Source organism: Sabethes cyaneus, chromosome 3 (assembly GCF_943734655.1).
Source record: "Sabethes cyaneus chromosome 3, idSabCyanKW18_F2, whole genome shotgun sequence".
NCBI lineage: Eukaryota > Metazoa > Arthropoda > Insecta > Diptera > Culicidae > Sabethes > Sabethes cyaneus.
This window is the reverse complement of record NC_071355.1, coordinates 253,704,670-253,848,848: the sequence shown is the minus strand read 5'-3', so window position 1 is coordinate 253,848,848 and position 144,179 is coordinate 253,704,670. Positions and strand designations below refer to the sequence as shown.

Sequence of the window (144,179 nt, the reverse complement as noted above, 5' to 3'; positions counted from 1 at the left end):
CGGTTTTTGTCGATCGATTAAACATACCGACGAATCGGTAGATCGCCCTGTTAAACTCCCATAAGCGGCGTTGCAACAATCGGCCGATTCGTCGGGTCCAAAATCGGGCGATTCAGCCGACGCGAACCTACTAAATCGGGGGAAAAGTAGGGGGGATTTTCTATCGGGTTGGAAAACAAAACAATTTAATGTCAGTTGTGTCCAGAGATGCCAGAAGTGAAGACATGTCTTCATTTTGAAGACATTTTTGTTACAAAAAAGTGAAATGTCTTCACTTGAAGACATGTGAAGACATGTCTTCACCATGCAGTTTAAATGGGCGGAAAGCCGAAGGAAGACAAATGAAGATATTTTTTCTTGATTCGTGAAGACTTTTCAAAAAATCACCTGGCATCCCTGGTTGTGTCTTGTGTTTTCTCGGACGAAACAATGAAGTTATGAGTGGTTGGAGCGGTTCTAGTTCCGGACAACATCGCGGGCACAGTTACAGTTCGTATCAAGTAGAAGTCGATACCGATCCACTGTGCTGTTGTGAATACTACGACCGGAGCGATGAACGGAATCACATTCTAGCTTGCTGCTGCAATTGTGTGGACGTCGACGAATCCTTCGACAGGTAATTGACGAGTGCAAGACAGATCGAGTTCAAACGGCAGGAATAATCGGGTTCGAATTTGTGTACATCGGTGTATGGGAAATGTGAAGCTCTTAAGCAACCGGTATTTAGAACATTTCCGGCAAAGTTTTGGAAATGTTTATATTAAAGAAGCATTGTTATAGAGGATATAAGTAGGGCTAGAAAATCTTATAAGAACGGTGCATGTTTTTGTTTTTTTTTTGCGCTACCAGCAGTATTCTGTGACGGTATGCGTTTCATTTGTGTCATGTCAATTTTGATGTTGTATAGGGTTGTACAATTATGCCATAGTTTGTAATTACTATTATAAATGGTAAAATACATTTATGCCTTTGTAAGTATAAACTGAGGAAACAAACTTAGGAAAAATATGAAAATTCCTACTAACTTTTTACCGCATTGCCATTATGAGTTATTTTTGACATATGGTTGAGCATCCCTCGCTTTGTCGCATAGGCCCTGTAAACTGACCGCATTTGTTATTGATTTTTATTTTCTGTGCCCCGTCGACTGTCGTGACGGCTGGTCGTTCGTGTGTTTCTCTTGATAGGTTTATTTCTGGACGTTCGATCCCGGTGGACAAGCAGCGTGGCATGCTGCTGACCTTTCAGGACCGCCTTCGCATTCCTTGGCGAGGTGGGGCCAAGCAGATTACGGTGGACAATGTCTTGCCGGTATTTCTGCTGGTCAGCTTGCAGCTGCTAGCTGCCCTGGATTTCTACTGCAGTCTGGCAGTCTTTATATTTATCCCGTTGCTGTTGGCTTATCTGAAGCGTTTTCTGGGACGTGTGCTGCCAAAGTAAGTATAAAGAAACTTTACGGCACCATTCACACTTTTTAGCTTATTTTGCATTTCAGAACAAAATTTTTCTGTCTCTGGCTTTTCTGGAGTGCTGTTTATTTGGTGATTTTGTTTGAGTCGACTGTTCCATTGTTGGAATTACTTCCAGAGGAAAACATTGTTTTTGTGGTGTTGGTGTCTTTGTCGTTTCTTTGCTTCTACAAGTGCAATCAGCGAGCGTCGATGAATCATGAAAGTCATGCACAATATGATTCCTTGCCTAATGGAGATTCCGGAACAGCCATTTTAATATCCGATCGGGAAGATTCTGACGAAAGCGACGGCCGGTTGGCTTGTCAAACATGCCGCAAGTATGTTCCGCCAAGGACCTATCATTGTAAAGTCTGCGGCACATGTGTGGTCAAGCAGGATCATCACAGCGTCTGGCTAAACTGCTGTGTCGGCCGTGCTAACCATCGGTATTTCGTGCTCGGTTGTTTTTGCTCGTTGCTAGCATTATGGTTGTTTGCCAACCTCTCACTCACGTCGGTGTGCCATCCGACACCGATTTTTACACTTCTGGGAGTGACCGTTATGCTACCGGATGATTGCACTGATATCTACTTTCAGTATGAGTAAGTATATAGCATAAATTTGCATTAGTTTCATTGTGGACGAATTTTGCATATTTTGTGGTTTTCAGTATCGCACTCTGCTTCACCGGTGCCATCTATGCCCTTCTGATGTCGTTGGTTATTCTGATCTCCTTACTAAAACAGGTACTGTTTTCATTTACCTTTATAATTATAAGCAGTAAGAATTGACTCAATACCTCGATTCGCAGCTTTGCTTGATTTCGCGTGGTCTCACCGGAAGTGAGTGGCAACGAGGAGAACATATTAACCGACGAAATTGTCTCGTGAACTGGAAAGCGTTCTGTATGGAACAGTAAACGTACTACTTGTTAGGTAAGCTCACTATGCACTACTATCACCCATCATTATTCTGATCATACTATAAAGGTACGTATTTTAACCCGTTTAAAACATAGCCCGCAAGAAGGCATAGGTATTGTTATGTAGCAATTTCGCGAGCAAAAAGCATTTTCGCTATCGAATTGATCACCCCCGTGGAGGGTAACTAGTCTGTACACTGTTTCATGTTTTCCTGCTCTACGATTGCTACTTATTATTGAACGTTTTCTATAATTAGGAAGTAAAAGTAAATTATGACTTTAGGTAAAACAAGAGATAAGTAGAATTTTGTCTTAGCTCTATACCAAACAATGAAATATATAAACGGTGACTCGTAAGTCTCTCCATCAAATATCATTACTCATACCAAATATTCTTATAATATAATGTTCTCCTAATTTTACTGAGGAGCGAAAGTAGGTAGAAGAAATGAGCTGTTTTTAGGGAAACGCAGCAAAACGTAGACTGATCCAGTTTATATTATAAACTCATCTGCATCGTTTTATTTGTTCAACACTCGTTTAACACTCGTATCCTATAAATCGTCGAGTAAGAACTATTCAATACTTATTATCATATATCTACAACACATCATCGTTGCATATTACTAACTATTATTTAGGCGGTGCTTATTTGCGTGCCATTCACTCATTCACCTAGGTTTTTCTTCCAAGAAGGCCTTCCACTTTCTTCACTTTGCACAACAATTTATTCAGTCGCAACAGATGGAATGAGTACAGAAAGTTTAATCTAATTTTTTTACTCTCATAATCGTAAAGCATACACACCAGAAACTAAAAACGCTAAACATTGATTGTACTGAACAGCATGTTGGTAAACAAAAGGAAAAAAAAACGGTCGAGCGCGATAGAATTTATGAAAATCAAAATCGCACACCAAGTCGTCGCTCTTTCAAAGTAGCGAAATGTTCTCGGTGTTTTCCATAGATAATAGATTCAAAATCACTACAATAAAATAACATAGATTAGGTACTCGAAGTTTGTGCTTAGGACAATGGTTTTCCTTCATTGAAGTATCACATTTCCGAGAAACCGGCTGCCTCGAGCGATCTTTTATGGAGCACAGGCTGTAAGCGGAATCACGAGCTGCAGTGAGCAATCCACCGTATCACCTGACGACGGTCAGGAGATTACAGTGGGCCGATCACGCAAAGATACTAGACGATCGTTCGTCGCAAACCGTTCTTTTCAACAACCCCACTGGCACCAGCAACAAACAAGCCCGCGAGATCTGAGAAGTCTGGGAACTCCTTCAAACAGCAGAATCCGCCCTGGCTCTATGCCTAACAGTATTGACGATAGGGACCCAAAGTTCATACTCAATCTACGGTTGGAAAGATTCGTTAGTAACTAACCATTAAGGAAAGCGTTGAAAACGCTCTTCAGCATTGCACGTCATACCAAAATGCAAGTGGTCAACCCGGCTAAATGCAGCTTCGAGATTTGCATTACCTGCATCTAAGTATGCTTCTTATCTCATTTTCCTCAAGCAATACGAAGTAAAGTAAGCCAATTAGGTGATTCGAGACCAAGCCAACCAGACCAACCAAGGAGAGGAAAAAAAAAGCTTGGAAGAAATAATTAAGCATTGGCACGAGGGAGAATTTGACCAAGTATCTACAAGCACGCAATGAGTTGACCACGTTCCTGAGGAGGAAAAAGTGCCAGCAGGAGGAGAGAGATCGTTAAGAGAACTAGAACAACTATTCCGTCTAACAACACGCGCAAGTTCTGTGAGAAGGCGAACCATCCTCGTAAAAGATATACGTCAAGGTCAAAGCCTAATATGTGTAGGGCCGAAGAGGGACAGCTGATCACAAACGATCGGTGATTGAGAGGTGGAACCAGTTTTGCGAAGGGCATTTCAATGGCGAAATAACAGAAAGAGACGCAATCGAGGTTAATTTAGGAGTGTCTATCAAACGACAACAGCGTGCCGACTTCCCACAGAACCGTGCAAAAATGGCATAGAACCATTAGCAATGGCACTTCACATGATAATTTCAAGCATTTGCGAGGAGGAGAAACTACCGGAGTATTGAATGGATTCTGCCCAGATTTCGTAACGTCTTTTATCCCCAATAACGAGAGATTTTGTAGGGTAGTATCAGGCTTGCATTATGGGGGCCCGTTCTACTACGGATCATATTTTTTACTCCGACACATCCTCCAGAAATGTCGGGAGCACAACGTGTCAGCGCATCATATATTCGTAGATTGTAGATTTCAGGGCAGCATACGATATAGTCGACCGCAAACATCTATGGCAGATAATGCACGTGAACGGAAGCGTCTCCAGAGAAAATACCGTTCACCTCCTAGGGTCAGTGACTATTGACGGCGATGAACTGGAAGTGGTTGATGAGTTCATATAATAGGTAATATTCGGGAAGCTACCGCCGACAACAATACGAGTAAGTAGATTCAACCAGGAAGTCAAACCTACTTATCCCTCCACAAGACGCTTTGACCAAGGAGCATACGCCGCCGCACTAATTAGACCGTATTTGTACGTGCCGTATTGGAAGTAAAGTGTTGCGGACTATTTATGGTAAGCAGAGAATGGTGGAGAGATTCTCACCGTGGGCTGGCCACATCGCAAGGATGCCGTTTTCCTTGGACAACTTTATTGGCACCGAAAAAACAGGGGCTCAACATCTTCTTTTGAACAAGTAACAACTTTCTTCAAAACGAGGTCAATAAGAATATTTACAGTTTTAACAACGTCTGCGTACGGTTCCCTGTATGTTGACCGACACAAACGATCACCAAATCATCAAGCATATCAAAAACTTACTTTATTTTTAAAACATTACGCTACAAAAAAGCTATTCAAACATTTAAAAACATCCTAAAATCAGACTTTGTTCTATTTATGTTACGGGCTTATTGCGTAAATAAGTTACAGCTCCTCCTCGATCGGTTTGTAGTCCGGCAGTAATTCCCAGATCTTCATCCGCCAGCGTTGGCGCCGTTGTTCAGTCTCTTTTTCAATCTTCAAAATAATGTGCAGTCTTTGCCAGCGTTCGAATACCTTCCACTTGAGTTGCCTGCGCAGTTCAAATAAAAATTAGTTAACAGAAAACTAGTGACAGCCAAGAAACAAGCACAAACCATTCATAGTGAGAAGCTGCGTGGGACATTTTTCCTTGCAGTATCAAGAGGGCTTGTTTGGTACGACCGATCCATGTCGAGACAACCATTTCCGAGAGACGTACCTCGTACCAGTCGGTGGCTACCTGCATCTTTTTCCGTTGCTCGTAGCAGTACTGCAAAAGTAAAATACAGCATTTGCTCAGCTTCGTTCTATTATTCTTCAAATTTATTTACCTCTTTCCAGGAATTCAGTCCCAGTAGCATGAGTTTCGAGTGTGCCAGCTCATCTGCCTTTTGCTTTTTACTTTCCCACAGTGAGTTGGTTAAACCCCACCATTTACGGAAGTACTTTTTCTTGTAGTATCTCCTGCGAGCGGCCATTGCACGGCGTTCGTTGTCTCTCCTAATTCCAAGGAGTAGCTTGAACGACAGCATTCCGAGACGCTTGAGCTTCAGCAAACGAAACTCCTTGGCAATCTGATTGTTAGCTATCCAAGCTTGCCTTTCCTGTTCGCGTATTATCTTCTGCAGTTTTTCCAGTTTGCGCTTCTCACGCATTTCTCGGTAACGTTTCTTACGAGCTTCCTCATCCTCTAGCCGTTTTGCTTCTTCAGCTGCCATTTTACTTTCCTCTCGTTCTCTCTCCAAACGTGTGCGACGTTCCTTAGCTTCTTGGTGACGTTGGCTACGGTCGAGAGCTCGTTGCTGCATCTTGGCCAGGAATTTCGGTATCATCAGCCCTTGGGCTTGCAGCTTGCGAAGTTCGTCCGCCTCGGCAGTGTCATTTTTCATATTTCCCACAATTTGAATGCACTTGGCTTTGGCACGTAGGCGCACGTTTCCCGTTCGCATTGCTTTGTGCAGTTCGGTTTGTATTTCCATCTTGGAGAGTTTCGCTGCTTCGGAAAATTTCGACAGTTTTAATTCAGTGATGATACGCTCCTGTCGTTCTAGTTTTAGCTTCTGCAGTTCTATGATATCCTGTTGAACCTTCAGGCGGTGTTCGTAGTCTTTCTTAACGTGAATTGTTTGCGTATTGGGTACCGCGGCTTTGGAAGTTTTTTTCTTGTTTGCGCGAACGTTGTTGATGAATTCATTGATGCGTTTCAACTTTTGCTCGCGTGTCGTTGTAATGCCGGTACCTTTGGAAATCTTTTCCAAAATTGTGAATTGCAGCCATTTGAAGAAATACTGCTTAAGCAGTGCACGATCGTAGTTCTGTAGAAATCCTTCTTTCAACGCAGCACTAATCACTTTACGTGATTCTTCCGAAATTTCAATCCTGTCGTCATTGATCATTATCTCTGGTTTGTAATTTGTAATACGTAATTTGCTGTAGTCTTTTTCCTCCATTTCACATCGTCTACCCATAAGCAGATCATTTTTCTCCAGTGGGATAATCGGGTCTTCGGTTACTTCCGGTGAATCGTAGTTATATGTAAGTTTTTCTTTACCAAAATCGTTGCTGTTTTCTTTGGATGATCCACTTGAGTCTTCCACACGCGTTATTGTAAAGTAAAAATCGCCTGAATCGGAGTGAAATACTGTTTGTGCTTCATCATCGTTGGCAAGTTCTGATATACTTTCCGTGGATAAGAATTCCGTTTCGTCGAACTCATCCAGGTCGGAATCGAGTGATTCCAAGAATAATTCGTTATCGTCGAAATCATATTCTGAACCATCTAGAGAGAAAGACGACTCTTCAGCGGGATAGGTAATTAATTGTGTGTCTCCAAAACGTACGGTTTTATTCTCTTCATCTTCAGGTTTTTCATTTTCAGTTTCGCAATCTTGCTTGAATTCGATCTGATCGAAGTTAGAATTTTCTGTCCCATCTCGAATTTCCTCTATTGTAGCTGGCTCCTTAAACATCCTAATATCCTCCTGCCGACATTGTCTAAGCAAGTTTTCAGTTCCATGAATTGCACTCTGGTAGAAATCGTTCGTAAATTTTTCGCATTCTTGTAAGCTTTCGTAGATGATGCTGTTATCGATTTTCGGTAGATCAATCAATAAGAAGCTCTTCTTTTGTTCACTGATCTGAGCCTTTTTGCCATTTGTTCCACCGTTCGTGATTTCTTTGCGAAATTTATTGAGCTCGTTTTCGAACAATGTAGTTTCAATGATCTTCCTGTGATTCTCAAGCTGCTCTTGTTGGTACGCTCGGACAGGATTCAGTGGCATCTTATCCTGACTTCCTTTGGGTTTGCGTTTGATCATCTCATGTCTGTAAAACACAAAAACGTTTTATGCATAGAACATATTGGAACTGCAATCGATTCGTGGAAATATTTACAAACTTAAATGTATTTTTTGATAACTTAAAAAGCATTTATGTATTTGATAACAACATTTGAAACATTTATTTGGTGACAAAGAATGGGGCTTGGTCGCTAGAGAGGGTTAATTGTTTATGTTTCACAAGCTAATTTTGAAAATGTTTTTAATTTTAAGAAAATTTAACGTAACATTCAACTAACCTGATATCCATCACAAGAACCGGATTAAGGCCAGCTTTGGGTGGTCTCCCGTCTCCGTTTAAAATTTTCAATTGACTTTCGTCAATAAAATCCATATTGAAGAAACGTTTCACCGTTTTCGAAGTGACAGTGATGTTATTCAAGTGCTTCCTCCTGATACGATCCCATCGGTTTTCTTTCAACTTTGGTTTCGCACTCAGCAGCCGTTCTAGCAGATCGGCGGACGGTACTTGCCCGGAAGCTGCTGTTTCGTCGGAATTCGCGTTTTGTGACATTATTTCGGTAAGACCATGAAATTGAAAATCTGCACTTCCGCCGTCGTTTATTTTCAATGTCGGTCCAAATAACACGCGTGGTAGTCAAGGTGACGACTCACCCATCACGCTCCTCCAGTGCAGAGTGGCTGCGTACTTTCACTGATGAGCGTTAAAGAAGTTAAAAAAAATACCGAAAATTGTGGTTTGAATTACTTATTTATTCAATATCTTGCTAGGCACCAAAATCAAAGTGATTGAAAGCTGTTTCTTACAGTGACAGGTGAAATAAATGCATCTGTTGAACCAAACATAAACCGTTCTAAACGTTACGGACATATTCGCTATTCGAATAAATCCATCCCGCTGCTATTGCAGGCATTTATTTTCATAAATTCCTCTCGAATTTCCTGCAGCAGCTCACGTTCTGCCTGATTTAGGCAGTGCTGCTGCTGTTGCTGCCCGGATGGTTCGGCTGGGGAGTGATGCATCACATGGGGGCTCGTGCTTATGGTAGGTTGGTAGTTTCCCTCCGGTGCGTACTTTAATCGTTGGCTCATGAGGCAGTCCATTCTGGAGCGATTTCTTCCATAGATACTAACATCGATTCCGTGGTGATTTTGACTGCGCTGATGTCGATCTGCGTTTCCCTTAAAAGCGGTCTTGTATCCACACACATTACAGGTGTAAACTTTCATTTCGCTTGCATTACTGTTAGCCAGTATTTCATCCAGTGTGAGTCTTCTTCTTTGTCGTATTTTCAGGACATCTTGTTGCTGTGAAGGTGATTGCAATATGCTGTGCTGTCGAAGTCTGATATGGCGGTACAGGTTTGCTTTATACTGTGAATGATATCCGCATTCCGCGCAAGAATAGCGCTCTTGCGGTTGAGGTTTTTCATGTGGCATGCTCATTTCTGTACGACCCCAAGCACCGCTATTTGAAGCAACAGCTGGATTTGGGCTCTGATGTGTTTCGCATGGATTATCGAATGTCGACTGATAATGTACGGGCTCCTCGCTTATTTCAGTAGGTTCAATTTTAATTTCTGTATTGTCAATATCCTGATGCAGATAGCTGCTTTCGAACGACTGCTGTGAATGGCCTTCATGCATGAAATCAGTGGGTTCACTTTTAACTTCCGGTAAATTGATCGGTTGTGACGGATTCACAGCGATTGGGAAATCATCTACTTCTGGATTCAGTGGTATCCCTTGAGGGAGGCTAACCATCGGTGAAGAATGTTGCTTATTCTGATGAACCAATTGTTGGAAGTACCGTTCCGAATTGAAGCTTATTTTGCGCAACAAATGGAACATTTCCAGCTGCGCCTGACAGAGATTGCAAATTTGCTGCGGTAAACCATCATCGGGCACTATCTGGAAGTGGCATGTTTAGAAAGTGATTGCCACGCAGAAACATGGATCGCTTACCTGCAGCTGAAGACAATTTTGCATAATTACAGCAATTATCTCTCCACTGCGAGATGAATCAAGAATGGACACAGACTCGAATTCTCCGTTCCGGCGACAGAGGCGGCAGAAGTGTTCCATCTTATTGTATTCTGGATTGCTATCGATATTTTTGTGTTTTTACGGGTTTTTCGTCCAAAATAACAGAAACTCGCAGGACTATTTTGTTTTTATACTAAACAATGCGAATGGGACTGTGAGGTGAGACACAGACAGATCAAAGTTTACCTCTCTCTCGCTTGTTGGCTGACATTTGGCATTGGTATTCGAATGTCGAAACAATTGGGAATCGAATAACCGAGCGAAAAATGAAAAAAATCGAGCAGTTAGTAGTGATGCTCGAATTCGTCGAATTTATAATACCATTTTACCAGGCGGCTGAAACTGAGGGGAAAAAGTGACTAACATTTTTTGCGTTTCTTATACAGGTCCGACACAAAAAGAAGAGTAGCAAAACACTCGAGAGTGCCTCCGTAATCAACAAAGTGATATAAAAACTTACCAGAGAGTGCACGCTCCCATTTACTCCGTTTACTGCACCTTAAATCAACGTTTGCCCTTGAGACTCGTTATGTTCTGGCTGTGGAGAGAGCGCTAATGATTAAGCACTCCATCACTTGGCATCTAGTTTCTTTTTGATTAGGCTATGGTCAAATTAGCAGTCATCGATTCTGCCAATTTCAAAAGCAGTTTTTTTTGTTTGAAACAAAAATTCTGTTCATAAAAATATATTCGCTGTGTTCAGATTGGCAAGAAGAATGCAGTATTTACATTTTTACTAACAGAACCCCGCTTTTGGGCCCAAAAACTGCTTCCGAAATTTTGCTCTCCGACGAAAAATCAATGATTGTTAATTTCCCGTTATGTCATTTTCGTTTTTGTGGTGAAGCTACACCGTTTGGTGTTACACTTTTCGCTGGATAAACGAACGCTTACGGTGCAGCAGCAGTGATGTGGTATGGGTGTGTTGGTGTTTTCCTATCTGCACCAGCTACACTCTCTTTTTTTCTGGTTTTCTGTTTCGATCTGGTTTTCTGTTCGGCAGTCGCGGGAAACCCACGAGACTTTATGTACTGGTCTGTGGGGGAAGAGCGATCCACCAATGACCATGTGTTATTACCACACAACTCAGTAAACAGCTCCCCGTTTTCGCTCATCTCTCCTAGGTAATGGAGCGTCCCAAGACGCGTTCAAGGTTCACGTTGCTTGAGCCAATCTTCGCGTTGAAGTCACCCAAGTGGATTTGGATGTCCCCTTCGGGATTTTCTCAACCACGCTGTTTAGCTGGCTGTAAAAACTCTCTTTCTCCTGCAGGTCGGCAGCATCTTTTGGCGTATAGCACTGGATTGCTGTAGGGTTCGTAACCCGTGTTCTGAATCTGGCAACGATTATTCGCTCACTTATCGGTTCCCACTTCATCAGGGCCGCATGTACCCCTGGGCTCAGTAGGAATCTAACTCCTCTTTCTCGAGTAGCGTTTTTACCTCGTATGCCAGAGTAAAGCAAGACTTGCCCGGATGATGTCTTGTGTTCGCCAGTACCCGGCCAGCGGAACTCGCTCAGCCCAAGGACTTCAAGCTTCAGGCGGCCAGCTTCCCTTGCAAGTTGAGCCAGCTTGCCCTGTTGGGCAAGGGTCAGTATATTCCATGTTCCAATTCGTGCCCGTGTTTTCATGCTAAAGGTCGTGGCCAATAATCCAGAGAGATTTCATTAACTTTTTGTGTTCCGGTACAGTAGGCTGTTAACTTAAGGTCCTCATCATCTATGAATGATAAAAAGTATCTCGAACCATCCCATGCCGCAGGATTAATGGGACCACAGAAATCCGAGTGAAACCTTTCCAACCGTCGCCTTGCATCCGTTGAAGGGTTCATTCCCGACATTGCTTGCCTATAGCATATATAGATCACAGAAACCAATATTGGCTTCGGTTTTCCGTTTTTAGATTTAAGTTCCTAATATTTTATTATTAACTTTCATACAGCTGATAGAATGCCTCCATTTATAAAGCTACACTATTACCAAAAACATTGCCTGTGACATTGCTCTTGGTAAAAGTGCTTGAATTTAAACATTTACTCGAAAGCAGTATATTCGAGCAGCAACACTCGCCCTGTTCACAAACCAAAGACGCAAACCCAAACACAATTCGTGCACATTGCTCGAAATTATCAGTAATGCTAATGCCGTAATCAGCAGCATTAGCACTTTCAGTCATCAACAGAAATTAAAATAAACAAATTTGGTTTCCCTGCGCCAAAAGTGGTACAATTACGAATCGCGGGCCATTTGAGGCCGTAAAACCTTTTGTTTTGGTGGTGCTTGATACGAATATTTGATCCATCGATACTCACAATGAACGTGCTGGTTAAAAATAAGCCCGTAACAAAGTTTAGTGCAAATCGACAATAGCCAAAACCGGCTACACCCAGTGCCCAGAGAACCATCCAAGGCTACGAATCTCGACATGATCTTATGAAATATCTCACGTGAATCACATGAATCTCGCAATATATTGTATGTAACGTTCACATTAAGTTATATTAGAACTTAAAATACGTAATATAAGATACTCAAACATAAATGCTACCATCAAGTATATTCTATGCCAAGGGCAAATACAAACGAAAGCTGCTGATCGTCACGACGATTATGTTGGTCGCATTTTACGTCGTTTACCTTTCGGATTTCCATTCGGCCGAACGGAATTGTTTTAACCAACAGTACCGCAGTCCTTGGTTGGTTTTGGAGGACGTTCAGCGTGCACAGCAGCAACCGCTCGAAGGAAAGAATATATTTTTCCACGAAACATCCTGTTCCGGCGATGGAGTGGTTCATCTTAATGCCCGTCAGGCTTGTGCCGTTGAATCGGCCGCACGCAAGAATCCAGATTGGAATGCGTTCGTGCTGTTTGCCGCTCCTGTTGGGTTTCGTAACAAGAGTCAGCTTCCACTGATGGATGCTTTGCTATCATATAAAAACGTTCATTTGCGGTTTGTAAATTTAACAACCTACGCACAGGACACACCGCTGGAGGACTGGATGAAGAGCGGCGAAATCTTCCGTTCAAAGTATATGAACTCACATCTGTCCGATATTATGCGATATTTAACGCTCTATAAGTACGGTGGAACCTATTTGGACCTGGATGTGGTGGTGCTGAAATCTTTCGATACGCTCGAGCCGAACTATGCTGGTGCGGAGTCTCCGCGCTGGGTGGCAGCTGGGGTTATTAATTTTGAACACACTGGTCATGGACGAGAACTGGCGGAAATGTGTGTAAGGTGAGACGCCGGAAGGAGTAAGTTTACGGTTGCTGAAATACTCAGGCTGGTTTTTTCAATTTTTTTAGAGACTTGTTAATCAATTTTAATGGTCAGGACTGGGGTAATAATGGTCCTGGAGTCATTACTCGGGTGCTAAAGCAAGTCTGCGGTACAAATGCCCCTTTAATGATGACCCGCGAGCGGTGTCGGCACTTTACCGTTTATCCACCGGAGGCCTTTTATGCTATCAACTTTGAGGATTATTTGCAGTTTTTCGAGGAACGCTGGCTGGATAAGGCCCTTGCTACGGTCAACGGCTCGGTCGTTGTGCATGTGTGGAACAAATTTAGCAAAGACCATCCGGTACGGGTCGGTTCTCAGGTAGCTTATGGAGTATTAGCGGAACAGTACTGTCCCCGTGTATACAAAGCTAGCGGTGAGTTTTTCTAGCGCCATTATTTTAGTGTCTATATAGTTTGGAAAGTGATTTGCACAATTATTTATTACACATAAGTTTCACTTTTGCATCTTGGTTTCCATCAATGTTTTAGAACCAATCACAGCAAGATCAAATTTTTGCATCGAACAAATCTCTATAGATCTGCATTTCGGAATAGCAAATTTAAATTCCGAAAAACGTGAAACTTCGAACATATACACTTGTTTAACGTTCAGTATTGATAGCAAAATACTTAGAAAGCACAATTGAATCTCACAGAGCAACGAAGTGCGTTTTGTTTTTATATAATTTGGGGGAATGCAGTTCCTACTTTGGAAACAGCATGGTTGCATCACAGTTTTCTTTGCTTTAGTTCAGTAATCCATAAAGAATAAATAGGATGAATTTATAATCTGCACTTCTGCTTTTACTGGAAGAACGAAAAAAGTATTCGAGCTTGAAATTGGTTTCAGAATACTGTTCTGTTCTGGTGATTATCATTTACCTTCATTCGTTTTGGTAGCTAAAGCAGAGAATCATCGATGAAACAGCAAATTCATCGTAACATTCCAATTCTAGTACCTACAAGGGAACAAACGTAATAGAAAATATTATTCAGTTATCTAAGCTGAAAATTGTTATAATATACTGAAGCAGCACACACACAAATACTCGAATGAAAGTTTAAATTAGGAAAATTAATCGAAAGAAATAGATTTTTTATTTTATACAACACAAGCTTTACCATAGCATAAATTACATTCACATTACATTACAATTTCATTTTTTTAATAATTTGGTACAGTTTTATGGCTTAGAAAGAATTAAAAACAGCGGTAGGTAGTAACGTCTGTTCTCTTTCCCAGTAAAATTAGAGTTGTTATAATTCAAAGTAGTGTTTTTGTTGTGTAATATGCACAACAGAGCAAGTTCACTCATCGGAACATGTTTTTAAACTTGAAATTGAGAGGATGGATATGGTCAAGGAATTCATCATGATGCTATATAGAGTTAGTTACAGCTAGAAATACGTCGCAGGTGTTATTTTTTGTTTAAATTATTATTTATTAGTTTATGTTACACTTAATTACGTTGCAAAACATATAGCTTCCGGGTACTCTAAGGTATCGGTATTATGTTTGTAGACAAGGGTGGTTGGTAACGCAGAATGAGATTATAAAGAATCTGAAGAACACAAATATCGCTAATTAATTTTCCGAAATTACCTATTGAACGTCGATTTGTAATGTGTGACGAAGTATGAAACTACCGTCCTTTACTTACTTACTTACTTTACTTATTTTTTCGACGACAATCCTCTTATGAGAACTACCGAACGATCACTATGTCGCCTACAAAGTCACGTTTCATCGACTATCGCCAATAGCCAATAGATTCGTGGGAAGTTATCAGGCCGGCTTCATGGAGGATCGGTCTACTACAACCCAAATCTACAATCTGCGGTAGATCCTCCAACAGTTTCGCGAATCGCGAGTCCGCACGCATCGTCCGATCATGGATTTCAAAGCCGCATATGATAGTGTAAACCGACAAGAGCTATGGAAAATCCTGAACGAAAACGGCTTTCCGTGCAAACTTACTGGACCATACTGGACCTACAATGGATGGGATCCAGTGCTGTGTACGAATGTCGGGTCAGGGGACTGCTACAAGGAGATGGTCTTTCCTGACTGTTGTAAAACATGCGGGCATCATCTATCCACAGGCTAACAGACGTAGCAGTAATATTCTAGATTGGAGCGGACTAAGGCACAATAAACAGCTTTTAAGCAGTAAACATCATTGAAGTTCTTGCCAATGCGCATAACGAACCCAAGATTTCTGCAAGCTCTGTCAACGCTAAACGCGATGACGCTCAGATCTTTGACGTAGTTTTCGCGCCGTAATAGCATATTTGACAGTCTGTAGTCAAAAGCGAATAGGTTCAATTTTCCAGAAAATGTGATGACTTTACACTAATTGGGGTCGAAAATTTCTCCTAAAGGATAGCGGCGTCGGATAGATTTTCAACTTTTAAGTACAACTTGAGGTCGTCTGCACACAAGAGTCGCAGACCTGTAAGTAGGTAGTTGACGCCATTGAAGTAGATAAGGAATATTCAAGAGCTGAGATGGTTGCCTTGTGGGATTCCTGAATGAGCAGAGTGAACGATCTTGAAAGACTGCCGTCAATATTCATCAATGCAGCAATGGGCCACCTATGCCAAGCTCATCCAGTTTGGCAATGGCAAATTTATGGTTCAATTTATCGTAAGCTGCGGAAACATCACTGTAAATCAAATCAGTTTGCGGTCGATCATCGAAGTATATTTACCACGTAGGAAGTGAGAGTCAAAAGATTGGTAGTCGTGGAGCGCTTAGGCATAAACTCATGTTGGTTAGGCAAATACTGATTCCAATACGACAAGCTCAAACAGTTTTGAAATCGCATTAAGAGCAGAGATTCCTCGACAGTAATCTACCTTTTTCCTGTTTCCCTTTTATGCACACGAAATATGTATGCCAAGGAAAGGAACACACTCGATCGCTGTGGATAAATATCCTGCATTCGTCCTGCATATTCTGGAATCGTCAAACTTTCATCAGTAAATACACTGGAGAATTTCATCAGTTCACAAATCTGCTTAAAGTTGCTCGCCGTTTTATCACCCAGGAACATAACCGAGGGTAGACCGTCATCTTTCTGTTACTCGTTGACATATTTGCAAAAGATTTAGGGTTTCGTTTCAATCTTCGCTCGACATTTCTCAGGTAGCTTCGCAAGCAAGAACGACTCAGCCGTTTATATCTCGTGTTGATCGACAGGTAGTGGTTGTGGAGGGGTAGACTGACAAGCGTACTATCAGAGAAATTCGTGCCTACTATGGACAAACACCGAGGAATTGGAGAGCGGTAGCCCTCAACCGAGTTACATGGAGAAACTTTGTTCGACAGGCTTTGTCTTAGGACGGCAAGCCACCTAAGTAAGTAAGTATGGACAAACACTTCCGGTCGAACAATCTGAGCCTTCGTACAAAGTGCGCATTGTACAAAACGCTAGCTAGACCGGTAGTCCTCTAAAAACACGGTAGTCCCTACTAGCACGGTTGTTACAAAGTAGTTGTGGTAACCGAATTATGACTAATTTCAGTCGTAATTCGGTTGCTTAAACTAAATGGACCTAATGTGTGCTACTTGGGGTCCTCGGTAGTGCATAAAACGTGGACACTGCTAGTAGTGGACATGCGAGCACTCGGAGTTTTCGCACGACGGGTCTCTGCGATGAACCCAGTATTCAGTATAAGTGGATAAAGCTGGACGGGCTGGACAAGTTGCTAGAAAGCAGGACAACTATCCAGCAAAAATGGTTTTTGCACCGAATCCGGAAGTAACAAGAGAAATAGGGGCACAGAGAGGTGGATCGAGATCTGGTAAGCATCAAGTGCCCGCGAAACCGGAGACCAGCTGCCATATACCGAGTTAGATAACAGAATAGGGATTACGCTATGCAGGCCTTGTCACATGATGTAAGGCCAACTAATTAACTGATTATTAGGGGCAGTAAACCCAGCTTTTGCTGAAGCATCAACAGAAGGAGGAGGGCGAAGTATTCGAGCAGTTCTGGCGTTCTCATAAAACACGAGCAGGCCTAGCGTTCTCATTGAGATGTGCTAATCTCAACGTTTGCTGCGATCATGATTGAAGACCTGCCTTAAATAAGGAAAATCGTAAGAAAAATGTATGAAAAATTTGCGCACAGATACTTATTATAAATGCTGACTTTTTTTCATGAATTAACTCGTTGAAGAATTTCGGAACGATTGATGCAAAAGGTACGATGCTGGTCTAACAAGCCAGTCGTCGTATGCTCAGATTTCGGCTAACGCGGTGCTGCTAGATAGCGTCAGTAGGATTGTTGCACTAGCCCAGTGACTGTCCTGTACTCTAATAGCCGGCTATTAAGTTTGTCGATAAAGAAGGGTCAAGTCTTGTTAAGGACGTTTGAGACCAAGGCTCTTTTGATGCAAGAATTTTGTTCATCCGCCAAAAAAATAAAACAGTCATAAACGACCACTTAACCACTTTTTACTTTCAAATTTTGATTTTACACCTTTATCTTCTCGTAAGATGTAGTTCTAGAAGTCGTCAAAAGTGCGGGTACGAAAAGCGCGTGCAGAACAGCGTCAGAAATTTTCGTATGCCGGATCACCGGCATCAGTGCAATGCCAAGGACACCCACCTGCTAATACTGACTACACAGCGGTTGAAGACATGGGGAGGGAGCACGTTCAGATTTAGCGATCAACCTGTCCCTGTTGCTACAAATGCAACAAAGCCGGCGTTACAGCGCGCGAGGTCCTGTGCAGATTAGACAGCGCGACGTTTCAAAGTGACTCTCAAGTCTCATGTCTGACCAGTTTTTCAAAGAATTTTTTAAATATTTCTTCAAAATATTCCATTTTTGAGTTGAGGTGTGAGGATATGGTAAATATTGCTCAAATAATTATAGATGCTGCTAGCGACAGGTTTCGTAAAAGCCATATGTGACAACATTAAGACTGTGGCATGTAAAAAGCACTTAAATTTTTTTCTCCTTTGAACTCCTAATAACATTGCTTAAATCGATGTATGAACTTCTGTCGTTCATCCTGTTCTATAGTTTAAGAGTGTAGCTTGCCCTGCGACACCTCACAGCTAACAGAGAGCGACTCATCAGTTGTTTGTGAATTTCAAGGCGTCGTACGATTTGGTCAAGCAACATGAGCTGGGAACCAAAGTAAGGTTGCAAAGCCCTTCGTCGAAAATTGAATTTTTATGCATAGAAAATCAAGCTTTTCCGCGAATGTTATCCCATTGGTGATTAATAAAATGATTTTGCGAACAGGCACTTTTTGTTCGGCACAAGATGTTTATAAGACAGCGAAAATTCAGAACAAGAGTTACCGGTTATCGCTTCTATTGAGTTTATGTAAACAAACATGATCAGCTTAAATTAGGAGTTTGCCTCTGTGAGAACATTGCAGAGTCAGTATCAATAAGAGAAATTTGGTGCATAAACTAACTTTTCCGCGAAATTTATCCCATTGGCGTTTAGAAGTTAATAATGTATGCATATTACGAACAAAACATAACATGGGTAAGCAATTTTATTTTTTTTCTTATGGGTAGTCGTCATATTTTGTCCAAGCCACTGTATATAATTATCTATACGGCGCAAAAGTTTGCTTGCCCTCTCCCCAATGAAAATTCTATCAACTGCGTTGTTTGTTAGACCAGAATCCCACCTTGGGGCAAACATTATAATCTTTGGTAAATTTTATTGATTATAACTCCGTAAGCCTGTGTAACCGATTTTATCGGTCCAACGAATCGCTGAGAATGCCATCAGTTGCGTGAAAAATATGTGCGATAACAAATTGAGTAGAACGGAAAATCGACACTAATTAGTTGGTCAAAAGCGTCACTCTGGCTGGGCAGGGTGTTCCTTTTCACACGCAAATCAACCGCCTATCTAATTATCTCCATTCCCAGCAAAACCACATAAATAATATAATAAAATTCAGTCCAAATCCAATTTGAACATAATAGTAATCCAATATCTTTTGATGATGATAATTGTTGTACTATAGCAGCAGTCGTTTGCTCTTCGGAGTATAAATCCTTGCTTGGCTGTCAGAATTATCACTGCTAAATTTTAAAGCTCCGAATAATAAATCGTTTGAAGTTAAGGCGCTCTCGCTGCTGGCCATTCAATCGCCTCCGCGAACAGCCCCAATCCTCTGTTGTACGGCACATAACTAGAGCAGTGCTCTTGTTTCAGCTCATTTTCAACTACCTAGTTTAACATGCAATTTTCAAATTAGCCGCCAGTGCTTTACTTCCCACATCATACGTATAAATTCTTGTTTTGCTGTACGATTTCAAAAGGATGATAGAGTTACTACTGTGGAAATGGCGCTGTTTGCGTCCATAACTATTTACACGTTCGTATGTGCCGCATCGTTTGAATTATGCACATACCCTAAAGGATATCTCTGCCGGAAAATGTACTATCCATAGCTTGCGGGGTAATTCATTCAAAATAAATCGTTGCGATGCATATTTACCGGCCGACTAATTAGCAATTTCTGGATAGTCAGCAAGCATCCCACGAGGCTTCCGACATGTCCAGCCTCAATGCTGCAAAATTGCGCTGGTCAAAAAGATGGTACACGATTTTTTTAATATATCTGTTAGCTAAATATTATATTTTCTGGCCTGTGGGAATTAATTTCAATTTTGTCCTGAAAATTAAACCGAGGAAAAAAACGCAGAAAAATAAACAAATATTTATCTTATCGATAGCCAGTTTGAGGCGATTACAGAAAGTTGCAGTTACGAAGCTGCTTTTACCGATTTCGAGCTTAAAAATCATTGTACCTAGAGTGAGGGGAAATCGTTTTTTCTTCTTTTCTTTTTTAAACCACTCCAGCTCGAGTACTTTAGGCCGCACTCTGAATTATCCGAAAGGCAAACATTTTCCCCCATCTCATGAAGGACCACCGTTAGTCAGTCAGTCAGGGTCGGCATTGGCCAGTGTGCCAGGCTCTATTCGGTCATTAGTTTGATGGCTTTGATTTTGTTTTTATTTTACGGGAAAAGGAAAATTTTAAACATTATTTTTCCGGTACTTAATTAGTACTAAAGAGTGAGCCGGCCCTGACCGTCATTCTGTTAGTTTGATCATTGTTTTAACTGACTGACAAATATCCGTTGCTGGTTGTTGGGAAAATGCTTGAAGATAAAGTCGAGCGGAATGAGTAGATCACGCGTCAGTTGCTCCCGAGAAAACATGAAATTCATTTCAATTTTCACCTTTAGCATAGAGTTCTCCGAAAAATGACCCTTTTTTAAGTGGAAAGAGGAAGGTATTCTCGTCTTCGGTTGTTGAAAGAGTTCGAGAAGAAAAAAATCGAGAAGCTGGGTTCGTTATCAAACAGGTTTTAATTGACATAGGTAGTTTAGGTTTGAAAGTAATCATTGTGGAAAGAGTTAACTGAGCAATAATTATGATTAGTGCTTGTGTTATTTCCATTAAAAAATGCCATTTTTATTTTAATCCACTTTCAACAAAAAATCAATGAGATCAGGAAAAATAATTTTGATAATTTTTTTTAAGCTGTTCAAGAAATTCTATTCCCGTTTTGGTAGAAACGACCAGCATTGTGCCTGAAGCCCACCATTGTTTTTTATTATGAAATGATTATTCTTCTTTTCGCTTGACGCTCAGTTTTGGGATCAATTACAAACTTTTAACAAAATTCAAAAAGGTCGGCGCCACTCATCAAATTTAGCATGCAATAGCTCATAATTGTGCCATTAGCGATTTCATGAACTGATTGAAATGGCTGATTTTGCCATGTCAATTGCCGTATCTAAGTAGGTACCAACATTTTCTTCGTAATTCACCGCTCGCGGATCTTCTCAATCCATTAATGCCTAATGAATGTTCTATCAAAGCCTTTCGCCTGGAGGCCCATTATAGCTATGATTTGCCGGTATCGGTATCGTGGAATCACTTCGGTTGTATTCCGATAGTTGAAATGCAGCATACCGCGGACTTCAAGCCAGAGAAGGATTAACGTAATCTGCTGTGGAGTGTCATGTATCTTTTCTATGATTAATAGCAAGGTACTTTCAGTCCATCTGTAGTTTTTTTTATCAGTGATAATCATTGGGCATGTTCGCTTCTTGGTTAAAATATTGTAACTGTATGCGAAAAACCTTTGGAGTTTCAATACTCTCACTAAAACGACAGCTGGTTGGATGATTTTCTAACTGACGTTACAGCTTTTCACCTGCAATGCAGATACGAATGTCACTCTTGTTGAAAGATACATTGGAAGGAAACACACTTCAATTCGATTGATGATATTGTATCACCTGCAGGCAGGCGAGTCAATTCTCTTACTTGAACGGCACAAGCACTAGTTCCGTTGATGGGTCATCGTGGGCCGAAGTTTTGATTGATTCTAGGTGGATGTGGATTGGCGCGACTTCACAGCACACAGGCGATACGTGTCTGAATATTGCTTTTGTCAACATTATCGTTCAGGTTCGTGCCGAAGGGTTTCAAAATTTCGTAAAATTTTGTAAGCGGACATGGTTGATGCACTCGTGAACGAAAAAAATACTTAAAATATTTGAATTTCGCGCATCGTAAATAGAAGTCTATCAAAAAATTGTCCACAGTGGCGGAGAACTTTAAAGACTTTTTTTTGGACTAAATTCATGTGTATTTCTTGTTTGTTTTTGTTTCTTACAATATATACATTTTTAAGTGCTTAGCATTAAAATGTTGCTTCTCATCTTAGTTTGCTTTTTCGGTTGACTTAGTTTGTTTAATTAACCTAATATTTTTCAATGTTGAAACATTTTTGTTTGTTAGAATTAGTAATATGATATCCTACCTACTTATCTAACTTAAAACTAATTAACGCCTTAACCTAATGAATTCAAAACTTGATTTATTTCATGTACTGAGCGGGCACACATTTCTTCGTATTTTAGCTTGTATGCATCAAACTTAGTTTCCCGGCCCGGGTGTCCAGGGCAGCGAGCTCATGCACTTCGCTTGTTCTCGTCCCGGGGGATAGGTTCAGGATCATCTTTAGGCATTTATTTTGTACGCGCTGAAGCCGCAGCCTGTGTGTCCCAGCACAGCCGGACCAGACCGGGACCGCATACTCTATCGCCGGGTAGATAATTTGTTTGTAGACAGCCAGCCGATTCGCCAGGCTCAATTTGGATATTCTGCATATCATCGGGTACAAGGAACGGACGAGTATGCTATAGTTGTTGATAATGTTGTTAATAAGAGACCTAAAGATCAGCTGCTTGTCTAGCGTGAGTCCAAGCTAATCGACCTCATCGGACCACTGTATGATGGAGTCGCCGAACCGGACCCTTATTTTCCAGCTCGTAAAATATTCTGTTAGAGCATCCAGACCTCTCTGAAGCTTGCATGTGAGGGCACATATGTCACGAGCTTCGTTCATGATTGTACATACTTTTTCGATATCCAACAGCGCTTTGCTGTCGTCTTGGATACCGACTTGTTTCGCTGGATTGTGTTGGTAACTAGATGGAGTTGATGGATGGTGGACCTTCCTTTGCGGAATCCAAACTGTTCCTCCAGGAAGACACCATTTTCATCAGCGAACGTAAGAATCCGGCTTTGGATTGACTTTTCAAACAGCTTGGAGAGGGCAGAGAGCGAGCTGATGGGTCAATAGCTCTTGGAAACAGCAGAATCTTTCCCCACTTTCAGTACTGGAATAGCTTTAGCTAATTTCCACCTTGAAGGGAAGAACCACCGGTTGAACAGGTTTGCTAGAAAAGTAAATGAGCCGAGCACAAGTGCCTGAGCTCGATATTAAACGTGCTATTGAATCCGGGGGCTTTCATGTTTTTAGATTCACGTGGCCTATCAGCTCGTCAACGGTGATTTTTTCCTCCTAAGGTACCAAGCTGTCTGATCGATCGACCTCGGTGACTCCCTCGGCAACAGAGTTCTCGTGTGGGCTGCTGATCCAGCGCGTCCGCCTTTTCACTTGGAGTGATCAGTAAAATTCCATCGCTTGAGCTACCAGACGCGACAAGAGAAGGGACTGGCTTAGGCTTCTTTTTGAGGACTTTAGTCAAAGACCAGAATGGTTTTGAATGAGGTGGAATTCGTTCCAGCTTCTGTTAGAATCCCTTGTTTCTTAACTCTCGAATTCGCTCCTGGATAACCCGAGAAAGACTGTTTGCCATCGAATTTTTCTGCCGGTCCTCAGTACGCTGGTATTGGCGCCGGCATACATTACGCAGCCTCATCAGATGTTTGGTGGTGGAATCTATTTGGAGAGAGGTGTTCACCTGCAGTTGTTGTTCGGATACCGCACTTGCCCGGGCAACGGCAATCGCTCGCTGGAGGGATTCCAGCGCTTGATCGATCAGTTCCGGTGTACACTTCTAATTTCGTTAAAGACACTTCTAATTGACTCAACTGCTCGACTCGGAATGATCATGTATTACTTCAATCATCTAGAATTTCAAAGAAAAGTCGGTGTTTTTTCAACTTGCTGCGTGCTCTAATAAATTTGTTTACCTATAGTTAGTTGAAATAACCTAAATTTGACTAAAAACCGGTGCAAGAATATTAAAAATTATAATATGATATCCTGAAACGTTACCAAATAGTGGCACAGTGATTTGTAGTCCTACAAATAAGAAAAAAAATGTAACAGAATCTTTCGTTTAAAACATCGTTTTTTTTGCAAATTTGAGATAATGCAACAATTACTGCAAGTCTTATCAATCAATCAATCAACATAACTGATTGTGATGAAGGATTATTTCGAATCACTACGATTGCATGCTTCCAGATGGTTAAGCTAATTTCAATTCAAAGTCCCGCGATGGCATCCCACATCGTGTATGATGCAATTCGGTTGTTGATAGGCTGCAACAATTTAGGGGTAATTAAAACTAATTTGCGGCAGTTCGGTGTGGTAATCTCATGATGCTTCACAGCCGTAGGCGAGAAATACAGCCAAACTACATATCAAGGTTGGATCGCAGCCCGGTACCCAACTCTATGACTAATGTGCTACCTCGGACGGGGAAAAGGGAACACCAGCAATCAATTGCAGAACTGAACGATGCACGGGATGCAATGGGCTTACCAGGCAGCAGTCAGTCAGTCAGCCTTATGTCACTTTATAACGGGATTAATTTACAACTCCCACAAATGCTTGCTTCCGTGGCGGTGAGCGGAGAATTGCGCTGACATTATCCACGTTGACTAGACTCGATGCAGAACCTATGCCGTGCCTAAACATGACGTGGATGCCACGAGTAGCGAGTGTAGAGTGTAATGATAAGGGTTACCTGATGGCACCGATTAAAGCTCGCTCGCTAGAGTCTGCCTTCGGGAAAGGTTCACAAAAAAGGGACAGCGACGAAGATTGATGACGGAGGGGAAACAATCTGAGCACCAACTGAAACTAATTTGCATTCGTATGAATAACCATGATTTGATTAGTAACTAATCATGATGCTAGTCTGCGCTTTACTACGGGAGCACTGCAAGCTTCCCGAAAGTTGAGCAAGCTGTTTTGAATTATACGCTCACTCAGCTTAGGATGGCTCGCGAGGTCCTATCATGGGATGTGTGGCGCCCACGCCAGTAATACCGACTGTAACGGATGTCCTCATTACGAATAACATATTGTGCTTTGGGCACTTCGGCATCGATTATTTCAATGGAACGATTGAGAGGTATAATTGTTTAATTGGAACATTGCACAGCAGCGTATCAGATCAATGGTTAGCATAAATTATGATTAATCTGTGAAGGCTGCAGATAAACTGATTTGAGATGTTCTAAATTAAATCATTGGCGTTTACTTCCCTTTGCTTTCCCTTCATAATGATTCTCGCTGCTCGTATTGTTGAATCTCAGCACGTAAGGTTATTCTTTGATTTTAAAGGAATTTGCTTAACGTTTGACAATATTTTTCCTGCTCTGCTTTTGGTTTTCGACAAGCTGACGTGCCAACACTGCGCTATCTTTTTCTGGATTTGAGATCACTTTTAACTGACGTCCGCTCGAGCCGGACAAAAACCTTAGAAAGTCATTAAGTCAAACTTTGTCAAACTTACAACAATGAGTTTCGTTTGTTTCACGCTAATATTATTACAGATTAGATCGAATTTGGCGGAACTCAGCTGGTAAAAAAATTGGACGAATCGTTCAACTAAATTTGTCCTTTTTCTATCCAGCTAACTGAACGCTAAGAGCCATGTCAATTGGTGTTAAACTTAAGCTGCGATTTGAAATGCAGTTTAACATCAATGACTTACATACTGAACCAGCAAGGAAACTTTTCCCTCCCATTCGAAAGCAAAAAACTATTTTTTTTTTCTTTCCGTTCAGCTCTGTCGTGTTACGTCGGATGGTCGCCAAAAGCGAAAAAAATTGTCGCACCAACAAGCTTAATTATAGTTCGAACGTTAAAGTTAAACTTCCCCCGCCAGCAGTGCAGCGGAAAGTTAATGGAAGTTTGCTCGTAGTAAAGCCAAAACGATTATGTGGATATTCATAAACATTTATCATTGCGCTGGTGTTCCGTTTGCCTGGCCGGAGCAAGAGAGTGGGTGCTGTGCGAAGCTAAGGAAGTTAACTGACAGATTCTCGAAGTTTTATAACGAAGATTAGTTTTTCCCGATCGGATCGATCCTCTATCGCTGTCCAGAGTCTACCTCCGGAGAAAGTTTACAACTTCGAATCATACTTTCTCGTATCGTAACTGTTTCGTAGTGGGGTTCTGGAAATGTTTTATGATTATTACTCTTGATATTTTACGTAAACTAGATTATTCATTCCAGTAGAAAATGCAGCTCATGAAAGAAGTCATTCATAGAAACATGCAGTGTCGTGAAATCCAATCTTTAGCTGGGTAGGTTTAATATTACCGTTGGAGCAACTTCATACTTGAAGATATGCTGATGCGTAATAATTTATATGGACAAAAATTAGTTTCTAAAATGATTCCCTCCCATGTTCTAACGAAACATGTTTCACAAAGAAAGAATAGAAGAGATGGGTTACTCCTTAATCGGAATCATTTATGCGAACAGTTAGCTCAATTAGACCTGCAATGCTCTCAAAGGATAAGTCTTTTGTATCTTTTATTTTTTCCATACAATTCAGATCGCTGCCAGCTTTTATATATCAGCATACAATTGGCGGATCTTGTGCTTGTCCAACGTTGGAAGCACGGCGTGAACCTAACCGACAGGTGCTGTGCTACAGATTTAATTTCGTCATTTGCACAAATCATCTTTTCCACCTGCATAGAAATGGAAAAATTATCACTCTACAAAACCACAGGATGTCCACGCCGCCATTCCTTCTTACAGCTTAACCTCAAAATCATAAAGTTTCTTCCCATTCATCTGTGATACGTCTTTTAATGAGATTTTCACTAAATATACTTTGCTCCATTATCTGATAGCCATGAACAGATAAAGGAGAACTTCTGCTGCTAGTACCTTACCTACCATTGCATCCAGTTTTCTTTAGAGAGTGAATGAGGATGAACGGAACAAAATTCCAATGGTGGCGATAATGGTGACGTGATGTGGGTGAAAGTCTAAATGAAATATTTTCACCAGCAAATGGCGTTCAGAACGGGAAAGCGTTCCATTCTATGTCAGGAGATACAATCTAGTTGAAGTTATTCGATGCGTTTCAATCGTCATAAAATACCTATATGGCATTCTTGGCTTCTCGGAGCTGCATTCGGATTTCACGAAGAATAACATGCAAGTTGTTCCTATACCCATCACTGCTCTTTTGCCATTTGTAATTAAATCCGTCGAACTTTATGGTTTGCTTTTCTCTGTTCGGTTGACATGATTGGCTCTAGAATTTAATCTTTGGCAATTTAAATGCTCTGACGGGATTTATACAAACTATCATTTGTGAACTACAAGCACTGCAGATTCTTGGTATGCTTTATGACCAATCTTGTTCCATTGAAAAATCCCACAGATTGGTCCCTTCATCAACCAGTATGAAAGAAAGTAATTCCAGGAATAGCATTTTTGATAACGAAGTTTACACTTACGATAGCGATGTCACAGAGGATATTTATTAACACACTGCTCACTACTTCGTTGTTGTTTTTGACATTAAATTGCTTTGGCATAGGCTACTTGATGTTCGCATTCGCGTACATATGTGATTGCTTGGGCATCTGACAATATAGGAAACAATGCGTTAAAATTGCAAGCAATACTCGAAATCTCACGATGTGAGAAGAGGAAAAATCACTTCTCTACATAATTGATTGGTGATCAGCAGTAATTAAAACTCCTCGCTACCTTATTTTTTCTCTTTATCCAATCACTAACATTTGAAGAAAACAAATAAACTTCGATTAAAAGTTGTCACTGACGGAAATTTCCACAAGCATCTTGGTGATCCCGTTGCTTCGCTGGATAAACTTTGCTACCACCCGAGATGGACGGGAAAACTTTCCATCGTCTAAGGAAAACACGCCACAGTGCGGTGTTTGGGAATTGCTGTAAAAACAATTGCAACCAAAGTGCTTCGCGCTTGCCAGTGTTCTGGCTTGCACCTACCTGACTGCAACCGAGTGGCAGCATCTTTGAAATCCTTGACTTCACTGCAAGACTGCAATATTTCTCTAGTCTAGCTTAAGGGATGGTATATTTGAGTACGCTAAGTGAAATGTGGTGAAAAATCCAAAGTTACTCTTTTACCGATTACTTTGCTGGTTAAGGAGTGTTTATTTTTCTACAAATGTAAGTGAAAAGTTCTTTTCGCTCGGTCGAATTTGCTAGCAGAAATTTTACTGAACATATTTACACTTTTGGAAAATTTTACTGATGGAATGTTTCGTTGAGTTTAAAACGGTCACATAAATTTGCACGTGAAACATCCTTTAAGTTTAACAAATTGTTATTAAAGATGCCTTCTAGCCTTCTAGCGGCGTAGTCTAACAAAAAATCAAAATATCATATTCCGAAAACGGAATGTAGCGCTAGGGCTTTCCTTTTCACTTTGCTTTCAAGCAAAGAAGTTAAGTCATCAGTCGGTGACAGTAGATTTATAGGTTAAAAGAACACAAAAGAGCAAAAGTCGAGATAACTGCACTGTTAGCGCTGCAGTTACAGATGTTTCATAATTCCTTTCCGTATTTGTATTCCATGCAGAATCATCGGTAATGTTCGTCTTATTGCAGTGATGGAAAAAGAAATTCAGCAGCAGAAATCGAACGTAATTGTGGCAATACAAGAGGAACTGAAATCTAATTTGCACTTCAATCTAAAAGTTGATTCAATGCCAGAGAAATTGCGAAGGTGATAATAAAAACGTAGCTCTACAATACCAATTGGACTGAAATGCAAACGCTTGGTTGTAGGTAAGAACTTAGATGTTTTGAATTCTGCCGCATAGTTCCATTTTCATTGCAGAATGTTTTTTCCCTGTATGGACTCATCACTGCGACCAGTATCGTTGATCTATTGTGATATCGCCCGGATGTTTGCTGTATAACCCGCACTGCATTTATTTTTGCTGTAATCGCAACTAATTGAGCAACACGCTTATTGAATTTTATCCGTGCTTGTGTGTAATTGGGTCCCCTTCCTTCAATACTTTTCTCTACTTTACCAACCTCGTTCCACAAGACAGCGCGCAGTCCTCAATTCTAGCCATCCCTGGTGTGGCAAAACCAGTCCATTTTACTATAAGGGTCTCAATTTTGCACTGTCAATAGGCCATATCGGGATAATATAGAATTCAGCATCAAGGAAGAGGGTGATGAGGGGCCTGGGAATAAACCCATACTAAAAGTCACTTTGACATCGAATGGCCTGATTCTACTAAGATTCGAACCCATGACCATTCGCTTGTCAAAGCAGACTCGGTAACCTTGCGGCTACAGAGTCCCACGAAATGGTTTAATTTAAATACATAAAAATATAAGATTGATATTTTATTGGTAAATGCTCGAATTTACTTAAAGCTTAAAATCAGATATCGCGAAACTGTGTTCATCATAGAATATAAATAGTAGAATAGATGTTGTCAAACATTGCTTTCGTCTATAATAATATCAATATTATTATAAAAGCAAAATAAATATTTTTTGTTGGTGGCAATATATTTGCCACTGACTTATAAAGGGTTAACAACTATATTCCAATAATTTACCAACGCCGACAAATAAACTTCTTAGAAGCAAAATCCGTTTATCCGTTCAATTTGTTGTATGCATAATCACAATACAATGTTGCATTGGAAAAAGGGGGAAGAATAGTTAAACTAGTTGACCAACGTTATGCGAGAGTTAAATAAGCCTCAAGTCTACAATCTAGTTGTAAAATGAAAATAAAACCAATAAACTAACTTATCGGTGTAGTTTATTTACCCGGTTTAAATTTTACGAACCTTACTTTCGCTGTGGATTCATAAAAATACAAACAATCGGAGTACCATGAAAACACCAACAAACCGACCTTGTATTATTTTACCGGGCAGTAAAACGAAAAAAAAAGAACAGAAAACCCAGCGAATCTTCAATATTTATGCAAGTGCTGCGACGGTTCGAGGGGCAAACCAGGACATTTCGTTTTTCACTGCCCATTGACGATGACGACGGTGTAAGTTGGTGCCCGCTGGCTGTTAAATACTGCGGACCGTTTGGTCGGAGAGTCACCACATCCCACTTCGGCAGTAGACAAGACAAAACGCCGCGCCTTGCGTTTTATTTTCTTCTGACCGTTCTACCTGGGCCGCGGCCGGGGATCTGCAGGCATAACGGAGAATAAGTACCGATTTGATATTATTCTCTTATCTGCTTTACGCAATGAAGGCAGCAGTCGTTAGTAGCGTAAGGAGTCGGTTAAACAGTCACAGCCAGCCGTCCCGTCGGGATAACCCTCTTTACTGCTAGCTGCCGGAAGGTCTATTTAGCAGGGAGCAAGGTTAACAATGTTAAGCTGTCAGCTTTAATCGTGCATCTCGGGAGCCTGGCGCTGCTGCTGGCCTGATGGTGTAGTGCGTCCTATCCTATCGGAAAAGTGAGAACGAAAAGATCTGGTCACTGGGGGGAGCAGCATGGGAAGATTATCACGTACAGTCGTTAGATTACAGCGGGTTGGATTTAATCTACTGAAGGATTGTTGGCTGCCGTAAATTAGCTCAAGACAATTGAAACGGGTAAGCGTTTAAAGGTCGGTGGGAGATTGTTCGATTGCACTGGTGTACGTTTCGCTACGGTTCACTGCTGGGTTTTACGTCTAAAAGGCTATAATGAAGACTGATTATGACCTAGTAATTGTTTTCCATGTTTTGCGTACAAAACACAACAACAGGCTTTTCTTGGATCACTAATTATGAAGCGTTCCAATAATCTTATAGGACGGAAGACAATATACTATCGAAAAACGTACCTGAGTAAGTTTCATTGAACACATTGATTGCAGCCAGTCCCACTTCTTCAAACACATGTTGCACGTAACATTTATGTTAAAATGATGTGTAATCAAAACACTTTTTGTATTACTTTACGATGACGACGTTTTCTCAGCGATTGGGAAACTTCAATAAAATAGTCCTTCGGCTTTTCGTTTGTTCGGAGTTTTCCACCACAGTGCAAAATTTTGTGGAAACATTTCCAGAATTTAAATATTGTTTCCGTTCATAGGTCCTTTAGCTATGCCAGCACATACGCTTTTATCATATTCGCCATGAACCTATACGATCGTTTTGAAAAATTTTCACGTAAAATAAAACGTAGTGGTCCTAAGCGGAAGCGCTGGGGCACACTAGAGGTGACTTGGATAGGGTCAATAAGTACATTCCAAAAGTTAGCATTTTTTACGGTCCGTTAAATATATATATTAGCATATTCAGATAATTTCGTTCTATTCCATTTTTTGCAATTTAAAGAATAATAACGGTAACAGACCAACAGTTTTTGTCTTGAATTTTATAAAGAGGTCATTTAATTAATTTTTTTACAACGGTAGTTCGACGGTCTTCTCCGAAGAAAGTAATGAAACAAAAATATTTATAGTATCCAAACACAGTGGAACAAGATGTGAAGGAGAAACAGTGGAAAATTAGGTAAGGGAAATTGATGACCCATGCTTTTTGAGATACACACTTGGATCTACCGTTCCTCTATACCCAAGCTAGGGTATCCGCGGATCGAACCAAGCTATAATGGGAGCCAAGTTATAGAAAACTGTGTCCGAATCCGATTTTATTTGGCTATAGAAATTGAAACAGGAAAATCGCTTCAAGCTCGCTTTACAATTTATTGGAAACGCCAAATTACATGTTTACGATCCGATTTTTATTAGTTTTATTTCATGACCTACTGCCTAAGTTTTCACATTAACGCCATACTAACGGTTCTGGACCAGGGTTAATCACGAGAGGGTTTTAGTTTTCAAATTTGTTATTCAGCCAAGGGTGTTACCTTTGACGATTGTATTGTAGACAATTTACTCTTGTGATGTGTTTGTTAGTTAAGGCGCATTTGCAAAACAGCGTATCAAAATGCATATTTCTGAACCTGATCGTGAATTGAACTACCGCGAGAGCTAGTCAACAAAGATAAATGAATGAGTCTATGAATGGCAACCGAGTTCAAAAAGAGAACTGATGAAGTGGATAAGATTCTCTTCGGGATTCCCGTAAGCTTTGTGATAGGGGAAGCAAGTACATTGGTACGGATATGATGGTTGCAATTGCAAATTGCCATTTAATTATTACTCGTAGTTGCTCGAGTGTGTTTTAGCTTGTTTCTATAACTTGTTTCAATATCATCAATAATTGATTGCTACGGCTATCAAAACTGAAAGACCTCTGTTCCGAAGTCACGTAGTCAACTAGAACAACCGTATGGTGCTAGTAGTGGTCACTCGACTGTAATGAATGGATTAGGGACTTCCCGGTGGCGCTCAGTGAATGCGTCCCGGGTTTGTGTGTTAATATGCTATTCATATTAACGAGAAGCAGTACGAGAAGCAGCGATTGTTTGAGTAAAGCAACATGTTTTAAGACGTCAACTATTCAAAGGTACACGCCAATTCGTTAGGATTTTGTTTCAGTTGAATTCTGTTTTTGAAGAGACTTTCTGAGTAACCAAGTGGCTTTCAAGTTTCAGTGTTCTGTAAATATTGCTAGAAAACTCCCAAAAATTGTGTTAATTCTCACAGTATCTCCTAAAACATTTGAGAACTTTTTAAACATTTGTACAAAAAGTTTACAATTTTGGTTAAGTGCTGCTACTATTGGCAGGAAAGACCCTTAAAGGTTGCACTGACTTCTTTCAATTCCTATATAGAATACTATGAACCTTCATCTAACCTAATATAGTGACGCAACATATCCTACGCTGTATTGCCCAGCAGTATTTGCAAACTCTCAAACTGGAGCAAAAAATTCCCTGCTGCAATCAGGGTTTTCTAATTGTTTGTACGTTCCAATTGCAAATGAATCACGAACGGAAAACTAAACCGGTTGTTTAGCGTGCAAATAATAAATATATGTACCCAAGCAAAGCCCAACGAATCCATAACTGTTATACACAAAGCACAGCATTCTTTGATCAGTGGAATCACCATGAGATCTGGGAACTCCCGGTGCTCTCTGGCTCATAAGCCGCCAGCTGATTGTTCGGTTCATTCGTGAGTGATTCCCCGGCTTCGGTTCGTTGTTATGAATCAGTACAGCAAAACGGAAATCATAAAATTCGGCCGACTCGTGCCGGCTGTGAGCACCCAAAACAAATGGTTACCTAAAGCACGCCGTCGTGTGTCCTCCTCTTCGCTCCCGTCGTCGGCTTGTGCATTCGAAGCGGCCCGCTTGATTGACCTGAAAAGCAACAGGCCGTTCGTCCTGTGCGATACGGATGGTGGAACGGTCGCTGCCATGTGGGTGGATGGGGATTCTATGCTTTCGTCTGCCACTTCCTTCCGACTCCTGCTGGAGTTGATCCATGCAACGTATGCTCGTGTTCGGATGACACAGCATAGAACCGTTGCTGGTGGGTCGCTTGCGCCCGCCGCCGCTGCTGCTGCGGTGGGTGGAATCTGGCTTGGGTGGTGTGCTGAGACCTTCGCAGCACAAGAATCGAGTAAAATACAGAAATCTTTGGACAATTTGGCCAGTAGCCTTGTGCAAGCGGTAGCGTTCACATCGCGGTTTGGAAATCGGGAAAGTTCTTGTTCTCCTTTTATCTCTCAACCTATCTGCTTTGAAGTGTTAGGAAAGTGTTAACAAGTGAAATAGTTTTAATGGTCTATCATATTAGTGTGAAGTTAAGAAACTTAATCTTTGAAAGTTACTGTATTCGTGCTTCGAAATATCGATCTTGTGCATTTAAAACCGTTTCAGTATCGTGAGATAACAAATATATTGAAAATTAAAGGATGTTTTAAATATAGTACGTTAGTCAGTGAAATATTTTTAATTAAATATTGCAACTCTTCACCATTGAAGCAAGCGAAATTGTGGTCAAGAATAATGATATAATCAAGGTGTCTTTTTCCCACTTCGGCAAAGTACAATTAATGTGTTAACTTTTTCGGTGTTTTGCGTCTGGCGGTGATATTGTCGAAAGAAAGATTCAAGTTCGGGAAAGTGTTTTGTGAGCGAAAAACGGTGTAATTACTTGTCGTGACTGGCTGCCGGCCCGGTTAGCGAAAGAAACTGGTGGCATTCAAGGAACTTGAGCACAGAAACGGGATTGCTGCAGACGAAACGGACCCGTCTCAACAGGTTAGCTTTGTTGCTTTAGAGTGTGCTTAATTGTAGTTTACGGCAGCCACTTGAGCACTGTTGCATCTATCCGGAAGTTAATTGTTACTTAGTTTTGGAAAGGGGAAGTGCAAGTACGAATCCGGAGCACGTAAGCTGCATTAAAACTGTATTATACTGTAAATTACACTGATTTAAACTGTTTTAAACTGTTACAATAATTCACTTTAAGCGCCTTTATTTGATAATACTATCGTTTAATATATATTTTTATGCCTATTAATGGGCAATGTGTAACAATAGACATAACACATATTCGTGGGGATTTAAAAATCAGTGATAAAATTATGGAAAATTTATGAGAATAATAGAATAAATATGTCAGTTTTTTTAATTTAGTGCTTGAAAGAAAATTACTGTGAACAATCGCTTAAAATTGTGGACAGTAAACAATTAAAAATCACTTACAACAAAGTTACAAGATATAAATGATTGTCATAATCACAATATTGGCACTCTATCGGTTTTGTCGCTTCTAATGACTACTCAATAGGTATAGGCCGAATAGTTCCAGAAGTTATGGAATTTTATTCACGGGTATAGTTAATGGACTTACAAACGCAAACAGTATTTGAAAAAATTAAGGTCTCCTGTTTTTCTGAGTAGTCCATAGAAAGCTTTCCGACATTGCTTATTTCATTGCATTTCAAAAATTCATAGCTCTTAAACCAAGCATTATAGAACAAAAAAATTTGAATCCAAATGTAATCAGATTTTCTCAGCAAAATATTGTTCGAAATATGATCTGGAACAAGTATTTCATCAATTGTTTCTACGCTGGGAAACTTCAATATTTTTTTCTTGAACCCATCTACTTCTAAATTTCATATCTCGTTTATTTATTAATCGTTTATAAATAAAGAAGCTTTCGCCTCATTTTTACTTCCAACCGGAGCTTTCAATGAATCTAATAAGTTTATCAAACTGGCTAAATCCAAACACCAAGATGTGCTCAGTTTCTGGAACTGATTTGATTGGATGTGGCTTTGTTAAAAAACATTATTTTTAGAGCAAAATGAAAATTGTTGGGTTGGAATGAAAAAAGCTAGGATAGGAAATGACAAGTCGTATTGCAATAAACCAATTTACGGTCAAGAAAAACCCTGAAAAGTTGGCAACACTGTTAAGAAAAACCTTTTTATATACTATATAAATGCTTTTTCGATGTGCCAGTTTTTTTTACATTGCGTAGATAATTACTGCTTCAAAAAAAGTTATTTTGCTCTTAGTTTTACATTAAAAATGGGGAATTTCTTACTTTAAAACGCTGTATCTCGGGATCGGCAAAGAATACCTCGGGGCAATGAGTGATTCTTATGTAAAAAAATCTGCGGAACACGATGAAGTTGAAATTTTTGAGATAAAATTGTCTACATTGAGAGAAAAATGTAAATTTAGCTTTCAAATTGAGTATAAAAATGTTTGGCAGCACTGGTGCTCAAAAATAATATCTTTTTCGAATTCCTTGGATGATTTTCCTTTGAAAATGTGAAAATAGTATCTTTCTAAACTTGATATTTCCTGAGATATAAGCAAAAGAAAAAAAAGAGGTTTTGACAAAATCGGGTATTTTCCTTAAAAATGGAGGCGCTCCCATTAATCGAGGGAACACACTTAAAAAATTTTACCGAGCACCGCAATTTTTTGACGAAATTAGAACTGCTGAACGTTCGGTAAAAATTTCGATGAAGGATATTAACGTTTTCGGACCTAGTAAAGTTTGGCATCACCGAAATTTTTACCGAACAGTCAGCAGTTCTAATTTCGTCAAAAAATTACGGTGTTTAGTGTAAATGTTCGATCCGTACCAAATTTTGGATTTTTACTTTCTGACCGAAAACGAACAATCTGGCAAAATCCTGGTTCAAATCCGTGAAAGTCGATTACACGTTTGAACTTTTTCTCGGTCACTTGGCTTGGAATGACCCACATATATTTATTCTATACTGCTGAACAAATCAGTTGCAGTAACGTCAGAATGCCAAAAAATATGTTTTGAATGTTTTTCGATTTACTGTTTAACCCGGCAGTCAAACTATTGCTAAAATTGTAAACATCTTTCAGTGCAGCTTGTGAATTCTAAAGCCTCGTAAGTGCGAATCATATCAAAACCAAGGTAAAATTTGTGTTCTCCAAGAGAAAAAATGAAAAAATGACCAATATTTTGGGTATAAATTGTATACAATTGTGGATCATTTTTGTACACATTACCAATGAAATTGCAATAGAAAATTTTAATTATGCGGATACTAGCTGTTGTAATGTGAGGAGGTGGTGTGACAAATGTATAAAAACATACAATTCACTACATTACGAACTATAAAATGCTTTATTAATACGACACACTTCAACATGTTGCTTGCTCATTGTCGGAAATGGAAAGAACAAACTGTTTGTCTGACGCGACCACTTCATGAGTACTGACTTGACAACTCGAGCAATGATACAAGTAACATTGATCCGGATGACAGTCACCTGTCAACGGTGAACCCATTAGGGTTGCCAGTGTTCCCAACACTAGCTAATGGTGCTTTCTTAGAAATCAATAAGTTCAATAAGTTTAGTCTGTGCTATTGAAGTATCCTGGAAAAATCGCAAAACAGCAGAGAAATTTCGGATATAATTTTCAACCGTCCTGCGATACCTGCGAACTCCTCCAAAAACTTAAAAACCCGGTCTAAGCCCAACAGCAAAAGAAGAATTTTTTAAAAATTTACTTGCACGAGATCTGGAAAAATTCTTTAAAATGTTTAGTTTATTTTTGAATGATATAACGGCAAAACTTGGTCTTCTGGAGATTTATTTGGATTGTAGGTTCATGCTTTTCATACGTAATACGGTGGAATACTGGTCGAAAGAAGTCTCGGGTTCTCAGAGGCTTAGATGCGATGTTAATGTTCAGAATTGATCAAATTTCTTTCACCTTTAAATTTCACTATTAACAATTTAGCAACGAAGATAGCTCTCGAACCATCTCTTCTTTAAATCATGGTGCCAATATTTATTAGTTTACACTCTGTCTCTGTACGATGGAAAATTCAACGGATCAGACTATAATAGGAACCGTAATGCATGCCTAACAAATCTTCATTGCACCACTTCGATTCTTGAAATGCAGAATGGTTCGTAGGAAAAGTAGAAGACGAACAGACAGTACGGATCACGGAAGTCCTTAAGGCCCAGACACAATGCATACGAATTTTACTACGTTGCGGCAATTTGACAGTTTTTCCATGGGTTTTCTGTCAAATATCCGCAACGTAGTAAAATCCGTATGCATTGTGTTTGGGCCTTTACTTAAGTGTCACGATTTTGGTACTTCTAAACAAGCTGACTAAAGAAATGACATTGGAACTCCGTCACTTGCCGCCACTTGTCATTTTTCGAGCTCAACGTTTAGGCGATTTTATGAACTGTACGCTACAAATTTGATTGCCTAATGCTTTCGTTAGGCAGCACGGATCGATTTCGCGATGATACGATGATATTTGTTGCCGTTTGCTTGCAGTTAATATTTCCTCCCGCGTTCATCGATTGATACTCCGCAAGTTTTCGAGCAGAAGATTCAGAAGTTTACATCGATTTTCATGTCCATTTGGTTTTGACGAACCGAAAATGATTTACTTGTCTCTTCTTTTACAAGCTTCTTTAGGTACTTCTAATTGCGGCGACTTATTTATAATCACAATTAGTCACATCAGTTGCAGCCAGTTACTATAACAACTGTGTTATTAGAGTAGCTAAGCGCATAATAAACCTTAAGTTTCGTTTTGCTTTGGATATGATAGTGGAATAGCGGTTTTGGAAGATGAACTTGGAATTCATTTCTACGCCCAGCCCTTTAATATTAGTGACATGTTGAAGAGATTCTTCGATCCTATAATCATACATGATTGGGGTTGTAGAAGTACAAGTTTAGCTTAGCTTAGGTAGACTGCCCGTAGTTGCACTCCGTGATTGTCCGGACCAGTAAAATTGTGCAAAGAATCAATTGTGAATGGTGCTTCGGAGTAGGATGATAATCTCGCTGTGCAACTTCTACTGATTCAATACCTTGAAAATTGACCAATCACGTCGCCGGTCACGAACAAAAGGCTATACTACATGGGAAAAGGAAGGCGTATTAGTGTCCCAGTAAACCATTTGGTTTGTATATCTCGATTGCAACTGAGAAATACGACATCATATCTGAACGAAAAAGTTATATTTCACGTCAGATAAGAGCATATATGTACCAATGTGGAGGCAATATAGGTGCGAAAATTTTGACGATTATTTTTAATTGTATCTTGCATTTTATACAGCGGTTTTTATAACACGCAACTTAATACTCCTGAATATATGATTAAGATATAACTAAATATTGCAAACATCTATAATGCTTTATAATTCACAGTCATGAGTTGTATATGAAGACACGCACGACTGAAAAACAATTTATTGTTCACTTTGTTTTGACATACTCTAATCATTATACAAGTCCAATGTAAAATTGTCATGAAAACGATTTAATGTGAACTTTCTATTACGATCTTGTGTTATCTGGGGTGACACTTATTGTTAAGGGGTTGTACTCCTGGCGAAGCTGATCATTAAATATTTGGTGACGCTAAATCGATTAACAAGGTCTTGTAGTTGTTTGCAGTCCTCTACAGATCGTACAGCTAGAAATATTTTCAGATCATTCGAAAATAGTAGTTTGCCTTCCGCTGGGATAACGAAACAAACGCCATTGGAAAGTAGTGGTCCTAAATTACTTCCCTGTGGGACGCCGGGCGGGTTGCAGAAATTAAACGATTCGGTTCGGAAGCCGGTTAGGTTTCCGTAGCAGTATTCGGTGGTTTATGCGATCGAAAGCACGATTATATTGTATCAATTTGACCAACAATCTTCACGTGATGAAGGCAGAACGCGTTAGACAGCAACAGGTTTGTGTTAATAGAGCATTTTGGTAAAAAACCATGATGTTCCATCAAAATGTAGGACTGCTAAACTTTGATAAACAGAAGCTCGTACACATAGAAATGTAATTCAACTGTAATTCAACAGAGTGCTTCATGTTCTTTTGTGCACAAAAGGGACCTGTAAAAAGATGTAAAAATATAATAAAATAATTTATTTTATTAAAATAATTTCGCTAATCAAAAACGATTCGAACGTCATGTACCATAATGCCCCAAAAAAGAACATTTTCCTACGTTGTTTGCAAAATAAACTCATTCGTTATTAAAGGCAACATCCAGCATAGCTGAATGTACGTAATTTACGCGTCAGAATATCTATCTATAATCACCTTGGGTAATACTACTCAGGTGCATGTTAAATCTGTGAATGAGCTGTTAAATTTTTAATCAAATTTGTTTCAGAATTGTGAATTTCTTTCCAAAGATAAATTCTCTAATATATAAAGATAACTTTCAATAACTTGGAAACAAACTGTAATTTATATTATTCCAGCTTATCTTTATTGGTAATTACCTGTAATTACTGTTTAAAAATCATTTGATATAACATTGATTGATTGAAACATCTGTGCCTACTTCGACTTCTGATTGCTTTTTAATCTGACACCGAAAACTAGATTATAACGATTATGGTTCACTCACTCGAACTGGATCAAATTTCGCATCGGAAACTTCAAGTAAAAACCGTGTCCCAGTTTAATCCTTCTATCGTACCGCAAGCAATGTAATAATTACACACCTGATCTTTTCCGTAGCTTAACTGTCGGACGGAGAAAAGCGGCTTAAAGCGTGCTCTGGAAATCAATCACCAATCATTCTGGAAAAATCACCACATGATGCATTGCACATATTTCCAATATACCACGCGGGAAAAGGCTACTCACTCTGACCACGAATCAATGGGAACCGGTGCAGCAGTTGTGGCGCTAGCCAAACCAACAACGGGAACACAATTTAGACCATGAGCACCATTACTCGCCGCAAAATAATGTTTGCTTTACCTAACAGCAACACCCACAAAAACATTAGCTACTGTCGATGCAATGATTAATCGTCAGTTTGAGTTGCAGACTCACACCTCAATCCTGACCGCTCGTTAATTCGGGTGCTTTATGTAACTAATTTGCGGATAATTTTACGGGTTGCAATTTTGAAGAATCCTTCAAAATTGTGAGAGATGACCGAGCCTTTTTTACAACGAATCGGTTGTGGTTGATTGAAAATAAATCGAAAAAATGGGAGTAAATCTTGTAACATAGGTAAATATTTGAAAAGTGCTCAATTTTTCATTTACAAGCAGTAGAAAAAATCAACATATTCCAGTGGACTAGCTTGTGCTGATGACTTTTTTTCTTATTCCCAGAAGACACATATTAATATGCTTGAGGTATTGAGAAAACAAACCCGAAAACACTTACTACCTCTGCCCCTGCACCTGATTGATGTAAAAGCAAAATCTCTTCGCAAACAAACTGTAATCGATCCTTTTCAACCATAATTTATTCATACCGATAAGCAATTTTTCCTACCGGCGGCGGCAGGGCCGTCAACGCCAATGACGAACCGCAACCAACCCTCATCCTGGGAGGGGGTGGGAAGCAAAAAGAAAATATAAGAAATCCTACCAACGAAGCTTGAAATATTTTCGATAAATCTTTGCGGCGATTTTCAGTGCTGCCTTTCGCTGATGTGTGAAACGTGAGCGGCAAAAAAACGGACACAACAAATCACGCTCCGAAAAAAGGTTGGTTGTCCCGGTACGGTCGACTTGGTCACGTCAAATGATCAGTCGTCGTCCTCTTTAGCGCTTTGTACAGTGATTATTTGAACAGACCAAACGTGGTTTTATTTTAAAGCGGTCGGAGGATATGTTTTGCATTTTGTTATTCAGAATTAAGGTCGTAAGTCAAGAATTCTCCTCACGTAACTTCAAGTAACAAACAATGAGAAACTCTTTTCCGATTATCATGGCGACATAAATGCATTTTATTGCTATTTTTTCAAAACGACTAACAGGTAAATTTATTTTCATTTCATTACAAAAGCAAAAGAAAAAAAAAAACAATATTTTACTCAACAATTTTTCGACACCAACCTGGCATGCCACCATGCATTAATCGGCTGTGGAAGGCCAAAATTGGCATTCGTATTCAAATGTCTGTCCGGGCTGATAACAAGCAGAACATGAACACAATCACCGTCGTCGTTCTTTCCAGCAGCAGCAGCAGCCGTCGCCCACCTGTTTGCTACTGATGCTGCTGCTGCTGAATCAGATGCTTTGGTTCGAAAACTTTCCCTGCAACTATTCCGTTACCTTTCCCGGTCGGTCGGCGTGGCAAAGAGGAGATACAGAAACGTGTGAGCTACAGAAAATAAAAAAAAAAACTTTTGCCTCCTAACGAGCGAAATGGTTTAAGCGAGTGCAGCATCGCGCATTGCTGGCATCATTGGACCGTTTCAGCAGGAAAAACTTTTGCCGTGATGTCAAACCCGACCAGGTGAAACAACTCAGCCAACGAAATGTGATTGTTGACTTTTTGATTCCTCTCAAGGATAATTCGATAGTATTTGCGAGTTCGCAAATTTTCTCACAGTCCCAGCAACGCGTTCAGCTTTGATGCACTCCGGCTGCGACTGAAGTAGCATCCTGTTATCCTGTTTTCGAGTTTGTTTATTTGAAGAACAAACTGATTTGTTAGGAAGCAGTTCGGGGAAAGTTAAGCTTCTGCTCTGTACAGAGCTTTTTGAACACTCAATTTAGTTTTATTTCACAATTTTTAATGTCATTCTTATTGCTTATTTGGCTTATCAGCGGCAGCAGCAACGACACTGATAAAGCTGAATAAAACCTTCAACGCTGATTGCAGCAGCCTAAGTTTTGAGAAGATTTTCCTTCCTGGAAAGCCAAGCTTTTGGGAGGAAACATTCGGCTTGCTTCTGGGTAGTAAATTTAGTGTGCATTGTCGGAAAGGCTGCTTATCATGAAATTGCTTCCACTTTGCCCTGTTAGTAAAAGTTTAATGATAATTTAGCTTTCCTGCTCTAGGTTGAGCATTTTATCTTCTCGTCGCAATGAAAAGTACAGGACGAACTAATTACGGTTAAGAATTTTCCACACAAACTACTACGAGAGAGATAAGCGTAATTATTAAGAAGCGAACTTTCCTAAGCGTGTTATTCCACTGACCTTTAAATGCTCTTTGAACGTGGGGCGTTTAAGCTCCAATACAAGAGCAGTGAATTGTTTAATTCAATCTGCCATTGAAGGTGTAATAATCTGCTTTTGAAATATTGTATTACAAACTTATCTAGCGATGATGGTGCGAGATCAGACTACCAAAGGCTATTAATTTGTCGGCACATCAGAAGTGCTTGTCCACGCGTCGGTCTCTATGCTAACATTCCGTGTAACGTACTTATCATAAAACCATCATCACCATCGTAATTCGGACAGCTAACACAGCGATGTTTCTACACCGTATCTGTGCTAAATTTCATTATCTTTGCTTCGCTGGTGGGTGGGTTGCCGGTGCCCTGCTTGTCCCTGCCTGCTCAGCATTCAGAGGATATACATATAAACGAAAACTGCTGTCGAGTCTCCTCGAAATGATCTTACAGTAGGCGTTTTGAGGGATGGGAAAACTTTTCCCGTTTTAGCTAGAGCCTAATTCATTATCACTTCATCACATCATCAGTTGGTTTTAGCTTGGATAGCGGGCGCCAGCCTGGCACGGGACTTTAGTTGAAAGTGTCGTCAAATAAAGAGAGATAAATTCGATTTTTGGTACATTGTGCGAGTTTCGACGAAATGAGAAATCTCTCTTCCAAGCACTCTTTGGCACTTACTTATTCTTTTTGTTTCCCTTCTTTTAACTTTTTCTCGTTGTCTAGTTTTTTTAACATTCTCTAATTTTCTCTTATTCTATAGCTTTATTCTCTCGTTGTTTAGCTTTCTCTCGTTTCTAGTTTACTCTCATTTGTAACTTTTGCTTGTACTCTAGCTTTCTCGCAAGCTTTCTCTTATTCCCCAGGTCTCTGCCAACTTGTTTCTTATTCTCTAGCTTTCTCGCAAGCTTTTTCTTATTCTCTAGCTTTCTTCCATTCTTCATCTTTTTCGCATTTTTTAGCTTTTTCTCATTCCTTAGCTTTCTCTCAGTCTAGCCTATTCTTATTCTTTAACATTCTTTCTCAATCCATACTTTAGCTTTTTATTCTCTCTCTCTTTCTCTCTGCTATTAAAAACTATGCTAGCTAGCTCAATTCTGTTACTCATTCGAAAGCTTAAAATTTCGTACTAAAAATTGTTTTTAAACCTCCTACTTCATGAATTTTAGTAACTTTTTAGAAGCTAAAAGCTTTGAAATAAGTGTTTCTCAAGACGTTTTTATCGATTTTTTCCTAAAAATGTGTGATAATACTGATTGCTGTTCAACAAGTTAAAGCTCTGGTACCGTTTTCCAGTTCGTTCTTTGACGTAACACGCCAAACTCTTTGGGTTTCGTTGCAATTTCATTTTAAATGTATCGTATTAGGTGTTGAATTAGTATCTGAAAACTGGAAGAATTCATACATCACGCATAGCACACGAGATTACCGCGTGCGATGAACATAGTCTAACACCTATTAAAAACAACAACAAAGTTTTTCATAAAATGAGGGTTCGCCTCCACTTTTGCTTGCATATACTTGCAAAACTCAAGCCGCTTAGGTTTATTCGCTGGCAGCAGCTTTTGAACATGTAGTGTAAAAAAAAGCATTTTTACCCGGTTCAGCACGTTCCACACCCCCATGGTGACAAGGGACTGTTCTGCGATTTGCCTTGTGCTTGTCTTTAAATCATTTTCCACAATCCGCAAAATTTTATGGTCAATCGCTGACGGCACTTGTTGATGAGACTGAGGCTTCCCTCGAAGCCTCGTTGAAAACAACGTTCCTTCTGGCAAGCGACGCACGCTACGTTGTCATAGACGTCCCTGAATTAAAATTATTGTGCAACAGAACGAACATTTCTGGATTCTACAACCATATTCCTGCTAGGCTGTCGTTGCTTCACAGTTAGCGAAGCCATAACAAAGGTGAATGTCAGCGAGTCCTTCCGGAGAATACATTTTAATACATACAGGAACGTCCCAGAGAGACCCGAGAAGTTAGTTTCGACACTGTTTTCCATATGCATCTAACCGTGTCCGTCGCACGCATTGATCTAATGTGCTATGCGTGAACTTTCTGAAATCACTTTTGAATTGGGTCAATGTGACAATATAGCAGACCCTCAAATAAGGCGGCGGGTGGTGGTGTACGCCCACGGCGATTTCTTAGTTGTCCATCAATCAGTTAATTTGATTTTTGGTATATTGTTAGTATCTGGTATAACCTAGTCAACATAAAATTAACTTTATTGGATAAGGACAGCTGAGGTATCGCGTTGGGCGCACACCTGTATTTCAGCAAAGAATAGCTACAAAACTGCGCTTCTACTAAATTCCTTTTCGGCTGGTCTGCGAAAATAAACAATGTTTACATTTGCCCATTCAACCAGCAAACAATCGTAGGTTTCCATAGTAACAGCAGTAACCGCGCCTGCCGTGAATGCTAAAACCGGACTGTACTGTACTGTACTGGCGCCGTTACCGGTCGAGGAAAGCTGGATACGTATATGCTGCACAACGCCGAAAACTGCAGAAAATTTATTATTTACTCTCTCGAATATTTGATTATGAAAAGCTTCATTAGGTTATCATTAGGGCGATGGCTGTCAAGCAGCGAAAAGCACAATCTGTTTAATTGCTGTTTCTAACAGAGCGTGCTAAAACTACTCGAGCTTACACCCTTATTCTTAAAGAGGTTATCAAAACCTTCTAAAGAGTCAGCTGGCAGTTAAAAATGTCAACTGGTAGTCTGACAGTTAAACTACGGAAACTACTTAAAACTTGAATAATGCTAGCTGACTGATTTAGCTTTTTAACAGACCAAGCTTTATGCTTTATAGAACAAAGCGAAAGGCTTAATTAAGTTATGACGGTGGCTGTCAAGCAGCGAAAAGCAAAATTTATTTTTATTGCTGCTTTTAACAGCGTGATAAAACTACTTGAGCCACTTGGTCGGGAGGCAGTTTTATAGCGGTCATCAGATTGTTCTAGTGGAATTTCATGAAAATCAATAAAGTATCGTAAAAAAACTTGAATTGCCACTTGGAATGGCAATTTTAAGAAAATTTTCCGTTTTTGTCGGACACCGTACAACAAATAGTTTTTTTTATGAAAATGTAAGCAAATTTTCTAAGGGATCAAAGTAAGTCGTGACCGTGAATGGACGCCGAAAATTTTCACGTCCGATTTTTTAAATTAATTTTTCGAGAAAAACAACATTTCGCGTTCCAAACTAGTGTCTAGTTTTAGATAAAATAAAGTAATTGTGAACAAAGAATCATTACTCAGTTACTCAGTATTTTGGTGGAGATTCAAACTGTCCTGCTGGTCGATTTTGATAATGGAGTTGGCGACACATGCATATATTGCTACCAGATAACCGAGTGCTGATCCGCGTAGTGTGGGAAGAATTAAAAAAAAATGGTTAAATAACTCATTGAAGTTTTTGGAGCGGCTTAGTAGAATACGAAACCTGAAATTAAATAAAAAGAAAGCTTATCCAATTTAATTCTACTACGTATATTTCTTCGCGACAGATACGTATTTCGCTTACGACTTGCAGGCTTCATCAGTGTCTGTTGGCTGAGTATTTTACCTGAAATTAAATAAACAGATAACTTAGGTAATTCAATTCTACTATGTATATTTCTTCGTAACAGATACGTATTTCTCCTATGACTTGAATTACCTAAGTTTTCTGTTTATTTAATTTCAGGTAAAATACTCAGCCAAATTGAAGTATCAAAAGGATTAACATTGTATAAACCGAGCTTCTGGCAGGATCAGGAAACATGAAATGAGTGGGGAATAGATTTGACGGCGAATCAAGAGTTTATACTAAATAAGTAAATTTGGCTCTAAGGCTGGCTGCATTTGGTATCGCATGGATAATTTAAGCATCTGCTTTTTCTTTTTATTCATTCATTTGATTATTTCTCAAGTTGAGTCGATTTATTTTCAATTCAGGCTTCTAGTCTAAATGTCATTAGTTTATCCCCTAGGGTCTGGAGTATCAAGATACTCCCAACGACTGTAAATAATGGGAATTTATATTATGCAATCTATATGGGAAGAGCGTTTTGGTCGAGTCCACGCTTTCTTCCTTCCCCTTGATTTCAAGGAGTTGAGTGGAATTTGGTATTACTTCTGGTTACACTCAATTCTTTGAAACTCTCTCCTCGGTACATGCTGTGCAGTTGGCCTGGCCGTTGACAGAAAAAAATGATAGATTCAAGTAAGATAGATAGATTCAAGATAGATTCGTTAGTGTGAGATTAGATTAGATTAGATTAGAAAATGTTAGCAAATTTTCTCACCAAGACTCTCGTTACGAAAAAGGGTTCACAAAATTTTACATGGCGGTGGAAGCCTCCAAAGAAAAATCGAAAAACTATGTTCCATCGTATGAAAATCGTGTAGGAGTTCCGCAAGGCCGTGTCTTAGGCCCGTTACTCTTCTCGATTTTTCTTAAATGTTGTTTTACTTTTGCTTCTACCCGCCTATCGATGGATTTGTGCTAACGATAAGCAAAATTTAAAGTTCTTATGTTCCTGCTGGTAATACAATAACTGGCAAGGTCGTGACCTATGGGATGAAACAATAGCAATCAGTCCGTTACTACGTGCGACCACAATTTGGATCTTTTTTCCGAGAGTATACTTTCCAAACAAAGCGCCATTCCATCGAAGCGCCCTCGCCTGTCAGTGGGAGAATATACACCACGAGACACCATTCGGTCACGCAGAAGCCACTTTCGGTGCTTCGTCCCTTCCGGCTGCTGCTGCTGCTGTTACGCACACCGTCTGACATCACCAATCTGTGGCATTTTGATGTTTTGATTACATTTTGCCTCTCGTCTATTCTGTTCCTTCCGTCATCACATTTCTAGTAGATTGTATTTCTGGCGTATACAAAATAGCACTCCCCCGGAGGCTAGGAAAGATGTTACCGCAAAGTACTTGCATCAAAATTCATGTTCGTTCTGCTTGCAGTGGACTGTCCGGACAGATGTTTATTCACGTTCCGATGTTGGGTCGGGGAGAGCAAGTCGGACAATATTTGACTGTAGCGTGGACCAAAATTCTGAATACTAGTTTCGCGGAGGAGTAACTTTCGCGTCTGGGGACGCCTGTTATCGATTAGGGATCATCAATTCAACCGATGATTGCTGTTATCCGTTCGGAATGGCACGGGTTCCAGTTGGTTTGCTCACTTGCTTGAGTATTGCGTTCTGCTTGAATGGGTTGCATTGGATCGGTAGAGGTAGTTTAGGGTAGCTTGCAAGTAGCTAGTACGTGAGTTGGTTACTGAATGAAGGCAACCCAGCTGTGGTGTAAGACAAAGATGCTATCCTTTCTCTCCTGTTTGATGGATGTCTCAGGGCAGTCAGATATAATTAACCCTTTTCCACTCTAGTCAGCCAGCAGAATGATCTGAATGCTTAAGAATGGGATAAGCAAACATATCATTAGTACTCCCCCAGATCGTGTTGCAATGCAATCCAATTTTCTGCTTCGAGTTTTGTAATTTGTCTTTCATCGAAGAAATAAGATTGAATCCATGCAAGCACGTAATCATGCGAAATTGAATGTAACCATATTTCCGAAGCAACACCGAAGAAGTTGCTTCATAAAATTACGCATAAAGTTAAGCTTTCCATCCGGTTGGTTGTGTAGCTACGTGGATCGTGCTCGAAACAATGGCGAAAATTTTCACAAAGTGCAGTTACGACAACAGTTTGTACAGAAGAATTTTCATGCAAGTCAAAAAGTGTCAAACTTTTCCCTCCCGGGCTAAATTGGTCTGATCATCCTCATCATCCGTTTTCAGCGAGAGCGACAGGCGAACACAAAAAAACAGGCAGCATAACTTAACGAACGATTCATCGCAGTAAAAAGTTTGCGATTTTTCCTTTCTTCGGTCGGCCAATTTCATGCGCCATAAAAAAAAGTACAGAGAGAAAATGATTTCCAAAATAGCCCAAACAGATTTCGAATGACAATCGATTCGTTAGCTGAGGTTTTATCGGTTTGCGACAGCTATAAAATCGTTCGAAACTTCGAAACATAAGGACGGGAGGAAACAATGGGTCCGGAAAGGGATAAATGCCCTCTGTTGTCTCTTCTCGGATACATGTTTCAGCATATGTTATTCATCGGAAGGACAATTTTGCGATTTTGCGGAGTGTAGGATGTCGTGTAGCCGCACTTACCGACAGGATGGCTCAACAAGTGGCCACAAGCTGTGTGTAAGGATAATCCACAAGGGCCGACTGGGCGGTTGGATCGGGTGCCAATTTTGGGGTTGATCTGGAGCGGACGGGCCTGCTGCTGCGGCAGAGACATAGAAATGTGTCACGAATGTCAAGTACAATCTGTCGGAAGTGGAACATTATTCTGCCGCTAACCTTAAGGTAAGTGGGCAAAGTGATAGTTATATGCTGTGAGCAGATTCTGGTTCAGTGGGGAATGTGTCAATAACGGTGCTCGGTGTCGGTGATATCCGACAACCGAAAAGCAGTAGGAAGCTTTCCGCCTGAGTTGTAAAAGTTTCACTTCTCCTGAGAAGACCATCGGCAATGATATGTGGAAATTGATGACACAATCGCTTGGGCAGATGTTGGCTTATCTTGGTTCTGTTTGTTTTCCGGTTTTGTATCTGACAAATAGTGGTAATCTTTTCCGCAATGATGGGGGAATCTGGAAACTTCGCCGCAGGCATTTATTTTAACTTCACAATGTTGGAGCATTTTTCACGTGAAGTTGTAGAAGGTAGTTGGCGTTTACACAGCTATTAAAACTTGTTCGGTGCTTTTGTTTAATTTTTGGCATACAGTAACTAACCAGTTTCACTTCGTAATGGTCAGTATCATATACCTAATGCAATTAACAGCTGGCTAGCTGTTTGTTTTCCATTAGACCAGGTTTGTAGCAGTTCGATTAGGTACCATTAGTTACAGTAAATTGTTTGTGTGCCAAATTATACGCATCGTAGCAGAATTACTAGTTTTTGTTTATGTCCAATTTCACGGAAAATGTTTTGCTTTTTTAGCATAATCAGTTGCTTTTTGTAACTTGCATTGGCAGTTGTTTTTAGCAGCGTACATTCTGCTGTGTTGTGTTACGACCGGTTTTATGAAATGCAATATTTACATTGTATAATGCAGTAATATTTTAAACTCACTCGCTATCTTTTCTTTTTTGATATTAAAGATTCGCAATTAGCAATTATCTTTAATTAAATCAACCGACGAATTACTAGTACCTAGGTGGAATGCATTAGAATCACAGTTTCCAAAAAGTTTACGCCAATTAACTGGAAGTGAATTCCTTTTAGTTCTACTATAATTTGACTATTGTCACGAATACCTATTTCAGCTAAGACTTGCAGCCTTTTGCAACGTGCGACAAATGGTACCACTACCAACCAATTCCATGAACGACGGTTCCAGGTTCCTGCCTTGCGGTACACCAGATTTATTTGTGAAAGTTTCGCGTCAACGCCACACAATCAATAGTTCTTCTGGATCACAAGCGAAAACAGTAGAGAAAACACCGGAAATAACTCGCCTGAATTCGATTTAATAAATGACTCGGTTCCGTCAGAGTAACCTTCAGAGGGAACAGAAGAGCAGCAAACGTGGGATGATTACCAGTGGACAATGAAATCTTTTCCTCAACGAATTACATCAGAAACAAAAGGATTGTGTACATTTGTACGTAATCCTCAGTCAATAAGAGAAATAAGATTACTGTATTACGAATGTTATTAGATTTCGCCTGGTCGCCTATTGCATTCAATATTCATAACAATAAATGAGTCGGATATCAATCAAAATCAATATGTGTGTCGCATTTCGAAGAAAATCATCACTTCCTTATCGGCAAATCGGTGAATGAAAACGACAAGTCAATCCCCGGGCAGCGCGCCCGCTGCCTGGCAGACTGTTTGGGAATCCCCGATGAAGCGCCCCCCATCGAATCTGGATCAAGAAAATAAATCTCACTTATTGTGAAACGAAGCACCGGCAAACGTCTCTATTTGGAACTCGATGAGTAGGAATATGCACCGGGATTTGTCACTGGTTTCTTCGCACTATTCCATGCCGTTTCTGCCATCGTTGGGTTTATGCCGGATGGGAAACGACGATTCAGTTCAATGCACATTTTACAGCTATCAATTTAGCATCATGCTGGAGCAGCTCATCGCCCTTACAGCAGCGTCGCTTGGCTCTGCCGGTGGCAGTGGGTGGCAATAGAAACACTCACCAGTGGCATAGAAATTGCAACAGTATGAAATTGGAAAATGATGTTTGTCAACATGTGGGTTAGCTACAGTTGCACCTCTTTTGCTCTAGTTTTTCTCCGCCGCCGCCCGTTATCCGATGCTTGCGGGCGGGAGGCTGACTTTATGTATGGAATTGGTTTTTGCTATTTTGTGGTTTTGTCACTCTTGATCACCATAAAACTAGCAAAAGTTTTGGCAACTTTACGGTTGATTTGATTCCAATTTTTTTGGAGGAAACAATTAATTTCACGCGCTGTAAAATATCACTTCATGGTTGATCAGTTTTCAGTCGAATGCAAGTGATTATGTTAGTGAATTTATATGGCCTTGAATCGTAGGTAATGCAGCTTAAACTGTTCATTCTCCCGAATTCAATTAAAGCTTAATATCCCAAAACAACCCCCGCCGATAAGAGATTGTTCTTCACCGCAGGACAGATGAGTGAAACTTCGCCTATAAAACATTCTGTCAAAGCCGCTGCGCTTCTGGCGGACGAGCGGAATGGTGGCACTTTCCGCTTGTCGTTTAATAATTGTTATACTTCCCAGGAAAAAGTTGCTGACGTAGCGGAACGGCCGTTCCCCTCGCGGCTTACTGAAAGGAATTGCGGTTGCCCGTATCCACAAAACGGGAAGTAATCCCCATTGACAAACGAATGAAATGGGCTCAATGGAGTCCTCGCTCCAGGTTAGTCAAAACCAGATTGACCAAGCACGTCACGTCCGACACTCTCGAAATGGCTTTTAACCCTTGAATGGGATGCTTTACACCGTTTGTTACTTTGTAATGGAAACAAACGGCAATTTTATATCGAAATTTACGTGATTCTAAAGATATCAACTATCGTTTGTTAAAAGCTTTGGTTATTTGAAAATATTGCTTTTCAGCCAGCGGTAGCATGGCTATAGTAGGGTTAATTCTGATTTAAAAGCTTTCGATTTCTCCACTTATTCCGCCCAGTTTTAAATGCGCTCAACTCATCATTCAGTCGGTCAGTCGAAGGCACACTTCTTCCGTACGACGTCCGTCGGTACGGACCTCATGAGTAAGACCAATCCTGTCGACCGATTCATGGTCTGCATGTGTGTGTATGTATGTGCAAGTGCGAATGTGCGTGTGTATGTATGAATGTAGCAGGAGCAGGATTCCACCAGGATGTTTGCTTCGCACATACTGTGCTGGCCACCAGCTGTGTTCTGACCCGTAAGCCACTCATGTTGTCATGTTTGCTTACACTCGACGATTGCAGTTCATTTATTCAGAAGACAAATTTTTAATTCAATATTTACCCAGTTGGTGTGCTTGGAAGTGGTTTGCTTGATGATCCTGAATTTATGTTTGCTTGAAGGGGTGGAAGCGGGCGTTCAGCCAATAGGGAGTTTATGAATAATGCAATGCTACGAGAGATATTTATTGAAAAAAAAAACATATTTTTTATTCAGGTTCGATTTATGGGAGGTTTTTAATCCGATAATCATTCAACAACGCTGTGATTTGACTATGGGAAATTTTTAGAAAGATCATTTTGTTATAATACCAACGTGTACAAGCGTACCAAAAAGTATAATTCGATGTTAAACGCGCCGTTAACTGTAAACATTTGCCTTTAAGTAGTATTGAAAGTGGTTTAGATAATGATTTATTAAAAACCAGCATAATTTGTGAAATTTCGTGAATATTAAAGCGTAAGGGGACTAGGGTATAATGCCCACGTTAAGAAGAATATCGTATTATTCGTCAACGCATAATGCATTTCAAAAAACTAGACAATGAGCCCTAAAGTAGAAAAGTTTTTTACCTAACATGCTCGCCCTGAAGCACAAAAATCAATAGAACGCGTTTAAAACGTGAAATTTTATAAGACATTTAAACATTTGTTTTCAGATTCGTTAGGGGTAAAATGCGCATAGGTGTGTACAAAACGAACCACAGCAAAGGGTCAAAATACGCCACAACAAATGGGCAAAATGCGCTGTCTGTTTTATTTTAATGCGAACCCGGTAAGAGGTAGAACAGCGTGTGGACCTACCTACTTACCTACTTGTTAAATCTGTTATTCTGGATCCCAGTTTTGCGATTGTTAGGTCCATCTTCGCTGGAGCGCTCGATACTAAGCTATCATACAAGGGTTTTTCTTGATAGGTACCTAGTAGATATCTGCAGCGCGTCTTTCACTGTTAACTGGATTTCACTACCAAGACCAAGACCGACGGTTGGCTTTTTATGTAGCTTCGCGGCATCTTGACCAGTTCTTTCGGAGCGAATCAGAATTAAAACAGCATTTTCCCCTTTACCAACGTTTTGACGTTTGCCTAAGTATGTATGGGCTACATTACATTACATTACATTAAATTATGCAAATAATATTTCAATTAAGAAATTTTACGTTAGCTGCTGAATACTGAAACCATTGTTCATTAGAAGAGCAGTTTACAAGTACGTAATATTGTTTATTGATGGAGCAATGTCCTACGAAAAAAGTTGTTAAAATTGTAAAAAATAGACCTGCAAATGTATTTTCCGTTTTTCATAGGGGTTATCTAATATAGAAAGCTTCGCAATGTAAAATGTTCGTAATGTAAAATAGAAGCGATTTGCATCTTAATTACTGTTTAAAAGTGAGTATTTCGTAAAATATAACGGTGGCGCATTTTGCCCGGACTGGGCAATTTACCACCAGTTACATCCTACGGGTGCTACAGAATCGTTATCTGGAGCCAAATTGTTCATCTGGGAAAGCGCAGCAAAAGCAACGGAATTTAGGCTGATATTAGAAGCAGGCTAAATATACCTTCCCGTACCCTAAGTATCTTGCTAGTAAAATTAAACAATAGACCGAATTCCAGATTGCGTTTTCCTCAGCCCTATAATTGGATGACGTCACTTTACACCATTTAACGCCACTTCTAGTACTAACCGAAACGAAAACTTTATATCAAAACCACGCGAGCGAAAAATTTTGACGTGCGGTTTTGGCTACCGCTTGCTTTGATCTGTTCGGTGTGCTGCATTCAGGCGCTAAAACGAAAACTGTGTTTGAATCATCTACTTAATCTTCGAGGGGGTTTTTATGTTTATTATAAAACCGTTGTTTTTAGCCCTTCTTACATCAACTTTTTCTGAAGACAATTTTGATCAAGTTCCTGGTTTATTGTTCCGATAGTTGCAAAGCGCCACTTTTCAGTGCGTAGCGTTCAGTTTGTTTTGGGAATATCGGGTCTCTTTTTTATTTTGAAGTCTTTCGAGATTGTCGATCGAAAGAAAAAATAAAATTTCAGGAATTTATCCGAAAATAGTCTTGCAGTACGTTTTATTATTCTTATGGAATTTAACTAATTAACTCTGTTTGCAATCGCAATCATATTTCGTCAGTTAAAGCGTTTCAGATTTCGCTTAATATTATGGCTTGTTACAACTTGTAAAAATCGAGTCATTTAATATCTGGACGCACTGTTTATTTTACTGCAGGACTTCTAGTGGTCGGACCGGAAATGTTTAAGGTTTGACAGCAGTTTGTTTTGAAATGTTAACTCTTCAAGTATCAATTTGTTTCAAAAAAGTTCTACTTGATGAATGCCCGGAAATGAAAGTTAATTTTGGATACCCACTTCCAAAATCCGACGTGGGTCCAGGTTCAAAAATCGCAAAATCGTTGAAATTGGCTAAATCAACCGTGTGCAGTGTTCTCAAACGTGTCCGTGAGCGGACACCAGAATTATAGCAAGCGTCATAGTGGAATGAATAATCGGAAGCTGCATTTGAAGGTATTGAGAACGATTGGGGCAAACCCAGGGCTGTCGGATTATGATATTGTCAAGAAATTAAACAGCTAGCCAAAGCACCATCAGAAGTATTCGTTTATGAGAGAGGACACTGAAGCAGAATCTAGTGGCCAAAAGACGTGCCCGCAAGTTGTACAATGAGGTTCCCGCAAAGTACGAAGGATGAATTTTTATGTGACGAAATGTACGTGAAGACGGATTATGAGCAGGTTCCCAGATAAAAATTCTATAAAGCCCTATTTCCTTACTTATTCTTAGCCTGCCGGTTCGGCAGAACTAAGAAATTGGGTCCTAAACCCCTATCTCGTTGTCGGTCTATATCGGTAAAGTTAGGGCTAGAAACACATATGTCGATATTAAATTTTAAATTTTTGGTTTATTTTCGTTAAACATCGTTTTTTTGTTTTATGATATTTTGAACAAAAATAAATTTTCTGGGCAACCCTATATAGGCCAACTAGGGTCAACTATAATAGTGCGTGGTTGTCCCAAGCCAACACGCATTATAAAAAGAAACTATAGTTTGCCTTCAAATGTCAAGGAAATTTGTTTGTCGTTTGTCGAATTCTAAAAAGTATGTATAGGGAAGTGGCCCGTGTTGTAAAAAAATACAACCGCAACCAAAAACTTTCTCCGAGTGTACTTTTTTTCGGTGCCCAAGGATTTAGATGTTCGAAGAGCAGATTACATCAGTGCGGCATTTATACAGAAAACCCACCTTAAAACCAAAACTCTTCGTTTGTAACAATCATGTCGAGGTAAATGTTTGCGATAGCTTAGAAACTGTGATAAATACAGAAAATTACCGCTGTTTTTAATTACAGCCGAATGATTACCGAATAATCAATGTACAATATATGAATCTTCGCCAACGCTCTTTGTTATATCCAGACATTGTGTTGCACAAAAACTTACCAATGGAATCTCCCAGCGGCCAGTACTTATTTATTTGTAGCAAGGAGGATCCATTTCTACAAGTTCCACCTCTCGCTGTGTTAAAGACTCTGTTACATCAGATGAACACATACTGAATCCAACAGATTTCCAAGCAGACTCCAATAGATCGTAGTGTTACAACCGATACATTGCTTCAATCGTCCGCATCGGTGCAATGTAGTGTTTCAATGGAAAATAGAGGAACTCAGACCCTGCACGAAATGACATCGTACAGAACTGTTTCGTCGTTCAGCCGGATCTACGCTGCAATCAAAAGATGGTTCTGTGGCGAGCAACCAAATTTTAAATAACGAATTCTGTCATCTTGTGTTTATCTCATTAAATTTACAAACTATGCCAGTCATAAGTTCAGTTCAATTTTTTCACGAGTTGAACTAAACGAGACAAAGTAAACTGTCAAGGTGATCAGCTGTTTTATTGCTGTCAAAGTTAATGTCAAATCGGGGTTACCAGAAGAAAAATATTTATCATTGTTCCCAGAAACATATTTTTTCCCTTATGTCAAGAAAGACCTGTAATGTCAAGGTAGTAATTGTTGTTTGTTTTTGTTTTTTTATTTTTTTTATGTACCGCGTTTTTTAAAAAAGAAAAAGTTGTGCTCTCGTGATCACAACGTCTAGCTTTATCGTTCTTTCTAAAAAAATAAATTTTTTATTACAAATTTTAGGACCCAATTGAGAAATATTGGACAATGGTCCAAATCGGAATAATTTTGTTGCTATTTTTCCTAGTGCAATAAATAACCTTCATTTTGAATACTTCGATTCTGTGCAGTAATTACAGGATGAAGAGTTATGTAAGTTAACAAATGTTTGCTGTCATAGAATATCTCATAAGAAATGTGCCAGTCGTCAGTATTTGCATCCGATGAAATCTGGTTTAAATCGTCGAGAAGCGACTATGCGAATGTATGTGTTCTGCAAAGTAAGCATTAGAAAAATTGCCCTGATTTGGTTTGTTTTTATTTACATTCCAATTTAAAATTTTAATCGTAAATTGAAAATATAGTAAATGACGAAACAGCAAAGTTTCGAATGAAAATTTTTCGATTAAACTGAAAATTTTAAGTGCTTATAGACTGAGTTCTACTTTTGCCGATACGCATTCCAATCGGACAATGAAACCTTCTCTGAAGGACAGATGCCTGATAAAGAAAGAAATTCGCTTGCAATTATATAGCTCTATCCATACACCATACTCTATATTGCTCTTTTGTGCAAGTGCATTCATTATTTTATAAAGGTTGCAATCCAACGAAATCGATTTATCAACGGCTTCGCGAATGCAATTTTCCAGTTTCTTCTCCTTGGTAGTTTTCCACAAGTGCATTCCCAACCGATTTTGACATATCACGAACGTTCAATTATGCCGATAGTGGTGGATATGAATAGGATATGGTGCGAAAACCGAAGTTTTCTTTCATTCCGTATAACAAGGCGAGTTGCTCAAATTGCAAAAAATTGTCACGAACCAGCAAAGCGATAATTTGTGCACGAAAATATTGCATTAATTAATTAGAACGCATTTTCTATATAGTACTGTCCCCTTTGTGTTCCTAAATTGTATTATCTTTTGTTAAACTATAAGAAAGACATACTTTTTATGACAAATTCTGACTATCTTGATTTATTTTGACAATTTATAATCACAGCGAACGGACGTACAAGTTGGGGCTTTTCTAACCGGTGGTGCTTCGTTTCCTGGAACAAGGAGCACAATAATGTATGCCTAATATTTCAATTGTATTTCTCTAAGAGTTGGTTTGTTGAATGATGCAATTGCCATTCGAGAGACAACCATGTGACATAATATTTAGATTCAAAACACACATTGAGAAGCGAATTTGTCATCCCACAATGCCTTCATCTCAGCCACAGTTAAGTAATACGAAGGTATTTATTCAGAGTGTACTGTTCCCACAGGGCGGTACGGAAATTTAATTCGTATACTTTCCGCAAATTGTATTTACAGAGCAATAATACATGGGAAAGAATTCATTGAATTAATCATGTCATCGCAGTGTATTATGGCAGTGTTTGCACTCTGTTCGACGACATCTTTGGCAGACTACGTGTCAATATGATTTATTCTTACCATCCGGAATTGCGATTGCTCCGATTGCGAGGCAAAATAGGAGTCTAACGAAAATAATTTACAGCATAATGATGTATTTAGCATAGCATTATTATCGCCAGGAAGAGTGTCGTTAAGTGTTTTCCGTACACGGAACACGTTGCTGCGTGGGTGCCCCGCTGGCGCTGATAGCAGCGGCATCACAGGACTTTTTGGAAACATTAATTAACTATTTTTAGCAATTATTATTGTAATATTCACTGAAAGGAAAGAACTTATTATCTATGAGGAAGTTTGAGAAGCATCGGTAGCGGAAAGTGCTATAGGCAATGCTTTTGCTATTCTTCCGGTTCAAAATACAGTCGGGTAATAAAAAATATCCTATTTATCGTAATTCAAAGTAGAAAAAAATGAGCTACTTTGACCGCTCTGGGTGAGCTTGAAATGATTTAATTTTCCCAGCTTGCTATAATTACCATTCTACTGTGATTGGAATGGAAACGACCGGCAGGGGCAGCACAGTCACTTTTCTATTTAACATTTGCTCTTTGGTGCTGGCTCTATTGACCGGACGGATAGGTACGCAAATAAACGGCATATTAACCTGAATCAAATTAGCAGGTGGCGGGGCTACGACCTGCCATAAGCAGACCGTATCCAATAATCAAATATTTCGCGTACATGAAATACTCATTTACTGCTATCGCGATTGGTGGCGTCCTGGCGTGGCACCCCGACGATGGCGTGAGGAAAATTGGGGAACAAAAAAAGAGATAATTACTGTTTGTCGATAGGTTCCGGTCAAGCCACAATTCCGCTCTGCGGAATGCTTTGTTCGGGAGCAATTAACAGAAGAGAGAGGAAAGTTAAATATTTGATTGTGTCTAATTAAATTAAACTGTGAACTGAAATTGTACACGCTGTTGTGAATCCACTTAATAATGAGTAATACGTAAGTTAGCTGTGATTGTCATTTTAATTTTGACGGAGCAAATCGGATATAATGTTATAATAAACTCGAAATTTAGTACAGCCATTTTGCGGAGAGTCTTAGTTTATGAGATTTTGGAAGACTTTGAGTGCTTTCAGCCTAGCGTAGTTTGTATCAACCTGTTTGAAAAATTGCTAGATTAACGTGTACGTGTTAATTTGCTCGCAAATAAATGTTATGTTGATGAACTGTTTTGGAAAATATTTGTTTGTTGAGGTACAGTTTTTTGCAATTATTATGCTGTAATGCATATAGAACTGGTTTCGAAAGTGATACTAGTTATGGTCATAATTAACACTCTTATGACTTAATGATTATGATCAATCAACACTCTTAGTGACTTAGCGGTGAAAAATTTCTTGGAATATTTACAAAAACGAAAAGGAACCGTTAATGAAAATGTCAAGGTATTTACGAGAACGAGAGTTTTTAGCATTACCGAAAATAATCTGATGTTGGATTAGATTTTTACTATTGTCAAACTCAAGGGCTTTGCATTTTTATCAAAAAGTGTCGGGATGTGACACGAAGCATACGGACGCAAGGCATAATACGTCAAACGTCAGACATAATGTATTAAAAATAAAAGGCATAACCCAAGGAACATTTTTGTTGTATTGTAGCCTAACAAGCGCTTGTTCCATTGGTTTTAGCTATACAATAGTTGAATAAGCTACTATTAAACAAAAATGTTTATTGGAAATGGACAAAGGGCCGAATTGTGTTGATATAAAATACTCACACACCACGTTTCATTATTCCTATGATTCGAAAACAAAGCTCTAGGTCGCAAGAAAGAAAGACATTAATTTCAATATTTACAATCATCGTTTCATTTCACAAACGAAAACCACTCACTTCAAGATGTCACACCATCGTCGCAAGAAATCTACAATATGCAGCTTCTTAGTGGAGGGTATTTTTATCGGGTTTTTCTTCCCAGTTCCGTATGTTGTGGTTGAGGTTGGAAAATTTACCACAAGCTGTGTTCTGGCTCATCATGTCGGTAAGAATAATAGCCAAGTCTGTTTGCTTATAATTAGCAAAGCACCGTATCGTACCGCACTTAAAGTTAACCGCGTGACAAATCGTCTGCAAATGGTTTCTTTTCCCAACGACAAAGTCTAGCCGCAAATCGGCTTCGACAGATCGGCCACTAATGAACCCCTAATCGTTGGCGTTGCCTTTGGGATGCGGGCGGTTGATCCGCTCCGACCGAAGTTAAGTACCTACGGGCACGAACACGCATTTAGTAGTGATAATATTGGTTTCACAAGTGCGGCGGGCGAGCACTTTTCGTTCACCAAAGTGTTAAATTAAATTTATTTTATGGGGTAGCGAGATTTTCCGCTCCGTCAACCGTGCCGTGGTGCTTCCACAGGCAAGATAAACGCATTAAATCTCTGTTGGTAAAATCCTTTTTTCATCGAAACTGCGCTACAGGGTGAATAATTGTTTAGATTTAAGGTTCCCCGATATCAGCTGAATTTGAATGAGAGATAATTCGGGAAAGTTTCGAACAACAGCCAAAAATAATGTCGACGATTTTTCTTCGCAGCCACCCTGTCGCTGGTCGAGGGACGATTGTTTGTCACCGTTAAAGCGTCTGTTAACGATCTGAAAATATTTGATGGCGGCGACCAGCGACGTGAGAATTATACGACTCTTATGTAGGATTTTCCCGGAATCACGGTGTGAATAGCCTTTCATCGTTATACATCAATGTGTGACGGGATGATGACGGCGAAATTTATTGGCGTTTATTCGAGCCACTTCAATTAATTTATATCCATCATTTAGGTTGCGTTAATTTGGCTTTGCGACAGTCATTTAAAGTACACCACTGCAGATCGTTTTGATTGGTTTCATCAAAATTAAGCGAAAACGAAAAATAATCAAAATTATCAAAGAAAAAATTTCCTCATGTTCTATGGTAAAAATAGAGAGAAACTTCATTATCCAGATCGGTAGGTAAAGAAAACACAAGTTTTCTACGAGTATCGGATTCCAGAGAAAACAAAACTGTCTTTTTATACAGGCAAAAGATGTAGGTATTATCTCGCTTTACCTACAAAATGTTTCTGGAGGTAAACAGTTTTTGCTGTATAAAAGCAAATGCGAATAAGTTATTATGGTTCAGTTCAAGTTTGTAAAATTGTTAAGCCATTTCAGTCAGCATGGAAACCGTACTCAACATGGACAGAGAATTATCGCTGCGTTTGTCTAGGGTCCAAGACGAGTGGGTGTGCCGGTTCTGCTTAGCGGAGTCCGACCTTTTGGACGTGGAAAATCACCAGTATTTCGAAATGTTACTGACTCAATGCTATGGCGGAGCATTAGCACAAAACAATACCATTCCGAATTCCTCGAAATTCGTTTGCTTGCCATGCTTTCGCCGGCTGGAGGCTAGCTACGAATTCCTTATTATGGCCAACCAAGTGCAAGCTCTGGTCGACGCGTACACATTCGAAGGTGGGTGCTTTCCGTGTGCTGTTCCCTTGAAAAGCGCCACTCCAAGAAAAAAGAGAACCGGCACGAAACCGTCCTGTGTGAGGAGACTTAATTTCAAGGATGCCTCATCGCCATGCGTACTTTCAGAAGACGAAGAAGATGGTGTGCTAGCTGTACCGCTTCCTGCATCTCCTGAAACATCGGAAGCAACTACATGGACGCTGTCCTCATATGAATTTGAATGTGGAAGGTTCAGTAATACCGGTATCGACTTGGAGTTTCAACCTCCGCCTGACAAACCGTCGAGCGTAATTACACTGATTCTCTCACCATACGAATTGATATCCGAAGCAGACTCCGAATCTCCTTCGGACGAAACGTCGAGTTCAACTACACGGACAATGCCATCGTTTGAAGCGGAATGTGGACACTTTAGCGATAGTAGCATGAATCTAGAATTTGAGAGGTTCGATGAAGACGTTCAGCAAACCATCGAAGTGTGCGACGCGGATATGCAGTACGAAGGAAAGATGGAACCGTCACGTTTCTATAGTTACGATAATAATAATCTACAATATTTCGATATAAATTATTCACCAGATGGCGTTCCTTAGTGTAGGCAGATCCAGGGAATTACGGAATGCAGTGATTAAGAGTGCAGGACCATTTTTTAGGGGAATGGAATACTATGCTTCCCAAAATTAACGTTGCAGTATTTGAGTTGAAAATCATTTACAATTATTGATTTCAAGTAGAGTTATAGAATAAGACCGCGGAGAGTTATTTAATAACAGCGTCTAAATTCTGGGTTTTTCGTTTGCGAGGGGTAATTTATCCTACCAGCAGTATAACGTGTTCCACGCGGTATTTTGAGAATTTCTAAAATTGTTATACATGCTCTATTTTGTAGGAAGCATTTTGCTTCGCGTAGTTGAATAACCTGGAGTTTGGACGTTTTAAATACATTATTCCTACCACGTAAATTGAAGTAAATAAAGGCAATAGACTGGAACTTAGATCTGTTTTTCTATTTTTAAACCAACATCTGCAGTGGGGCGTATTGCTGGGAAAAATATTAAATAATAAAGCTAATCAAGGGGGTTTCATCGTGTTTTCGCCAAGTATAAGTTTTAAGAGCCGGGGCACATTATACAACTTTCCCCTGTAAAACAGTTTTACTTGTAACAAAATTTGTTATATTGACTGAAATTAAATCAAACAGAAATCGTAGACATTCAAATTATAAAATAGAAACAAACGGCACTCAATCAATTCTTCACCAGTTGGTTAATTAAAATCAATTTGTTGTTTTGTTTCATTGCAGGTTTAACCGAAAATCGCACCACCGCATTCAATCAACCCCACGACAAGTGCCACTTGACATTTAATGCTACAGCAAAGTACCTCGGCCCACAAGTCAAAAGTACCGCTCGCGCCGTTCGAGTGACGAGTGACCTGCGTTGAGGGTTTGTTTCAAAGTGATCGTGCGGGGGGAGTGCAAACTGTGAGCACAACACGTGGACAGTTCGGGCATAATGATGTCCCAGCATTTGAACTCGATGCTAGAGCATCTGAAAATGGGCTCGCTGATGAATAAGGGCCGCAATAACAGCAGCAGCACTGGCACTGGCGTCGGCAACGGCAGCGTGACGAACCACATCGGCAACGGGTTCAATAACAATAGTATCGGATCGATTGGGTAAGAATTTTGATCCATTTTGTGCCATTTCTACCAACTCAAAATGTGTTAAATCAAATTCCTGCTTTCAATTTAAAAAAAAAGGGTTTAAAATATTTTAATGTGACAAACTACCTAAATGCCACCTCTACTTCTTATTAACTTTTTTCCGAAACTATGAAAAGCTTACCTGATAGAAGGACGAGGCTGCTTTCTAAATTTCTGGCAGGGGTTCTGTATCACTTTTTTCATGCGGAAATATCAGTTTTAACTTTGCTGGATAATTTGTTTCTTCAATATGACGTTTGAAATGTACTAGGGTAGTTGATCCAGTAGTTGTGGTAGTACCAATAGTTGCGCTACTATTCATTATTAATGCATATTTTCGTCACCGTAGCATTTTAGATAAAACAATTACATTCATTATATAAAACAGGTTTTTAGAAGTATTGGTAGTTAGAAAAAATTAGAGCATTATTTGCTAAAATGCCAATTTTCCAAAATCTAACGCACAGTTGGAGCGCACAACTATAGGCGCTCATCTATAGTTTTGCTACGATGTTTTTTCACTTAGCAACCTAGCAATGTATATGGAATAACACAATTAAAGGAACATCAAACTTAATTAAGAAAACATTAGCGCAACTGTTGGTACAATATAATTGAATCGGAAAATTCATTTTTTCTTTATAAAGCTTCTCGTACAACGAAAGCAATTGTCTTGCCTTGTGACAAATACCTTGTATTTGATAAATTTATATCCCACAAGCATTAATTGAAGCATATACCTCAATAAACAAGCAAAATGAAGGTATATTGTGCTTAGTGGCGCAACTAATGGATCATCTACCCTACTAGCAACTACTAGCTTCGATCATTTTCATCTTTATTTTTATTTTCAAAATGCACAAATGTCTAATGTGACAAATAACGGCTTTGATTTACAAGAAAGAAGTTATCAAAACATTCCTTAATTCAGAAAAAATAAACAGGTGGACAAGATACCGCCATTAAACCTAAGAAAATTTAAAACACACGACCCGTTTCAGAACCACTCGTTCTGAAATTACTAGTTTTATAAATCCAATAATGCTCGTCCGAGAACCATGATTTAGAAAATCTCTTGCTCTAGTTTCCTTATTATTGGTTTTTATCTTCCAGGCATCGTTTTTGGGAAATAAAGTCGACTTCTTGATAAACTCATTAGGAATTACAATTACAGTAATTAAGTGAAAGAAACTCTCTTTCTCGAATCAGTTTCACAATTACCTAATTCAATATTAATACCTGGTAGGATGTAGTTGTGAAAACGTTTTTCTCTCATTTAATTTTCATATTCCACTAAGACGTTCATAAAAACTTAAGTCAATTACAATAATGGCAGTAGCAATAAATTATATAAATTTACAACACGGCCCATAGTAAAACTGTTATACACTAAGCGGTTAGATATGTAGAACACTTATCAAATACTGGTACTGTCAGTAAAGTGGTGAGTTATATTACGAGAGTAGTATTTAACCGGTAGTCTACCAATGAAGATTAAACTATGCATACTCGTTGTCATCGGAAATATAGAAGTTACTACACAGTTTTTAATTACAGTGCAAAGTGTTGCAAAGTAATTAAATAGTGTCACTTAAGTGGAACGTAGGATGGAAGACACACAACAGAGGTAGGACGCCGAATCATGAAATCGTTTCATCATTTATTACTCTATCTGGAAGGAGGGCATCATTTTGAACATTGAAAATAAAAATCCAATGAAAAGCCGCAATGAAATAATAAAAAAACGCCCGAAAAATATAAAAACGCAATAAAACTTGGATTATTGCTTGGGATGTGACCTTAGGAATCATTCAGCAATTCTGTACCAACTTTTATGATTTGTTATAAAATGTCAACGACGTATTCAATCATTGTTACCGAACCGAATTGCATTGTACTATAGAGGATGCAAGCAATATATTAAAACAAGTATTTAACTTTTGTAGTTTGCAATTCAATTGACATTTCGATCACTGTGGAATACTTAATGTGGAACAGCATATTATGTTTTTTTATGAGCTACTTTTGCATTTTATCGCAGCTAGCTTTTATAATCCTTGATGATTTCATAATTTCTTTGTTACATTGTTGGAAATTCTCGATTGTAAATAGTGAAAGAATGACAATATGCGTTCATATAAAATGTTTAATGCATTTCATTTGCTTAATCGACGGGGATGAATTGTTTCGTCGCAGTAAGCGGTGAAAAAATATCCCGCTGCAACTTATGGCTAATGAAAACAAACCTTCGGACTACGGAAGGAAACATTGATTCAGTATGACTTGAGTGTAGGGGAAGTGCGGCAAAGACGGACACTTGTCACATTACATAACTAGCCGATGTAATTTTGTGTGTGTAGAAAATAAACTGGTAAATCGTAAACAAACAATATTTTCGTGTTATATCAACGACATTGCGTTAGTTTGATTAACTTTACTGAATATCTCTTGGAAGTCTAATGAATTTTTAATTATTCAGTAAAAAGTTATTTAATTTTGAAAAATTAGTATCCAAGTAAGGAAAGACGGACACGCAAAGGTAGGGAAAAATGGACACAAAGATTTTGTGCAGACTTGTTGGCAACCAATTTAGCTGCGTTTGTCCAAGATTTTCGAAATTTATCTATAGTTGTTGCTCGTTGTTTGTGCTGGGACAGCTGTCTCTTCACCAAAGCCCAATGCCGCTCGATGGGGCGTAACTCTGGACAGTTAGGTGGATTCGCCTCCTTCGGTACAGTATGGACTCCATTAGCATCATACCATTCCAAAACATCTTTGGCGTAGTGATAGGATGCCAAATCAGGCCAAAACAGCGAGGGTACATCATGGCTGTGTATGAACGGTAACAATCGTTTCTTCAGGCATTCTTCACGGTATATTTCCTTGTTAACCGTTCCCGTAGTGATGTAACTTTTGCTTGCTCGACCACAGCTGCATATGGCCTGCCGTACTAAATATTTTTTGGGGAACTTGGCTTTCTTCTTTGTCCTAAAATGTTCTGTACCGCCATTCCGTTTCACGGCAGTGTAAAAAGACATAGGGGGACCCGGGGCATAAAGGACACCTCAACTGTTTTCAATTAATTACGCGCAAAAAGAACCAATTGAATTCAACCTGAAAAGGCCTAAAACTTAGATGAGGGTATAATTTAAACAGTTTCAGTGAGTTCAATATCAAAATAATATAAATATTGAAAAAATAACGTTTTCGTTTCAGATGTTTTTTCGCTCGATATTAATAGGTACGGGGCAAAAGTGCCACTATGGCGGGGAAAATGACCACAAGTAGAGAAATGTTGAATTTTACCTTCTATCTATTGGAATTACGTCTAGTTAATGTGTTAGACCAAAAATAATACACATAAAGATAAATAAGATCTCAGTATGCTTGTTTTCGGCATAGTCATTATCATTTTGTGCAATTTTCAAACAGTAAAATTTCAAAATCATTTTAATGTCTGAGTTTATATTTTTTATCGATGAATTTTCCTATGGTATATTGTAAGACACTTTAGAAACCATAAAAAATAACCATATTAAAATTCTTCGTCGTTTTAATGGAAAACTAAAGAGTGGCACTTTTGCCCCGGGTGGTCGTCTTGCCCCTTGTTCCCCTACCAGGAAAGTATTTAAAGTCTTCTAGGACATACGTTTCATCGTCCATTATAACGCATGGAAACTTCGTTAAATATTCGCGATAAAGTTTACGAGCGCGTGTTTTGGCCGTCGTATTTTGCTTATCATTACGGTTTGGCACAGTCCTCGCCTTGAAAGACTTCATGCCTCGTCGTTGCTTAGAAGTGTGCACGAATGTTGGCGACATTTTTATTTTACGAGCAATGGTACGTACAGAAAGATCTGGTCGTCTCCGTAATATTTGTTTTACCTTCGCATCCTCGTGGTGGTTCTTCAGATCCGTTTTTGTTCCACTTCCCTTCTTCCCAGCCGTTGTCAAGCGATTATCGAACGATTTTAAAACACTCTAAACAGTGCTTGGAGAAAATCCAAGTTTTTTGGCAAGTTTTCTTAACGAGAGATCCAGATTTTCATTGCGACCGCACACAATTGCTTTTCGCACCCGCTCTTCTTTCGACGCCATTTTACGCTGAGCGCTTGTAATATTATTAATAGCGTTTTGTACATTATTTATTATTATTATTATTATTTAGTTGATTAAGGGGGGAGTAAGGGAGGAGTGAAGCTTACTAGATCTAAGGATCTTGTGGAATCCGTAGTAGGCACAACCTCTGGCAAGAATGTGTCTGCGTATTTCTCTGCTTCGTTATCCGACGTCATCAGCGATCCGAGGTAAACAAATTCGTCCAGCATCTCGAATTGGTCTCCATCGATTATCACACTGTTGCCAATGCGAGCTCGATCGCGCTCGGTTCCCTCTGCTAACATGTAGGTAATTAGTTTTAGACGTATTCACTATTCACTACCTATGTAGCCTTCTCTGTTTCACGTTTCACCTTAGTATACTACTCAGCAACTACCTGGACAATGTTCACGTCGCCAGCGAAATAGATAATTTGGCAAGGCCCTGCATTTTAAAATCCGCACGTTTCATAACACCTTCTAGCGCGATGTTGAACAGGAGACAGGAAATACCGTCTCTAGCATGTTTTCAATGGGCTTGTTAACTCGCCCGATATCCTTACACAGCACTGTACACCGTCCTTAATGAGTCTTGTCAGCTTCCCGGGAATGCCGTTTTAATCTCATTTTTCATAGTTCTTCACGGTCGATGGTACCATAGGCTGCCTTGAAATGCATGAACAGGTCGTGCGTAGAGACTTGGTATAATTTGGTTGGTTGTCGAATGCCCGTGCACAAAACCGGCTTGGTAATTTTCCACAGATTTACTTGCCAGCGGCGATAGACGGTGAAAGATGACCTGAGAAGGCACTTTATAGGCGGCATTGAGAATAGTGTTCGCTTTGTAGTTTCACATATCAACTTGTTGCCCTTTTTGCATATTGACCGTATTACCCACTTCTTCCACTATTCTAGGAGCTTTTCGTCGTTCAGCCAGCTTGGAACGACGAAGGATTTCGCTAACGGTCTCAGTCTACAGATAAGGATACGGGACAGCACCTTATAGGCTGGATAGAGCAATGTAATGCCTCGATAGTTTTTATACTAGAGTAAATGTCCTTTTTTGAAAATGTCCAATAATCGGTCTGAATTCCTCCTCCTAAGTTGAGGTCTCCGATCACGATTATTAACGTCATGTCTTGGGGAGGAAAAATGGTGTGCGAAGAAGGGAGTACCGTTATTTAAAAAATTAACATTACCATTTTAAATTTTTAACATTTTAATTTGGTTAATAAAAGTTTGGTTAAAGCCTTATTTTACAACAATTACGTTGGACGATAATTTTTAAAAGCTGGGAAACTGTTCGACAGACCACATAAATCATGCCACCTCTGTTGTCCATTAGCTGGTTTATACAACTAGAAAAATGCCATATTTATCGTATGATATATTATGACAATTGGAATATAAACATTTCATTTTGCATATAAATTTTTTTCACTCGTCAGTCTAGCTGCTTTGTAAGTATTACAGATTGCTAAAAATGGGATGAAAGACTATTGAATTGAAAGAATTACGATAAACAAAATATTTTACAGAGATTTTATCTCGTTCTATTACATGTAACACGCTTTGTTTTATTCTTGCTGAATAAAGTTGAACAGAATGCTGATTTTTGTAACTAATGCTGATATAAACTAGATCAAATTATAACATAATTTGACATATTTGTGATATATTTCTAGAACTCATGAAATGTGTTATGTTTGTTTGTATTCATTTGATCGGGTTATTGTCTCTGAAGATTTTCGCCGTAAAACAACATTTCCTTCCGCGATGTCATTTGATTATTCGTTCTCACGGAGCAGGCCATGGATGGGTGGGAACGAATATAAATATCATTTCACTTGCGCGATTTCCGTTAAAATGTCGTTAAATTTATTCCCACCAAATTACCACCATTAGGGCCGTAAAAGTGCGCAAGCAGCAAGAAACATAAATTCTTGTCTCATTTATGTCTATATTTTGCTGAGGTGGAGGCATAACGTTTGTCAAGCAAGTTACTAACATCATAATTGTTGCTTTTAGAATTTTTAACAACATGTTTAAGCGACAAATAATAAAATGTAATTCTTCTATAAGATCAGAAAAAATCGTTTTCTAAAAATAGGTTTTGTTACAACTTGTTAAAACATTTTGTAAATATTTCTAGTTATATTTCTCAACAATTTTCAACACACACAAGCCTTCATAATAAGTTTTTATTTTATTTCACAAAAAACATGTTTAAGCAACTTGTTTTAGAAGTTTCTAATTTCTTATTTTTTCGATTGACAAATGTGAATGTTTAAGATAGAATCGCCAGAGGGAAATATTATTCCTGGAAGAAACAACCATCGCACAGTGGTCCAGAAACGAAAGTTAAGTGGAAACTTACTTTTGCGGCTAAGCGTTTTATAATAGCTCCCTACAATGTTCAGCAAAGTTGTCCAACTCTAAAAGACAATTAATGCGAAATCAACGACTAAGTTCCAGTTTGGCTTGTAAACACAGAATCCATAATAACTTTTTATAAGAAAGAGATAGAAGGATAATTTCTTCGACAAAATTGTAGCTAAAGATTATATAAGTAACTTTGCCAAAGACATAGTAGGCGTATTTTTAGGCGTTTCTAACTTACAGGGTGTTTTACAACAAGACCTCTCAAAAATCACTTTTTCGCTGATTTCTTCAAATGCAGTGGTTTTATTGCACCATAATGTTTTACAAAATTGGTTATCTTATCAAAAGACATATTTTTGTAGAACATTGTATGTTGAAAACTCATACGTATAACGAGTTCTAACGTTTTTCCTGTGTTTTTTAGTCTTTTTTGGAATAGAATATCTCAAAAAGGGGCAAACGAAAAAAATCAAACTTGGCCGTTTCTGAAAGCTTGGAGTTTTATCTCAAGCATATGTGAAAATAAAAAACTGGTTTTTTCTCTAACTCGAATAATTTCAATTCAATTATTTCATGTTTGACCATTTTCTACTATGCAGTATTTTCCAATATCTTCTTGAAGACGATTAAAGTCAACATGTCAATAGTAAAAAAGAAATTTGTCGTATCTTGACACAATTTCTTCTGATTGTCACGTAAAATAGTCTTCGAACTCCAGATATGACATCAGTTTTCTATCAGCACCAGCTGTTTTTGATAAATATCTATCTTTCAATTTTCATTATTTTGCAAATATGCTCAATCTACCATCAATAATGTTTTAAAATTAATTTTCAATAAAAAAGCAACAAATATTGTTGCTTTGTTAACTGTTATTTTAGTTTTATGCCATTTTTTAATAGCAGGTAAGTATATCAAAACAGGCAAAGAGGTAAAAGAGAAAAAAACCTATAGATCCTTTTCGAACTTCAACCACCTTATATCAGTATATCGTTGATTTGGAAAAAAAGCGTAGTCATTTATTTGAGAGATTCAATAAATGTTTTGTTTTCGAAATATTTTATTATTGTTAGCAATATAATAATTTATTATATTAATAATTGGTTTGCGCTTGGTGGAAGCTCCAGAGTACGTGTACAATAAGAACGATTTTGTATTGCAATGACTGGATCGGACGACAGCAGGAGGCGTTTGAACACATCCTCCAAATTGGCAATCCGGTTAAATTTTCTGACGTGAAATTCCCTGAACTTACAAATACATTTATTTCGCGTTTCCTGTACCTCTTCGCTTCATAACCCTATGAGTTGTGCCGTGGCCTTAATAATATCTGCGCCGTGTACTAACATTATATAGCTAATATGGAATTGAATGGGAAATAATCTCCTAAACTACCGAATTACTTTCACGAACATTTTAGATATTAATTTAAAATAACAGTAACGGTACCCTCAAATCTTTTGACAAAAAACTCCAGGACTCTAATAGGATTTGCTTGAAAATGTTCCTCCTTTTTTACTACGATCATAGTCATGTTCCTGTTCCTGAATACGTATAAGACATCAACTTTGAAGACTTCTCAGCTTTCTGACACTAAAGCAATTTAAAAGATTACTTTAGACTAGAATCAGAAATATCAATATAAAATTTAATTTCATGTGCATATATCCAAATGAAGATTTCCATGACTATTTGTAAAATAATTAAAATTGTAAGATAGATATTTATCAAAAACAGCTGGTGCTGAGCTCCATTTGCAGAGAGGACGATACGACAGTGATTATTTGAAATCCAGGATAACTGTTAACCAGAGTACAGTAGTTCTGTGGAGACCAAGGCCCTTCACTCTAAACCACCGTCGAACTAACTACGCGCGCAATGAACCAGCCTGCCGCTGTATGCAGCTAATGAACAATTTTAGAAACATACTAAACTTAAACATGTCGTCTGATACTATTAAGAAAAAACTTTCTGACTATTTCTGAGAGGTCAATTTCATGTACACTAATACCACTGCATTTTATATTATTTTGTATTTGGTATTATAATTTATATTTATATGTATGGATTGGATGACGGGCGAAGTCCATATATCTTGACAATAAACAATTGTAAAAACTACCGTTATAAAAACTTATTTGATGAATATTTCAGCAGTGGTTCGAAAACTAGCACAAGGTCAAAAAACTAGATCTCTAAACTTATCCGGAGTTCGAAGACTATTTTACGTGGCAATCAGAAGAAATTGTGTCATGGTACGACAAATTTCTTTTTTACTATTTACATGTTCAAGAAGATATTAGAAAATACTGCATAGTAGAAAATGGTCAAACATGAAATAATTAAACTTAAATTACTCGAGTTAGAGAAAAAACCAGTTTTTTATTTTCACATATGTTTGAGATAAAACTCCAAGCTTTCAGAAACGGCCAAGTTTGATTTTTTTCGTTTGCCCCTTTTTGAGATATTCTATTCCTAAAAAGACTAAAAAAACGCAGGAAAAACGTTAGAACTCGTTATACGTATGAGTTTTCAACATACAATGTTCTACAAAAATTTGTCTTTTGATAAGATAACCAACTTTGCAAGACATTATGATTCAATAAAACCATTGCATTAGCAGAAATCAGCGAAAAAGTGATTTTTGAGAGGTCTTTTTATAAAACACCATGTAAGTTAGAAACGCCTAGAAATACGCCTACTATGTCTTTGGCAAAGTTACTTATATAATCTTTAGCTACAACTTTATCGAAGAAGTTATCCTTCTATCTCTTTCTTATAAAAAGTTATTATGGGTTATGTGTTTACAAGCCAAACTGGAACTTAGTCGTTGATTTCGCATTAATTGTCTATTAGAGTTGTACAACTTTGCTGAACATTGTGGGGAGCTATTTTAAACCACAAAAAACTTTCCACTTAATTTTCGCTGCTGGACCACTGTGCATCGGTCTATTTTTCTTTGAAATTAAAAATAAACGTTTGGTATGGGTAACTAGATTCATTCTGCTCGTCGAAATAAGATTCTATCAAATCGTCTGAATAAGTGCAGTAGGTACGAAAGCATGAATGATTAATAATTAATTTCTGGTTTTCTCAGCTTGTCATTGAAGCATATAATTCCCACTATTCACGGTGGCTTCACTTCGGCTAATAGCACATTATTAGCGACTTTATGGATTGCTGTTACACAAATTGAGCTAATTATCATGACCTACTTTATCACAAATCTAGTGCGAAATTGCCGCACGCAGCGAGTTATCTCGATAATAACTAGAATGCTTTCCTTTTCGTTTTCCGTTCTCAACAGCACCGCAAACAACGACAACAACAACAGTGTGAAATCTCCCGATAACAACGCAAGGCTTGCCGATGGCCCGACAATGCTTGCCGACAGCCGTCCCGGTTCGGTGCGGACAGGCGTGATTGGTTCGAAAGCCGCTAACGATCAGATGGCCAACAGCCAGCAGAGCAAATCGAGCATTCCACAAGAGGGAACCGCGCTGTCGGGTGTTAAATTCGAGCCGGGACGCAAGCGGTACAGCATCTCTGCACACGGTCAGCATAATCAGCTTCACCACCCGATGACGGCGGTGGTGGGAGTGGGCGGTGGAGCAACAGTGAATAACAGCAACGGTGATGCCATCAGAGGTTATCGTGAACTATCGCCTCAATCGTTGCGAATACACCGGAAATCCTCGCATGACATTCGTATCCTGGGAGCGGACGGGGAAATGCTACATAGTCACGATGGGAAACTGCCGGCAGTGGTGAAACCGATGAAGCTAAAATGCATCAGCACCAAGGCCGAATCGTACGACACGCTGCACGGAAGAGCGGCTGATGTGAGTATAATCTGCGATCTCCGGCCGCGTGACGTTTGCCGTGAATGTGCTGGGTGGAAGAGTGAATACAGTAAGGGCTGACTCGGTTGGAATTGGCTGGCTGGTGACGCATGGTTTTGCATTATTTGCTTTCGCCAGGGGGAAATCCTTTCACTGATAACGATCGGGCGATATTACTTGTCAGAAATTTGTTTAGAAAAGTTGTTAAAGGGTTGTTTGAAAATATTAGTTTCGAGTTTCAAGCCCAAAATTTTTACTTGTCATACAGCAAAATTTTTCAGCAGTTATAGACTGGAGCTTCTGGCTAACCTAAATCTGAAGTCTAATTATAATAAACGCCTTCGGGTTCCGGTTGAGTTTGGGTAAAATTATCTTGAACAAGATCGGGTTTGGGTTGGGTTGGGGTAAACTGGGACAATATTTAATTTCCGTGTTGGAATTTATACTAGAATTCAGAAGTAGTGGGCTTCTTTACTATTAAAATAAACTTGGCAATAAATTAAGTAAAATTCACTGACGACTGTTTTCCATTGATTTTATTCCGCTTGAAGCGAAGAGGCATTAATTTTTGCCGACCCGAAAAAACAGTGCCAAAACTCTAACTGATATCTTTTGGCACTTTTGAATGAAGGGTATTGGATGTCGGAAGAATTGTCGGAAAATTGACGTAAGATTTTCCGTCCGCTCTCCGCTGTCATGAACGCATTCGATAATAGGTCGCTATCTTTCTGGAAGGTCAAACGAAATCAGCCAGCAGAAAAGCAAAGACAAATTTATTTCGCGTGTAAACTGAACGGAAGCGAACTTCGGTGCTATGAAATTCCATCGTTTCGTGGGTGGGGTTGAAGGTGGAACCGCGTCCATTATGGGACGTTTATGTCATGAAAAGAGTGTTTTGCTACAATTGTAAAACTTGGGGCTGTGTAAATAAATTAAAGTCAAAATCTGCACCGGGCTTGAGACTTCCGAAGTTGAATGACTATGAATTAATATTTGATTTTCTTTATGAATCTACAGGCGAATGGGATATCTCTTGACGGATTTCACTATTTTATTTAGTATTTAGTATATACTTTTCATTACTCATTTCTCACTACCCACTTCTCACTCACAGCATTTTCTATTACTGCTGTTGCTCGATTCATTTCTTCGACCTCGCGTCCTTATGCCTAGTGTCCGTATGCCTAATGGTGATTATGACTCGCGCCCCTATGCCTAACGGACTGCCATCGGATTGAACTGAATCAGAAGAATGCGGGTGGGAGCATTGGAACGTAAAAGCCCACAAGAAACGATTAACTTTCAACTGAGCTGTGAAAATATGTAACTTTTCGCTTTCGCGAACTGAACTATCGCATCAGACAACAATGAATTACGGGGTAGCAGCTATATTGCATCGTAAAATATGACATCATAGCATAATTTTATCGCGGATGCTTTCCCAAATGAGGCCTCTCTGCGTGGCAGTTCGCTGGGTCATAATTTAGTTACGAGTCTACTTTACCGTTAGGATGTTTTCATTTGTGTGCCTCTGCGCTGCTCCTATATACGAGGTACCCGGTTTGGCGGTAATTTTTTCGAATAAATCTGAACGAACGCAACCGAATCAGACGTTCCCCGGCCAGGAAGGGGGTGGGAAACAAATTTTCCAATTGCCATATCGCTGTGTGCTCATCAAATTATAACTTCCACAGGTTCCGTGCGTGGAACCAACCGGGTTTGGAGGGAAAAAAGGTTGAGCGGGTGTCGGCATGCGAGCAGATGCGAAGCATTTGCATTTGCGAAGAGTATTTCATTCCACCATAATACGGGCACAAATGACTCTTTTGTTTTCACCATGATAAGCGAAAATATGTGTGCAGAAATGATTTCGCGTTAAAATAACCTATATAACTATGTTCTTTCGAAGTTAACTGTGCTGGTTTTATGTCCGAGGAATGCGTAATAATCTGTAAAAAGGAATGTTAAATTTGATTTGAGCTATAAAAAAATATGAAACAAGAAAAACATAAACAATTACGGTTGATGAGCAGTAACCTAAAAAGGCACTGATTTTTATGACAATTAAACGATTAACGGCGATAACGGGATTATCTTTTGCGTGAAAGGTTATCAACACTGCCTCTCATGTGAGCTTTCATATTAATTAGCCTTTTACCTTAACTCAGTTGTAAGAAAGTACAATTCCATTTTCCCGTCCATTTTCACAAAAGCTCATGCCTAGCTTAGCCATCCACTATGTTTCAATCCGATCTAATGTCACAAATGTCGCATATTAGTTTAAAGGTTACGGTATGGCTCAACTTACTACGTTACACTGGTTGAAAAACATCGCACTTTTTTTTCAATTGTACCAAATTTGAAAATGCTCGGTCATTGATAATCAAGTTATCTCCGTTGATGCTCTACGAAGGGAGGCGCTTGGTTATTTGACAAATTTAACCTTTTCCCATTTTTTTTCGAATGAAAGAACCTTTGTGAAGCAGTGTTATCCTTCGTCGGGTACTTGCACCCGGCATAAGTGTAGACAAGAAGATTTTTCAGATGATTATTTTCTGCAGTCAGCAGCAAATCCTTTGAGTAAAGGAAAAACGCCGTCGAGTGCAAACCGGCGAAAACAATGGCTCAAATTACAAACGGTCCCGCATGTAAACATCGCGTAGTTGCAGTATGAAACCCTTGCAGTACGGGATTCCCCTCTGGGGGTGGGAACAAACAAGCTGCAGCTCTAAATGGCACAGATTAAGACGAGATATCATGTTCTAGTGCTGTTAGCAGTACGCTGCAGGGCAGGTGCGACTGTGCTCCGGCGGAAGTAGTTATTTTCACCGACCGACATCATCGTGTATCTTATCCGCTGAGTTCGTTGCACAACAGAAGGTTAGGGTGAAAGGATGGCATCCGGCGGTTGAAAGAGCAGCTCTGTTTTTACGCTCAAAAATTTGCAGCATTCATGTGGCAGTGAATTATCATTTACCAAACAGACCGTACCAGACTGCTAGTGCGCCTTTTTCTCACACCCATGTTTAAAACTTTCCCAAGACATGCATAATATTAAGCGAAAATGAGAAGCTGTCAGCGTGCAGCCGAGTGTCGGTTGTAACAAATGGCGGGGGAAATTGTCTTCATCGTCACCTTCTTCGCCTTCAGTAGCCGACTCGCACAGTAGCCGACGACTGAAAGGGATCATGATTAGGTGAAAATTCTTTTCACCCAGCCAACTGCGCTCGCTGATGACGAGTTAAGGCAAGCGTTTTCCATTACTGCTGTCGTTGGCAGCGACTGGTGAATGTATTTGTTGTTGAAGCAGTGCACCCAATTTCCCCCCGGGGGCTAAATTGTTTGATGTTGCAGCCAGCAGTTGACATTTTGGCTAGGTCGTAAAATGACAGCAAGATGTTGGCACTTACTATTATTGTGATTATCTTGCAATTCGGGAATCAAACAGGAAAGACAAATATTGTGCAGCTTTAAGTCATAGCTTTTTCGTAGCAAATTGGCTTTTTTATACGGCTTAACATATTCTTTTCTGAAACAAATCATGCCATTCGTGCAGTGGTGAAAATATTCTAACAAAACAGCTGTAAAAAAGGCTAAGTGTATGCCATTGTAAGTTGTAAGCTTTTGATAACCAGCACCAAATTAAGTGAAATCTTAACTGTCAATTTTCTAAAATTTATTCAATATAAGTTGTCCGTTTGGTATTGTGTTCGCATCTTACGTGTTTACTATAGAATTCTAGGTATAGATATGCTGCCTATGTATATCTTGAAGGGCAATGTAATTACTCAGATTGATATGACTATGAATGAAGAAGAAATACAAAGAAAGTCATTTATCGGCATTTCTCATCCATTTCTACCTTTACGTGATTTGCTGAGTGGAATGTAGCAGAGAACACATATTGTTTTCAACATGTTTCCAACATGTACAATGCTTGTGTAACCTGATTCTAACATATTCTTGCAGAACGTTTAGAGAGCGTAGCTTTTCACATGCACTCTTCTTGAAGCAACACATTAAATGAAGAACGTAAATGTCGTAGCAATGCTCTTGGCTCGAGCGTTCCGTATGACGTAAATTTGTTTTGAATAAGCTGAAAATAAGGTTCAGTTGGTTTTCTTACTGCTGTGTTAAGAATTGTTTCGATTATTTATTTTTTATTGAATCAGAGTTGGGTCGGTAAGTTGAAATGTTTTCTGCTAACCGGAAAGAAATTTTGCTTTTGGTTTTACCGCTGTATCTCGAGATCGGCACGAAACACTCCATTATAATGAAAGATTCTTATGTGAAAAAAGTTACGTTGCGAGAACAACGTACATTTAATTTTCCAATCGTGTTAAAAGGTATTTGGCAGCACTGCCGGTAATAACTTTATTTTTTGTTTTGATGCCATTGGCAATTTTTGACAATATTTGGTTCAAATCCGTGAAAGTCGAATGTATAGGTCTTAGAAACTTCGCGTATACATAATTTACCCAAATACATAATTTTAACTGAGGCAAAGCAGCAAATGAAACGTTCAAAACTATTCACGGATAAGAGAGTTGCGGATTTGCCTCGCTTTGAGAATTGCTGCGTCGCGTCTCGTGCACAAATATCTCTTCAGTCCTGTTTCCGTGCAAGACAACAGTATGGGTACAGTCTGGCAAAAAGAAAAGATGGCCGTTCACTTTTCTATAACGTTTCACTTTCAGGACATCAATTTAGACTAGAATGTTTAAAGATAAAATCGGTTGACGAAGAGGGATGGTTTTGCACTCTGGCGTACTTCCCAAGCACGGATATCAAATTGGTATCCAGCTTTCCACGAGCGATAATGGCGGATATTGAGCACAAGTGGGCACAATCTTTTGATATTCATTGGAGGAGTGTCCAGTTCGCCCTGACGGAGTTACTATGGATACATTCATGATTGTTTGTTGTTCGAGTGTAAAAATGTAAACATTGTTTAATTTTGCAGATCAGCTGAAGTGGAACATAACTAAACGCATTCAAACTTTTATAGTGGTTTGCGGCTATAATTTGCTGAAGGCACTGGCTCAGAATACTTTTTCACAAACGTGCGAATTAAACATTCGAAACATTTCACATTAACGCAAACATTAACTTCATGTTGGTCGAGCCGTTGTCAAGTTTGCTCTCGAACAGCGTCTCGACTTGATAAGAAACTTTCCGTTGCATATTTGGGCACTCTCCCTGAAATTTGCGAAAACTGCAAAACTACAATTCATAAAACTTGTTGTCCGTTCAATTATGTTCCTCTTTAGCTAATCTGCAAAATTGAACAATGTTTACATTTTTACATTCGAACAACAAACAATCATGAATGTATCCATAGTAACTCCGTCAGGGCGAACTCGACGCTCCTGCAATGAATGTCAAAAGATTATGCCCACTTGTGCTCAATATCCGCCATTATCGCTCGTGGAAAGCTGGATAAGTTTAAACGTCGTAAAGAATCTTCGATCTGTTGGGACAGGGAGTTTCTGTTACAAAAAACGCGTTCAAACTTTGATGACGTGTTTCCTACCAATCAGGATGCGAGGATTTCCAGTTTCATTATTTCCAGTTTTTCAATAGTGTACACTAACGAATTAATAGCGTTCTTCATTTGGGCCAATGCGTAGAAGATATTCCCATCGATTGGTGCAAAAATATTGAAACTCGATCGGAAAACTGCTAAGCTTTTAGCATTCAAAACCTGACCACTTTTCGAGAAAGATTTTTTGGAATGAAACCCTGTTTAGCCAAACTTTACCGTAAGACGTAGTTCTACGTCAAAAATAATACATTTTACCGACAGTACTGTCATTTTTTCGGTTTTAAAATAGAATTTGCTTTTGAGAAATCAATATTTCATTTGGATTCCCACCAGGAGCGAAACCAAGTTACCCTAATTGCGTTTTTTCAACAATTTATTTAATACATACTGAAGCGTAAATTAGATTAAAAAATCGCGCAAGCAAATCGACTTGCAGACAACTATCAATCTTAGAATTAAGGTCGTCGGTTAGCAACAAGTTATGGATTCAAGACAAACTTCATTCATTTTGATTTAAGATGACTTGCTAAATTACTTGTCCGGTCTATGCTTTGAATGTAGTTTCCCAAGCATATAGTGCCACGTGTAGGTGCTGTTGCTTATGCGTTACTAATTTCTTGTCGAGCTTAATTAAGATTAATCTATTTGTTACGATTGAATCCGGTGCAATAAACAGTCACCGTGCAACGACGTGTTTGTTTGAATCCAGTGGAAACAATACATCATACTTAATCCATTTTAATACGATGCCTATATCTTTCCATCGGACGGTTCCATCCAAATCTATTGTTGTCAATTTTTTTATTGGACAAAAAGCAATATCCGATGTGCTTCAAACGGTGGCGCACGAATTGTGTTTAATTTTCGCATAGTACTCTTGAGCCAGGCAATCTCGTTCCTATTTTTCGAACGTCAAAAATTCGTTCGGATCGTCAATCTTCCTTTGAAGTGAATTTTATTAATCATGATAATTGTAACTGACGATGAAGCGATTTATCGATCATTCAGGATTAAGCACCGTAGCATTTGTCGACATCAACTACCATTATGTGGAAATGAGTGCAGTGGAGAAGAGAAAATGAAAATCAACGGGTTTTGAATCGCGTATGAATGCATGTGAGGAAAAAATCGAAGTGCATATGGAAATAGTTCCCCGTAGTCGTTCTGCCGCCAAACGTCGTAAGGAAAAAAAAAATCCACACTAGAGAGAATATATTATCCCGGTGTGGTACGACAAATGACAACAGTTGAATGGAATGAATAAAAAAGACAACTTGAAGCCACATTCAGCGTCGTTTAATACGCTCGCTAGCCAGGCGGCAAGAGGGCGGATAGAATGAGTCTGCCTCGGGAGACCGGTCGGTCGCCACAAGAGGCAATCACCAAGAAGGGTTCAAATGAAATGTGGAGTGGAAATGCCGGAGGGAAAATGCCACGGATCGACTTGCGCTTCTGTCGCGTTCCGTGGCTGACTGTCCAACCGATCGAGGATGCTGCTGACACGGCGGCCACGGGAAGTCATAACCGTGTGCAATATTTCCGGTGTTGGATTTTCCCACGTTTTACACCACTGATAACCAACGTGGTTCGAATCTGGGCGGTAAGAGTTAAAATGTGATTGCAATTTTTTTCCGGAACGGTATGTAGAATAAAAAAATGTTTTAAATTAAGGCCATTATTAATACTAGAGAAGCTAACCGGTTGAACTTCCCTGATGATGTTGAAGTTCAGCAATTTCATTTTGTAGTTCCTTTTTTTTTGATCCTTTGCCCACTGAATTAATCGCTCGTGGGCAACTTAAGCTGCACCGGAGGTTGCTTTCGTGATTTCCCGTACAACCGATTGGACGTCGTTCCGTCGCCTGTATACTCGTCATCGTTCGCTGCAACCGGTGGAACATACCGGAAGTAAGTACTCCTGTAAGTGACGGCAACTGGCAAAAACGGGGAAGCAAAAAATCCGCTGAAACGAGTGCCGCTTGGGGGAAGGTATTTGCTGGCGTAAAACCATTCGCGTGACACTTTTATGCGATGTAATGCGATATGAATTCTAATTTTCCCCGGCTTTGAACAATTTGTGTCTGCCAGCAGTGCAGTCAGTTAGTCTGTAACTCATCTTCATGTGAATGAAGCGCAAGAAATTTACTGGCGGATTCTTGCCGCGTGGCATGGTATCGGGCTAGCAGCGCCAGCGGGATGCTTTAACATTGTGCTGAAAGAAGCACGCAAAGGTTCTGTTCGAAAATACTTCGCTTTGTCTTCTCGCTGGTGTGTGAGGTTAGGTGAACTGCAGAGACGTTCAGGTTGTCAGTCGAATTAGTATGTGGTTACTTTGATTATTATGATTTCGGTCTGCTGTCAAAAATTAGCTATTCAATACCAATAGTCCAACTAACTAATATTGGGTGCCAAATCTTAATGATAACACCTAACCATAACCTATTGGTTAAAAGCTAAAAGTTGGATTATACACGATTATCTTACTCATCATGTGTAAAATCCAATACCGATTTTAATCTGCGTAACTTTTTCGAAACAACGAAGACTTTAATCGATTTTACTCCCTTTTCAAACTCTTTCCATGCTTTCGCTCTGACGGTTTTACGTCACGTAGTTTCGCGCTTCCATGATTCTTAAGCTTTTAAAAGGTTGGTGGGCAAAGTGATTTCGGTAAGAATTATTGCCGAACGTTACAGGTCAATAATAATCTTGACCCTTCTTGAAGCTCCCAAAATTAAAACGATTATATCTTAATCGTAATATAAATATTTTTTTGCCATTTTCATTTCTTGTAGTACGTTGTAATTCTAAAATACTTTCACTTTGCTTGAGTTGATTCGACTTTAAATGGGAATCAACCTACTAAGACTTCTGTGGCAACCATCCAGCAATGCATTTCTCCATCTGGAACCCGATCACTCCACACACTGTTAACGTGTCCATCTCAAGCGGGATATTTCTGTTCGTTTGGAAACTGCCCATATGTTTCCTGTTCATAAGAAAGGGGATCAGAAAGGTATCAATAACTATCGAGGGATCTCATCTTGTACTCCGCTACCTAACCATGCTATTGTAGTTGCCAAACTAGAAGGACTCGGTATCGGTGGGAGTGTACTGCATTGGTTTAGTTCCTATCTCGCAGGTCGTAAACTGATTGTGACCGTTGAAGGTTTCCAGTCTTGTTTGGAATCCCACAAGGCCGTTGGGACCGTTAGTCTTCCTGTTGTACTTCAGTGATGTCAACCACGTTCCTAAAGGCCCTCGTTTATCCTTCGCTGACGATTTGAAGATTCACTTGAGGATTCGCTTCAAGGTCGATGCCAGTTTTCTCCAGCGAGAGCTTGAAACCTTTATTGGTTTGGTGTGACAACCTGAAATATGCTCCATTATTTCTTTCGCCCGAATTCGTCACTCTAGGATGTTTAAAAACAAGTTCCATGGTACTGACATCCAAAGTGTCGACCAGGTGAAGGATTTCATCGTTATTTAGGACAATCAGTTATCGTTTAGAAGGCACAATTCCTACATTCATTGTGGACAAAGCATTCAGAATGTGAATTGTCAACCGACGTGAAATGTCTTAAGGCATTATACTGCTCACTCATCCGTTCGACTCTCGAGTACGGTTTCATTGTCTGGCATCCGTGTTACGAAAACGGGTCGACCAGCATTGAGTCGATTCAACGCCGCATCTTACGCTTTACGCCCTGTCATCTACCTTGGCGAGATCCATTCCGATTGCCGACTTACGAGAGTTGATGCCGATTGAGACACTTCAGGTGCGAAGGAACGTCGCAAGAGCTATGTTTGCTGCTGGTATGTTGCAGGGAAGAATCAATTGTCCTGCTATTTTGGGAACAATTGATCCGAACGTGCGATTCAGGGCACTTCGGAATGACAACAACTACATGGAAAGCAATCTGTTTCTCTTTTCATAAATAAAATAATCATTTCATGAGATTTCATAAAATCATTACCATGATGACCCATGATTTCATAACTGTACCGGCAAATATCATGAAATATAAGAAGTATTTTTGGGAGTTTTTGTCACAATCGCTTCAAGCGTTACACGAACTGTCAACACGGTTATTTGAAATCACAGCAGCCAATGACATTTGTTAGTGGTTTAGTAGTAAGTGACGAATCGATTCCATTAAATGTAGAAGTACAGTTTTTGTTATGGTTTCCGTCGCTGATGAATGAAAAAAGTGGAAAATAAGCGGATAGTTTAGTGGTTTTCAGTTAAATGGTAAAATTCGCTACCGTGTAGGTGGAGGAAGAATACCCTACTAAGAGTGGTGGAGGTTATGATATCCGTTTGCTGAGGCAGCTGATGGTGAAATGGCCGCATCTAGTTCATGGGAATCTCGCAAGGAACCGCCAATAGCTTATGCACCAGAGGTCCACGGTCCAAAGGGTGTCCACGATAAAATTGTAGCACACTCAAATTGCCGTAACTTTTGAACCATTGGGTAAAATTATTTGAAACTTTGTATGGAAAATGCTCAATGCTTGTTGGAAAATGCTTGTTTATACTGTGTGAGTCTATTTATGGAGTCGAAAGAACAGCTAGTGTGCGAAAAAAATCTGCACAAGTACATGGAAAATGAGAATCTATCACATCGTGCCATCGGTAAAAAGTTAGTAATCCCGAGTTCTACGGTTTCTCGTGTCGTAAAACGGTTCAAAGAATATCTGACTGTCGATCGGAGAAAAAAGCCATTCGTATACAGTTAAGGATTACACCCGCGTAGTTGGGGCCTTTGCCGGCAAACCAAACTTCTCCATTCTAGAGGTAGCAAAAACAACTGAATCTTAGCTAAAGTTTTGTGCAGAAGGCCAAAACTCGAGCTTGTTACCGTTGCATCGCAGCTTTCGAGGTCGTAGACGTCCAGCAGGAGCTACGACGGGCTGTGATCCGAGCGACACGGTGTCGCATTCAGAACGGGCAGCAGAGCAGTAGTATCGCCAGCATAGTGCAACATCGACGACGGCCACGTGGATTGAATCTTGGGTTCCGGAATTGTACTCAGTGTGATCCGCTATAAAGCAATTCTGTTGTTTGTTTGATTTCGAAGCAGGCCAGGAGCCGACCCTGATGACGTTTGATTCGCTCACGGCCGACTGGGGGACAAAAGAGGTCTTGGGAACCCAACCTCAAATAGTCCCCAGTGGTTCGATCAGGGACTAGGGGCTTTTACGTACGTTCAAGGTTCAGAAGTCCTTTGAAGAATACGGTCGCGAAAAGCCGTGCCCAGAAGTTATAATACGATCAAAAGCTGACGAAACCTCATTGTTGCGTTATGGACGACGACACCAACGTGATAGCGGACTCTATCCAGATTCCGGGGAATCAGTATTTCACGGCAGAGGATAAGTTTGATGTTCCAGAGAACCTTCGAAAACAAGATGTCGAACTTTGCAAAGAAATTTTTGATTTGGCAAGCAAAAGTGGAATATACCATAGATAATATAAATGGACAGGTGTATTTGATAGAGTGTCTCTAAAAGCAACTTCTATTTTTCTGAAGTCACAAACTGTCCTGCGTTTTTTTGGCCGGATTTCGTTTCATGCCATTGCACAAAGGACGTGCTGGAGAGTGGTATAAGGCAAATAATACCGATTTCGAGACAAAAGATCTGAACCTCCCAAATACACTGGAAGTTCATCCAATCGAGAAATTTTGGGCTATAATGAAACAGAATTTTTTTAAAGCGTCCTAGAGTAGTCAAAATAGTCGAAGAAAATAAGGAAATGTGGGTAAATATGCAAAAACATGTCGATTTTAAGGTCGTCAGAGTCTAGTTGCTTTTTTAATGATTTCAGGACTTGTTGCCACTATCGTTTTGTTGAGAATAGAGTTGCTAGTAGTAGGTAATAATCTGTTATGAACAATTATGAAACGTAGAATAACGTGTCTATTTTTGCTATTGAACTAGATCCGACAGTAATTCTATCACGTAAAATGTTGTTTACAGTGAATTTTATTATCAGTGAATTTGATAAATATATTATCGACACTCTACGACCTTTAATTTAATAGCGAAAATAATTGGTGAATTTTATGCTCAAATGTTTACGTTGGCATCACTCCATATAAACGTCCGTTCTCTTGGCAACGGACAACAACGACGGTCGCGGATTCGGAATTGCAATCAAAACAAAGTGAAGTTTTTCCTATCAATTCAAGTGAACAGTTTGGGCAAAATCATTATATTATCTTACTCGGGTGGTAAATTTAACTTTTCTGTGCCTCAAGTTGAGTTTTGCGAGTGATGTGACGAATGGAATGGCCGAAAAAAATTAATGAAAAATCGACGGCGAAAAAGTGAAAATATAGTGATGAATTTTAATTGAACAGAAATCTCAATATTAAGTGTAATTTATGCCCCAAAAAGTAATAGAACCTATAGAATGCAATGTTTAGTGCTTTGAGTTGCAAGATCTTATTACGGCAGGTTAGCTGAACTGAGATTATTTTTTGTGATGGTTTTCCGAGTCTATGGGAGCATGTTGGTACACTGAAGACTTCGGTACCATATTGACTGCCACAAATGTACTCTGATGACCTTGCCGTTAAGGTGGTGCAGAACTCCATGGTAAGGTTAAGGCCAAATTACGTGTATTCGGATACGGAGGCGAAATAAAATAAAATAAAGACGCCAAAAGACTTGCTTCATTTAAAATCCTAAAAATTTGATGGTAATCGGATAAAAACTTGAATTTTACGAATTAATTTTATGTGTTGCAATATTACCGTGGATATTCTTTATGGTTCTAAGTTAAAAGAAGTTTCACTATTTAGTAGTAGCGTATAGTAACGCTTAGATTGCTTAGGTTGCAACGCTTGCTTAGGTTGAAAAGTTTGAAATCATAAATATTATTCATGGTGTATGTTCGTTACAAGAAAATACAGTAGATTCTTGAAATCATGAGTCATTGTTCGTATTATAGAGATAAAATTTATTCTCGTGTAAGAAGAGAACAGTTCTCAGACACTGACGACAAAACTACGAAACGAGTTTCTTGTGGATCTCTTTCACGCTTTCCTAACCACAAAAAGTACTGTTTCATTATCGCAAATGTCAACGGATATTGGCACCTGGCCGCTCGTTGCCTATCACAGCACCCATAGCGGGACAATGTTTCAAAATGTGTACTAGTCATAAATTCAATAAAAGCAGAGCTACCAAAAATCTACCGAGGACACAAATAACTGCGTGCAGCCCCCAACTGTCCGACCTTCGTCAATAGGTTGGATACAAATTGGATTGCGTTATTGGTCGAGTTGTGAATACGGTACCAATTCAGTATTCCATTCCATTCAATCCGAGCTCGTCCGTCTATCGGTTTCGAAATAAACGACGATATCTCAGAATGGTGCTTCCAATCGGTGAAAAGATTTATTCCTATGAAACCGAAATGCAGACACGTTCCCACGTTCAACGGAAGAATTGGGTTCACCCATATAATAAATCAATAACAATAATGGATACATCCACATTGGGAAGTTCGAACGCCTGACGCAAAAGGTGTCAACCATAAGCGAAATTTATAAATTGCTACGGAATTTAATTTCCCAACTGAATGGAAAACCAACCAACCAAAACCAAACCCGCCGGAGCAACACACTTTTCCCAAGCAACTGACAGCCAGCAGATTCTGCCGCACAAAGGTACGTTTCCTCAGAAGCAAAAAAAAAAAAAAAAATAAAGGAAAACGCTTTCACTGTTCAACGACTTGTTCAAACATAACTTCGGACATTACACACCGACGACTGTCTCCTGTTCGTCTTGTCGTGTGGGTTCAAGTATCCGCCAGTGGCGTATGAGCACATTGCGAGCTCTCGTACTGTGTGGAGTGCCACTCAAGATGTTTTCCCTTTTTCTTTAAACATACAATGCTGGCCCCTTCCCGGAGTTTTTACGGGCTCTCTGTGTCCTACGGGGATGCTGCTGCTGCTGCTGCTGCTAGTGAAAAGTAGGAACGACGATACACCAAACTAGGAACCAACGATTCTTTATTTGAACATTCAAGAGCTCGTAAGTTGATAGCTCACGGGGTGTAGGTAACCGTTCGTCGGGGTCGTTTGAATAGCTTCATTGGTCGAGTGTCTCATAAAAAGCTAGCAGCACATGAAGCTATCAGCGGAAGTTAGTGGAAGAAAGGCATAGGCTATTTGATGGATTGATGGAAGTGCACTACTTTAGTGATGCACATGTGGAATGCCGTTGGCTATTTCGACATTCCGATTTATGGAAGCCACAGAAAGCTGGAGCATTCTTTTGTAATGAATGGTTTGATCTTGGGAATCAGAAGTTATTTGATGAATTGTACGTGGTGTGCCATTTCGTTTCGATGTTGGTTCTAATCACGGTCGAATGTGGGTCTTAAAGGAGAATACTAAATTTGAATGCAATGTAAATGCAATCAAACTATTTTAGAAGAAATAAATAAAATCCAAAATCCAAACCACTTTGAATGAAACTTACACCACGCATTTCGCTCGCGAAGTGTCTGAGATCAAAGACAATCATCGTCCCCACCCATAGAAGCAGTGGGTGATGGAAACGCATGGTCGTTTTCAAACACAGACGCACGAGACGTGTTAGCAGATTTCCGCTCTTTCGCCCGTACCTACACCTTTGGGCACTTTAATTCTGCCATCCTTTAACGTTATGTGTGTGTATGTCTGTGGAGGCACGTTAAGACGGCTGAAAAATTGCTTTATTGTGTGGAAACGAGCCCAAAGTGGCGCAGTGGTGACGGGTGTCTCTCCTTGCATATCATTTCCGACCCTCTACAACAAAGAGCTTCTTGGCTTTTTTTCCCGCGCACTTGCCTGCTCAAGGCGGCCGGGGTTTACCGGGTGACATCACTTATCATAGGAAAAAAAAAGTGAATGTTTAAATATCTCATGTTACGCGTGAAGGGTAGGCGCTGCCGAGCAAAAGTCTCGCCCAGCTTGCTGTGAGAAATTGGAATGTCAGTTGTGCCAAAGTTGGTCATTTGTCAAAAGCCACCTGTTATGAGTGAGTGGCGTGTGAGTGCGGTGCCGTTGGTTGTGAGAGTTAAATGAACAAAATCAGTTTAGAGCGTGAGAATCATAATTTTTATTTTCCTTTCACCAACAGGTGCTACACTGTAACCGTGAAGTGTGCATGGGAAGCATTATGGTGCCCAATGTAATTGGAATCGAACCGAGAAAATCAGACATCGTTTTACAACATGCGAAGGATTTTCTCGACCAGTACTACTCTTCTATCAGAAGGTGAGTTTAATTTATATGAACTGGAGATTGGTTCTTAACAACCACGGACCATTGGTAGTGGCATTCAACAATACTCGGTACCTAGCTTAACGGATTGTAATCTGAACTGTATGTGTGCAGGTAAACCGCCATGCAACCACAATTCAAACCAGTGATTGTACGGCAGTATGCTGCCAGCGGGTCGGTCCGCATTATCAGGGACATTCAACAGCATGCTGTTGCTTTGGTCGAGGCAAACCGCACTGCTGTGAGTACTCAGTACAGTACACTACCGTGCTAAGGATGAACAACTCCGGAAGTGGAAGCGGTACTGGTCTTACGCCCTCTCTCCCTTGTTTTTTTTCTATACATAAATGTCTTAGTAGCGGGTTTGCTCATCTGTTCCCGTGGGCAAATTCCGTACGTATTGAATCTGAATGCAATAGCACATGAAACCGTACCCAGGTGTGACTTGATTAGCAGTCGTAGTTCTGTAGTCTTCGATTGCAGTCAAGACAGAGGTACATTTAGGCGTTTTGGTGATATATTCCCGTTATCTCCGTTATAGTGAATCAAGATCATCATAGTAAAAGAGTGTTTTTTCGTTAAAGTTATAGAAAACTTGGCTTGGATTTCAGTACTTTCACGACGAGAACAGAGTTGCTAGTAGTAGGTAATAATCTATTATGAACAATTATGAAACGTAGAATCGCGTAGAATCTTGAAAATAAATAAAAAGAAAACCTTATCCAACTTAATTCTACTATGTATATTTTTTATTGACAGATACGTATTTCGCTTACGACTTGCAGGCTTCCGCAGTGTCTGGTTTCAAGAATAAAATATACATAGTAGAATTAAATTGGATAAGGTTTTCTCTTTATTTAATTTCCAGGTTTCGTATTCTACTAAGACGCTCCAAAAACTTCAGTCGAGTAGAATCTATTTTTGCTGTTGAACGAGATCAGTAATTCTTTCACATAAAATGCTGTTTACAGTGAATTTTATTAGAATATTTTCGACACTACGACCGTTCAATAGCGAAAATTATTGGCCAATTTCATGCTCAACGTAAATATGGCATCACTCCGTGATACACCCGTTTCTATGGCAACGTACAACAACGACAGTCGCGGATTCGGAATTGCAAATGAAACGAAGTAAAGATTTTCATATCAATTCAAGTGAACAGTTTGGGCAAAATCATTATAATATCTTAACAAATAACTGTTCGGGTGGTAAATTAAAGTTTTCTGTGTTTCAAGTTAAGTATCGCGAGTGATGTGGCGACTGGAACGGCCGAAAAAATTAATGAAAAATCGTCGGCGAAAAAGTGAAAATATAGTGATGAATTTTAATTAGGCAGAAATCTCAGTATTTAGGTAATTTATGCTCCAAAAAGTAATAGAACCTATAGAATGCTTAGTGCTTCGAGTTGCAAGATCTTATTACGGCTAGCAGGTTTGTTGAACTAATTTTATTTTTTTGTGATGGTTTCCCGAGTCCTTGGGAGCATGTTGGTACACTGAAGAAGGAAAGGGAAGGGTAATATTCGGTGCCATACTGACTGCCATAAATGGACTCTGCGACCTTGTCGTTAAATTTTGTGGTTTTAATATAATACCATCTATTAATTATAATACCACGTAAATATGTTGTACACATACCAACCTAGATTACTATCGTGCTACGATAGTAGCACGATAGTAATCTAGGTTGGTATGTGGTGTGGGTGATATGTAATCATTCACGAAAATTCGCTGTGTTTATTTTTGTTCATTTTTCCATTGGTGAACGGGCTTATCGCTAAAGATAGGTTTGATAGGTTTTTTTTGGAACAGCTGTGAACGAATATATGCAATTTGATAGGTCGCATTTCGTCTCTAGCTGCCTTGAATGCTGTGCGGTGGATGACGTATTGGCGGTTTGTTTTCATTGATTGTGAAAAACCGGCGACGTCAGCCATCTGTGAAAACGAAAACTGCGGTAACGGCGACGATAAAGAGGAAAATATCAAACGCTGATGTGTGAATTCTCAGCCGATTCAGCGAAGTTTTTTTCTGCTGTTTTGCGTGGAATGCCTCAAATTACAATAAACATAGATAACGTGTGTTTAGATTAGTTCTTTTAACGCATTTTTTTGGAAATTAAAGTTAAATAAAGTGGTAATTCCCCCCGTTCCTGTAGAAATACAATTCTGATCACCTCTTGTAAATGTCACATTTGAATAATAAACACTAATATAATTGTAATTGTGGAATTACAGGCATAAAACAGCAGAAATAAAATATCTGAAGCGTATTTCGTTCTCCATTCGGGCTTGAGTTTGCAAAAGTGAAACAAAATATCACCCAAAATCCCACATAAAACATTGATGTAAACTTATTTCATTTCACGGTAATCCATCCTCGTCGTCGTCGTCGTTGGGCTCCGCCAGAGCAAAGCTACTCCAAAGAAAGAGCAACCCCATTCAGTGGCTGTTTCTCACAGTGCTTTTCGGTTCCGTTTCTCGTTCCGTTCTACGGCTATTAAAGCGTTCATTCATGTACGGGAGTCGAGTGGCGAGGGTGTATTAGCGACCGGTAGTCGCACGTAGGTGAAAAGTATACTCCCAGCGGGTCTTTGAAGGACTATCTCCATTCCGGTCGGTATGCATTACCACCTTTGCAAGTTCAGCAATATGTAGGCAAATTTGCACGATCGCATGCTGGGGCTGTGGTTCCCGATAGACCGACAAGAGTTAAATTTGCTTACCCGAGCTTTAGCCAATCGACAACCTTTTACATTTACCGGTGTACAAGAGAAAGTATGTAAGGATTTAAAACCAAATGCAGATGAACTACAAATCGAATTTGCTTGAAATTGATTTTTTCCATGCATTTTTATGAAAATGTGAAATTGCAATAAATTCAGTTCCTACACAAACCAGACAACAGGTCGTCAAACAAAGAATTTGGTTCTGTAACGAAGTCCTGTCTGTGGTTTAAGAGAGCTATCTGGGAAAACATCCGATAGCACATCACCATTACTGCTCAATGGCGATGTTTTCATCAAACCGCATTTCAGCGTGTTGCTATGGGAGTAACAAACGCAAAATACCTTCCGGAATCCGCCAGTAGATCTGCGTTGTCACTTGTTGTCAGCAAATATGTAGCTGCGTCCATCATCAAAATAGATCGGAACCACAGTTCCCGGTAGTATCGAACTACCTTTGCAGTGCTGTCCCGTCCAACATCATCGGGGGCGATTACATGTGTGCGGGTTTCACACCTGCCGACTGAGTTCGACGGGGCATACGCAACTTGCTGCAACAAGTTCGTCGTAGGAGCAAAAAATGGTTCCAATTCGTGTGTGGTTTGGCAAACAAGTGAACACAGTTGGCACACCGGCAGTATGGCGTTGGCTGGCGAACAACGTTCGACAGTAATTTGATAATTAAATAGAGAGTGTCGGTTTTGTGTAGTTTCATTAGAATTTGGCTTTCATTTGGTTGGTTGAATAACCTGTACAAATAGCAATGCGTCCCCATCATTCAAAAACATTTAAACATTATTTCTTATGTTACGGGATGCCTCAAATCTCGGAAGCTTATTTAATAATCATTTAAATAGTTATTCGATTTATTGTTATCAAATTACTTCTATAAGCGTTTGCAAGAAGAAAGTGAAATTAGATTTTTTAATATATTCTTCAAATTATTGTCATGACACGCTTCTATCGATTTAGTTGTCCAAAGTTTGACGTCAATGAGAAAACTTATGCAGACATCCATTTCTACACAACTAGCAAGCTACTGCTGCAATCTGAATGCTGTGCAGTGTTTTGCTTCCAATCTTTGCAGTGATAAAAAAGCTTTTCGGTTGGTGAAAAAATACACTAATGCAACAGCTTAATCATGAGTCTTTTTTATTGCTTAAACTTGGTTGAATTTATTAGCGCAATAAACTGAAGGTGGTAGAGAACGTACCGGTAAGATTCTAATTAGCTCTTTAATAGCCGACCCGACGGAAAGAGAAATCTTTCTGGGTTTATTCAAAATTCTAATAGTGCACGAAATCTGGTTTGTTTCTATCTTCTATCTGTCCTAACGAATGATAATCGACTTAACAAAGGGCGATTAACATGCTATTTCTTTTATGCATATGCTAAGATGCTAGCAACATAAACGTGGTAGCATCACATGTTCGCGGATTTTATACTCTATAAGCTATTTGATACTATGACTGAAGAAATTATTATCCTACTGCTGTAAACGACAGACAAAACTTTGGAATCGCTATGCTATCTCATAGGAGTAGCTTAAAAGTGAGTACACTTTCTCTACCCCTGTGAGGTGATACTTGGAGTCAATTTTCACTGAAAAGCGATGTGGATTTTCGATTGCGAATTGAAATGCTCTGAATTTTTTTTATGCTAATGGCGGAACTAAGGGAGGGGCTAGAGAGGGCCAAGCCCCCCCCCCCTAGAAGAGCGTTAGCCCCCCTAGAAAAATGGACCTGGCCGACCAAATAAAATGGTCGAAAAAAAAATGCCGGGGGATATAGCCCTCCCTGGAAATGAGCGCTAGTTCCGCAAATGGGTAATTCCATTGTACGCCACAGGCAAAATTATTATTATTTCTTTATAAACGAAGATTCGGACGGTAAGGTTGAATTTGACTGGGCTCTTATGAAGTAGGCACTAGAGATGGTCGGGTAGCGGAAAATTTACCCGAAACCCGCACCCGTACCCGTACCCGCCGGGTACGGGTCGGGTTCGGGTATTGAAAAAAAATAATTTGCGGGTTCGGGTCGGGTACGGGTTTGGTTTTGAAACCGGGTACGGGTCGGGTCGGGTCTATTGACCTCGTTTAACACTAAAGATTGTCGGGTATCCGGACCCGTACCCGTGCCCGACGGGTTGCGGTCGGGTTCGGGTATCAAAAAAAATAAACTTGCGGGTTCGGGTCGGGCACGGGTTTTTATTTTTTTTCCTAATCGGGTACGGGTCGGGTTCGGGTATTCAAATTTCCATACCCGACCATCTCTAGTAGGCACTACGGAAACATCCCACGGAAAGTTCCAGAGTTGGAGTAGAAAGCAGTTTTCCAAATTTGGAAGTGGGCATTCACAACCGGACTGTTCTGGCGTACATTTCAGCTTGCAATCATTGTACCAGTTGACAGCAGATTGGCTGTATTAATTTCAAGGTCGTCAGAGTACATTTATGGCAGTCAGTATGGCACCGAATGTTTCCCTTCCCTTCTTTTTATTCGCTTACCTACACACTCCCATAGCTTCAGAAAACCATTAGAAAAAAATAAAAATAGTTTGAACTAATTTTCTTTTTTCAATTTTTTCACTTCTTTCGCCCGTCGAAACACTCGCGAAGATCGAAACACGCGCCTCTGACCAGTTATTTAGAAAGATAAAGTAACGATTCTGCCTAAAGTGTTCACTTGAATTGATAGGAAAAACTTCAATTCGTTTCGATTGCAATTGCGTTGGCTACCTCCCAGCGCTGATTCCCTTATATCAAGGAACCTGTGCCAAGTTTAATGAGGAACCGTCCACATCCAGGCGTTTCGGACTTAGGACCTCTCCCCTTTGTCAACCCCTTCAGTTCTGATTCCCTTATGCCAAGGAACATGTATACCAAATTTGATGGAGAACCGTCCAGGCATTTCGGAGTTTTGGCCTCCCCCCTCTTGTCAACCCTCCAGTGCTGATTCTCTTATATCAAGGAACATGTGTGCAAATCAGGCTTCATTTTGCTCATCTTGTGCATACAGAAGCAGAGCAATCTGCTTCTCACAACGATCAAATTGCTTTCGTTTTCTCTTCAACCGTTTCCTCTCCCTCCGAACGATGCCTGAATACAGTTTTCTCTGACGACCACTCATCTTGGACAGAAGGAGAACAATGACAAGCAGAGCTAATTTTTTCTTCGCACACCGAAGACACGAGGCTAATCGCTCCGTGTTCCAAACAGAATATGCGATATGCAAGGGGGTTCCAGTAAGGCGTATAAGTGCGTAGTAATCAGAGATTACTTTTGTAATCATTTACGAATTAATTAGGTGATCAATGATAATCAGTATAGTAACCAATGATAATCTTAAGTAATCATTGGTAATCATGGTTAATTTATAGTAATCACAAGAGATTGATTACTGGGAATCAGAGGTAATCAATAAAGTAATCAAAAGTAATTTTTTAAAAGGTGCGTAGTAATCATTGCTGTTGGAAACCCCTTGGCGATAGGCAATTATATGGACTGGAACGATTTGGTCCGTGACCTTGAGAGCAGGCATTCGGTAGGGCGGTAGGGTAGAGTCTAGCTGTTTATTTTACTGATTTCAGTACTTGTTCCCACTATCGTTTTGTTTATGCTATGGCACTTTTCCAGGAGAACAGGATTGCTAGTAGTAGGTAATAATCTGCTATAAACAATTATGAAACGTAGAATCGCGTATCTATTTTTGCTGTTGAACGAAATCTGACAGTAATTCTATCACATAAAATGCTGTTTACGGTGCATTTTATTATCTGTGAATTTTATAAGTATATTTTCGACACTCTACGATCTTAAATAGCGAAAATTATTGGTCAATTTCATGCTCATCGTAAATATGGCATCACTCCACATATACACCCGTTTCCTTGGTAACGTACAACAACGACGGTCGCGGATTCGGAATTGCAATCGAAACGAAGTGAAGTTTTTCCTATCAATTCAAGTGAACAGTTTGGACAAAATCATTATAATTTCTTACCAAATAACTGTTCGGGTGGTAAATTAAAGTTTTCAGTGTCTCAAGTTAAGTTTCGCGAGTGATGTGACGACTGGAACGGCCGAAAAAAATTAATGAAAAATCGACGGAATAAAAATGAAAATATAGTGATGAATTTTAATTGGGCAGAAATCTCAGTATTTAGTCTAATTTATGCCCCAAAAAGTAATAGAACCTGTAGAATGCAATGTTTAGTGATATGCAGTATTTTTATTTTCATAGATGGTCTCTTAAAACCTTCTCCTTAAAGTTTCGCTATAAGCTTCAAAAAGGCATTATCTAGGAGCCTCCAGTGAGAGTAAGGTGACGTTAGCTATTGGTTGAATATGTTTCATCGCTTTTGTGATAAGCCTGGAAATCATCTTTAAATTTTTTATACTTTCAATATTTCAAACAGTAAAGGTATGTTTGTTTCCAAAATGTCTTAAAAATATAAAATTGTGTCAGTCCCACGTTACAAATAAATGCATAACAGTCTCAGAAGTGTAAATATAACAATAAACATTTGGTTTTTGGAAATGGCCGGACGATTTGCCTACAACAACTACCAAACGGAAGGCTTTATGGCGCTATTGAACAGTTGCGGATCGGATGTACAGTTTCGAAAATATGGCCGTAATAAATTCGGAAATATAAGCAACTTGAACATACAAGCACCTCGAATCATAACAAAGCCATCATGCGACTCCTCTAAGTACTTGCAAAACTAGACCATTGGTAGTCGTATAGTGTTCAAAACGCCATTGTCTACATCTGAACATGTCCAGGAATGTTCCGCATCCCTCTACGGAGATCAGTTTCTGAATTGAACTAAAATACAACATATGACATCTCTGAGTACTCCAAATTTCAAAACTGGTTCATTTGTTGTCATAAGAAATGTCCGGAACCGCATTGGTCACACCCGGACACGTTTTGGGAGTGTTCCGGATACTGGGGTTTCCGGTAACTCAAGTCTATCGAGACATGCTGTGACTTTTATACGTTTATCCTTGCGTATTAAAGAGGGTATTTCTGGCAGCCTAGAAACAGTTCGTCGAACGTTGAGGACATTGTTGACACATTTATAACGACAATGACACCAATTTTGTCGGAGGAGCGAAGGAAAGGAAAGTGGTGTAATCTTAACGCACCACACATGGGCGGACTGTGGGAAGTGGCTATAAAATCATTTAAAACATTTGATAATTATTACTCAATTTGAGAGAAAAAATAAAAATATATGAGTCCACGGATACGATCACAGGCTTGGCGAGCATTAGGGTACGAATATCGATACAATTCGTCCCCCTAATGAAATCAGGAATTCTTGTATGGGTTCCGCCCATTCACTGTGCCAGGTGCACATTCCCAAAACTTAGTTTTTTCTGTTTACAGTTTCCAAACACTCAACAAAGTAGCATTAATGTTAGGAGTATTAGCACTAATTTGTTTCAGAAAGAACGATGGGATCACTCTCATTGCGTAGTAGTAATTGTAGCAATGGCAGTGTTTCATCTCGCACGGACTTCCTGCTTCCGCTTGCGGTTATGAAATAACCAATGATTAAATAAATAGCAAAATCATTAGTAAATTCCGCACAAAAAAGCTCGGTTCTGTTAGTATACGGAGTGTAAAAAATCCTAACGCAACCAGCAACGCAGCGTTGAGTGCTGTAGGTTATCATGTTCAAAGCTCGACACATTTTCCCTGCATGCGTAGATAACGTAGTACCTACATAGTCACAGTGGGGTGGCGAACGGTGGCGGTTTCGTTTTTCTGTTTGCCCTCATTTGAAATTCCATTCACTTGTAATTTCATCGCGCCCACGCCGCTCGCGACGAGTGTTCTGTTCGGCAACAAATTTGTCACCACTCACCATCTAGCAAAAAGTTGTTCGAACCGTTTGGCACATTTGTAATCTAAATAAAAATGGCCGTATTCAGCCGTACTCCCACCTCGTTTCACGCTGACGCTCGCACACGTTGATGGGTTTCCAATTGCGCGGTGTGTGAATTTATTGACCATAATTTCCATTTCGGGTCTGCGGTTTCGACGATTCACTATTTATTTACGGTACCGCATCGCATCGCCGAAGTGGCGGCCGACTTGCGGTTGTGGCGACCTGCGGCAAAGAATTCAATGAATGAACGTCCGTCCCTCGCTGGACCGCATGTTTGAGCACTCAAATTACCAATCAATAATATTTGATTCGTAAAGATAGCTAATTGCAATTGCGTAACGAGGTGTAGCTGGTACACCGGTGCTCATCGGAAATATTTATTAGCTTGTTGGGCTCGAACGAATTTGGATGTTAAACAGGTTGCGCAATGATGTTGTATGTATTTTTTGGTGGTTTAGGAATAGTAAAATATTCTTGAAACATCGTCATATTTTATGTAAATCATGTACAAGATATTTTTAATGCTCAATTAGTATTAGGATTGAAGTACGTAATGAATATTTAAATATGGTCACATTTGACGAAACGTGATTGTATATTATTCATTTCTTTTTCAGTCGACCATTATCGAAGAGGTTTTTTGTTTTATTTTTAATGTCTAAATGAAACCTGTAAAAACGCTCACGATTTTCCGCTTTATACTTCGCAGACTGAAATCACCCGCCCATGATGCCCGCTGGCAGCAGGTACAAAAGGAGGTGGAATCAAAAGGATCCTACAGCCTCACGGAGACGGAGCTGATCTACGGAGCGAAGCTGGCCTGGCGCAACTCGTCCCGGTGCATCGGCCGGATACAGTGGTCGAAGCTGCAGGTAAGGCAGGCCACAGATTTTGCTACTTTTTTGCGGCTCTCCGTCACGGTTCGCTTCTGAGCCGTAAGACGAAGGCGAATACGGCTGGTCTCGGTTGAGGCTACTCAAGTCCGTCTTAGGGGTACTCAAATCATCACATGAGATATTTTTCTTTTCATACATAGTCGTATAACGTTGATCAGTATGAGAACAATCAATTTTAAAAAAATATTCTAAGTTAACAATGATGCAACATCCCTAGAACAAATTTCTTTTGATAGTTTCCTGTAATGGAAAAGAAAAACAGAGCATCACGGAAATGGATAGTTAAAGTCATTAATTATTTAAATTGAGAGTCATACACTCTTTATGTAATTAGCACAGACTCTTCTTTCGATCGGCGGTGGACCGTGGCTGCTTCTGTAGGCAGGAACATTTGCACCTTGTCCGCTCTTTCCGTTTGGCGCAACTGCACGGGAAGGTGTAAATTAAATCAAGCATGGGAAGTAAATTAAATTATTCTCAACGATCGTTTCTGTTCGACAGTCTTTAGCCACGAAAGTCTATCGTAGAGTTGCGGAGGCTGGCCATTGCATTTGCACAGAGAAACCCGTTGCAAAGAAGCCGTCGACGGCAACGCCGGCATCGAACGTCGGCGGAGTGATTGGTGCAGACATTTTCAATGAGGGTTTTCTAACTATTTCTCTATCCTGCACTCAATGGATTTTAATCGACGCTTTCTTTTGGGTGATGGCGACGTCCTTTTAGGTGACGGCGACAGGTTTAAATTCAATTACAACCAACCATCCAGTTTCTTGTGAGAGTCGCTGTAATTAGGACTTATTTTGTGGTACTTGTAGTTTGGAGGTGCATCGGACAAGTGCTTTATTACCTGTGAATTGATTATTTCCAAATTTAATTGAAATGTTTAAAGCTGTCGCACTTGATGATGGTGATTTAATAACAACGGTTAAGTTAAGTTAGCTAACTTTATTGTGCATTTGGTAGTCTAGTCATTAGCATTAGCGAACATTTCGTCGTCTCCGCTTATCCCGGTTTTGAACCATTAATAGCCGGAACCCCAGGCCACCACTAGCAACCTCTGGTGTTGAATGTTACGTCAACTATGAAAGAGTCGGTACCGCGTGCGGTTCTTCGCCAAAGGCTTTAAAGGCTTCCGCAAGCAGTAGAAAATGTTAATTCATTACCATGAACCAAATTGCTACAGTCCACTCAGTTTCCTGTCACTGTCAAACCAAGCAATGATATTTCACAACCTTCAAAACAGAACCTCAGTTATTATTGTTATTCTTACCCATAAAACAGTATCGTTTGATGATAAACACAATTTAACTTGTTCCAACTGCAATGACCAGCAAACGCTTCCAGCCCCCGAGCAGAGGAAGCATAATTGAAATCACAATCACACCAGCCAGCCAGCAGCTGGCAGCGGGATAAATAAATATTTCAATTTTCATATCCAGCAGTGTAGGCAAACCCGGATCGCCCGAAAAACCACCTGATGCATGCCAGAATTAATTCATGGCAATCTTCGTTTTTTATTTTCACTTTGTTTTTTTGTCTGCGGAGGCGAAACGGTGGCTTTCGTAGTTCCACCTGCCTCTTCACACTCACACTCGGCTTTCTTCCACTACCAGTACAAAGCTTAACATATATATAGTATTTCGGGGCGCAGTGGAATTTTGCATCTTATTATCATATTTTGTACCCTGCGAAGGATTCCAGTTTACAGTTACGAACAAGACCCGCTATGTTTGTGTTACCACGGTGCGATGGTGTCTCTGTTGGCCACTCCCGGAGTCCGAGTAACTGAATGTTGTAGTGGATGAAGATGTCAGTCTCTGGCCTTAAGAAGCAGAAAACCAAATTGGAAAATTTCATGGGAAATAACTTGTTTCGGTAAGTTACAGCTGGGCGAAAGCGCGCGTTTATTTGAATTTCAATCTTGGGTACAGAATATTTTAAAGACTTCGTTGCAAATGTAAAATAAGATATCACGATGCTTAGCTTTATTCAACCAGTCTAGTCACGATTACTATTCGATAGACGTAATCATGTTCTGTTCTTTATTTCTTTTCATGGCACGGATCATTGCTTGTTCAACCGTTACAAACCACGTGCTTCCGTTTCACCTTCAACCATATTATGACGCCTCCGTTACGTTTGCACGGTTCGTTTATACTCGAACGTCTTGACGGAACATCATTGTCGTATCGGTGGTCGCCTGCTGCGATGGTTTTCAATGGACCACTTTGACATTGACTATCACACCTGAAATCGTGCATAAAATACGATGCAATTGAAACCCTGCCTGATGCTGCCTGTCCTGGCATCCGACGTCGACGACGACGACGACAACATTTCTCGGCCGATTGGCTTGTCGAAGGTTTTTGACTGCCGCTACGTTACCACCACCAGTGGAATGTTCGAAGCAATTTGCAATCACATCAAGTACGCCACCAATAAGGGAAATCTGAGGTAAGTGTGCACCGAAGAATGCAAATGGTGGGGGAGCCAATTTCGTTAGCTTAGTATAAATGCCATGTTCGGTTGCGCTCGTCTTGCGTGGGATGTGGGTTTCTTTCCGAGTAATGCGAAGTTGATGCAGTGCCATGGATTGAGGAATTTATATCAAGAGATAGCAATCATCAATCGGAACTATTTGTACATGCAGTTTCAATACTCTAATGTTAGAGATTTAAGAAGCTCATCCTTAGGGACAATTCATTTTTTACACTGAAATGTTGAAATTCGCTGGCAGTATGCTGCTACTGTCCGCCATTCTCGCTTGTAGAGAACTAAAGAAGTAAATGGTGAAATACACAAATAGCCGTGCGTCTCCACAAATTCATAATTTATGGGGTGACGGGCTCCCTTCGTCATACTCAAACACTATCCATACTTTATTGTGAGCACTTAAAATAGTACAAGTACTTAAAATTTTTACACGAGAGGAGTCTGATCCTTTTCGCCAGTGCATGTATACCCATTTAGACAGATAAAATAGTTCGGAATTTGGATTTCCCATTGAAGCAATTTTCCATGCTTCTGCGGCAGTACGTCATACGAAAACTGCACTTCGCCATATGCAAGATTTTTTTCGTGTAAAAGCTACCCAACTCCCACAAAAAAGTGGAAACAGTTTGAATCACAGGTGTGTTCATTTCGAGTGATCAGCAGATTCTCTTCGTCATATTTAAAGTAGGTAGGAAAATCAAGAGGATTTTTATCTTTTAAAAAATAATGGTTTTTGATTCGGAACGACGAAGAAGCATTCCATAAATTTTAAGACTAACTAAAAGTTTGAATGTTATTCGCATCAAAATTAGTTTAAATAGTGGTTTTTTTGTCTCTAGTTGACGAAGACTCGTCATAGTCAAACCCACCCCGCTCGCTACTATTTTTAATTTCTCCCAGTTCAATCTAATTGGGAATCAAAAAATAATAAATCGCATCGGGATTTCGTTGGGAACTACAGTATTCTTCTAAAGACTAAAAACATTGGGATCAGCCTGGCAAATGCAGGTAGCACAACACGGATACAATAATGGACACCAAGAACATGCGTAAAGTCAAGAACAACCTGAAGGTAACCCGAAGGTCTGTCGAATCTAGTAAACCCTTCATCTACCAGCTTCCGGTCGAACTATTCGTCGCCGTCCCGGAATTTCCCGGAAATGCCACAAAAATGGACAGTGTCCAAAACGCATGTCTCAGAGTTCTGGAAAACGATTCTCAGGAGGGACGAATCAAAGTTCGAGCTGTTTATTTGAAAAAAGGGGGGGGAGGTTCGTGTCTGGGGCGCCAACCGGGTGAGGAGGGTCAGGAACGCCACATCCAATGGTGAAGCATGGTGAAATATAGAGGAGGAAATGTGGAAATTTTTCGTGGGGATGGACATTTTTCGTTTTATTTTTTCGCACGTTTTCCCTCTTTTCTGTTCCGTTTTCGTTTCCAGTCCCGTTTAGTCACTTTTTGTTTCGTTTTTTCTCCTTTTCTGTTCCGTCTTCTTTCTTCTTGTTCTCACTCCCCTTTTGTCCTTCCTATTTTTCTTTCATTTTCTTTTTTTTCTGTTCCGTGTTTACTGTTCCTTTATTCCGTTTTCTTTCGCTTCCTGGCTCATTTTTTCTTATTTTCAGCTCTATTTTCCTTCATGTTTTTCACTTGTTTTTTGCTACATTCTTTCTCTTATTCCGATATTTTTAGTTCCATTTTTTCGCTTCCAGTCTTCATCTTTTTCTAATTTCTTTTGTCTGTTTTCATTCTCATCTTTCGTCTTCGTCTGTTTCGTTTTTCCTCTTTTTCGTGCCTCATTTTTCTTTCTTTTTGTTTCTATTTTTGGTTCCCTTGTTTCCCTTGCCTCTTCCGTTTTTCCTTTTTATATTCCCGTTTTCCGTCTTTTTCCCTTCCGTTTTCCCAATTTTTATTTTCTTCTTTTTCTGTTCCATTTTTCCGTTTTTGTCCCATCTTTCTCTTTTTATGTCCCGTATGACCGCTTCTTCCCATTTTCCTCATTTCTTCTTTCGGTTACATATCTTCTCTCTCTCTCTCGCTTCGCTTTTTTCTCGTTTTCCGTTTTATTCTGTTCCTTTGTTTAATCTTTATTTAGTCCGTTTTTTTTGTCCTTTTGTTTGTTTTCTATCCTCGTTTCTCCATTGATAGTTGCTTTACTCAATGAGAGCATGTATAAGGTGAGGATGAAGATATGTTTCTGCAACAGCGAATTTATTTATTCAGTCCAGGTTGGAATTGGTTGAATTTTTGGTGTCCATTTACTCCTATTTGATAGATAAATTTTTTGTCATTTTATTTCGGGTTGAATAAACAAATTTGTTATATGTTAAACATCCATACATTGGTGAAAAAAATTCAAGGAAAAATCAGTGAAACACATCGAAACTCTTTCCTCACCTGTGGCATATCTCATTGGCTCTCGGAATAAACCATCGAACTGTCAAAAATAACAATGCTTTAGAGCAGGGTTATTTTCAACAGAAGGTGAAAAGCCATCGAACTGTCAAATTTTAACTAAAAAGTTAAAAATTTCGCGAAATGGTTCACAGCCTTATTTTCCCGTTTTCCCAATTTTTAAACCATTTTTTGTCGTAAAGCTTTACGTCTAGTTGGACCTTCCACTGTTTCGTTGGTTCCCTTTCTTTCCATTTCCTATCCCATTCTTTTTTCCTCTGTTCCCTGCGTCCTGATTTTCCTCTATTCACTGAAGTAAAAACGAGCGCGTCTTAATAGAATATAAAACCATCGAAAACAGACCCTGATGAAGCCTGCAAGTTGTAGGCGAAATACGTATCTGTCACGAATAAATATAAATTTAATTGGAAAGTTCAATTTTTCGTCTATTTACTTCCATTTTTCTCTTCTTGTCCTTTGTATTCGTTTTCTTTTCTGTCTCGTTTTTCGTCATTTTCTGACCGTTTCAACTTTTAACTTATTTTCGGTTCCGGTTTTCGTCTGTTCCCTCCTTTCTCTTATGTTCCGCTTTTTCTCCATTTCTATGGTTCTGTTTCTATTTGCCGTTTTCTCCATTTTCTCTTTCCCACCATTTTCTCTTTCCCACCATTTTCTTCCTTTTAATATCTTTTTTGCTGCTAGCATCCTGCTTCTGTATTTTATCCTTTTTTCTATCTCGCTTTTTCTCCTTTTCTGTCCAATTTTTACTCGTTTTTGCTATTTTTTTTCATTGTTTTCTTCTCTGTTTACCTTTTCTTGGTCCGTTTGTCTTGTTCTGTTCTTTTTTGTCTCATCTTTCTGCTTTTGTATTTTCATTTCCTATCCCATTCTTTTTTCCTCATATGACCTTTTTCCATTTTCCTTGTTTCCGTTATCGGTTTTCGATTTTCACTCGCTTCTTTGGTATTTTCCGTATTCCATTTCTTATCTCATTTTCCCTCTCATTTTTCCTTTTTTACACTGTTCCGCTATTTCCTCTTTCTCTATTCCTTTTGTCTTCATTTTCCATCCCGTTCTTTTGGCATTTTCCCCATTTTCCTCAATTCTGTTTTTGTCTATTTTTTCGGCTTTCGGTCCCGGTTTTTGTCGTTTTTCGTTATATTCTTCTAACTCGTTTTTCGTTTTCGTCTGTTCCGTTCTTTCGTTTCTGTCTATGTTCGGTTTTTCTTCCGTTTCTGTCACGTTTTTCGTTTTATCCTTTATGGCTTTATGTCGATTTCATTTTTTTCTCTGCATTTTCGACTTATTCTACTCCCTGTTTTTCTACTTTTTCCCTCTTTTTCCATTTCTTTACCGTTTTCTTCGTTTTCGTTATCACTTTTCCTTCTCCTCTAGTTTTTCTTCTTTTTTCGTTCGTTTTACCTTTTTGTTTAGTCCGTTTTTCTTTTCCCGTTTTTCTCCATCGATTTTGTATTTTCTTACTCATTATTCTTCTTCCGTCGTTTTTCCTTTTTTCTGCTGTTCTGCAATAGAGAACATTGCTTTTCTTGTTACGTCATCTTCATTTCTCGTCCTTTTTTCTCTATTCCCTGCATTCCTGATTTTGCTCTGTTTCGTTTTTTACTCGTTTAATCGTGTTTAGGCCTGTTTTGTAGTCTTGCCCAGTTAGCTTCGGGGTACGATGCTGGCAACACGCCAGTCGTCGTATGTTCGAATCTCGGCTGGGAGGTGCTGCTATAGATCAGTCAGTAGGATCGTTGCACTAGCCCCGTAATTGTCCTGTACTCTAATAGCCTGCTGCGAAGTCTGTTGATAAAGTAGGGTTCTCAAAAGAACGTTTATGCCTATGGCTTCCTTTTATGCCTGTTTTGTTCCTGCTCTTGTTTTGTTTTTGTAATTTTCTAACCTGTTTCGACTTTTTCGGTCCCGTATTTTGCCCTTTTTCGCTTTTTTACTCCCTTTTCTGTTTCGTTCTTTTTCTTAATATGTTCAGCTTTTTATCCTCTATTGTCACGTTTTTTTTCTTCTCCATTTTACCCTTTGTGTCTTCCGCTGTCATTTTACCTCTCCATTTTTTCTTTCCTGTCGCGTTTTTCCTCTTTTTTTGTTCTTGCTTCTCTATTTTACTACTCCCGTTCTTCTTTTCTATCCCGTTTTTTTCTCCTTTGTTGTCTCTTTTTTTCTCCTTTTCTGTGCAGTAGTCTTTTTCTTTCTCGTTATTCGTTTGCCTTCGTTTTCGTTGTTGTTCTCCCTTTATGTTTATTAATTCTGCCCCGTTTTTTTCTTTCGTTTTTTCTTACTTTCGTTACAATTTTATTCATTTTCTCCCTTACATGTTTCCGTCATTTCTACCCTGTTTGTCCAGTTTATGTCACGTTTTCCTTCATTCACTTTCCCATTTTTTTTATCCTTCTGTGTCATTTGTTCGTTTTTGCTTTTTTTTTAGAGCAGCAGAAGGCAGACTACCTGCAGACCCAATTTGCTAAGAAACTGTTAGACTGTTTGCTCTCGTAATGCTCGTGCAATGTGCTTTCGTTATCATCTTATAATGAAAATTTTATCATCAAAAGATTAAAGATTAACAAGCAAGACAAAAATATTTCAAAAAAATTCCTTGTGACAGAATATAATATTTCGACGTTTCTTTGGAGATTCCCACCATCACTTAATTTTAGCTTGGACTTGAAACGATACTTGAAGTTGGGCTTTAAATCAAAGCTGAAATTAGACTTGGCATTGGAGTTCAAGTTAGGCTTGAAATTGTACTTTGAATTAAAGTTGCACTTGAAACTGTATTTGGAATTGGACTTGAAACTAGACTCCAGAGTCTAATTTTGGACTTGAGTCTAATTTTATACTTCAAACATGAAATTAGCATTGAATTTGATCTTAAAACTGAGCTTGAATTAGATCTGAAACAATGAGCTTGAAATTTAATTTATTAGTGAACTTGAAATTGGACTTCAAACTGGTACTGTTTTTGTGCAATTACATAATTTACTTATCGCAGAAATTACAGTTAAGTTACAAAAAAAAAGCAAAACGGCTGACTTCTGGGTTACAGAAATTATTTCGCTTTAAATTAAGTTTTACAAGGAGGTGGGGCACTTGCCCCAGCCTGGATATGTCAGTGCTTATTGAACGGTTTAAAAGATCTATCCGATCTATCTATGTATCCGAATCACGACATGGCCGAAATCCAAACGGCCGAATTTCAACAACAGTCGCAGTACACTCTTAAATGATTCTACATGTAAATTGGTCGGATTTAGTTAAAGTTAGGTTGAAACTACTCAAAATGCCCTTAAAGTGTACAAACTCAGATTTTGAGTAGTTTTTCAACCAAAAAATTGGTAGTAGGAACTTAAAATTGCGTTATTTGTCATAGAGAATAATTCAATTATCGGTAGCAAGTAGCCAAAATTGGTTGAAATTTTTACCCAAAGTTTGAGTTTGTACACTTTAAGGGCATTTTGAGTAGTTTCAACCTAGCTTTAACTAAATCCGACCTATTTACAGGTAGAATCATTTAAGAGTGTAGGCCAAATCACGGATGGTCGAATCACGAAAGGCCGAATTTTTTCGGAATGCCTAAATAATTAGCAAAAGTGCTAAATTCCGTTATCGAAACTTGACCTTCTGTTTTTATACGACAGACTTCGCAGCCAGCTGTTAGACAATTGCAGGGCCAGTAGCTACGATCCTGTTGACTCTAACTGCCTCTCCCAGTCAGAATTCGAACATACGACGACTGGCTTATTAGGCCAGCATCATACCTCGAGGCCAACTGGGATGCCTAAATAGTTATTCAATAAAAAACATGAATTGGCAAGTAGTTACCAAATAACTTTAATCATACAAAAAAAAAACAAAATAAGCAACACAATTATTTACTATAAAGGAAATATATTATTTTCCTAGGTTTACTGATTAGTAGGGATCATCCTTTAGTTAAGTCCGAACGTGCGACAGCGAGTAAGGACAGCATGTACCCAACGTTTTTGCAGGTTGAAGGCTGTGAATATTTTCGGCCGAATATGAGGTTCGGCCATTCGTGTAGCTGTCTTTTGTGATTCGGCCATTCGCAATTCGGCCATTAAATATATTATGCCATTTGTAATTTCGGCCATTTGTGTTTCAACCATTCGTGATTCGGTAATTTGTGTTTCGGCCATTCGTAGGTAATCCCTATCCGTGTAGTGAAACTCAACACACCTTCTACAAAATAAATAGATAAATCAACCGATTTAGGGGCATAAATAACACATCAATGGCGGTGAAGTGCTTTCTTTTTCACAGAATAGATAGCCTATCAGAGTTGTTTACAACTAACAGTACTGACAAGAAACTACAAAACATCAACAGAAAATTGGAAAACAGGACAACAATCGCAGCTGGATAAAATGAAATTGCGCTGTGTAATGCCACTAATTTACAGCAACCGATGAAAACAATCAGTTTATTGAGTCTGGGACTAAAATTTACTCTACCGTCCTGGGCTTTGGAGTGTTACCAGATTGCGATAGGTAGGATACTCGGGATGACCTTGGAAAGCAATTCTGGTTGCTTCCTAACCAAGATGTTTTCCGCAACGAAAAGGGAAGAAAAATATCTAACTCTCATATGAAAATACGCTACCGAACCGCTCTCGTTTGGAGTTTTTTACGGTTTGTGCCTTTTCCCAAATAAATACCTGTATCTAAACGTGTTAATCATTATTTTCATCAGATACCAGGTGCGGTTACTAAACGAATATGTGCGGTAACCCTATCATCTTCTACGGAAGCATTCTTTTTCCTGGAAGTTTTAGGTATATTTTTTCATGGTTCTACTTCGATTTTACCGGTGATTAGTAAGAGCAAAACGTCAACATTTAAACCTATTCACATAATATGTTTTTAAAAAATAAATTTACTCATGAGCGATAAATGATCAATTTTATGGCAAACGACTAGAATTGAATTAAATTTTCTGATCAAACCCATACCTTGCCTGAGCTGATTTTTTGGCATTTTTATGCTTGTTTCCTTGTTTTCGATTTAAAACTACTAAGATTGACAAAATCAGTGAATCATGCTGATAATTTTTCATAGCTTGTAAGTCTGGTAAATCATCTGAAGTCTGCTACTTGGGGAAACAACGAAAGTGAGGTTATAATCTTCAAAGGATGTCTCTCATGACAATTCCGTTGCATTTATCCCAATCCCAACCAATCTTGGAAGCTACTCTCATTTCTCGCAAACTATTTAAAGATAGCATTGAGGTAATCTCATGAAATTAGATTTTTCGACAGCGTGGCATTATTTTCGTTGAAAACAGTTTTGCTTTCGCGTTTTGCTGCGGGCTTTCAACTTATTTCAGACTGCAGCCTGCTCGGAGAATTCAAGCTACCTACTTATTTCGTTGGAATGAGTCGGAATAAAGCAGAGTGCAGCTGCAGCAACTGTGAAGGCAACAGGTTACCGTTGCTGGCTGGAGGCCACTTTTCGCATGGAATAGAATCCGGCAAAGCGCAAACTATTGAAATACCGTGCGCCTGCTTGCGGTTGTGCCTTCAAGTAACGCTACCTACCGGACGGGTCTGACGTACCTACACTTTATTGCAAAGTTCTTTGATGCTATCTGCTAGCGCAGGTGAAAAAATGTTACTGCTTAAAGTAGCAGTAATATTTTCTATGGGAACAAGTGAATAAAATTCTTGCCACATGTGAACAGAAACGATGATTTCATTGTGCTGATGTATTTCGTGTGCCATTTCAGTACACTCCTCCGTACGACCGTACATTGTGCGACACAAGACATGCTTCCTGCAGTAAGTAATGTGATTGCTACAGGCTTGCTGTCGGAATGTTGAATGAACTGGGCTATGCAAAATGAAATCATAGAAAGGTAGAACGTGTCGGAACGTTCAGTTGTGCTTTGGTAGGATAGAAGAAAAAACATTGCAGTGTGGGAGGGAAATCATTTCATCATGTGGTTTGACGACGATGGAATCATTGTTGTTGTAAACAGTTTTTACTTACATCGAACTGATCGATCGAAGTGCTGTGTAATGTTTCTAATTGCGACCCATCCCTTTCTCTCTCTCTTATCCATTGCAGATCGGCAATAACGATTTTCCCACAACGAACCGACGGCAAGCACGATTATCGCATCTGGAACGCACAGCTCATCTCGTACGCCGGCTACAAGGGCCAAGATGGTAAAATTGTTGGCGACCCAATCAATGTCGAGTTTACCGATGTATGAAATAGACGATTTATTACGCTGTCGACCGACGGGGCAGCCCCCTGTCTGGTCGAGATCGGCCCGATGTCGATTATTAACCTATCAATATCTATTTGCTTCTCGGTTCACTCTTCACATCGCTGGATCCGGTCGCTCGCTGGATGGCGATGAAATCGAATGACGAATTTGATGACGATGACGGTCCCTTCTCGGGTGACAGTTCTGCATAAAACTCGGCTGGAAAAGCAAGCGCACGGAGTGGGACATTTTGCCGCTGGTCGTTTCGGCCAACGGTCACGATCCGGACTACTTCGACTATCCACTGGAGTTGATCCTGGAAGTGCCATTCAGCCACCCGCAGCTGAAGTGGTTCGCTGAGCTGGAACTGCGCTGGTACGCGGTGCCGGCCGTTTCGGGAATGCTGTTCGACTGTGGTGGAATCCAATTTACTGCAACTGCCTTCAGCGGCTGGTATATGTCCACCGAAATTGGCTGCCGGAACCTGTGCGATGTCAACCGGAGGAACCTGCTGGAGGTAAGGCTCGTTGCGTGATGTATAATGAATTATTTCTGGGCTGAATCTATCGGATTGGCTAGTTTTGGGCTGGATTTATCAGTTTTTGGAATATCTAACTGGTTATTAGAATGGTCTATTCAGTAAATATTATTGGTTCCTCTGTGTGTAAAAGTGCGGTTCACAAGCTGCTCATACTCTTTTATGTATTTCAGCAGGACAATTTTAATTTTATTATAATAATGGTTACATTGAGATTTCTCATAAAAAATATGACAATAAATTGCGGTGCTCGAGATGTTTAAAAGTGTATAATTGCATTTTCTGTAAGTGCTTACACTTTTATCACCAAAAACAGATGTAATTAAACTTTGAATGTATTTGAATTGTCCATGAAATATTAAAACTTCACCCGCAATTGCATAGAAAGCAAACGTTCAATAGGTGACAGAGTTATTCGAACGAGTTTGATTCATACTAGCTATAATGATGATTGTAATTAAAATGCATTCACTACTGTGTAATTAATATGAATATTTCCAGTTCTGTGAATGAATGTTTTTGAACGCAATATTAAGTGAAAGCAATGGAGCCATAATTCGATCATCACCGGGTCTTTGTATCACGTTTTGTCGTTATACAATGTGATTGAATTGTGGTGATAATTAAACTGATTGGATTATTTCGATTCAAAACTGAGTTGTTCGTTCTGTCAAACTAATGAAGATTTGGTTTCTGAACGAACTGGCTGGGTTTGGTGCAATAATAATTCAATCTTATAGCAAGATAGATTACCGGCGATAAATAAATTAACAGATAAAAAGGTTTGGTTTATTGAATTTTAAGATAATTATACCCAAAATCATTATAACTGATATTTTCTTATCTCTTCACTCCATGTATTTATTGATTTATTGAGCCTACGTCCTATTTCTCAAACTGATACAGCTTCATTTTTATGGGTATTAATCATTCCCTTTTCTTCCTCCCTCAAAACACTTCCTTTTTGGCACCTTTAAGCAGTGCTGTGAAACCCACACTCGTGTGGTCTAATTTTCTCACACACGTGTACTCATTCTAATGACCATGCCTGCATAAGCATCCCTTTAAAACTCCCGCTCTTGTTTCTTCATGCACTGCAACGAGTTTTTGCGACTGTGAGTTTAGCTAACAGCTACAGTCGTCGCTCGTCGTTCGTCATTACGGCCTAATCCGCTGATACCGATTACTTACGACAGCTCGCACTCCCGCCCGTGAGTAGAATCGTGGGCGAAGATGAAGAAGAAGAAAAAGTAATGCAAAATTCGCTTTTGCAGCTATGCAGGAAGCCGATGTGAGGATGTACGTGCGCGAGCATGTGGGTAGCAGAATGTCTGCACACAGCACCGGCAGCTGTTTCTTTTACGCCTGCGGGTGCGGCGTAAGAATTGAATGCCATGTTTTTCAAACTCTTTCGCGTGTAAGTATGCATGGCTAACTTCTCGCTCGATTCGCAACATTGCTTTTAAGAAGTCTAATCGAGATGAGTGACCGTCTCTTCCGTAGCTCTGCAAACTGGTGATACGATCCACCGTGCAATGCACAGTGGCCCAAAAGGGCGAATAGCGGAACTTTTTTCCTAGTGTGTTCTGCTTTCATTTTATCATTTATGGTCTTCAGCACTTTTGTGCAAGCAACTTTGCTGCAGAATTAAAATTTCTATCTTTATCGAGTGCTGAACTGTATGGCATATTCTTTGAAATTTCTTTTAAAATTAGTTTTTCATTCTTAGCTTTGCTTGGTTGCATCTTACAAGAATACAATGTTCTAGGCAATTATCGAAGCACTCAAAATACACGTTTTTACAGAAGACTTCATATCTCTAGGACCTTTACTTGCTAAGTTATCACATATTCAAGTTTTAAATTTCCTTAGCTTCAAGAGCCCGTGGGATAAAATGGGGCAAGTGGTTTTATGAAATCAGTGCTTCATCTTAAAGCTTAAGTCGAGTACTATCAACTTGTATGGGTTCCGCTTGTCCCCAACCACCCAAATGAGAGTACGGCAAGCATTCGTTATAGGCTCGATACACGTCCATTCTTTTGTGTTAGTAGATAGACACATGGTTTCTTCGGCAAAGTTATAGAAAATATAAAGGCAAACAACTTTGCCGAAGAAATAACATTCATATCGCTATTTAGTGCAGAGCTAGATAGTGCAGAATAGAGCATTTTCCTTAGAAATTCCTTAAAAATTAGTTCTTCATACTTACCTTATGTTGGTTGCATTTTACAAGAATATATAGTTTTAGGCGATTATTGAAGCACTCAAAATACATGTTTTTGCAGAAGACTGCAAATCTCTAGGACTTAGCACTTAGCAAGTAAAGGTCCAAGAGATTTTCGGTCTTCTGCAAAAACGTGTATTTTGAGTGCTTCGATAATTGCCTAGAACCAATGTTTTTGTAAAATGCAATTAAGAAACGCTAAGTATGAAAAACCAATTTTTAAAGAAGTTTTAAAGAATATGCCCTATAGTTCAGCACTCGATAAAAATAGAAATTTTATTTCCTCAGCAAAGTTGGTTGTTTTTATATTGTTTACTACTTTTCCAAAGAAACTATATTTCCCCGCGAATTCCTCAGCTTGGATAAAAAGGAGCGGTACACAACTTTTTAAGCGTTGCTTTCAGTGCTCGTGAAAAGTGCCTGCATGAAGGTGAATATAATACGCATTTACCCCTGGTAATATTCTTTTATCTGTTACCCCATGGACATGACCACTGAACTGCTGACAGTGTTTGTCTTTCTCAGTTTTCTACCCTTCAAAACAAATCATTCATGAAGTGCAGTGCTGAATGATTGCTTGACTAAACTATCAGTCAATTTTCTTGCTCTTGACTGATATTTTATATTTCAAAGTTTAGTTTTTTAAACTGTCTATTTTTTTTAAATCAACCAAAACCTGAGCAAGGAAATTAATTAAAACTTCTTAACAAAGTTTGTAATTTCGTCAGATCTGTCAAAAATTCTCCTGTTAATTTTGTACGATATTAAAAAAAAAGCTTGCAGAAATACAACATGGCACCATTTTTTAGTTTCAAATGTTCAAAACTGAAATGTTCTGAAACCGGACTGAAGCGACTCCACTCGTCAATATTTAAAAATGGTAAAAGAAGCTTAAATTGAACAAAAAGATTCGATTCTGCCTGGATATTTGTCTGGTTGTAAACCAAACGAGCAAACAGCTTTTCTGTTTTATGTGACACTAATCCAATATAATTTGAAATGGTTTAGTGGCTTGACTTATCCTTCGCTTTTGGTGGATTTAGTAGGAGTTCATATGTAGCATATTTACTCACATCAGGTTTGAGTTTATTTTACAATGTTTTACGTAAACCGAAGAATTTGTTTTACGTAAAAATAAGGTGAATAAGGTGTCATTTCTTTCAATTTAAGCTTCTTTCCAACTGGTTTCTTTAAATCCTGACATTGATGTCAGGATTGTGTTGATATTTGTTTCGTTCTTCATTATATTTGAGTCTTAATACTCAGCTCAATGCATTTGCACCCTCAATTTGTAATACTTCGCCATACAACACATTGTGGCACAATGCTCGAAATGATTCCATTCTTACGAAAAAAAATTCAAATATTGTTACGACAGCTTTGAGAGTAATCCTCATGACGCACAAGCTCTCTCTGCAGCGAAACATAAAAACCCATAATCAAATATATTTTCATTATTCTTTTCCGGTATTTTCCGTATCTGCTTGTCGATCGACCGGAAACCGTTCATTGCTGGTGCTGCTGCAGCCCATCGCTGTGAAAATGGGCCTAGACACACGGAATCCCACCTCGCTGTGGAAGGACAAGGCACTGGTGGAAATCAATATTGCCGTACTACATTCGTTCCAAAGCCGGAACATTACCATCGTGGACCATCACACGGCCAGCGAGAGCTTCATGAAGCACTACGAGAACGAGACCAAGCTAAGGTTTGTCCTCCGTCCGAGCCGGGAGGCGAGTAGGCATAAGCATCGGCTATTTATTTTGCTTTTATTTCCTTCTTTAGAAATGGCTGTCCGGCGGATTGGGTCTGGATCGTGCCGCCGATGTCACCGTCCGTGACTCCGGTGTACCATCAGGAGATGGCCCTGTACTATCTGCGGCCGTCGTTTGAGTATCAGGTAAGTTTATTGGCACTTGTTTTTTGTTACATTGGGTGGTAATTTTCGCTCAGTATTTTTTTTTGTGGAGCTTTGGCCCAACAGAAAGGAAATTTTGAGTCTGGGGATTTAGTGAAGCAGATCATTTGACAGCTTTCAGTTTAAATAGTTTATTGTTAACTTTAAGGCTTTAAGGCTCTATTTTAAAAATTCAAACTGTTATGTGATGAGGTTTCCTTTCTCATTTGTTCACATCCTAGGAATCCGCCCTCAAAACGCACGTATGGAAAAAGGGACGAGATTCTTCCAAGAACAAAAAGCCACGAAGGAAGTTCAATTTCAAACAAATTGCTAGGTAAGTAAGTAATTGTAAAATAATTATACAATGTGTTGTAAATTTCATCTAATTTCAAAGTACTGATGCAAGCATAATCGAGTATTTGAATTGTATACGCCAACTATCATCTTATTATTTGAGAACTGAATTAATGTGATAGACATTATACATAAGCGAGCCGTGGATTCGACATATCATTTCTGTGATAAAACAATCAATTTTCTGCAGGTAAATTCATTGGAAAATGACACGCGTAATTCTCGAACGAAAATATTCTTTGATTGGTATGCCACTTGCAGTCGGGTTCATTCGAAATCAATTAAATGCGTGTTAATTACACCAGCGATCTACGAACTGGATGGAAATTGATCGCTGGGATTGCTTTGTGAGCCTCCCTTGGGCCATATGCTGTATTAATAAAATGCTCATCAACCGACAACATCTGCAGATTGCGTGATTTTCGTGACTTTGAGAACTGTAAATTTTTCTCATTTCTAACCATTTAAAGTCAATATGGAATGTGATATTTTACGCACATCATTGTCGGATCCATTTATTCCGAATACGTTTCCTCTGTTGTCGGAACGGAAAACTCCCCTACGGATGCAATCAAGTGGGTTCTTTCCGTCACGTGCCGTTCCTGGTAGGTACCACCCAATTCAGGTGCGCACACCATTCTAAGCACCATTTCAGCATCGGTGAAACGCGCGGCAAAAGTGGAGAAAAAATCCATTCACAGAATTGCCATACTGGCGGGGTGGCCGTATCGACCACCAACCGACTCGTAACCAAATGGAGCCGCGTGGTACACGATAAGGTCGTTTAGTCTTGTTAAGCAGACAATTTTCGTCGCTCTTTCGATTCTAGCAAATAGGTCATCAACTAAAGCACAGCCCTCGCAACCGGATGTGTGGTTCGCAATCTAACTTTTACGTTCATCACACCTTTCGGTTGAGAATGACCGTACCTGGTTTGCTTCGCAGAATGTTTGAATTTCCTAACCTAAAAGATTTGGGTGCCAATCGTTCTTTAAAATCAAAGAAATACCTTGAAACAAAATTTGATAACGAAAAAGTTTATTTACAAACAGAGCGGAAAAATGAGTTCAAATATTTTTCGACAAATTATGGTACTGTAGTTTCATTTTTACATCCTTTCATTGCTCAAATATGCGAAATTTCAATGTGCGCAAATAAAACTTCACTCAACGTGAAAAGTTTTCAAAAAGTTAGGCTACCAGCTACCAGAGTTACAAGGCCACGTCGAAGCTGTGGCAGCCTTGTTAGCTTAAATTATCAACGAAAATTTTGTTTGTGGCAAACAAAAAAAAAGCTTTTTTATCAACGACTAAACTAATTATTTGCTGAATTTAAAATACGTTTTGTTCTTACCACGACGCGTAGAGTCACCGTCTAGTTCTTACTATTGTCAAAAACAATGATCGGTATTCGGACTAACGTCGATTTTCAATTCTCTTCCGCTGATTGCAAAAAAAATCTGTAGCAAAGCAATGTGGTGGCGCAAGCATAGTGCATTTTGATGTCAACTTGAACTCTACTTCGGGTTTTTCGGGCAGTGATGGAGTCTCGCGAGTAGATTCATTTGCCAACTGCACTGGCGTGTCTAGGGTACGGTGCACTGGAGTGCGTAGCTCAGTCGCTTTTTGAAAATTTAAAACAAGATTGAAAATTGAAATACTCTGACTCTGACTGATGGAGATGGCAATACAAAAAGTATTACTTCAGATATATTCCTCTGCTAGGCATAACAAGACCCCGTAACAAGAAAATTGGCAACTTTGCCAATATTCGGGAGACACTGATGGTAGCTCGCTCTACCGGCCAAGGTGGTCCCTGGATGAATCTGTGTGAGTGACCGTTAATATTCATACCGCCATGCCAACATAGCAGAATTTTAGTGAGCTTACTAACACTCATGCAACACTTACTACCTTCGCAAATAGAAGCGTTGCTGATGCTGACGCAAGGCGTTTATATGGAAAAATAACAGAGAGGCCAGTCTTGTTAATAATGGGGTCTTCGCTAAATTGTAAGTATCCAATGAGGCCGACGTGTGACTTCAACAAGACGGCGCTACACAGCACGTGGAACAAGGCACCAGTAAGGTGGCCAATTTATCAGTCGTTTTTTTTTCATCGCCAGGTGTACGATGGAAATCTCTCCTAGTAGTACCAGCAGCTCGTGATTCATACACCTATGCCACTCTCCGCTTTCCATTTGTACTCGACCAAAAATAGCCCGCAACACCGTTTGTTCAAATACCGTAAATGTGCACGTATTTATGTCCTTCGTAAGTAAAGTGACTGTTTCAGGTCCGCAGAGGACTACAGGTCTCATTAGCGTTTTGTGCATCGTCTTCTTTGTGCGGCGGCGTATGCTTGAATGCGTCGTTGAACCTCCTTGTTCATGGAATATGTCCATCTAAGTTATAAAAACTATTCAGGTTTTCTGTTGAGCATTAGCTGAGCATTAAATTATATTCATACTGAGCAAGCTGTATCTGTACCGGAAGTACTATTTCCGGACATTGTACTGCTAAATATTTGTTAAGTAGCAGAACTTTGTTTTTTCTTATGAACCAATGGAGCATAAAATTCGCCGTTAGAAGCATTAATCAGCATCAGTTGAGCATCGATTCACTGAATGGTACACCTTACGTTCTGCTAATTTTGCACTTTCAGCTTAACGCCAAGTTCTTATGAATACATTTATGGCAGTCACCCCTTCCCTTCCCTTTGCCGTTTACCAACATACTTCGGTAGCCTTAGAACACCATCACAAAATAAAAATTGGTTGTACTAATCTACTAGTATTAAGGTGAAGGTCGTTAGAGTCCAGTTGCATTTTTTACTGATTTCAGTACTTTCACGACAAGAACAGAGTTGATAGTAGTAGGTAATAATCTGTTATGAACAATTATGAAACATATCCGATCCGACAGTAATTCTATTACATAAAATGCTGTTTACAGTGAATTTTATTATTAGTGAATTTTATTATTAGTGAATTTTATAAGTATATTTTCGACACTTTACGACCGTTAATTTAATAGTGAAAATTATTGGTCAATTTCATGCTCAACGTAAATATATGGTATCACTCCACAGATACACTCGTTTCCTTGGTAACGTACAACAACGACGGCCGCGGATTCGGAATTGCAAACGAAACGAAGTAAAGCTTTTCGTATCAATTCAAGCCAACAGTCAACTTACCAAATAATTGTTCGGGTGGTAAATTAAAGTTTTCTGTGTCGCAAGTCGACGACTGGAACGGCCGAAAAAAATTAATGAAAAATCGACGGCGAAAACGTGAAAATATAGTGATGGATTTTCATTGGGCAGAAACCTAAGTATTTAGCGTAAGTTATGCCCAAAAGAGTAATAGAACCTATACAATGCAATGTTTAGTGCTTCGAGTTGTAAAATCTGATTACGGCTAGCAGGTTAGTTGAACAAGTTTTATTTTTTTGTGATGGTTTCCCGAGTCTATGGGAGCATGTTGGTACACTGAAGAAGGGAAGGGAAGGGTGATATTCGGTGCCATACTGACTGCCATAAATGGACTCTGACGACCTTGTCGTTAAGAAGATTTTGCAACTCAAAGCACTAAATATTGCATTCTATAAGGTGCATTATCGTGCATTACTGTGCAGGTCGGAAATTTAACTAAAGACTGAGATTTGCGAATAATTAAAATTAATCACTATAGTTCTACTTTTTCGCCGGTGAATTTTCAGCTATTTTTTCCTGCGATTCCATTCGTTGCAGCATTCGCGAAAGTTTACTTGGTGCACATATATCTCTAAATTACCGCCCGAGTAGTTATTTCGAAAGATATGCTGAATTTTCCAAAACTGTGTACTTGAATTAATAGGAAAAACTTCAGCTCGTTTCGACTGCACTGCCCATGGATGCATAGTCGACGTAACGACCAGCACTATGATTGTTGAGAAAACGCATTTTTATCGTGAAACACGTTTAAAGTCATATAATCTTTGCTATAAACTTTTTCAATCGAACAATCTGTCTATTTAGTAGAATTTATTAATCAAAACAGGACTGAAGGGGTTTTATGATTCATTCCTCATTTACTGTGTTTAAAAAATGCGAACGCCACTTTATGCGAATAAACAGACTTTTTTTGAACGATTATTCCCATAATTTGGCGTAAAGCTACAAAAACAAATAGGTTACTATGCTGATTGATTATGCGGGAAATTACGTCAAGCATTATGTGAAACCAATAGCAGAGTAGCTCAATTTTACTAAATTTCTCGAATATTTTCGTACAAACATATGTTGTTTGAGTATTGGGCATGTGAACAACATAGTTAAGAGTGCGTAGGACCGAAAAAGTACATTTTGGTCATTTTGGTTTTTACGTCAACTATGCATCCATGGGCAGTGCAATCCTAAATCCACGGCAGGTGTTTGTTTGAAAGTAACCTAGCAACGAGCATGGATATGCAGTGACGCCTTTGGGGCGAACCAACTACCGGTTGAAAACCCCATCAAAAAGTAAATAAATAAATAAATGTTGTGACGCCGGCATAAATTATTGAGCGTGAAATTGACTAGATATTTTTGCAATTAAAATAACGATCTGTGATCGTTGAAAATACGTTAATGCTATTTATTTTTACCGTAACCTGACTTTATCGTAAAAACTTTATCGTAGCTAGTTCCTCACTACAATATACATGGGATTCTATGCTTTGTGATTAATTGCAAAAGAACTGAAACATGCTACTAGCAAATTTTCTCCCTACGTATCAATACATAAACAAAAGGATAGTAGTGGATCGTAAAACTTCAGTAATCAATTGAAAATGCCCAGAACAATGTCATTTAAACTAGAGAAACTTGACAGAGCGACATTATCCCTTTTGATTCCACTTGCTCATGATTATTTAGGTGTATTATTGCAAATTTAAAATTTACCCACAGGGTGCAATAACTTGAGAACGGCTAGGTTTAAGAAAAAAGTTCATATGTGAAAATTTATTCAAAATTATGCTTGGAATTTGATTTTGATTTTTTTCAGCGTTTTGAGCTGGGATTGCTCGAATTGAGTTAGAGTTTAAGTCCAATAATTTTTGAAGTTTGAAATTTTCCCAAAATCCATAGGTTTAGTTGTTAACTCAGCAATTAGCTCTTGGGGAAGAGTAAATGGTTAATGCGAGTAATGTAGGTCTAGGTAAACTGAAAAATTATTTAATATTAGGCTAAAAATATAGACTTAGCGAAGGTGAGAGGCGAACTCACAGCTCTCAATTAGCTTTAGTTACTTTGCAAGCGCTTTGAGTGAATACCATTATTGTATGTATTTTGAATGTGCTTGGGTTATTATAGATAGTCTCCACAGACCTTCACCTTAAGAAACACATCAAAACGTTTCGTGCTTGATCTACAATGATTAATTCTTTTCGTGTCTGAAAAGTTTGCCACCGTATCTCAATTTCAAGCCTAAGCACGCCAATGGCCGACTAGTGTTTGCCATTAGAAAAAAAAACAGGGTGAGAAAAAAAACGGAATCGGAAAATCGTCATCATGTCAGATGAACCATCCATCCATGCGGGAGGGAAAATTCGCCAGAAATGAACTCACATACCGATGAAGGAAATTCAATTGTACTCTTTACTCACACAAAACGCTGTTCCGTTTTGTGTCACGTTTGGCGCGATATTCGATAGGAAACTGATTTTTGCTAGCATCCGAAAACAGCAATTTCCTGCCAAAAACTGGCTGGATCTTTTCCTCTAATTTGTTCAATATCGGACTTGGATGGTTGGAGTATCGCACATGAAAACAAGCATAATTTTGTGGTGTCACACAATTGCCAACTACCTAATTTAAAATTATCACTAACCAACTAAGTAACAGGTTGAGTGAGGTTCCTAACTTTTGCAATCTATCAAAATATTTTTTTTATCTCGACTAGACCCCAATGTTTACCATTTGTTGGTTACAAATTTACAGTCTTGCATTGGTAGGAACGAGCTCGGATGTTATTTTTTCATCCTTAGATTATGTGGAAATGAATAGCTACGAAACAAAGTCGTATGCAATGTCAAAAGCCAGTACAGCATATTATTCACCGCCTGTCTGCGAAACCGAAATCTGTGGCATTTTCATTCCACTTCTTTAGCGACTAAGTACCGTTCTGGTTCAAACTTTGAACGGTCTCTTACGTAGGAAATTAGCTTCTCACTCAAAAGTTCAAAGTTCGAAACTGATCGAAATTTGAGTTGGAACGGTGCAGAGCACAACCATTGCTCAGCACAAAAATGTTGAAAGTTGGCATCTGTTTCTACTTGCTGTGCGACGACGACGGTATGGTACCGTTTCCGCCAGTAAGAAGCTGTGCAAAAATTTCCATATCTCGAACGATGGCACAGCTTTTTACCGACTGTCGTCTTTTATCCGGTTTTCTTTCGCTTCCAGGGCCGTCAAATTTACATCTAAATTATTCGGGCGCGCGCTATCACGGCGCATCAAGGCAACAGTCCTGTATGCGACGGAAACCGGACGCTCGGAGCAGTATGCAAAGCAGCTGGTGGAACTGCTCGGACATGCATTCAATGCACAGGTGAGTTTTGGACACGGGGGCGCGCGTGGACACTGTGATCTGCTTTCGTTGCGGTCGAATGCTGCGGGTTTCGTTCCGTGGATTTTAAATTTCAAAAATTTGGTGAAACAGAATTATGGTTTTAGGAAAGGCATTTAGACTCATGTTCAGTAAATTCGGTTAGTTTGAAACGGCGGACGTTGATAATCGCATCACCAAACACAACATCATTAGGAGTTTGGTTCGTGAATTTGCCGTCGACGACGTTGGCATCTTCACGCCACTCAGCGCAACTTTGTCATTTTAATTAATTCTTCTAGCATATAAACTTTGTTTGATCTTGATGCTAGGATTTTCTTTTCATCCCCGTTGGTGCCAAGTGCGCCAGACTGTGTTAAAACCTGGCACGTGACAGCGAAATCAGGAAAGTTTTTTTTCTCTCTCTCATGAGTGCCACGCTTTGAAACAATCTTTCCCCGCCTTTGCTACCGTTTCTTGGGGTACTAAATTTAACCTATCGTAGGCGTTCGGATGAAAGAGATAAATTGTTTAAAATATTGATAATTTTATAGAGCGGGCTGGAAGTTGGTGGCAATTTCGGTGCGGATCGAAATAGGGTGTCCACGGTATGAAGTTGCCTCTCTATATCCAGATGCACATGACCATAAATCGAAATGCTGTTTCCAAAACCAACTGACATGCGTGCGAGTTTACTATAAAGTTACTCTCAAGAATTTTAGTTCATCCAGAAATAACTATCAGATTATCGTGCGGTCGAAAAGTTCCTCCAACTGATTAGTAGTAAAATAGAGCAACCGAAATACTCGAACAATTTAAAACAGCACCAGGGTAACTTATTTCGACAAAAGTAAGGATAATTCGGTACTTATCTCACAGTAAAACAAATTCTAACTAATAGAGGAAATTTTATACCGCAGCATTCTTCACTAAAGCACTAGATCTATCGCCTTTGAAGCGGGTTAGGAAATCGTAGAAAACTTTTCCGAACAGAACAAAACATTTCTCTAACTACTTTTGTTCTATTTTTTTTCTCTCCTTTCTCGGGAACTCAACTGAACCGCAAACCGCACACATCGCACACGACGACTGAACCGCCCGTCAACCAGATCTACTGCATGTCGGATTACGACATCTCATCGATAGAGCATGAGGCCCTCCTGCTGGTCGTCGCATCCACCTTCGGCAATGGGGATCCGCCGGAAAATGGCGAGGTAAGTTACGGGCAGGGCGGGCGCGCGCTTTTTTCCAGCTTTGCTTTCGCAAGTATGAATAATGTATAGTACTAAACACGTACATATATCACACGTACCGCTTCCGGAAAGTTGCTCTGCATCGTATCGAGATTTGCTAGACTGACTGACTTTCAGTCATCTCTTTTCTGTTTTGTTCTCGTGAAAACTTACTTCCACTAACTACCTAATTTGTTGCTGGTGCGCTCGCAGCAGTTCGCTTGACGCTTACAGAATTTCGCTCAGCTTCGTCGACTAATCAATCTTCTTGGATAAAGTGCGAGTATCCTGCCGATTCTGTCCCGGCGGGGTTGTTTCTAAGGTTAATAGTAACGTATTTTAAGCGGAGAAGGGAAAGCTAATTTTTCAGTTGAAAGATAAATGACGTGGTTCGACAAGTTTGTTTTGGAAAATGCATGCATATGTTAACTCTTTAACCTTTTGAGTGCTAATGAATGTAGTGTGTCCGGTAGAAAGTCTCGTCCCGGCAAAATGATATCGGAAAGGGGCATCCCAAGGGGCACTCAACGGTTGTCATCATCATCACCCTTTTCCGGTTTCTCATGGAATAAATTGTCAGATAGATGCTGACTTGTTGACTGTGTGACATCGAATGTACGATGTTTAACCGAGATAGAAGTGAACAGCGACCGGACCGGTTTGTCAGGAGGATGTTGTTGCGGTTTGGTACTCCAGATGGTAACATGCCTGAATATAAATCATGCTCGCTAAGTCTAATTTATTCTACCACCAGCAGAGCACATCATCGAGGTGTTATATTTCACTTCGTCTTACGGCGTGGAAGATGTATCCCGGGGCAATAGGAAAAACATTTGTAACATCCTTCTCTGATCCGATGAATTGGGTGTTTCGTTCCAAATTACACATTAATGGAAACATTCCGGACCGAGTGTGTTCCATTAGTCGTTCTAATCACACACCTGACTGAAATTACTAGTTCTCCGGTGGTTCAACAGGTGCAAACTATTTTTTCCGATTTATTGTACCACACTATCTACTAGCTTTGACTATAATTAAGAACAAGGCTTTGTTAGTCAGAATTCGAGTTCAAGTTATAGAGAGAGAGTCACCAGAAAGTTTCATTTGAAAATGGGTTTCTTTAAACTTAAATATGGGTACTCTTCCCGATCAGGAGAAGCTAACAAAATTATAACAAGATTATGTTACCAATGGACTAGTTTGTTACCAACATTTCTAACAACTGTTATAAATTAGATAAATAAAAACAACCGTTGTAAATGAGCGACGGTTAGTGGTTAAAATAACAAAAATTCTAACTAAATTTATTCGAATTCGTTATCGAAACTTGACCTTCTGTTTTTTTATACAACAGACTTCGCAGCCAGCTGTTAGAATACAGGACAATTGCAAGGCCAGTTGCTACGATCCTATTGACTGACTCTAACAGCCTCTCCCAGTCGAGATTCGAACCTACGGCGGCTGGTTTATTAGGCCAGCATCATACCTCGAGGCCAACTGGGCGGTGAATCTAAATTGTAACACATTTTGTTAATAATTATTTTTCAAAAATTCCGGGTACATATTACTCATTTATTTCTAAACTTGTTGAGCCCGAATCTTACGATCCGGAAAATATAAATGTCTGTTCAGAATTCAGAAAACTGCGTGGCCAGTGTTTGCGAAGATGTTTAATCTTTGTATTAGTTCTTTGAGTTCTTATATTGCATAATATAATATAGCTCTAAGATGTTGTACATAAAAGAGTAATTAAAATGTCATTAACTCATTTTTTAAAATTTTGCGACTTGGTCCGATCTGATTTAACACCGACCATATGATATCGCGGCAAGCAATCGAGTAGAGGAAGCGAGTCGAGCAGTCGAATCAAGCAATCGAGTTAATATTATTTGAGTTAATCGAGTTAAGCAAATGGGTCGAGCAGTCGAATCGAACAGTTGCGTCGAGCAATCAAATAGAGCAGTTAAATCAAGCTGTTCAATCAAGCAGTCCAGTCGAGCAGTTCAGTCGAGCTATCGAGTCGAGCAGTTCAGTCGAGCTGGCGAGTCGAGCAGGTGAATTGAGCAGTCGAGTCGAGTAGCCCAGCCGAGCACTCGAATCGAACAATTTAGTCAAGCAGTCTAGTCGAGCGGTCGGGTCAAGTGGTTCAGTCGAGAAGTTGAATCGAGCAGTAGAATCGAGCAGTCCAGTCGAACAGTTTAATCGAGCAGCTGAGTCGTGTAGTCGAGTCGAGTAGTCCAACCGAGCGTTGAGTCAAGCAGTTATGTCAAGCAGTCCAGCCGAGCAATTGAGTCTTGAGTCGAGCAGTTCAGTCGAGCAGTTGAATGGAGTAGTCTTGTCGAGCAGGTGAGTCGAGCACTCGAATCGAACAGTTTAGTCAAGCAGTCTAGTCAAGCAGTCGGGTCAAGCGGTTCAGTCGAGCAGTTAAGTCGAACAGTTGAGTCGAGCAGTTTAATCGAGTAGTTGAATCCAGCTGTAAAGCCGAGAAGTTGAATCGAGCAGTCCAGTTGAACAGTTTAATCGAGCAGTTGAGTTGAGTAGTCCAGTCGAGCATTTGAGTCGAGTAGTCTAGTCGAGCAGTTCAATCGAGCAATCAGGTTGAGTAGTTGAGTCGAGCAGCCGATTCGAATAGTCCAATCGAGTAATTGAGTCAACCAGTTGATTCCAGTAGTTTAGTCGAGCATTTAAGTCGAGTAGTCAAGTCGAGTCGAGCAGTTGAGTCGAGTGTTGAATCGAACAGTTAAGTCAAGCAGTTGAGTCGAGCCGTCGAGTCGAGTAGTTGAATCAAGCTGTCCAGTCAAGCAGTCGAATCGAACAGTCCAGTCGAGCAGTTCAATCGTGCAATTAAGTCGAGCAGTTGGGTCGAGTAGTAAGTCGAACAAATGTGTCAAGTAGTCGAATCGAGTAGTTAAGTAGAGCAGTCTGAACTGATTGAGCAGTCCAGTCGACCGATCAAATCGAGCAGTCTAATCGACCAGTCCAGTCGAGCAGTCTAGTCAACCAGTTGAGCAATCGAGCAGTCCAGCAGTCAACCAGTGACTGAAGTAACTGAGAATGCAACCATTGCTATGAAAGCATGACGTCCTGTCAGGGGTCTGTTTTTAGTTACCGATAAGCCTCTTAAGACGTCCTGTTAGAGTCCTGGTTTTCGGTACAGACATAAGCTTCTTATATAAATAGAAGAAAAAGATGAGTTACAACTATCAGAATCTATTACAAAGTTAATTTTTTTTTTGTTCTTGCTTCTTGATTAATTTGTTACTAATTTGTAAAAAATTATGTAATAAATATCATAATGTGTTATAAAACTGATATAACCTAGTTATGTCCTCCTGATCGGAGTTTCACTAACCTATTCCTATTCACCCAAACCGAGAGAGTCGATATAAGCCTGTGGGGCGTGTGTCGAGCAAATGTATGTATGTATGTAAACCCATACTCATACATACATGGGGGTAGCCACCATCACCTCGAGAGTTTCCCATTATATGTAAGTAGAATTACCGCAGAATCGAATTTATCTATCCAGTAACTTTCATGTCAATGCTGTTCGTGAAGGACCAAAACGGGTTGGGTGGATCTATAAGCAATGTCGCTTATATGATTCCACGGGATATAAGACACTCCTTCCAGCATAGACCTCCGGTTTCTAGATTCATAACTTCACCGTGTAAACGTATCTTGCGTGATGATTTGTGTGCTAGAAGGACGCGTCAAAATCCTCTCCGACCTTATTATGACTTGGGCTGGTTACCACATCCCTCATCCAATCTTCGATTCATTCGATACCCTGATGCTCCCTCACATTTACTATAATGATGGTATATAGCAATATTATAAAATATGTGTTGAATATACAATATTTGAAGATTATTAAATATAGCAACAATGATTGATAAAGATGAAATGTTGTATATATGGGCAAAAATAGAGCAATCTCACCAGTAGTCCTTCGAATGTAATAGAGTTGCATCATTCGAGTTTCCATAAGTGCTTCCATAAGTGCTTCCATTATTGATTTAATTTTTCTTCTGGTATCCATGAGCATTATTTAAATTTTTTTCGGCCTCAGTTTTGACTGTACAGTAGGAGGTGCTTCATCAGTTAAAACGAAACCAATAATTAAAATAACTTATATTAAGCTTACCTACCAATAAGATCGTGTGGCTCAACCGTTATTTTATTTTATAGATAAAATATAATACTTTCACCTAGTGGTTGTCTGGTTTGCGCAAAGTTGCCCGAAATTGAAAAAAAATTGAATTGTGACAGACAGACAGACAGACAGAAATCCATTTTTATAGGTATAGATTTCATCTTTCTGTTAACTTATTTCAGTAATCTAAGTCTAGAGACAAAATTTGCTAGAAACATAAGAGATTTCCAGGACCAGAAATCGGAAAAACCTGACTCATCTGCCACTCACATCCACCACCCAGTTTAACAAAAAAATTAAGAGAATTAATCGAGTAGAAATTTCGTATTTGATCAAATTGAATGCATGAAACTGTGCGTTGTGTCCTGAGACACAGACCCTTCTACTTTTTCCATCTGGTTTCATGCGTGGTCTTATTTTCATGACAATCGGCGGATGATGCACCGTATAATTAGGTACAGTGCGAAATTGGATGTGCTAGTCACGCATCGGGTTGCATGTATGATCGTGTTATTTGTCAATTCTGGGCCACGATCTTTTTATACGGCGAGAAAAGCAGGATAAACAAACTGGTTATGTCTGATAGAAACTGAAATTGTTCACTCCGATGTTAAATCAGTAGAGACACGGTAATAATGATTTTTTTTTGTACTATTTACTATGTACTACTGTTTCCATGTAGTTCCATGTTTCTTAGAAACGACAGCAACAGCGACGTAAACATATTTGTTTCCCATCCAAATTCAGCTAGAATGTATCATTTAGATGTTTCCATTAATGTAAACAAACTTCTTCTCTTGGTAGCTCAGGTTACTTTGATCAGCTGTATTATTTATTATTGATTTTTGCTCTCCACGGTCGTACGTGGGATAATTAATAGTCAGACTGTGATATTGAAATATTTCAAAACCTTTTCTAAAAGAATTGTTAGCTGAAAAAAACAGTGTCCATACGTATGCTTTTCTACAGACAGTAAAGATTAAATTTAAATTGCGGAGCGCCATTGTGCTCTTTCTTAATTAGCTGCAGCATATTTTCATGGCTGCCGGGAAAGGAATAGCATTTAGAGAAGCAGAGCACATTTGAGCGCAAATACCCTCGGCAACTTATCGTTGCGTTGCTGGCCGGAACGTGTTGTGGGTTGTGGCAGAAAAAAGAATATCCTTCCCCCGTCCCGTTTAGAGTGCGGTCAAACCCCAACCGTGATCAGCTTAACATAATTTAATCAACGGAGAAGTTTTAATTTGTGTAATCTTGGCAGGAGGAGTAGATCGTTTTTGCCTATTTTCCGCCTGGGTTGAAGCCGCTGATGTTTACACATGTACCGGCAGCCCCGAGATATTCGGTTTGCGTGATAACGAAGTTGATTTTGTAATGATTTACGGCAAATTACCTCCCGCGGCCCGCCGGCTGTGTAAATTAATCGTCATCGTAATTGGAGTGTAACCAACAGATCAAATTATCCTACCGCCGGGGTTGTGGAAGGAGCTGGAAACGAGGTAATATGCTAATGCATACATCGTCACTCAACATGTTGGTATAATGTAGACGATTCGTCCCGACCCCGTTCCCCATTCGGCAGATTCCGCTAAGATAACACACATCTATAACAGCGATCATCCTACTAACATTAGACATAGCTGGTGTGAGAGATAGCTTTGGATTTACTACAGCCAACTGTAGCCTTTTTTACATTTACCAAGTTTTGGTTTTCGTTTCATTAATTTCACATGTGATTAATTTGTTTATTTTCGTTTCGCAGGGATTTAAAGAGCACACAATTACGTTGAGAAAGAAAATGGTCCGTATTTTTTGCACAATTTTTTAACAACAACACACAAATAACCGACAACACCGAATGCGCATTAATCAGACAACAAGCTAATCGGGTTCCCTTTCATTGCAGCTCTTCGCTCAGGACCTGTACGCCATGAAATTGCATGAGAGCGGCAACCATCACGTGCACAACGAGCTAAGCATCGCGGCATCGTCGAAATCGTTCATCAAAGCGAACTCTAGAAGTGATATGAACAAACACGCCCAAAGCCATCGAAAGATTGACCGGTTGGACTCGCTGCGTGGTTCCACGACTGACACCCTGTCGGAGGAAACCTTCGGGCCGCTGTCCAATGTGCGGTTCGCCGTGTTCGCTCTGGGTTCGTCCGCCTATCCGAACTTTTGCGCTTACGGGAAGTACATTGATAACATCCTGGGCGAGCTGGGCGGCGAACGGCTGATGAAGATGGCCACCGGAGATGAGATATGCGGTCAGGAGCAAGCGTTCCGCAAATGGGCACCGGAAGTATTTAAGGTATTTTTTTTATCACCCCGCTAACCTACAGTGGGGAAAGGATGTTTAATCGCACTCTAAATTTTGAATGATTGATGGATATAATCTGAGTCAATTCAATTAGAAAAATAGATTTTTTGTTTACCCCACGACTAAAATATATTTGAGTCACGCTTTACCCAGCGAAATGAAAACTAAAAAAAAAGAAGCAATGACATTCGCTGGTCACCGCTTGTTACTCTTTCCGTTTATTTAAATTTAAACGAATTTGACCACAAAAACAATCTAAACCTAATCTAACCTCAAAAAAAAAAATTGCTCCTCACCGTGTCTATGATATCAACAGATTGCCTGTGAAACGTTCTGTCTGGACCCGGAGGAAACGCTGGCCGATGCGAACTTTGCCCTGCAAGGTGAACTATCGGAAAATACGGTCCGCTTCGCACCGGTGTCCGAGTACGAACCGCTCGACCGTGCACTGTCCAAATTCCACAACAAAAAGGCCACCGAGTGCTCGCTGAAACGGAAGGCTATCAGCTTGCACGAGGGCCCCCAGGGAAGCGAGCGGTCAACCATTCTGGTGGAAATCATTGCCGAGGGGGTGAGTATGAGTTTATCAGTCAGATTGCAAACGAGCTTGTGCTTTCCGCGATGCGACGCGAACGCGAGCAAAGCATAAGTTTAGAGCGTGACGCCGATCAACGAACGGTGGGCTGGACTGGGCGAGGGGTGTTGGGTGGTACTGTGGCAGGTGATTTACTTGTTGCTTTTCGTGTTGCGTTCGGTTAGCGCTCAAGTTGAGCGAATGTTCTCTCTACTTCCCCTTAGCGCGACTGAGCGCCTCCGTATAACAGTTTCATAATGTAACGTTGTAGGTCTCTGCCAGTGTTGGCAGGACTGCTTGTTCACAAATTATAAGCTATTTTTGGAACAATGGAATTTATTTGCATTTTTAAACTATAAAAATTATATCAACCAAGAAGCCAAAATTGATGAATAATAGATACAATGTACTCTTGATTTTTTAAATTTTTATCATGTGGTATCTTAAACTTTAATTGATTTGTCATGCAAGAAATCGATTGTTTGAATGGTTGGAAGTGAAAAAAAATCGTCTTTTAGTTCTTTTGAAATTCATAAAACTCTAAATTTAAATGCTGTTTTTCCCAAATGCTAATGCTGATTTGGTCAAAGAGTCTGAAAGAAGTTGTGTTAGAGGGAAAAGCTTAGAATAGAAATCATATTAGTAAATATGATCCCACAAAAAAACGATTGAATCGGCGAATTCCTTCGATCTATCGAAGCTAAATTCTAATCAAAAATCGAAAATCAAAAATCAAAAGGCAAAAGTATAAAGTCTAAGGTCTAAAGTCAAGAGCCTAAAGTCAAAAGTCTAAAAGCTAATGTGTGGAGTCTAAAGTCTAAAACCTAAAGTCCAAACTCTAAAGTCCAAAGCTAAAAAATCTAAATTTTAAAGTATTAAGTCTGAAGTCTCAAATCTTAAGTTTAAAGTCCCGAACCTGAGTTTAAATGTTTAAATCTAAAGTTTTGGTGAATGTCCATCCGGCTAAAACCACATTAAAATAAAAAATAAATAAATCTATAGCTTAAAGTCTAAACTATAAAATCTAAATTGTTAACCCTCTAACGGGCAACATCGTAAAAACGATGCAATCGAGCAAATGATTACTTTATCATGAAAGTACACTCAAAAGAAGCTCGAGTGTTGATTTTCATGGGAAAATATTTATCTGGAGGACCGCTAGGTATGAAATAGTCCAATTTCTCGTTTTAGTTTTTCATGCTTAACGCTCTACCCAAATATTTTTTCAGTTCAAATATATCAAATATATTTGAGATCGAACATTTTGTTCTAGATGTCCTCTTTCCTCAAGCGTAAAAAAGGGAATATTTAAATTACCAACTCAAAAATCAAAAGTCAAAGGTCAAATGTCTAAGGTCTAGTCTAGTCTAGTAGTTTGAAGTTTAAAGCTCTGAGTCTTTATATTTTAAAGTTTAAGGTCTAAATTCTAATTTAAAAAGTCAAAAATCAACCGTCAAAGGTCTAAAGTCCAAACTAAACTTCTAAAGTAAAGGTCTAAAGTAAAAAGTCTAATGCAAAAGTACAGAGTCTAAAGACTAAAGTCGAAAGTCGAAAATCTAAAGTCTATAATTTAAAATCTAAATTTTAAGTCTAAAGTCTAAACTGTAAAGTCTGAAGACTAAAGTCTTAGGTCTATAGTCTAAATGTTCTAAGTCTATATAGTCTAGGGTCTGAAATCTGAATTCTGAAGTCTAAAGTCAAAAATCAAAAGTCTCCACCTTTTCGCGCGGGTAATGGCGGCTAGTAAGTATACTTTTCGACAATGTTTATTTGCTTTTAGGAACTCCGTTCACGTGCGCTTGAAAGTTCTACAGCAACAATCAAGGTTGGAAATATCAACCTGACGTGAATAAAGTTGCCAAAGGCAAGCTAACATTCTCCGACAGTTGTATCCACTAGCCGCCATTACGCACGCGAAAAGGTCGCTAAGGTCTAAACGTTAAATTGTAAACTCTAAAGTCAAAAGTCTATAACCCAAAATGTAAAGTCTAAAATCTAAAGTCGAAGGTCTTGAGTCTAAAGTCAAAACTCAAAAGTCTACAGTTTAATGTCCAAAGGCTAAAGTCTAAAGTCTAAGTTAAAAAAGTAAAATATCAGCACAAAGTAAAAAAAATGCTATTTTTAAATTAAAATTATTTTTTTGCCCCTCGATTTTTCAAGCCAATTTCCAAGGGGAGGGGGGTGACAAAAACTTTGAAAATGATTTGCAATGGCCTAATCTAACGAAAAAAAGTAAAAGAGTCGAAATTATAAGGTAAAATGCTGAAAATCTAAAATTAACAGTCAGTGATTAAGTATAAATAGTTAAAATGATTTTTTTTAAAGTCACATACTAAGACCATTACAAATATTTAATAATGTGTTTGGCCTTCTGATATTAAGGGGAGGGCAGCGAAAAAAACATTGAGATTTTTTTTAAAAAGCGTAAAAATTCAGGCTTTTCTGGGAAAAAATTAATTGTGAATGTCAAATCTATTGTTGCAAATAAATAAACGTCGAATCTATTGTTACAAATTTTTATTTGTCATCGCATTCTACAAATTTCCACTTTTATTTCGTACTTAAAGAGATAACACTTCGTACACTAATTTTTCGAGTTCATTAGGCTATGGAGCTTTGAAATTAAAAAAAAATCACTTCTAACAAATTTCTTTTTGCCGTCTGATTTTTGAGGCCAATTTCAAAGGGGAAAGGGGAGTGGCGATAACTGTAAATTTGCAAATACAGTAAATTACAATAAATTTAATCCAAATCAAATCCAAATTCAATCCGATTCGAATCGAAATCCAATTCAAAATCAAGCCACATACAATTCAAATCCAATCGAAATCGAATCCAAATCCAATCCAAATTCAATCCAAATCCAATTCAAATCCAATCCAATCTAAATCCAATCCCAACTTAATCCAAATCCAATCGAAATCCAGTGCAAATCCAATTCAAATCCAATCCAATCTAATCCAATTCCAATCTAAATCCCATCCAAATGCAATCAAAATCCAATCGAAAATTAATCCAAATCCATTCCAATCCAAATCTAATCCAAATCCAATCCACCAAATCCATTCCAAATCCAATCCAATCCAAATACAATCCAATCTAACCAAATTCCAATCTAAGTCCAATCCAAATGAAATCAAAATCAAATCGAAAACCAATACAAATCAATTCCAATCCAAATCCAATATAATTCCAATCCAAATCTAATCAAACCTCAATCAAAATGTAATCCAAATCTAATCCTCTTCGAATCGAAATCCAAATCCAATTCCAATCCAATTAAAATGCATTCAAAATCCAATCGAAAACCAATCCAAATCCATTCCAAATTCAATCCAAATCCAAATCCAATCCAAATCCAATCCAAATCCAATCAAAATCCAATCCAAATCCAATCGAAATCCAATGCAAAACCAATTCAAATCCAATCCAATCTAATCCAACTCCAATCTAAATCTCATTCAAATGCAATCAAAATCCAATCGAAAATTAATCCAAATCCATTCCAATCCAAATCTAATCCAAATCCAATCTACCAAATCCATTTCAAATCCAATCCAATCTAACCAAATTCCAATCTAAGTCCAATCCAAATGAAATCAAAATCCAATCGAAAATCAATGCAAATCCATTCCAATCCAAATCCAATCTAATTCCAATCCAAATCTAATCAAACCCCAATCAAAATGTAATCCAAATCTAATCCTCTTCGAATCGAAATCCAAATCCAATCCCAATCCAATCGAAATCCAATCCAAATCCAATTCAAATCCAATCCGAATCCAATCCAAATCCAATCCAAATCCAATCCAAATCCAATCCAAATCCAATCCAATCCAATCCAAATCCAATCCAATCCAATCCAATCCAATCCAATCCAATCCAATCCAAATCCAATCCAATCCAAATCCAATCCAAACCCAATCCAAATCCAATCCAAATTCAATCCAAATCCAATCCAAATCCAATCCAAATCCAATCCAAATCCAATCCAAATCCAATCCAAATCCAATCCAAATCCAATCCAAATCCAATCCAAATCCAATCCAAATCCAATCCAAATCCAATCCAAATCCAATCCAAATCCAATCCAAATCCAATCCAATCCAAATCGAATCCAAATCCAATCCAAATCCAATCCAAATCCAATCCAAATCCAATCCAAATCCAATCCAAATCCAATCCAAATCCAATCCAAATCCAATCCAAATCCAATTCAAATCCAATCCAAATCCAATCCAAATCCAATCCAAATCGAATCCAAATCCAATCCAAATCCAATCCAAATCCAATCCAAATCCAATCCAAATCCAATCCAAATCCAATCCAAATCCAATCCAAATCCAATCCAAATCCAATCCAAATTCAATCCAAATTCAATCCAAACCCAATCAAAATCCAATCCAAATCCAATCCAAATCCAATCCAATCCAATTCCAATCTAAATCCAATCAAAATCAAATCCAAATTCAATCCAAATCTAATCAAAATCCCATCTGAATCGAATCAAAATGTAATCCAAATCCAATCGAAATCCAATCCAAATCTAATCCGATTCGAATCGAAATCCACATCCAATACAAATTGGATCCAAATCCAATCCAATACAATTCCAATCCAAATCCAATCCACCAAATCCATTTCAAATCCAATTCCAATGTAAAACAAATCAATATCCAATCCCAACTTAATCAAAATATTATCCAAATCCAATCGAAATCCAATGCAAAACCAATTCAAATCCAATCCAATCTAATTCCAATCCAAATCTAATCAAACCCCAATCAAAATGTAATCCAAATCTAATCCTCTTCGAATCGAAATCCAAATCCAATCCCAATCCAATCGAAATCCAATTAAAATGCATTCAAAATCCAATCGAAAACCGTTCCAAATCCAATCTAAATCTAATGATCCAAATCTATCAAATGTGGGTTATCCAATATTTACAATTCAAGATGTAGGAAATGCTTTTCTTTAATACAATCAAAACATTGTCGAACTTCAAATAATTCATTTTAAATAAAAAAAATACTAGTTCATTTAAAAATTTGTTTCCGGTGCGGCGTTGTTCTGGTTTTAAAGTTTTTTGGTAAAACAGAAAACTTTATTTTCCTGATTTTTCAGCTAGGCGGAATCCAGGAAAAACTGGCTCAATATACTTTTGGCTTCACGTGGAAATTTTCTCAGTTTCATCCTGTCAGCTATTCCTTTTCATCAAACGCCCCAGGCTGGTACCCGCTTAATGCTGGTTATCGCCGTTTAACAAGAGTCCAACTTCTCATTTCCGAGTCGCATCAGAGTAGATTAAGACATGCTCAGATAATGTCTTATGTGCACTAGTGTGTGGGCAATGGACCTCGATCAGTACTTTCTTGTATTCGGAGCTTCAGGCGGCTAGATGTTCTTGCCAATGAGCTAACTTGCCTTACTGGGCAAGGGTCAGTGGGAAAATCTATGGTTACATTTTCAATTTTGAGAATTTTGAGCTATATTAAAAAAAAGTAGGAGTTTTTTAAGAAACGATAAGGAAACCGGAAAGACGAGGAATTTGAAATTATCAAATTGAGTATATACAAAGGGGCCGATATTGCAACTAAAATTGAAAAAGGTCGTAACCAGCCATGACTGCGAATGGATGTCATTTTGGATTCTTGTAGGCAAAATATTAGTGTAATTCGGACAATACAGACAATACAGTTTGTAAGTGGCGAAAAGTCATGTAGAGTCAATAAAGCGGGATGCTTTTTGACCCACAATGAACAATTTCTTGATTTGTTGGTTCTATAAAGTAACACCCAGTTTACTGTCTCCCTCTCTCTCCACTTCTTTATTTGCACACCCCATCAGATTGCATACGAACCGGGCGACCACGTGGGCATTTTCCCCGCTAACCGAGCGGAAATTGTCGACGGCATCCTGCGGCGGCTCTCCGGCATCAGCAATCCAGATGAGATCCTACAGCTGCAGGTTCTCAAGGAAAAGCACACTCAAAACGGTAACTCACGAGTGGAGCCCGCTAATGTGGGTTTGGAAGGGAATACATTATTTTATTTTCCTCTTATTTCCTTCTGTTCTAGGTGTTTATAAGTCCTGGGAACCACATGAACGGCTACCGGTCTGTTCCCTACGAACGCTGATGACTCGGTTCTTGGACATTACAACTCCTCCTTCACGACAGCTGTTGACCTTCCTAGCCTCGTGCTGTGAAGATAAAGGCGATGAGGAACGTCTGCTTATGTTGGCAAATGTATGTTTAAATTTCAGATGAAGCTCATATGCTTAGTTGAATTTTCTAATCTATTTAGGAATCATCCGTCTACGAAGATTGGCGATACTGGAAACTGCCTCACCTATTGGAGGTTCTCGAGGAATTTCCATCATGTAAACCGCCAGCGACGGTTCTGGTGGCTCAACTGAACGCCCTTCAACCTCGGTTCTATTCGATTTCATCTTCACCGAGAAAGTATTCCGACGAAATTCATCTTACGGTTGCCATTGTAACCTACAAAGCAGAAGGTGATGTTTGCTCGATTTAGGGGAAAATATTTGTTTTTATTTATTCTAATGATTTTGTCACAGACGGTGAAGGGGCTGAACATTACGGTGTTTGTTCTAACTATTTGGCGAACCTGGACGGCGAGGACAAACTGTACCTGTTTGTGAGGAGCGCATCCGGCTTCCATATGTCGAAGGATCCGGATAGGCCGGTGATTTTGATTGGACCCGGTACGGGCATTGCACCGTTCCGATCGTTCTGGCAGGAATGGAGCACACTCAAGACGGAACTACCGGATACGAAGGTTCGTGCCACGATTGATTTCGTTTAAGGGAATGTTTTTTTTTTGTTATTCGAATTTAATTTTAGATCCCAAAGGTTTGGCTATTCTTCGGTTGTCGTACGAAAAAAGTCGATTTATACCGTGATGAGAAGCAGGAAATGGTACAGAATGGAGTTTTGGATCGCGTTTTTCTAGCCTTGTCAAGAGAAGAAAATGTGAATAAAGTAAGTTGTAATAAGTTTTTTTCCCTAAACAGTGATTAATACCAATCAATCATAGACTTACGTCCAGGACCTGGCCCTTAAAGAGTCGGACTCCATCTTCGATCTGATCTGGAACGAGAAAGCTCACATTTACGTATGCGGCGATGTCACGATGGCCGAGCACGTGTATCAGACATTGAGGAAGATTCTCGCCACAAAGCTAACGAAAACCGAGTCGGAGATGGAGAAATACATGCTGTCACTGCGGGTGAGTTATCTGTTTAAAAAAGGCGCTTACTTATCGCACAAACAAGTCGTGATAATCTATCACGACGGGCATCACGTCGTCCGGCGCTGGAATTTTCAATTAAAATCGAAATGCGGCAATGTGCCAATCAGGGCAGATCGGAGTGCACGTGTCCACCAATTAGAAATCAATTGGCGCGAAAGGCACGAAAGAGTGCACAAACTTCAATTTCGGTCTCACTGTCGCTCGCCGGTTGTTCGGATTGCAATAACAAGAGAGACTGGAAGTGAACACGAGTGGCAATGATGTACTAATAGAATTGACTTTAGCCAAAATCAGCCAGTCACGTGCACGGTTCCGGACGTGCGTTGTCCTTGCGGTACCGTCGGTGGTGGTTGCATCGCCCGCCGGTGCCGTCGCCTTAACGTTAAACGTACAACTGCTACGTTTTATTGCTGTTATATTCCTCTTTGAATTAGTCGATAGCAGTAATCGATGTGGGGCGTGCTTTGTACAGGGTTGCCAACTGAACGGGTTTAGTTGAGGACTCGGTTGATGATTCTTTCTGGTGCCTCTGCACAAAGTACATTAAAATATAGCAACGTAGTATTATTTAATTAACATATAGGAGTTTCGATTGATTTGCGCTGTCCGTGCCGTACACCTCTACGGTCGGTCTATAGAGAAGGGTTTAATCGGTCCCCGTTGGCATTCAAATTAATCGCATAAGCAAAGTGCTAGGAGCAGACTAGAATTTGAAACCTAGCGAATGCACGAATTGCGAGGAGTAAGCATTAGGGTGCACTAACGTATACCACACAAACTAGAGATGCGAGGCACGTTTCATTGTTTTGTTTTCGTGGAACAGAAGATTCATTCAGCTTCGTCGCCGGTTCCGCGAAACTTGATCACTGTGATTCCTTCTTGCTTGCTGCTTACTGCTTGCTCGATGCATGCATACAAACTCGCGGCGCGTCGTCGTACTGCTGTTAACACATTCTGTTTGCGGCAAAGATCGACGCCCTCTACCTTCGCCGCCCCTATAGGGAATCCGAATGGCTGACGCCGCTGCGCTGCTATCGATCGTCGATCACTTCCATCGGCACTGTAATCGATTCTTGATCGGCAGTCACGCACGGAATTTCAAGTTTAATTACCAAAAGCGATTGACGGTTGACTACATTGGGAATTGCCGTCATTGTCCTTACTTTAATCAGGTGACAGTCGGTTTCTGTTGGAAAGCGGAGATTTAAAAAAACACGCTCAAAGTTCACAACAAACGTTCTTCTTTAATTGAGATGAATCAATCGATAGATATGGCCGTTGACCGTTGGATTGACGTGTGCAAAATTAGAATTAGTTTTTTTTGCCTGCTAATGATTACTGACTAAACAATCGATCGTTATGACGGACCTTTATTGCTTTGCTACTGCCGTCAGGCTTCCCTGTTGAACTAAGTAAGTGTCATCACGATGTTGCCGGCATCTGTGAACGGTAAATTGACGGGCGGCGCGCGTTTGTTGATCCCGGACAGGTCATTGATGCTACTAGTCCTTCGTGTATCGGATAAAACGTGCATGCAAAACAACTTGGTTCGAATCGATATCTTTATGATAATTTGTTCACTGTGTTGTTGTTTTGTTTTGAGGGCATAAATTAGCTGTGATAGATCGTAAAAACGAGAAAATCATTTAAAACATTGTGTTTTCCATTAAATGGATTAAATAGGACGCATAGCAAAAATTAATTGGCGGGTTTTTATGTCAGAATTATTCTGTGTTGGACTACGTGGTATGTACAGGGAAATTAATTCGGTTTGTTTAGAATCCGGGCGCTTGTCACAGTAAATAAACGCGCAGTCAAATGGTTGAATGAGTAACACCGTGTTTAATAACCTGCTTACTACCCTCTTCTTCCTACCCATTTTTCCCACCCACCCACTACCGGCTGGTCATGTCTCACTACTCACTACTTCTCACTGCTCTATTTTCACTACTCACATTCATTTCACACTTCATATTTCTCATTATTCAATACCCACTTCTCACTCTCACTTCTTATTTCTGATTTTCACTCTTCACTCTTCATTTTTCAATCTTTATTTCTTATTGCTCAATTCTCGCTTTTCACTACTCACTTTCATTTCTCACTATTCACTACTCACTTGTCGTTACTCACTTTTCACTCTCACTTCTTATTTTTGACTTTTCATTTCTCATTTGTCACTGCTCACTTCTTCTAACTACTCACACAAACACACTTTTCATTTCTTATTTTTTACTGCTTATTTCTCACTACCCACTTGTCATTTCTATTTCACTATAGCTTCTTATTTCTGACTTTTCACTTCACATTACTTACTTCTCACTACTTACTACTCATTTCTTTACTCACTTTCACGTTTCACTTTCACATCTCATTTCCCACGTTTCTCAGTACTCACTACCTGCTACTCACTTTTCATTATCAACTTCTCATTATTCACAAACAGAATGGAAGGACCAGCGTCGTCCTAAAATCAAGATGCTTGATGATGACGGCCACAGTCCACGAGTATTACCGGCGACCCATCGTAGTTTCCCGCAGAAATTACATCTGTCTAGGTTTATTCGTTTTCCTATGTAACTGATTAGTTAGTTTCCCTAGAGTTAGTTTTCCTTTGCGCTCTCATCGACTCACCGCTTGTGAAATACAAAGAACCGGAGCTGATTTCTGTTGTCTTTCAAACTGAGGAAGCAACGGTTTTCTTTTTGCATGCCAGAAGGGTACCGCGACAGTCTCAATGATACTTGCTATGAAAGGATACTTCCAAGAAAGTTATGCCTAGATAATGCAAGAGCCCCAAGATAATGCAATTGCAGAGTACCATTATTGTGTGTATTTCACATGCCACTAATTCGTCTTTTACGGTGGATGTGGCGGTTCCCAATAATAGTTTACTTTACTTTACTAATTTAGCAGCCGAGAGCCGGGGTGGCTCTTATCGTATCAAGAATTCCTCTCCATTGTACTCGATCCTGGGCTACTCGTCGCCAATTCGTTGCGCGTCTCGACACATGTAAGTCAGCTTCAACCTGGTCGAGCCATCTAGCACGTTGGGCCCCCCTCTATTCCTGGTACCGGTGGGGTTCTTGAAGAGAACGGATTTCACTGCACAGTCATCCGGCATCCTTGCGATGTGGCCGACCCATCGTAGCTCCCAACTTTCGCCAGGTGTACGATGGGAATCTCTCCAAGCAGTACCTGTAGCTCGTGATCCATACGTCACTATCCAGGTGCCACTATCCGCTTTCTTTTTGTACTCCGCCAAAAATAGTCCGCAACACTTTTTGTTCAAATACGGCTAGTGCACATATGTCCTCAGTAAGCAAAGTTACTGTCTCAAGTCCATAGAGGACTACCGGTCTGATTAGTGTTTTGTACATCGTCAGCTTCATTAGAATTTCCAGAGTTTCCCTGGTGGTGACAGTGAGACTCCCATCCTCTTTTTTCAATTGCCCTAGACCATTGCAGTGGTCCTTGGACATCGCTTTCTGCAGACGCGTAGTCTCTGGCTGAGTGTGCTTTCGCAAAATTTAACTCGTGATTTCCTTTTGGCTTTGCGTAGCTCAGCGTTGGTGAGGTTGTAGGAGGTGATTTGGTGGGGACAGCTCTGTAGTCTTCCCAGTTAGACGTGATTTTGGCCCTGTTGAACAGACGCCTTGCCTTCCGACGGAGATTGCTAAGCGTCGCATTTCACCAGAGCACATCACGGCAAACTGTTCGCATGTTCACGGGACAGTTTGTGTTGTACGCGTCTGTGGTCTTACATTGCAGGTCACTAGCGGCGATATCCAGCTCAACTGGAGTTTGTATATTATTGTGACAGGAATTACGTGCGAAAATCAGATGATCCCTAAAGGAACTCCAATTGATTTTCCTCGGATTCCTGGATTGTTCTCTCTTTAGAGGATTAGCCTCGATGTCGAAAATGATATGTCTGTGGTCTGATAAACTTGGTTCATCAGAGACATGCCAAGTTTTGACATTCTCGGCTATAGAAGCGCTACATATAGTAAGGTCTAAGACCTCTTGTCTGTTGGCGTTTATACAGGTGGGGACATTCCCTACATTGATTACATTGACATCGTTAGAAGTAAGATATTCAAGTAGGTACTCACCCCTGTTATTTGTGTCCGAGCAGCCCCATAACGTGTGGTGCGCATTTGCGTCGCAGCCTATCACGTACGGCTTGTTGACCAGCTCAGCAACCTCGGGCGGTGGTATTTCGTCCTTGTCTCCTGGAAAGTAGGCGGGCGCAACGACTATCTCCTGCTTCCCTCTAGTCGTCGGGACTACCACCGTAATGGCAACGACATCGCGTTGGATGAATTCTGTAATTGGAGAAAATATAATTTTTTCATTTAACAGAATGGCAGTCCTCGGCATGGACTGTGTATTGCAATAGATCAACTTATCATTAGCGCCGGATAGACCGAGGATCGTGGTATCGTTAATCCATGGCTTCTGGATCAGAGCAGCACTCAGCTGCTCAATGGTGAACCTCCGGCATAGGACACTAGACGCGCCCTTGGCACGGTGGAGGTTCATCTGAATGCAGCGAAAGCTGCTCATTTTGTGGCAGGATTACCGTTTTCAGCTTGATCCAATGATGGATCGAGCCTTGGCGAACGGGTACCAGCAGCGTTTTCGCAGAGTTGAGCGGCCGAGTCGCCCACACCGGCAGCCTTCGGTTACTGAAGGCAACAGGCCATAGATGTCCGACCCGCACTTAACGGCGGATTGAGCCTCTGAGGTCTACCATCGACTGGTGGTTGCTGCGTACGCATCTTGCAAGGTTTTCGCTGCACCCGTCTAGTCTTCGCAGGAATGCATTGTTTAGGTGGCGACGAGGCACTACTGGAGGGAAGTTCCGCACTTTCCAACCTCAACGTTGCGGGATTGCATTGTCTTGGCGGTGGCAGGGCGCTCCCAGAAGGGAGTTCCGCTGGTACCGTCCTCGACTTTGCAGTAGAGACTGTTGCGCCTGTGTTGATCAAACCGCTGCCAACCTGTCACAAGCGTGCTTTGCCAAACGTATAATTTAGCATAAAGCGCTGCTTGGCGGTCTGCCTTGCCGACTTTGGTCAACCCCCATCAACAGTTCGACGGTCTTTCCAAACATATTCTAGCGGCGTATCTGCCACGCTTGCGTTGAAAAGCCGTTATTCTGATTCTGAAGGAATCTAAAAATTCTCTCGTCCGTAGTACCGACACTGTCCTGAAAGTACCCTATAAAAGAATGAGCCTTCGGCAAGTCTTTCAGGTCGTAGGCCCGTAGTTGTCCCCTTCCTACGGGACGAGAGTGGATGCCGTTTGCTCCAGCCATTTGACCGTGTTCTGGTAAGAGCAGACCAGTATAAAATACCCGATATTGGAGTCTTCTGGTCAGCTATGTGATCCAGAAGAACGGCGCGGACAGTCTGTACTTGGTCCGTAGAGCAGGGAAACTAGATAATTAGCTGTAGTATGACTACGCTGAAAGCATCCGCTATTTTCTTGTATGTGCAGGTGCACCCCGAGGGTGGATTTGGTGCCAAAGAACCTCTTTTTAGTGGGACCTTTGTTACTGATATTCGGGGCCTCTTGGTAACGACCAGGTCTATCCGGCCAGGCTTGCCGGCTGGCAGAAAGGCAAGTTCCTCCGGTTCCTCCTTTGAGTAACCCTTGCTACGATACCACTTCTGCTGTCGCCGTTGCGCGTTGGAGAGTCGCTTCACCACATCTCTGGAAGTCTCAGATTGCCCCTTGATTTCAAGGTGCGTCGCCGGATCGGGAAGGTTATCCGCGCCACTCTCCGCATTCCCTGTTGGCGAATTCGAAATCAGGGATGCAATCCCCTCCTTCCAGCGACATTCTGTCGAGCTTAAGGTCCTCTATCATCCCTGTGTCTATCACGTGCCGGTCGGACTGCGCACTTCCGGTCTTCTCTCGTACGTCTTCACCTCTACACCTACTCTGGTGTTTAGCACCAAATCTTGGGGATCGTTGGTTATCCCATCAATTTTATTTGTTAGGTTTTCCATCGTGATGGTTGTACTTTGCTGGGTAAAAATCAATTGTCCTTTACCAGCTTGGAATAGAGGGTGCTGTCGTACCAGGCAAGCTCCGTTCGACCTGGCTCCTAGACTGCTTGCGATATTGAGACCAAAAAGATTTTCATAAGATTTGCCGCGGAAGAGACATGATGTGCAACTCCTGATCCATGAAAATTGATAACAGGAAGAAATTAATAATCTCAAAAAAGTTATCAGTACTATAGGATGAAAATAGGTGTTATGGATAGGGTCGTTGCACTACCCCCATAATTGTCCTGGTCTCTAATAACCGGCTGCGAAGGCTTTGCTTTTGCATTGCTTCCAACGGATCACTCTAAACTATTGGCACATCTAACATATCTCTTTAATTAATGATATTAATTCACTTAACTATTCTTTTCTTCCGGATAGGACGAAAACCGCTACCATGAGGACATCTTCGGCATCACACTGCGTACGGCGGAAGTTCACAACAAATCCCGCGCAACTGCTCGCATTCGAATGGCCTCTCAACCGTCGTAAATATATATCACATTTTTTCTCCCATTTCTTGCCAACCAGTTGCTACCCGCCCCGGAAAGCATCCGGAATCAGCAAATCTTTAACACCGTTATTATGAACTAAAGCATCGTTAATGTTAACTTACACAAAGCAGCTGGCCCTGGCAGTAAGATGATTACACACAAAAAAGAAAAAAACACAATCAGACGCACAGCAGGCACATTGAAATCAAGACGGATAACAGAAATTGACAATTTTTATAAACATTTATTATCCTATTTCAATCGTTACGAGCACCAAAGTATAGTCAAAACACATAGAGCATGAACAGCTAATCTGAATCAATACTAAAAGTGTTTTATTTTGCAAGTAAGAATTTATAAAACACCAATCAATCGAAGTCGGATTGCATGACCATTTCCTTTACTTCTATGAACTCGCAGCAAACTGGAATTCATTACCAGATAAAAACTCCAAAATTTTAGAATAGATTCAATTGACATAGGAACCAGTCAAATGCTGTTAACATATCCACTAGATTATTGCTCTACACCTGCTATCATTCATGTGTAAAATTTCTGACCAACTTAATCAAAACAGAAACGTTGTTCAAATTTTCCCAACACTCACATTTAGCAATGCGCATTAAATTTGAATTGGTTCGTCGATTGTTTGGGTACCACACATTTCAATTTGCGATATATGCGCCTGAAGTTGTTGCTTGAAAATGTTGAAATACGTTAGATTGTCCATTTGTTGAGCTGTACAATGCTGCTGTTTCATGTTAAAATGCATTGAACTAACTGTTTTTCCTTTGTCCTTTCCGGAATCTTTTGTTAAATTGGCCATTTAATAAAATTGGGAATAATTTATTCACATATTGGAAGGAGATTTTTTGAATCAAAAAGATGCATTTGAAGCAATATCATGTGTTTATACTATTTTTTACACTATTATAAAATATTCACATTTTAGAGAAAGAAAATAAAAAAATCTTTATGCACAAAGAAAATAACTTGAACCAACAGAAACATCTCGTAAATTTGATAGTGCTAAGTAACATGAAAAGCTTTTATCTTCGGCCTTTGGAGACACTGAAACATTTGAAAGGACGAGAGTCCTCGTTCGGCATTAGGAAAGGAGATCCTGTCCTTTTAGCGTGCTAAAACACATGTTTCGGTGTCCCCTGACGGCACTTGCTGCCACGTATCTTGCCTAACAGCAAATCAAGTTGAACAGAAGCAATTGTAACTTTACAATCTCTAGTCTGTTCAAGCGTTCCACAGACGAGACTACAGATACATGTTCTAGAAAAGACAACAAACATTCTGAAAATCATAACTTCTGTGCCAATTATCACGAAGCTAACTTTGAGTAGTTTTGAAATAAATACAACGTAAAGTAAAAAAACAATTTGAAATCCTAAACACAATTGAAAAATGTGTCCTCGTCTGTTGAACGTTTTACCGTTGTGGCATGATAGAATGGTTTTCAGACGTCAAAAACAACAAAGCTAAAACAAACAAAACAAAGAAACAAACCAACAAACATTATCGAAAAGACTTCAAATCTAGATGTGAACAACTATTTTCGACTATTTATACTCGTAGTTGAAATCCAGAGCAGGAAATGTCCTATTTTGAATAGTCAGTCAGTCAGCCAGTAAACTTGGAGCCTCTTCTTCTGAGATGTAACTTTTACACAACAACAGCAACAACAACAAGAAAAGTAAGCAATTGTAAATATGAACTTTCTTTCGCGCAGTATTGTAAAACAGATGCAAATTATGCTGGTTAAATTTTCAACTCGTTCATAGCCGTATATCGCCAAACAGCAAAGTAACAGAAATAAACTTTTAATCTATTCTCAAACTCCGGTGGCATTTCGTATGACAAAGCCTTTCAATCTATTTTTAGCATATGATTTTACACCGTTATCATGTATTTTTTCATTGTACTACCACTTTTATTTTAATTTATGTGCAGATCGGCAACCGCTGGTCTTTACTTTGCCATGCAAAAGATGACGCAGCATCAGAAAATTACTGTGATGTCAGCTAAAATTGAGCCTAGGCAAATGCGATGGAGGAGATCCGTAGGTCCGGAGAAAATTTAAAAGTCCTTAGAACTACGAACATATCCGTTGATTTGGCATCGCTGCTCCGGGTCAGCAGGATTAGCAACACATTAAATGTACGTTGTCATTTTTGGTAATCAAAGAAGGCGCCAGCCAGTTTTTTATAATGAACCAAACCCATTCATTCATATGTAGAATTTGTTTATTCAATCCGGATTGGAACTGGATGAACTTTTTGTGTTCATTTGCTCCTATCTGACAGATAAAATTCATCCAGTTTCAACCCGGATTGAATAAACAAATTCGACAATAGTTTCATGCAGCTTGGTTTTGGTTGCAGCATTTCAAGGATTCGAGAAATCCCTCACTCACTACTGGGCTGACGAAAATCGATGATTATGTTGCTTAGAAGTTACCTGCAGTTGAGACAGGTAAC

At 39.6% G+C, this 144,179-nt stretch overlaps 5 protein-coding genes across 5 annotated transcripts; 3 read left to right on the top strand and 2 right to left on the bottom strand.

Moving 5' to 3' along the window:
* Window positions 1-431: 431 nt before the first annotated feature.
* LOC128742249 (palmitoyltransferase ZDHHC23-B) lies at window positions 432-3,379 on the top strand. Its single transcript, XM_053838545.1, has 5 exons — window positions 432-616; window positions 1,188-1,436; window positions 1,496-2,053; window positions 2,122-2,197; window positions 2,263-3,379. The coding sequence occupies exons 1-5, from the start codon at window positions 438-440 to the stop codon at window positions 2,368-2,370; spliced, it is 1,170 nt and encodes a 389-aa protein (XP_053694520.1). The 5' UTR covers window positions 432-437; the 3' UTR covers window positions 2,371-3,379.
* A 1,935-nt stretch (window positions 3,380-5,314) lies between these two features.
* Window positions 5,315-8,263, bottom strand: LOC128741097 (calponin homology domain-containing protein DDB_G0272472). Its single transcript, XM_053836672.1, has 4 exons — window positions 7,989-8,263; window positions 5,743-7,735; window positions 5,527-5,681; window positions 5,315-5,462 (listed from the first exon to the last, which is right to left on the bottom strand). Exons 1-4 carry the CDS (start codon window positions 8,261-8,263, stop codon window positions 5,315-5,317), a joined length of 2,571 nt encoding a protein of 856 aa, XP_053692647.1.
* Window positions 8,264-8,483: 220 nt separating this feature from the next.
* On the bottom strand, window positions 8,484-9,869 carry LOC128743598 (uncharacterized). Its single transcript, XM_053840202.1, has 2 exons — window positions 9,676-9,869; window positions 8,484-9,621 (listed from the first exon to the last, which is right to left on the bottom strand). The coding sequence occupies exons 1-2, from the start codon at window positions 9,793-9,795 to the stop codon at window positions 8,587-8,589; spliced, it is 1,155 nt and encodes a 384-aa protein (XP_053696177.1). The 5' UTR covers window positions 9,796-9,869; the 3' UTR covers window positions 8,484-8,586.
* A 2,141-nt stretch (window positions 9,870-12,010) lies between these two features.
* LOC128742930 (lactosylceramide 4-alpha-galactosyltransferase) lies at window positions 12,011-14,210 on the top strand. The gene is made up of 2 exons (XM_053839431.1): window positions 12,011-12,998; window positions 13,067-14,210. Exons 1-2 carry the CDS (start codon window positions 12,298-12,300, stop codon window positions 13,428-13,430), a joined length of 1,065 nt encoding a protein of 354 aa, XP_053695406.1. The 5' UTR covers window positions 12,011-12,297; the 3' UTR covers window positions 13,431-14,210.
* A 47,788-nt stretch (window positions 14,211-61,998) lies between these two features.
* Window positions 61,999-141,688, top strand: LOC128744427 (nitric oxide synthase). The gene is made up of 22 exons (XM_053841442.1): window positions 61,999-62,162; window positions 71,976-72,510; window positions 87,193-87,329; window positions 96,672-96,834; window positions 99,221-99,312; window positions 107,844-107,985; window positions 108,191-108,505; window positions 112,278-112,459; window positions 112,537-112,651; window positions 112,891-112,985; window positions 119,434-119,578; window positions 120,685-120,789; window positions 126,726-126,764; window positions 126,870-127,274; window positions 127,600-127,854; window positions 133,708-133,855; window positions 133,938-134,107; window positions 134,166-134,376; window positions 134,440-134,660; window positions 134,726-134,863; window positions 134,919-135,110; window positions 141,578-141,688. The coding sequence occupies exons 1-22, from the start codon at window positions 61,999-62,001 to the stop codon at window positions 141,686-141,688; spliced, it is 4,080 nt and encodes a 1,359-aa protein (XP_053697417.1).
* The last annotated feature ends 2,491 nt before the right edge of the window (window positions 141,689-144,179 follow it).

Bases quoted from the DNA above. Each gene is read 5' to 3' on its own strand.
- LOC128741097 (XM_053836672.1), bottom strand. From the start codon at position 8,263: ATGTCACAAAACGCGAATTCCGACGAAACAGCAGCTTCCGGGCAAGTA. The intron at 7,736-7,988 runs GTTAGTTGAATG...TGTGTTTTACAG, and splicing joins GTTCTTGTGATGGATATCAG to ACATGAGATGATCAAACGCA. The intron at 5,463-5,526 runs GTTTGTGCTTGT...TGAACTGCGCAG, and splicing joins GCAGCTTCTCACTATGAATG to GCAACTCAAGTGGAAGGTAT.
- LOC128744427 (XM_053841442.1), top strand. From the start codon at position 61,999: ATGATGTCCCAGCATTTGAACTCGATGCTAGAGCATCTGAAAATGGGC. The intron at 120,790-126,725 runs GTAAGTTACGGG...TTCGTTTCGCAG, and splicing joins ATCCGCCGGAAAATGGCGAG to GGATTTAAAGAGCACACAAT. The intron at 134,108-134,165 runs GTATGTTTAAAT...TAATCTATTTAG, and splicing joins GTCTGCTTATGTTGGCAAAT to GAATCATCCGTCTACGAAGA.
- LOC128742930 (XM_053839431.1), top strand. From the start codon at position 12,298: ATGCTACCATCAAGTATATTCTATGCCAAGGGCAAATACAAACGAAAG. The intron at 12,999-13,066 runs GTGAGACGCCGG...CAATTTTTTTAG, and splicing joins CTGGCGGAAATGTGTGTAAG to AGACTTGTTAATCAATTTTA.
- LOC128742249 (XM_053838545.1), top strand. From the start codon at position 438: ATGAGTGGTTGGAGCGGTTCTAGTTCCGGACAACATCGCGGGCACAGT. The intron at 617-1,187 runs GTAATTGACGAG...TTCTCTTGATAG, and splicing joins GTCGACGAATCCTTCGACAG to GTTTATTTCTGGACGTTCGA. The intron at 2,198-2,262 runs GTACTGTTTTCA...CTCGATTCGCAG, and splicing joins TGATCTCCTTACTAAAACAG to CTTTGCTTGATTTCGCGTGG.
- LOC128743598 (XM_053840202.1), bottom strand. From the start codon at position 9,795: ATGGAACACTTCTGCCGCCTCTGTCGCCGGAACGGAGAATTCGAGTCT. The intron at 9,622-9,675 runs GTAAGCGATCCA...TGCCACTTCCAG, and splicing joins AAAATTGTCTTCAGCTGCAG to ATAGTGCCCGATGATGGTTT.